Source organism: Aethalodelphis obliquidens, unplaced genomic scaffold, assembly GCF_003676395.1.
Source record: "Aethalodelphis obliquidens isolate GAN/ISIS:26980383/991018 unplaced genomic scaffold, ASM367639v1 scaffold59, whole genome shotgun sequence".
Lineage (NCBI taxonomy): Eukaryota > Metazoa > Chordata > Mammalia > Artiodactyla > Delphinidae > Aethalodelphis > Aethalodelphis obliquidens.
This window is the reverse complement of record NW_020838003.1, coordinates 6,477,777-6,621,955: the sequence shown is the minus strand read 5'-3', so window position 1 is coordinate 6,621,955 and position 144,179 is coordinate 6,477,777. Positions and strand designations below refer to the sequence as shown.

Here is a 144,179-nt window from a genome sequence, read left to right as displayed (position 1 = left end):
TGATCAGCTATGGGAAAGCACTGGCTAGATTGGGGTCTGGGGCAGGGCGTGAGGAAACTCAAGGGACTATAGGTGAAATGTACAAAATAAGGTTACTGAGTGTGGCCGTGGACTCCCTGACCCACCCACGGTGATTCAAAGAGATTTGTTTCATGTTCAAACAAATGTTTTTTTGTAATACACTACATTGCTCATACAACATGGTTTATCTGTTTATAACTTTAGAAAACTTCGAGAGTACTCTTTGATTCAATAATTCTACTTCTTGACATGGATCCTCAGGAAATATATTTAATTGTAGTAAAATATTTATATGTACAGATATTCATCACAGTATTACTTCAAAAAAACAAAAACAACCCCCCCACACAAAAAATAAACAGAAAAACAACTGGAAACAGTCTAAGTGCCCCAATAAGGGGACTGTTTAAATAAATTGTCATTTACTTATAGGATGAAATATTATACAGCCATTAAAATCAATGTTTACAATGCTTCATAACAGGGGAAATGACTAGAGTGCAATGTTAGATAAAACTTAACTTAAAACTAGGTATAGGGCTTCCCTGGTGGCACAGTGGTTGAGAGTCCGCCTGCCGATGCAGCGGACATGGGTTTGTGCCCCGGTCCGGGAGGATCCCACATGCCGTGGAGCGGCTGGGCCCGTGAGCCATGGCCACTGGGCCTGCGCGTCCAGAGCCGGGAGAGGCCACAGCAGTGAGAGGCCCGCGTGCCGCAAAAAAAAAAAAAAAAAAACTATGTATATATAATATGATCACAATTTTATACATTCATGTGGGCAGAGAACACTGAATGAAAATAAATATACCCAACATATGTCAGTGGTGGACTCGTGTTTTTTCCTGTGTTTTAGATTTCTGTTTTTCCATATTTTCCATCAGGAGTAGCTATTATTTTATAATCATATTTTAAATTTTTGATTGAGAATTCTAAGCAAAGATTAAATTAAGAAATTCCTGAGTTGCCCTCGGTCTTCCTTGAGTTGCTCTGACTGCTGATTCCTCTGTTCATTTCAGTTATAGACAGTGTGAGGTCACCCCAGCATTTGTTCCTAGAACAAGTGGTCAGATATGAGTGATTGGACAAAAGGCCCCAGGGTGTTGAATAAGAGCTGAGCTGGTGGAAAACTTGTGACACGGGTGTGATGGATCCAGGAGTGCTCTCCTTGGAGCTCTGGAGTGTTTCATCAGCCTGGGATTCCACCCATCTGAGCTGGCAATGGGCCCTGTTGTTTCTAGGACACCTAGAATTCATCATTTGTGCCTGGCTCATTTTATTCACTTATACGTTTGAATTCTTTGTAGTTGAGTCATTTCCTGTTTAAATCTCTTCAACTTTTCCTCTTTGACCCAGAACTGACTGCACAATATCTCTGTTCTGCAGTGCATGAAAGATTCTTCACAAAAGTAAGTCATTTGTGGGATGTTAGGCTGTCATGGGAAAAAAAGGCAAAGTAATGGAGAGTTTCAGTTAGCCCATCAGATTTGGGAGTGACCAGTAGTAATCACAGGTGGTGTACCTACCCGAATTGGATTAGTGCACAGCGTTTTCTGTGTTGGTAAATCCATCCAGGTTTTCCCCCAGGGAGCTGGCTTTAATATCCTTCTGCCTCTTTAAGATTGGGAAACCACCCAGGCCTCCCAGGTCTTGGCAAGAGACAGATTGACTTCATGTTGTTGTTACTCAGCATTTTGTTTCTTACTGAAATGCCAGGCTCTGCACGACCGGTTTGTGAAGTCTGAAGATCCTCTGGGCGTGCCCAGAAACTTAGCAGCCCAGGAAGAGAAAACTGAAAGGGACACAGTGGAAACAGGAGAGAGGTTCTACAGCTGGGAGCAGCTTGAATCAAGCCCATGTCAACAGCCCATGTCTTCTCTCTTCTCTTGCAATCCTATCGACTCTTACAGGAGCAAATCCAGTGCTACCTTCCCAGCCTAATTTAATCTGTTCCTTTGTGTTTCTTAGAACATTTTTGTTTATTTTGTCTTACTTACAAGTCTTTTTTGCATCATACTTATTTAAGTATGTCTTATGTACGTATATTTCCCTATTAGATTGTTAGTGTCCTGGACAATTACAGTGGCTCAGTAGAGTGTGCCTCTCTCTTCCTTAGCACAGTGCCTTGCACTTTACCAAATTAAAAAAATGCTTGAATTGAATGGAATGAAATCCCCATCTAAGAAATGATTTGACTTAAAACAGATCTGAGAATGCTGACTCATACATATATCCTGCTTTGGTTGGGTGGATCTGAAATCTTGGGTGAACCTCAGTTACTCCTGGGTTTGTTATAGCTTCAGCAAAGGCAATAGCCAGGGTTCATTGACCTTTGTGTCTGTCTTTAAATGATAATGGAATCACATTCATTTTAATAGTTTATATACTAACATTGTAAAGATACTGCAGAGACGACCATGGCCATATTTAATGAAGAAAGGCAAATTCTCGAAGTGTTCATTGTTTTAAAGGAAAATACATACCCAAGGCATAGGGGATTAATTAAACTTATATTGTAGGTAAAAAAGTGGAATGTGATGAATTAAAACGATAAGGGAGATCTATGTTTCTTAGCATGGAAGAGTTCAGAATGTCCCGCGCAGTTAAAAAAAAATGTCTAAAGTAGTACGTTTATTATGATCTCATTTTTTTGGTAAAAACAAAACAAAAGATAACTTTTATGTAAGATATGTGTACACACACTTGGAAAAAAGTTTGAAAAAATAATTTGGAAAATGAGTTCTATAGTTAAAGTGTTCATAACAAGAATTGGGTATAGCACAATTAGCTAATTATGAAGCATAATTTATATGAGCAACTCTTAATGGTAACTAGCACTGGTTGGGAATAGTTTGATGATTAGCATCATCGGAATAGAAGTAAATAAAAAGAAAAAAAGCTGCTGCTTCACCTGGCTGTTATAGACTGGGCTGCGAGCAGAGCTGCACAGCAGCAGTGATAGGGAATCAGAGGGTACTGAGTACAGGGAGTAAAGGGCAAGGAAGGAAGAGTCTGTTTGCTTTTGTACTTTTTGATTCACCTTTTTTTGGTTTTTTTTAAGCTGGCAATAACTAGATATACTTACGGTTATGAAAACACATTTATTATTGAAATGACTGTGGAAAAAACCCCTGTTCTACTGTGAGTCTGAAACTTCTCTGTTCCTATTAAAATATTTTTTAAATCTTGGTTTTAAATTTAAATTTGATTTATTTTTGATAGGAGATACATTAAAACAGGACAAACTCTAAAAGCTACATAATAGTATTTATACAATGAAAAATTTCTCTCCCACTTCTACTCCCCAGCCATCCCTCCCAGGTCCCTTATTACCTCTTTCTTTATATTTTTTGATAATCTGAGATGTCTTAGGACTGCCTCTATTTTGCCAAATTTGAATGATTATGTACTAAGATATTAACTGTAGTTATTTTCGAATGATAGGATTACAAGAAATACTGATCTCTTTATAGCTTTCTGTATAAATTTTTTTCCCATTAAGTAAAAGAGTTAATGATAATTTCCAAAACCCATTTTATTGGACTCTGTGATAGCATGCCTAAATTTGCATTGTCATCATTTTTTCATTACTCCATTTCTCTGCTTCAGGTCTTTAGTCTTAGCAATACAGCTAATGCACAGAAATTTCCTCTTAAGATACTTTTTCTTCCTTACTCTTCATTAATCAATACCTTGTGGGAAAAAAATACACATCTAAGTAAAATCTGAAGAAAAAAAATTTCTTACCGGAATTTCTGCTGTGGTTTCCGAGGATTAATTGATCCATATTAATTAAATAAAAATAAATATTAATGAATATGCTTCCTTCCCTTAAGATACTTAACAGCAACCAAAACAATAACAAATTCTTAGGGGACACTTAGTTTGCTGGGATGATTAGGAAAATATCATATTTATCTTTTAAATGAGATTTAAAAAATACTTGACAATGAGAGATAGGATAAGTGGTAAACGGCCGCATTTCAATCTTATAAATATGCAATCTGAGCTACTTTGACTATGCCTGGAGTCAAATGCTTTTCCAGGCCTGTTCCAGATGTGAGAATTTGGGCTATAGGACCGTTTATCCATAAATACAATGTATCTGCCTTGGAGCAGACCACCTCTGACCCAGGAAAATGTCAGCTCTAGTCTGGCTATCTTGCCACCTATACATTCAACCCCAGATTTTATTTATTGTATCTTTTCTTCTATATTCTCTCCTCCTTCCCTTGCTCTTATTCATCTTATTTTTCTTTTTTTGTAGGAGGCGAATGTAAACCTAGCTTGATAGAGATGAATGAGCATGATATTGCACCCAGGGAGCCAGGATCCTTGTCTAGTTCTGTCCTAAACTAGGTACCTTAGGCAAGTCACTTCAGTATTCTGGTCCTTCATTCAGCAAATATTTGCTGAGCTCCTACCATGCAGTAGAGACTTCTAGGCGCTAGGATGCAGAGACGGATGAGGTGCACTTTTGGACCATGCACCTGGCCCCTCTGTCTGTACGTCAGGAGGCTGGGTCTTAGGATAGCAGCTGAAGCGGTGAGTGGGCACAAGTCTGTGGCCCTCCCCACACAAGGCAATGTGCTGAGTGTGGGCACCGTGACAACAGAGGAGCCCAGGAGCAGGAAGCATGGAGTGTGGAAGCGAAAGAACGCTCTGTCGGATGGTGTCAGGGAGCCAAAGGTGGCAGCCGTGACTTGGCTCTGTGCCCTTGGACAGGGCAGGCTGCTGCCAGGGCTACCGTGGTTAGGAGGCAAAGCCACTGTGTGAATCTGCGGTGGAGCATCAGGTGGGGCTAGCTCGCCAACGTAGCACGATTTTTTATTACAAACAACCAACTGCCTAAGAATCGCAAGTATTCGGGCTCACCTTAAGCCTTGGGTTGGAGAGACAGTAAGTTTGGGATCCAAGGAGAATCCAGTGAATTTGAAGCAAATCATTTCATAAAATCAAACCCCTAGTTCTGTGGAGGGGTTCTTCTTTCTCTCCCCAGGACCTAGCATTCATTATACCCTGACACTGAACGCATAGATGAATGAAAACACTTTATGGAACCTAGATGTATATCCTAGGGAGCATCTCCTCGGTGGAAAATTGGGAGAGACTGGTGAGCAAGAGGTGAACATTTTATCTCATAAAATAATAATGACACAGAATGTTGCAATGGAGCGAGGAGCCTTAGCAACACTTTTTACTCACCGAGAGGACTGTGAGCCTGGATGGAGTCCAGCTTTGGAGGGGAGGAGGGGAGCTCTGTCCCAGCCCCCTCTCCAGGGCACTCTGAGGAAATGAGTCTCCTACAAGCATGAAAACAGAGGAAGGAGAGATTTAGCACAGCGTGGTGGCTGATGAAGGTGGGCACCAGGCGGGGGGCAGAAGGAGGGCAAGGTTTAAAGTCAGCGATTAGAAGGTAGAGCTTCACTTTCACATTTTTGCGACTTATTCGCAGCCAAGCCAAAGATTTTCCGAGACTCAGCTTCCTTCTTTGTAAATCAGGGATTTACTGCTGCCACCCCGCTGTTCTGAACTTCTTCCTGTTCAGAGAATGTATCGATACTTGCATTAGAGATTTACTTGGATAGATACATTCTTCTTTTAAAACACAAATACATGCTGGTAGAACCAAGTGTTTCAATCAAGAGAAACACAAAGTATCTTCTCACTCAAACTTGAAGGGGACGGGATGCTGCGTGCTCCTGGAGACAGGGAAGAGTGGTCTCTTATTTGGGTTGCGCTGGATTGACAGGTGTTGAGGGTAACGATTCAGGAAGAGACTGGTGGGCAGGTCTGATCGTATAAGTCTCTGGTGCAGATAATGACATGAGGAAACTGGTAAGGGCTTCCTTGAGCACCATTCGGAGAGAAAGCAGGTCACCCGCGGTGGTAGCAGTCCAGCCCTCAGCAGAGAACAGTCGGGGCTCCTCTTGGCAAAAGAAAAGCTGAGGGGAGAAAGACCCCAGGTCGGAAGAAAGACAGATGCACCTTTGGATCCTGGCTGTGCTCTGATCGGTGACCCTTGTTTGTTTCATCTGTAAAATAGTGATTATATTTAACTATACGTATTGTTGGGAGGATTAAAATGGAGGATATATGTCAGTTCCTGGCAAGAAGTAAACACTCAGTAAATTATAGACAGTATTATTTATGATGAAGACTTTTATAGGAAGGATAGGGAAATTCATGGCTGCAAGCGAAGTCGGGAAAGGACTCAAAGAGGAGTGGGCTGGGGTCTGAGTTAACAGATGAAATTTCTGACCGGAAAATGTGTTGCATCAACAAGTAACATGGCTTTTTAATAGGTCGTCTTAGAGGCTGGGGCATCTGACTGGCCCAAAAGGAGTCCAGCCTGGCTGGGCTGTGGGTAGGAAAGATAATACTGCAGGTACGCCAAGTAGTCTGATTTGTAGGGCTCCACTGTACCCTCGGGACAAAAGGGGGGGGTAGGAGAAGCCAGGTTTGCCAGGTCCTGATGACAGAGTCCGGACATGACTAACTGATATCGGAAACACAGTGTCAGAAAATTGATGCCCTACAAAATCAGAGAGGAGATCCGAAACATTCAAAATCATGGTGATGGAAATAAAAGGATGACCAACCATATAAAGATCAAAATATAACTGCCAGATGAGTGGACCAGACAATAGATACTGTGGAGTTTGGCCGAATTGACCAAAGTCCTAAGAGCACGTGCTCTGGGGTTGGAGTTCTTGAGGGTGCATCCTTGCTCTGTCGGTTACTAATGATTTGAGCTGGAGAAATTTGCACCTCAGCTTCCTCACCTGTAAAGTGTAGGATTTTTGTGGAGGGTGTAGGAGTATTGTGAAGTCTCTGGCACACTGTAAACTCTCAATAAATGTTAACTACAGTTATCCTGCTCTTCGCATGGGGGATTGGTTCCAGGACCCACGTGGGTTACCAAAATCTGTGGATGCTCAAGTCCTAAATTCTTGGTAGCTGGGAGTTTTTAGGGCCTGGCCTGGTGAAAAAGTGGGGCTAGAACTAGTCCTAGGATGAGTGTGGATGAGACTAGAGAGGGGAGACAATTTGAACCTAGGGACCCTGAGACTCCACGCGGCTGAGAGTTCCGATGGGTGTGGCAGGAGTCTCTGGAGGACTTGCTCTGAGGAGTGGCAGTGAAGTATGTGTAAGAGTGATGGAAAGCAATGATCAGGGAAAGAACACAACAGATGAGCCGAAGAGACAAGAAAGGACTCACCAGAATTTCCTATAGGATGAGTGATTGGAAGGAAAACAAAGAAACTGGAACAAAAGTATCTCAGCCATTGTGTGAAAGGAAACGAAGTAATTCAAACCACAGTCAAAAAATAAAAGTGCCAACAAGTGGTACTGAAATCAAAACGAAGACAAAATGTGCCCCAGCTCCACCAGAATGGCTAAGATGAAAGAGACTGGTAGTAACAAGCACTGGAACACAAGGAATTGCTGCTGGTAGGTGTGCAAATTGGTACAAATCCTTTGGAAAACTGACGATATACCCTCAAGCTGAACATACGCATGACCTAGGACTCAGCAACTCTACCCCTAGGTGTCTACCTGACAGAAATGCACATCATTTGGTCACCAAAAGACATTCTTGCTAATAGCAGCACTAATCATAAAAGCCCCCAACTGGGAACGACCCAACTGCCCATCCACTGAGAATGGATGGACACACTTTGGTGTGTCCTCACAGTGGAAGACTGTACAGCAACAAGATGAGGGACTTACCACAACATGGATAAATCTCATAAAACTGAGCTAAAACAATGGACACGAAGGAGTGCCTAGTGTGTGATTCCACCGGATTCCATTTGTATACAGTTCAGAAACAGGCAACACTAATTTTGATGCTAGAAGTGTCTTGGTCCCTTCCAGCAGCTATAACACAATACTGTAGACTGGCTGGCTTATAAGCAGCAAACATTTATTTCTCACAGCTCTGGAGGCTGGGAAGGGCAAGATCAAGGCACCAGCAGATTCAGTGTCTGGTGAGAGCCCCCTTCCTGGTTCACAGATGGCTGTCTTCTTGCTGTGTCCTCACATGGCAGAAGGGGCAAGGGAGCTCTCTGGGGTCTGCTTTATAAGGGCATTAGTCCCGATCACCTCCAAAGACCCCACTTCCAAAGACCATCACATGGGGGACTGGATTTCAACCTATGAATTTGGAGAGGGACACAAACATTGAGTCAGTAGCAGAAGTCAAGATATGGTTATTCCTGAGGGTGGGCTATTGATCTGAGACGGGCACAGGCTGGGGAGAGGGACTGGCCTTTGGAGGAGCTGAGGGTGTTCAATTTCTTAATTTGGGTCATGACTCCATGAGTATGTTCAATTTGTAAACATTTAACAAAGTATATACTTATGATTGGTATATACCAAGTATATATAAGTACTTAATCTGTCAATAAAAATTTAAAATAGTTGCCCAAATTAGACATTAATAAAAACAATCTTGAAAACTCTTTGTCTACTTGCAGGTGTAGCTGCTTACTGCCAGCTTTATGTTGGTACAGACCATGATTTTGAACCTCATTTTCCATATTTATAAAGAGTGGATAATAGTACCTGCTTCACAGTAGGTAATATTGGTGAAAGAGCTTTGAAAATGGTGAACTCTCATACAAATTGCTAGGGGGAGAATGCTTTGTCCCCACTCCCTATGTTTCCTTTCTGTTAGCACAAGAGCCCTGGTCTGCCTTGCCCACCGCTTACTCCACCCAGGAGGGTGAAACTGATTGGTAAGTTTGGCAAGTATGATACATCCCTCTTCAGTCCTTCCCTCTTGGAAAACCCCCTGTCTAGTGCAAATGGTTATTGAAGTTCAGGGAGTTTGAGTGCATTCTCCAAAATTAGGCAGATGATAAGTGACAGGGATAGAATTTGAATTCAGGTCTCCGATTACAAAGACCATGCTTTTAAACATTCTGCTGTATCGCCTGCCTAATAAGTCATGTACTAAATATAAAATAGATGCTGAGTTGTATGGTACAGCTGAGAATACAACAGGAATTCAGGGAAGGGAGTGTTCTCTATTGGGATCGGTTGAGGATGGCTACACAAGAGACTATAGGGTCAACTCCTGCTAAATTCTCTCTGTGTAAACCTCAGAGCCAGTGCAGCTGGAATTAGCACTAACCTCCTTCCAGGGCATACTAGAAGAGGGGGTCTGTTGTTGGCAAAAACAGCCAGGAGTTTCTCACCACAGTGCCCCTTGGCTGGGCCCCAGCACTTACCCAGTTTCTGCCTTGGTTCAGCTACAGTTTGTCATTTACCTCTGTTAGTGTTTCCTTCGAGTTCTTCTGAGACTTACCTCACAGCCGTTCTAAGGTATGAAATGGGACAGGAGGCTTATTTTCAAGCACCTGAAGTCTGAGAATATGCAGAGGGTATGTTAAGAGCATTTTATAAAGGAAGTTTATTTCTTTTTCTGAGGCACAATTTATATTCAATACGCAGCATTGATCTCGGATATTTAGTTAGATGGGTTTTGACAACTTTATACCCATGCAGCCACTACTCAAAATGAGATATAAACCATTTTTATCACCCCAGAATCATATAGTATGCTAATGTGTGTGTGTGTCTGGCTTTTTCAGTCAACAGTGTTTTTGAGATTCATCCATGTCATTGCATTTATCAGTAATCTATTTCTTTTTCTTGCCAAGTCGTATTCCATTGTATAGATACACCACAATTGTTTATCCATTCTCCTGTTGGTAGACATCTAGGGTTCTTCTAGCTTTTGGCTATTATGAGGAAGGCTGCTATGAACATTTTTATGAAAGTCTTTGTGTGAACGTATATTTTCACTGCCCTACGGTAAAATACCTAGGAATGGACTTGTTGGGTCGCGGAATAGATGCGCGTTTATCATTATGAGAAACTACCAAACAATTCTCCAGAGGGTTGAGCCATTTTATATTCATACCATCAGCGTTGCTCTGCACCTTGAAGGAAATTTTTTTATGAAACCATGATGACATTTTAGTAAAGCATATTTATCACAGTGCCTAGGCTGGGAAAGATTTCTGTGGGAACCATTTGGAGGGAGGAAAAAAACAGCAAACAGGGGGGAGTGGATTGGCACTCTCCAAACAGCATTCACCAGGAAGCCAGCCCAGGGGGACCACGTGGGCAGCAGGCGCCATAGCTACCAATCAAGGTTGTGTTCTCAGCTGATGACATTCGCTCCACATGCCAGGCCCTCTGTCCGCGATCCAAGTAATCTGGGTAACTTATTGTTTTTGCTCAAGTTGCGCTTCATTGAAATTCTTTTTGGAGTGTCCCTTTTGGTCACAAGTTCTCTTTCTTGTCTGGGAGCCAAGATGTGAAGCTTATTTAGTAGAGCAAGCTTTTTGAATTTGTGCTGCTGGCTTCCCCTCCAGTTGTGGTATCAAAACTGACTAGCCTGCTCCCACTCCTGAGCAGCTTTCCCTTGACTTCTACAAGGTAGAGAGCAAGTTGTTGTCCATCTTTTGGCCTTCTCCCCTTAGGTTACTTTTAACGAGGTTTCAATTCAATTAGGCCATTCAATGGAGGGCAAAGCCTTTGGCTCTGCTTTAAGATGATTTCATTTTGAGACAAAACTCACTCTCTACAAGTTTTTCTTTCAGGTTACCGTAACAGAGGACAGAAATAGTACGGAGTAGCCCCCTAAGGAATTAATCTTAACTTTCTGCAGGCATGACTGATCCTGGCTGTATTGATTCTATTGATTCTATCCTACTGATTCTGTCCTGTTTGTAAAAACTCTTGCTAAAGTAGGTGACAGCCATTACTTATTCCTTAGCCAGATTCTGGATGAGAGGTGGGGCTCCAAATTTGGGCACAGCCAGGTTTCAACTCCTATTACCTTATTCTCTTCCTCTAATTGGTACTCACTGTAAGTGCTTGGTAATAAAAACACAAGCTCCCATTTTCTTTTCCTCCTTCCTTACAATGGAGAATTTGTCCCTCTGCTTATCAAAATCAAATTCTTCCACATGTATTCTGGATCCCATTCTCAAAGAATGTGTTCAACTGGTTATTATCTGTAGCAGAAATAATTCTCCTCCTAAATTCAGGCTTCTGTCTTCTGATGTATACAGTTGTTGCTAGAAAATGGCTGGCCAGCTGGAGACTGTGTTTCTCAACCTCCGTTGCCTTCAGGTGAGGCAGCGGAGGTGACTAGTTCTTGTCAATAAATGTGATGATGAGTGACATGGGTCACTTCTTGACCAAGTAGCTTAAAAAGCAGGACTGCTTCTTCTCCCTTTTGCTCACTTGATGCAGAGGGGCACAGCAAAGTTGAAACTCATATACTAAACATAAACGATCCACAAGATGGATGGAGCCTGGGTCTCTGACTCATCGGTTGGAGAGACCCACCTGCCATTAAGAACTTCTCTGTTAAGAACTTTATGTGAGTGAGAAAAAAACTTCTATTGTGTTTGACCTACTATATATTGCTGAGTCCTTCTGTTATAGCAGGTATCTTTACCCTAATTAGCACATTATTTTTCTTTCCTCTGCATCTTTCACATTTCTCTCAATTAGAATCTATCTGCATTCAACATGACCAAGCATCTTCCATCTTAAAACAAAACCAAACCAAAAAATAACCTTCCTCTGATTCCACATTCCTGCCCAGTTTTCTCTTGACTTCCTTTCTTAGACAATCTTATTAGGAAAGTTCTCTGTGCAGTCTTAACTGCCTGCTTCCCATTCACTTTTAGCCCAATTCATATGGCTTCTCTGCCACCACTCCGGTAAAACTCCTCTTGCTGAAACCCTCAATAAATGCCATATTTCCAAATCCAGCAGACACTCTTTGGTCCTCACTGTAACTCCCAGGGTTTAACACAGTCAGCAACTCTCTCCTTCATGACATGTTTTCTTCTCTCGGTTCCTTGAAACAATCTCTTATGTGAATGACAAACAGGCATTTTGAACTTATCACATCCAAAACTCATCTCAATAAATGGTACTTCCATTCACCTAGTGGCTCATGCCAGAAATCTGAGGGTCATTTGGGACACATTCTTCTTTCTCACCATTCATAGCCAATCAATCACCATGTCCTGCCAATTTTATCTCCTAATTTTGCTCAAATTTAGAACTCTTCCTCATCTCCATTTTCCTCCACGACCCCTTCCTTTCTCCACATTTAAGATTAAAAATGTAAATCAGATAATGTCACTCCCCTCTGAAAATCCTTTAGAAGATTTCCACTGTCTTAGGATAAATTCCCTAATCCTTAATACGGCATATACACTCTTATATTGTCTTGCCTTGCCTAGTTACTGTTATCTAGCACTCACTCCCCTTTGCTCATTATTTTCCAGCTTTTCTTTTAAATCTTTGAAATCAACAAGTTATTTCCCACCTCAGAACCTCTCTAATTGTAAGGACAAAAACCAACTCAAACAAACTTAGGCAAAAAAGGGAATATAGTAGCTCATGTAAACAAGGAGCCTAATATGTGGCTGACTTCAGACATGGCTAATTCCAGAAACTCAAATTATGATCTTATTGCTCTGTTGCTTCATCGTTTAGCTCTGCTTATCTTTGAGTTGATTCTTTCCATTTGACATGAACTGTCTTAACGGAAGCAAGATATCCACTGTCAAAGATGTCAGTTTACGTAATGAAGAATTAATCTTACCCAAAGAGAGGTCTGGCCTTTGGCTTCTGGGAAATAATCTTTAGGCCCTTGGAATGTCATGCTTGATAAGAGTGTCTCTATTTGCCTGGGGGCCATAGGCCATCCAGATAGTAGCAATATGTGTTAAGGTGAGGGCTTTGACCCATATCAACAATGTGTGTTAACATGACTTGGAGTCATGTGGTATCAGTTGATCTCTGGAGAAACTGGAAACTGAGACCCCCCCTCCCACCTGGGCAATCAATCATGCTTAGGTGATTAAGCCCCCATGGAAATTCTGGACACTGATGGTCAAATGAATTGCTTGATTGGCAACACTGTGCATATTATCACACATAGATATCAAGAAAGTAATGCTATCCTGACTCCACAGGGAGAGGACAACTCAGAGCTCCAGGTCTGATACCCTCCTGGCCTATGAGCCTTTGCCTTTGGCTGACTTTAATCTGTATCCTTTTCCTGTAATAAACTGTAACCATGAGTACCGCAGTTTTCAGTGAGCTCTGTGAGTCTTTCTAGTTAAATCTCAAAACTGAAGGTAGTTGTGGGAACTACCAAATGTGCGTTTGGTGTCAGAAGTGAGGATGGTCTTGTGTGAACTGTGCCCCCTCTAACCATACAGTTGGCTAACTATTACACTGTTATTCATTCTTAGCTTAATAACTACAGCAAAATGATTCTGTTTATCCTGATATTCTAAAAGAAAAGATCCAAGGGACACCTTGGCTGGCTAGCTTGACATAAGTGCCCATAAGTGGGGGAAAGAGTGCTATGGTTAGTCCCAGTCAGGTATCTGCCTAAAAACTATGGCAGGGCTTCCCTGGTGGCACAGTGGTTGAGAGTTCGCCTGCCGATGCAGGGGACACGGGTTCCTGCCCCAGTCTGGGAAGATCCCACATGCCGCGGAGCGGCTGGGCCCGTGGGCCATGGCCGCTGAGCCTGCGCGTCCAGAGCCTGTGCTCCGTGACGGGAGGGGCCACAGTGGTGGGAGGCCCGCGTGCCGCAAAAAAAACACAAAACACTATGACAGAAATGGGTTCCTCACAGGAGAGAAGGTTTAGGTTACCAAAAGAAAAAAAAGAAAAAGAAGGGGGATGGGGATGCTGGGTGGACAAAAATAGCAGACACTCAATATGGCTCATTTGCACCAGCCTTTCCCTCTTCCGGGAACACTCCTGATTCTTACCACCTCCGCCATCACCACAATTTTCTAACGACGAAGTATATTGTCATTTGGGTTTCAGTTTAAATGTCACTTCACTAGAGAGGCTTCCTTCAATCAACATACAGGTTCCCATTAGAGAGTCTTATAGCTCTTGTCAGTTTGTGATTACATATTCCCTGGCATAATTATTAGTTTAGTATCTTAATGTCCTCTTGACTCTGAGCATGTCTATACTATTTATCATATAATAGGTACTCAAAAACGTCTGTGGAAGGAAGGAATGAATAAGAATGAAAGAAAATGTGTCAATGGATTGCCTTCATCTCAGATCTTATGCTAACTCTTCAAAGGTTCTTTCTTAGTAAGAGGTCAGTAAATGAGTATCTAGTTAAACTTTGGACTCTGTTGTTGGAACCAACAAAAGGAACTTGCCCCAATTTTTCAGTCAGGAATTCAAGAACTGCATAACCCTTAGAAGTAAAAATCACGGGGTGGGTTAACCTTATCATCCTTTATTGAAACAAAATATGTAATATTTATTTGTATGGACATATCCCTCATGATAAACTAATAAAACTATGTGCCTCACCTTGCGTAGTGATTTTATCTGATTTCAGCCACACAGTAACCCAGTGAGCTAAGTAATGCAGGCAGATGTTTCTTTCATCTGTTTAACAGATGGAAAAAAAAAAAAAGCTGGGGAATCAGAAAGGTAAGATGAATCAGGATCACATGGAAAAGTTTGTGGTCAAAACAAGATTCAAGATTATTAATCAGGGCTTCCCTGGTGGCGCAGTGGTTGAGAGTCCACCTGCCGATGCAGGGGACACAGGTTCATGCCCCGGTCCAGGAAGATCCCACATGCCGCGGAGTGGCAGGGCCCGTGAGCCATGGCCACTGAGCCTGCGCGTCCGGAGCCTGTGCTCCACAACGGGAGAGGCCACAGCAGTGAGAGGCCCACGTACCACACACACACACAAAAAGATTATTAATTAGCCATCCTGGAGCCTAGTTCTATACTCTTTCTATCAACCCAATGTTGCTCATTCTGTCAATCTTCCAGTCAACACACACTGCTGTCTCCTTCAGCTGTGGGATGTGTCAAAAGTCACACAGTATTAACATAGTAAATTTGAATATGAATAAACTTTAGATTTTCCATATCTTGTGGACATTTCGGATTATTTGAGGTTTTAGCATTTTTTATGACACCCCCTGATTTTCAGTCAGGGACTTACTCCTTCCCCCCCCCCCCCCCCCCCCCCATTCTCAGTTCCCGTGGTTCTGGTGATTTTTTCCATCCCCAACCCAGAGTTACTCTGGCCAATGAGAGCCTAGCCTTCTCTAGGCTGTAGATTTAATTAAGGGATGACACATGGCCCATAACAGCCATTAAAATTCAAGAGAGGCTTTGGAAGAGTGGCAGACATTCTGTCTCAATGGGCGTGAACCTGAGACAATATGAAGCTGGAACTCCTGCAGTCATTTGTTCCCATGTGGAAACTGAGACTGAAATCAATCAGTTGAAATGAAGAAAAACCATATTCTTATGACACATTTTGAACCCTGAATCCAGCTGTGCCTGAAGTCCACAGTACCTCTGGATTTTAGTTACACAATTCAATAAATTCCTTCTCTTGGGTAAATCAGTTTGAGGAGGATTTTCTGTCTTTATCATCCAGAAAGATCTTAACTAAAATATCCTATAATAATGTACTGTCACTCAATTGCATTCCATACCTTTTCTTGAAAGAAAATGAGTGGAGTTAGGGTTATTTTCTGGAGAATTGCATTGCAGACAACAAGGGACTGGCTTCAAAAAACAAAACAAAACTGAGAAGTCATTTTACTAGGATTTAGTTGCATACTCCTTGGGTCTGAAAAAAACTTTATGTAGTGCCATTCTCCTCCAGGTTAGTGATAAGAGGCCACGTCCTCTCACCTCTAGGACCAACTTAATCCCTATTGCTAGACTCTAACCTCGCCAGCTGGCAGGGCTTCCAGAATTTTCCCCAGTGAAGTTTGATGCTTTAGATGGCCTTAGCACAGCTGAAATTCCCTCTAGCTATCTAGACCCACACCCTTCTTTTTTCTATCAAATGTCATTGCAAATCTGTCCCAGGAAAAACTTGCCACAAGTCTTTCCAATCTTAGAATAGAATTTCTGGGTACCATCCATTTGCAAATAAGATGTCTGTCCAAAAGTTAAGCCTAACCAATGACTCACTTTTCTGATTGCCAGCCTCACAGGAACAAGAACAGGGGGGAATGTTATAGGAATTCTTTTAAGGTCAGATGAATCTAGTACACAGAACCATTTAGTTGGCAATAATGGTTTCAGCACAAGATGCTTTTAGACATTCTCTTAAAAATTCAGTGTTTGGTAACTCCCAGGTCAAGATGAATTTAGTCTGTACCCTGGTTAGTGAATTTAGCAATTACTTTTCATTTGCCAAAATGATGAATGTTTCAACCTTCTAGAAACCTAACATTACCTAATTGGATGTCATATTTTTAACAGATGATAGGAACATAGTGAATGATAATGGTTGGGTAAACCTTTTCTGTAAGCAGTATTTATAAGAATTTACATAATAAGTTGTGAGGTTGTGCTGGTTCTTTTCAACAGATTGTACCTTCTAAAAGGGGGAAAGTTCTAAAAAACAGGCATAAATGAATCCTTCTCACATGTGAATTGCATAACTCATGATACTACTACTTAAACCACGCATGGCCAAGGACATAGAGCCATGTCATTTTCTAGGCTCAACAAAAATAAAAGGGAGGATTGTCCTTGTTAGTCATTTTTTCCCACAAATATTCCTAGGATACACATGAAAATAATACTAAAAAAATACAAGTCACAATGGTTTAGAGCAGAAAATACTCTGAGCTCAGAATTAGGGGACCTAAACTCTGTTCCTGTGCAACCCTCAGCAGGTTACTTTTCTTTGGGTCTCTCATCACATATAAAATGAGGTATTAACTACCAAGGAAGCATTGAGCTATAAATTTGGATTACTGAAGCAGAGGACTTGCTGATGTAATTCTTCTCGGTTTCAGTTCTGTGCATGGATCTAAACTCTAGATAGATGATAGATAGATAGATAGATAGATGATAGATAGATAGATAGATAGATGATAGATAGATGATGGGTAGATAGATAAACAGATGATAGATATCTCAAAGAACTTCAAAGATGATCAGGTTAGCAAAAATAAATTAGCTGGGAGAAAAGAACCTGAGTGTGAACACTTTTCATTCATTCATTCACTCCTTCACAAATTCTTTTGAGCACTTAATTAGCCAGGCACTACTACTAGCACTTAGCCAGGTGCTAAGGATACAGCACTGAACAAAGTCCCTGTTTTCATAGAACTTATTTTCTAGAAGTGAAAATACATCCTCATCAAATATGTAAAATGGAATGTGTCAGTTTGTTTACTATGTCTGTGAGTCTGTTCCTGTTTTGTAAATAAGTCCATTTGTATCATATTTTAGATTCCACATATAAATGATATCATATGGTATTTGTCTTTGCCTTACTTACGTCACTTAGTATAATATCTCGGTCCATCCAGGTTGCTGCAAATGGCATTATTTAATTCTTTCCTTATGGCTGAGTAGTATTCCACTGTGTATATGTACCATATCTTCTTTATCCATTCCTCTGTCGATGGATATTTAGGTTGCTTCCATGTCTTGGCTATTGTAACTTGTGCCGCTATGAACATTGGGGTGCATGTATCTTTTGAATTAAAGTTTTCTCTGGATATATGCCCAGGAGTGGGATTGCTGGATCATATGGCAATTCTATTTTTAGTTTTTTAAGGAAACTCCATACTGTTTTTCATTGTGGCTGCACCAGTTTACCAAAGGAGAAAGAGGGTAGGGGAGGGATACATTAGAAGTTTGAGATTAGCAGATACACACTACTATATATAAAATGGATAAACAATAAGGTCCTACTGTCTAGCACAGGGAACTACATTCAATATTTTGTAGTAAAGCATAATGGAAAAGAATATGAAAAAGAATATATATATATGTGTGTGTGTATATATATATATATATATATATCTGAATCACTGTGCTATATACCTGAAACTAGAACATTGTAAATTAACTATACTTCAAAAAAAAAAAAAATAGGGAGTGTCAGAAGGTAATAAGTGCTAAGTAGGAAACTAGAGCAGAGGGGGAGACAGGGAGTGGTTGAGGTTGCCCTTTTACATAAAGTGTCACAGAGAAGATGGCATTTGAAGAGAGACCTAAAGGACGTGAGAGAGTAAGTCAGGCTATTTCCTACTTAGGAGTAGCAAGGGCAAAGGCCCTGAGGTGAGCGTGTTTGACATGTTTTAGGAGCATATGCTGCTGGAGCACAGTGAGCCAAGGGAAGAGTGGTAAAGATGAGATCAGAGGGGAGGAAAAGTACCAAGAGAAGCTGGAAGCTGCTGTTTACTTGAAGATGAATTACCCCATCCTCTTATTTGTGGATTCTTTGCTAGTAAAATTGCATAGGGGGAATAGACTGGTACAGTCTAATTGTAACATCTGTTTGGATTAGGGTGGAGTCAGAACTTGAAACTCACTGTCACTACTGGGCAGAAACATATGCTGTGCCTTGGAGAGTAAAGCAGCATCGCTTTCATTTTCAGCAAAGTTTAACTTTTTTTACATTAGGGCCTTCTGTCCTCCCTTTCCGCTAGCATGAGGCCCTGCCGTACTCCTGGTACTCCCGTAACTAACGCAAGTGTGGTGGATGTGGTGAGAGGTTCTAGTATCCATTCCAACCTCCTTCGTGTGTGTCTTCTGGTACTGTGGAGACTGGAAATCTAAAAACTATATGTTCCAGACTCCTCTGGAGCTAGAAATATAGATACAAATCATTTCTGCTGATTAGATGCATTTGCATCAGTTAAGAAGGTGGAAGCGAGAGTTTCTTCTTTTTTCACTCCCTCTTTTGTCCAGCACGCTTTTTCTGCAGCACATTACAGGATCTGGTCACTAGTTTCACAGGTGTCACAAGGCAATTACAAAGTGGGCAGCAGCAATGGCTTTTGGGACCACATTAAGTCTTTCATTGGCCCTAGTAGGTACTCTTGCCTTCATGGGCCCCTTCCTCCATTAAAAAAAATTATATTCCACGACTGCATTGGGATAAAGACTAATATATTATTATTATATATTTAAACATTTAATTCAACCTAAAATTTCTTTTTTTCTTCTAATTTTAAAAGAAATTTAAATAGTTTTATGGGTTCCTAAATGTACTGCTGGCACTAGGCATTGCGCCTACTAGTAGTACCCAGCAGAAGGGTTGGCCCCCATTGTGTTGGGTTCCCTGGAATAAGCTAAAGTCGGGTGTTCTTGAAGTTAATGCTTCCAGTGGCGAGCTCCGAGTGCCTGTCTTCCCGATTGTGGCCGGGAAGCAGCTCCCTGGAAGGCCCATTGGCTGTGTTGTTCTAGGATTCATTTCCCGAAACTCAGCTTTTCCTAAGGTTTTGTAAGTGTGTTAAATCCAAACTCCATTAAAATAACCAGAATGGTCTGTTTTCTGCAATGAAACCTAATTGATGAGGGTTTATGCCTTTATTCTCATGAATCTTTCATATCTGTTCCTTACCCTCAAATTCCCCATTCGGTCAGTGTCGCCCCTCTCACCTCATCTCTGTTCTCCCTCACTCCATTACCATTTTGCCTTTCGCTGGAAACTTTGGAACCCCCACTCCATTGTGGGAAAAGTCCCTGGGTCCCTGTATTAGTCAGGTTTCTCCAGAGAAACAGAACCAATAAGGTGTGTATGTATGTATCTAGGTGTAGACATGTAGATATAGTATGTATCTATTTATATGTACATCTCTACATCTCCATCCCTATCATTTATCTATCTACTGAGAGGTACAGAGAGAGAGAGAGAGAGAGAAAGAGACAGAGACAGAGTGACTAATTTAAGGAATTGACTCATGCCATCGTGGTGGTAGGCAAGTCCAAAATCTGCAGGGTTGGGTCAGCAATCTGGTGACTCAGGGGAGAGCTGAAGTTGCAGCTCAAGTCCAAAGGCAGCCAGCTGGCAGAATTTCCCCTTCTTCAGGGGAGGAAAGTGTTTTTCCATGAAGGCCTTCACCTGATTGGACGAGGCCCACCCACATTACAGAGGGTGATCTGCTTTATTCACAGTCTGCTGATTTAAATGTTAATCACATCTTAAAAATACTTTCACAGAAACATAGAATAATGTTTGATCAAATAACCAAGTGCTGTGGCCTAGCCAAGTTGACACATGAAATTAACCATTACATTTCTATTAACATAAACCCATTTATTTTTTATTTTTTGCTGTACGCGGGCCTCTCACTGTCGTGGCCTCTCCCATCGCGGAGCACAGGCTCCGGACACGCAGGCTCAGCGGCCATGGCTCACGGGCCCAGCCGCTCCACGGCATGTGGGATCTTCCTGGACCGGGGCACGAAGCCGCGTCCCCTGCATCGGCAGGCGGACTCTCAACCACTGCGCCACCAGGGAAGCCCCATAAACCCATTTTTAAAACCTCTTTCTTTCTTCTTCTCTCCTGAAACATGTTCTCCTACGAAATCGCCATTCTCCCAATAGTTCTTAGCGTGAGAGCTTCAAGTCACACCCCAGACTTGACATTCAAAGACCCCATGGAAATAAATGGAAAGAACTAGTAGGTAGTAGTAGTAACTTGGTAGATAATAATTAGTTGGGAGCTCTTCCTCCTCTTCGTTTTGCTCCTATCCCTCGCACTCTTCTCATTCATCTTCTCCTCTTGTGTTATCAAGTTACTCTGTGTTTTTGGAGGAAAATTCAGAGCTCTAAAGCTATGCTCACTTCCTACCCAGTGCTGGCTAACTTTAGCTGGACCCTGAGCCCACCTCTCCATTTCTCTTTAAGTCTCTTGGTAACTCCCTGGCACGCTGACCCAGAGAAGTTACCAAGCTCCTGGAGAGAGATAAAGGCTGAAGGCACTTGCAGTGAGAGCAGTCAGCATGTACGGAATGCTGAGAGTCAAGGGATTTCGCGGGGGCACCAATGACATTCTACACTTCCTCTCCCCCTGGCTTTACTGTAACATGGACTTACACCTGTGTCTACTTTCCCATCCTTTCATTCATTTTGCCAGCTACTCTCAGATACAGCATTTTATTTCATCTTTTTGACCAGAGAATTTGCCCTTGCTCCAGTTTTACATAAGAAGAAGCTAAGAGGTTAAGAATAAGTAACTTCACAAAAATTACCCAGCTTGTAAGTTCTGGGACTTTGATTTAGAGACTCTAAAATCCATACATTTTCTAGTACAGCAGAAATCTAGGGGCAGAATCTTGGGGAACACTCATCATTATGAGAAATATCTTGGAGCAAGAAGAGATAGGTTCAGAGTAGCGATAGAGGGGTTATTTTGGAGTCATGGGGGGACTCTCCTCATTTAAGACTGATCTCCACCACTCTTCCCTACCTTCATTTCTATTGACATAGCTTTCTAAAGCTTACTGGGCCAGAATTTTATGTTTTCATCCACAGGCCCTAACACAATTTCTAAGAACAAAGATCAGATACGATGCAATTTTCGGAATTAATGCCTGGTAATAATGTAATGTAATAAGTGCTCAATTTTATTCAGCAATTATGTATCAATCACCTAAAATGTACCAAGTACGGGGTTAGACGCTAAGAATACAATGATGGACCACAAATATTCAGTGACAGAAGGCATGAATCAATGAAAGACATGGTCTATTTTTGAATATCAAAAATACCACATTCTCAAACTGACTTTATATGGAACCATCAACTAATGATGGCCATTTAACTTCTGCAATTAAGATGAATCTAGTACTCAGTATTTTTTTTTTCTCAGTCTGGATCTGCCTAGGTTTAGTTTCAAAAGTTAACAATAGCAGATAATGTTGATGTGAAAAGAGCATATTCTTCATAGGATGGCTGTAAAGATTAAATGAAATAATAACTGCCAAATTCCAAGCATTTTATGTAATTTACCACGCTTGCCTGTATACGTAGATTGCAAGTGCCACAAAAATAGTCACTGATTTATTTTATTTTATTAAAATTTTTTTCCAGCTTTATTGAGACAGATTGAGATTTTGAGATAATTGACATATAACGTGATATACAAGTTTAAGGTATACAATATAATGATTTCATGTATTGCAAAACGATTCTCACAATAAGTTTAATAATGTCCATCACACATAGTTACAATTTTTTTCTTGTGATGAGAACTTTTAAGATCTACTCTCTAAGCAACTTTCAAATAAGCAGTACAGTATTTTCAACTATAATCATGCTGTACATTACATTCCTAGAACTTATTTATAAGATACTGGTTTATTTTAATTTACCTACAAGTATATCCAGCTTTTATAATGCTTAGCACACAGTAGGTCTTCAATTAATATTGATGGGCTCAGTGATAAATATAGATATTATTAGTTCAATTTTGTTTTGTTTTGTTTTGTGGTACGCAGGTCTCTCACTGCTGTGGCCTCTCCCGCTGCAGCAATTTTAAAGATGACATAAACACTCAGAGAGATTGAATGATTTTCTCAATTTCTCCAAGCTAGTTGGTAGCAGAGTTAGGACAAACGAGGTCTTTCTAACATTACTGTGCCTAAGGGCCTCTATAAAGCATGCAGCATAGTGCTAAGTACACAGTAGGCCATCAGTATGCGCTATTCCTTCACCAATGCCTTGTTAAAGAGGACACCGGGACAAAGGGCGACTCTGCTGCTTCTCTTCCAGAGCTCCGCGCGATTTTCCTGTTCTTCAATCCTGTCTTGACTCGTATTCCCCTTCCACTCCAGAAAACGTGGATGGCCCCATGGCTCAGGCCCTGGCCCTGCTGACCCTCTGGATGTCGGCCTGCACATCTGCGATCACTTCTACTCAAACTGCACCCGCCAGCGTCGTGACCTTTAGATGCTGCCCGGTCCATGTGGCTGAGTGGTTCCAGTACTGCTGCTCTGCGAGGCATGGGGAAAAGAAGACTAAAAAGGAGCCTACTTCCCCCTCAGAAAGTATGGGAAACGCAGAACTAGGGAAGTTCTGTAAGTCATGGGGAAAAGTTTGTTCAGGCTTCCAACTCTGCCCTTTCACCTGTGCCCTGCCTCGACCACTCTGGAGTTTTCCAGTCTTGATAGCACGGTTCTCAGCGAGCAGAAGACATGCAGTCAACCGATCACTTCGGGTCTGAGAGCCTCCTGACCAAATCACCCCAGATTTAAAGATACGGTCACTGCTTTCTTTATCATGGTGGCTTTTGTCCTGTTCTAGATGACTTTAGGTTACTGATCTGTAAACTTCCGAGGGACAAATTTTGGCTTCATTACTTATGAATGTTAGATGCCGGTGATGTATTGTGAAATTGCTTGGGGCGAGAAGCCAGGTGGGTCATGAGAGCTCCAAGTTTCCAGACCCTTCTCCCCTTGGAAAAAGGCCTCTCAAGTAAAGAGCTTTGCAACTGCTGCTACTGTTGCCTCAAGGCACCTTGGTGAGAGTGCCAGGAACATGGATTCTGGAGCCATTAGATATCTTGGTTTGTCTTGTGGTTTCAGAATGATCTAGTTATGTGATGTAGGGTGGCACTTAGCCTTTCTGAGTCTCAGTTTCCTAACTATAAATGCGGATGATGTCACCTGCCTCATGGAGTTAAGGTTAAAGGAGATAACATCTACAGATTGCTCATATTCAGTGCTAAGAAACTGGTGTTTATTATTATTATTGAAACGAAGACACCTGAAAGGATCAGAGCACCGTTAACACCTACCGGGTCTTCAGGTCTGTTTTCTGAGAAAAGAATGTGAGGTCTTAAAGCCAAAGTCCAAGGGAAGCTGAATTCTCCTCTCTGCAAGGGAGTCAAGGATGTTTTGTTAAGCTGTCAAACTTCCCCACGGTTGTTAAACAGAATATGCAGTACTGTGTCAGTTGCCCTGTAATTGTTAATAGGAAAACACTTGAAACAAAAAGGATCATATGCATGTACTAGGTATAGCAAAGGAGAATGGGAAACTGGCGAAAGGTGTAAATAATGTCCAATTATTACTGTATTTCCGATGTTGTGTTAGGTGCTTTTTGTTAGGTAACTTTGGTTACCTCATTTAACTCTTCGTATCTTCCATTATTCCCTCCTTGGGCCTCTTGGCACGATGAGTTACATAAATTATTCCCATCTTTTTTCCAAATTGAGATATAATTGCCATTAACGTTGTATTAGTTTTAGGTGTACAACATAATGATTTGGTATATACATGTATGTACGGTGAAATGATCACCAGAGTAAGGCTAGCTGACATCCATCCCCATACACAGTTAGATTTTTTTTTTTTCTTGTGATGAGAAGTTCAAGGTTTACTCTCTTGGCAACTTTCAAATATATAGTACAGTGTTAGAAACTACAGCCACCATGTTCTACATGACATCCCCATGAGTTATTTATCCTATAACTGCAAGTTTGTACCTTTTGACCACTTTTACCCATTTCACCTGCCTCCCAAACCCCACCTCTGACAACCACGAATCTGTTCTCTGTATCTGAGTGCCATATTTTTTCTTTTTTGATTCCACGTTTAAGTGAGATCATACAGTATTTGTCTTCCTCTGTCTGACTTATTTCACTACTCCCATTTTATAAACAAAAGGAAATGGTGGATCAGCCTCACGAAGTAATTTGCCCAAAGTTACACAGCAAGTAGGTGGCATTTGAGCTCAGAGTGTGGCTCCAAAGCCTGGAGTCTTTCCTTTATGCCTAGGAAGGGAGAGGTCAGGGAGACTTTTTCCTGAAGAAAGAAGACAGAACCATCACACTGAGGAAGCCAAGAGCAGCCCAGGAGAAGTAGGACAACCGCAGTGTCCCCAGAGGTGTAGCCAGAGAAAGATCTGTGGAGTTTCCCCACAGGGGCTTTCTCTGGGTAGATTATACATTCTGGGAAAGCTTGGACCTCCCACGAAGTTTCTGGCTGCACCTGGTCCGACCAAACTACATCCCCAGCACCCAGAAGTAAGAAAGAGGAGAAAATCAAGAATGGACAGTTGTTGCCTGGTGGCCAGGGAAGGTCTCCATATTGAAATAATTAAAAGTAGACTAAACAGTGGAAAGACTTCTCTTTGTCTTGTCAACATTGCTCAAGTCAGCCAGAAATTAAAGCAGAGGGCTTAAGAAGAGACAGGAGGTAGAGAGAAGAAGGAAGCTGCTTTTTCCCAGTCACCAGGTCTTCTCTCCAGAAACATACAGGAATAAACTGAAGACATTCTCCAGTCATTGCTGTCGCATTTAGCCCTCCAGTGTCAGAAGGCTAAGGTGCAGGCTGGTACCCAGAAGATAACTGCCAGGTGCCCTGAGCTGGTGGGCCCTGCCTGTGGCACAGGCTGGTACCGCCTTAGAGTCCAGAGGCACAGGAAGAGCTGGAAAAGTAGGACCATTCCCAGCTGAACGTCATTGTGTATCACCCACTTCCTGGGAAAGACTCAGCTTTGAGTGGACATCCACAAGATGGAACTTACGCTGGTTCTCAGCCATGATAGGGAGGTCTACATGTCTCTCAGATTACCTGTCAGTGTCTGGAAAGTAGGTAATATAATTAACATCTATTCTGTGGGTTCCATCACAAAGACTTAAACTGGTCTCTAGCTCTCTTCAACAGACAGGATTCCACAATGAGATTTCTGAAATCGGAGAGAGAAAAAGAGAGTGAGAGAGAGAGGAACCAAACTTTCCACCAGATACCACAGCAAACAGGACAACAAGTGAACACGAGGGACGGGCTCGATATTCAGGCCCAGAGAAGGCTCTTCACTGAGGGTTGATGGTCCACTTATCCCATGCACTATTTGCTGCATGACTTTCCCATGTAATCAAATAATACATAATCGGGCAGTTCTTGGGAGCTCGTCCTCATCTCTGTACCAGTCTGTACGTCTTCAAAGCCCCTACTAGTTAATTTCTTTAATACCTGGCTCAGAGTTTCCATTCCCGGTGACACCTTCCCTGATAGATCTTATCAATCCTTCACTGGAGCTCTACGCACCTTTTTTTTTTTTGCGGTACGTGGGCCTCTCACTGTTGTGGCCTCTCCCGTTGCGGAGCACAGGCTCCGGACGCGCAGGCTCAGCGGCCATGGCTCACGGGCCCAGCCGCTCCGCGGCATGTGGGATCCTCCCGGACCGGGGCACGAACCCGCGTCCCCTGCATCGGCAGGCGGACTCTCAACCACTGCGCCACCACACTGCGCCCTCTACACATCTTTTAATCACCAAACTTCCTTACTTCCTTCCTTAAACATTTTAAAATGTTTTAAAATTAGTGAACCAATAACTGTTAAAATTTTATAAAACACAAAACTTAGGGGGAAAAAATGAGTTACCTGTAATCAGACCACCCAGAGATGAACAGTTACCACTGTCATGTGTGTTCTTCTAGTCTCTCTGGTTTTCTGTTTCCCTCTGTGTTGTTAACATGTTCTTTTTTTTTTTCCTATGTAGCAAAATATCAAGTATCTCTTTTATACGTGTGTCTGTCTATCTGCCTATCTATATCTATATCTATTGGGTAGGCCAAAAAGTTCATTTGGGTTTTTCCATAAGATGTTATGATGCATAGTAGTTCACAGCGTTTTAAATAGCATCGTTACAGAGCATATCACATCTTACTATAGTTCATGATAAAGAGTTAGCACTCACATAGAGCATACTATTCATTGGGTTGTTCTAAGTGCTTACATGCATTGATCTATTTAATCTGTTTAATCTGAGGTGGTTGGTTTAATTATTACTATCAAATTTCACAGATAAGGAAACGGAGGCACCAAGAGTTTAAATAATTTGTTCATGACTAGTATGTTTAGAGATAGAATTTGAACCTGAACTAGACTGGCTTTAGACTCTTAATCATTGCCCATATAGGACTTTAACAGTTTTTAATTGAGCATCTAATAATCAGCAGTTTCTTTAAATATTTTATTTGTCAACTCTGGAAGTCAGGAGCAACAGTGTGAGAATCTTGTCTGAGGTCAAACATCTTCAAGGCGGGGCAGCCAGGTCTGCCTGCTCCCCACACCCATCCACCACCACCACCATCAACCCCCAACACTACCACCAACACCAGCACCACTATCACTATTACCACCACGATCACTATCATCACCACCACCATCACCCCCACTACTACCACTATCACCACTACCATCACTACCACTATCACTACTGCCACCACCACCATCACCAACACCACCACCATCACCACCATCACTACCACCACCATCACCATCACCACTATCACCACCACCACCAATCGCCACCATCACCACTATCACCACTATCGCCACCATCACCACCATCACCACCATCACCACCACCACCATCACCACTATCACCACCGTCACCATCATCACCACCACCACCATCACCACTATCACCACTGTCACCATCACCACCACCACCACCACACTGTATTTACTAATTAGCTGGGTATCTGTCTTTACTTTCTCTTTCTCATTCCCCAGATATCAAGTCTTTGAAGTCAGAAAATGAGTAGCTTTATTCATCCTGTAACCCCAGCACCTAGCACAGTTCCTAGTCCATGGTTACCACGCAATAAATACTTGAAGGAATAAAGGAATCACAGACTTGGTTTGACTGACAGCCAACCAAAGAAGATATTTTGCATGAAGACATCAGTCAACACCTGTTTACACAGAATGTGCAATACATGATGTGAATTTGTCTCTGTAGACTTGACTCTCTAACACAAAGCAAAACGAAAAGTTTAAATTTTCCACTTTGAAAACCTCTAACCTTCGCGTGACAGATGTGGCCAGGAGCACTGGTATAGGCTAGTTCTGCTCTGCCTGCAGTTCTCTAACGGGAGGTGTGACTTTGTCTCCTTCTCGCTCACTTCCCGCCCGGACCTTTGTTCTCCCCACTTTCTACCCCACTGTGGCATGCTCCTGTATGTGGGAGCTGATTTCATCTCAGCATCCTTTGTCAAAGTTCTCTTTTGTCTGGTGGTTGATACTGTATCAGTTACTTCAGGGCAAGCCCAGAGCTCTGCAAGTCACCCTGGCCATTATCTATTGCCACATCCAGTTCCACAAAGCTTGTGCCAGCAGAGGACTCCAGTAGGTTTTGATGGCCCGTTCTCCCTCATGCATAATTGTGTTTTAAAACTCATGCAGCTGAATGGGCTGTTTTGGTGTCCTGGGTTTGAAGACTGGGGATTTCTTTTTACTGTTCACTGCAGCAGCCATTCAGTGCTACTCCTACCCTGTAACTCTCCTCACTTGAAATTTGCCTCTCTCCCACTTTTGACTTTGCAAAATCCACAGAAACAGGCAAACTCTGGTCTCGGAGCAGGGCTGACCCTTTGGTAGATAAAACTGGCAGAAAGCTTGAGTTTGTCGAAACTAGAAGAAATATACCACTAGGAAAACAGCTTATGCACAAAGCAACGAATACTTCCTTTATTTTCATAGTCCCACGGGAGATGTACAGAGAGTGGGTGGGAAAGGTCCGAATTTGTCAATTTGCTGGGGTGGGTTGAGAAGAAATTTGGGGTACTTTCCGTGGTTCATAAAACACAAGGTTTCATACACAGGAAATTGCCAAGAGGTCTGCTTTATCTTCTTTCCTAATTACAAATTAGAAGCGTTGACTTTCCAACATCCCAAAATCCCCCAAGTGAATCAAACAGAAGCAATGGTAGGTCTTCCAAACCGAGCCAGAGGATAACAGCTAACATTTATTGAGCACTTAAGGTATGGCAAGCTCTGTGCTATGTGCTTTACCTAAACTGACTTGCTGAAGCCTCGCACCTATCTGAATCTGAAGTATTAAATGCTATTGCCACCCTGGCTTTACAGATAAGGAAATCAAGGCCCAGAAAGGTTAAGTAACTTGAATGCTCACATGTCACAATTATGAGTGGTAGGCAGGAAACAAGCCTGGGGAGCTTTATATATCACTGGACTCCCATAATCAGAGAACACATTTGACAAGATCACACTGATTTCAGTGAGCGTTTCCCTTGAAGATATCCAAGGCCAGTCTTAAGAGTTACTATCACTGTGAAGTACTAAAATAAGTATCATTTATTTACTCTACAAATGCTCGTTGAACACGTTCTATCTGCCACTTGCTGGGCAAGGTTATGCCATTGTAATTACTAGTAACTATTTCTGATTGAATTAAATCCTTCATGTGCTTTATTTCATTTAATCCTCACAACTCTTTCAGGTAGGTTTTGTTATTATCAGGTAAAGAATTGATGTTGTAGGGTATACAGAAGTAGAAATATAACACTGTACACATGAAACTTATATAAGTCAATGTTACCTCAATTAAAAAATTAATTAAAAAAAGAATGGCGGTGTAAAGAAGTATTTGTCAAATACGTGCTTCTATAATCACTGCCATCATGGGTAGTGGAGTCAGGATTTGGACCCAGTTTGATCTGACCCCAAAACCAATGCGTTAAAGACAAAGTAAAATTGTAGAAATTGGAGGTTAGCAATATGACGTGAAATTAGGGAAATGGAAAAAGAGGATAGATACATAGAAGAAAAGTCTGAATTCTACTATTTAAACATTTCCCTCAATATGCCCTGTTATAGCTCCTCATGAGCAAACACCCTGTCACTCTAAGATGAGGTGTACAGATCTCCTGCCTTCTGCAGTTCACCAGTCACAGAGACCAGGACTCCTTCCAGCTTGCTCGTTGTCTCCTCTTCACAGTCTTCCAGGGACTAAACTTAGTGCATAACGAGATGACTTGAATGTACTCAGCCAGGTGATCCCTGGAAGAGTTAATATACATTTCGTGTAAATGCAGACGGTGCCGGGAATCGTGAGAAACAGAGGATTAAATTAAATGATCCATTAAGAAGGGTTTTTCAGCAACAGTAAGATGCCTGGACCGTGCCAAACATTCTATAGACAATGAAGATGTTTCTGAACAATTCCTAATTGTCCCAGTTATTCTGAAACAATTAAAATAGGTTTTGCCTTTGGGACATAGAGCCATGGGGTCCACTTTGAACTCGACCTGCCACCTTGTGGAAATTGGAGGCAATAAAAAACATGGCCCTTGAATAATACACTAATAATAATAGGATCTGGGCTAACATTTTTTGAGGGCTTACCATACGCTAAGCACTGTACGAACCATCTTTTTCTTTTTTCTTTTTTAATTGAAGACCTTTATTAACAGGTGCTTGCAGTTTGTTGACTTTTTTGAAAAAATCAAGCTGTAAACTTTTATTACAAATTAAAAATGAGATTCTTAAAAATCTCAACTTGACCAGATATGAAACAATTTAAAAACCTTTAAAGATGTATTGAGAAAAACCAGGCTTTTTAAAAAAAAAAAAAAAAACACGTTTGTCATTTCTAAAAAGAGACGTCTTTAGGTAAAAATAATAAAAACCCCATGCTACATAGGTAACGCAGATCGTTCTAGTTATCCGGTCAACAGGCAAAAAGCAAGCACTTTAGTCTTTAGCTCCAATCTTTTGTTCATTTCTTATTGCTGGAATTTCATATGCATTTCTTCATGATGGATGACTAAACCGGATGATGGTAGAGATGGTAAGCCAGCATTTACTCAGCCCCGCCCTGCTCAGCCTCGGGAGCGGACGCATTCTCAGCTGGTAGATCTGCTGCTTTTGTCTCTTTGCCACCTTGTGGTTTAGGGTTTTCTGGGCGTCTGCGTCGGTAATTGAAGTTGCAGCGGTACCGACGTTGAGGGGGCGACTGCCCTTGGGTCTCATCTCCTCGATTTTCCATATCCTCTTCACTGCCGTCCTCTCTGCGCTGTCTTTGGCGAGGAGGGCCCCTGCGGAACGGTGGTCTATAACCCCGATACATATTCTGTGTCACTGGTCTACCTTGTTCTCCTGCACCCTGGTTGTCCGCACCCTCCATCACCTCTCTCTGCACGGGAGGGTTGGAACGCTGTGCTCGACGCCCATAGGGTCTCCGCATGCGGTAAGGTGGGCGCCTGCGGTAGGGCCGGCGCTGTCGGGCCTGGCCTTCGGAGACACTCTCGGATCCCTCCGCCTTTTCCCCACTCTCACTCTTCTGGTACTTCTGCTGGAGGTTGCGTGGAGGACCGCTGCGACGTGGAGGACCGCTGCGACGTGGAGAGCGGCTCTAGTGGTCGCGGTCTGCGGCACGTTTACCGCCTTGCGCTGGAACCGCTCCAGGGCCTGCATCGTTTGCTGCTTCGCATCCTCTTCTCCTTCAACGACATCGGACTCCACGGTCTCCCCATCTCCTACACCGCGAAGGTGCCTCCTGGGGTTCTTCTTCTTTATGGCAGTCCGGTGAACAAATGCATCTTCCTCGGTGTCATTCCTGTTGATGAAACCACACCCGTTTCTCACACTGAACCATTTTGCTGTTCCCAAAACCTTCGATGCGACGGTCTTTTCGTCTCCGCCGGCAGGCGCCGCCGGTGTGAGGCCGCCCGGGCCGCCGCGCCCGGCGCCGCCGCTGCCCGTCGTGCGGGGCTTGGGGTCGGCAGCGCTGAGGGCGGGGGGCGGCGGGCGGCTGCCGGGTCTCGGCCTCGCTGCTTGTGGCTGCGGCGACGGTGACTGGGGCCCCCTGCGGCAGCTGCGGCTCCTCCCGGGCTGGGACGGTAACTAGGCCGGCGGCAGCGGTGAGGCTGCTCGGGGATCTCTGGGGTCCGCTCTCCGCTCCCGCTACCGATAGAATTCTGTGCCAACCACCTTTTAAATGTTTTCTTGTTTAATGATCAAAATAACTTTATGAGATAGGAACTACCGCTGTCCCCATTTTAAGGGTGAGGAAGAGGTGACTGAGCAAGGTCAAGTAATTTGCCTACAGTCACAGATCTAGGCAGCATGACCCCAGGGCCCGTGCACTAAACCACGCACTGTCCTGTGCCCTATACAGCCCCTCTCATCCTCATGTAGTATTTAAACATTTAAATAAATATTGCAGTTCTTTGGAAGGGTCAGTAACAACCTTCCATCTTGAGATAACCACGTTCCATCAGAATCATCAGAAACATACTTTTAGCAGCTACCAGCTGGCCCAATGCATAGGAGGCAAGAAGGATGAGAGTAGAGGGGTTGGAGGAGAGCTTTCCTTGCAGCCTTTCATTATCTCAAAGTTCCTTTCTCTTTGCAGGGTTCTGTCCAGTGATCACCACTCCCTTCATGTTCTTATGTTTCTTCATACTCACTCATGCACAAATACCATCTGACCTAGATCCTACCCCTTGGTTTTCCCGCTGTGTAACCTTGGGCCTAACCTTTCTGAGCCTCATTTTCCTCATCTGTAAATGGCGATAACATTGACACATATAACCACGCTCTGAGAATAAATGAGATCTAAAATATCTAGCATAGTACTCAGCACACAGTAAGTCCTTGATTCATATATACAACAAACAATGATAATTTTACTATCAATTCTACATCATGTTTGAATAGCATTCAATACTTTTCACAGTAGCTCCAAGCATTATTTCCTGTGCTCCTTACATCAACCTATTTGGTACAAAGGGCAGGAAAGATCTACAACCCCACTTTACAAATAATTGTCATTAAGATTTGTCATGTACCTACTCTGACTAGGGAACTGGACTAGGAATTTAGAGATGTATAACATTTACATTGACTTTCACAGTGGTTTAGTAGCTATCCTTTTTTATGACAAGGTACACAGTGAATCCCTGGTGAGATAACAGAAAACATATATATTGGTCTCTGCCCCTCATTCATGGCACAGGACTCTTAAAACCCTTGTAATTTCCTAAGTGGTAAGAGCATTAGGAGTATCTTTTGTCCTAATATTTGGTCTTTGCTAAGGAGGCGACTCTGAGTGGCTCCTGGATGAGGGCTGGTCATTGGAAAGACAAAGCCATGATTAGAAGCTTGGAATTTTCAGCCCTGCCCCTCGTTTTCTTGAGAAGGGTAAAGGGCTGAAAATGGAGTTAATGATCACTCAAGCCTATGTGATGAAGCTTCTATGAAACTCCAATAGTCTGGGGTTCGGAGAGCTTCCGGGCTGGTGAACACATGGAGGTACTGGGCAGGGGGGATGGAGGGGGGTGGGCCTGGATGGGGCATGGAAGCTCCACACCTCTTCCCACCCACCTTGCCCTACACATCCCTTCCATCTAGACGTTAATCTGTATCCTTTCCCATATTCTTTTATTATAAACTGCTAAACATATGTAAAGGTTTCCCTGAGTTCTGTGAAGCACTCTAACAAATTGGTCACACCCAAGGTGGAGGTTGATGGAAACTCCAATCTTTAGCCAGTCAGAAGCACAGGTGACAACCTTGACTGGTACCTGAAGAGGGGGGTAGTCTTATAGGACTGAGCCCTTAACCTATGGGGTTTGCTAGCACCAGGTAGACAGTGTCAGAATTGAGCTGAATTGCAGGACATCCAGCTGGTATCAGAGCATTGCTTCTTGGTGTGGGACCCACTCGCCATCTTCATCTCCACCCCAACCGCTGCCCAACATGGGAAATTGGTGATCAGAACCCGTTAAAGAGAAAAACCCAAGGCCTTCCTAGTTTTGTGTTTTTCATGTTACACTCTGCCCCTTACTGACTGGAGATGAAGGCTACTTCTGTAGCCATAGTGGGGCACCATCACTTCAAGAAGCACAAAGGGAAGGGATCCAGATAAAATGATGCTTCCCCTACTTTCCCCAGGGCTCTTGTGGCCTCCTAGAAATTATACTTATGAATATATGACTTACACAATGGAGTGATATGTAGCAGTCAAAATAAATAAAATACATGACATGCAATGCTATAGATAAGTGCCTTTTACATGCCAAGCACTTTCTAAACACTAGGGATATAGCAGTGAATGCAACAGACAAAAATCCCTGCATGCCAATAACTAAGTTCTAGGGTTGAAAAGAACAGTGGCCTTGGAGTGGGATAAATTCTAAGGCAAAATAGTGGTTAATAGCCTGGATACTGTGGGTTGGGCTGCTTGGGTTTAAATCTTGGCTCTTCCAATGGGCAAGTTACTTAATTTCTCTAAGCTTCCATTCCTGTATCTGTGAGTTAACGCCTACATTGGAAAGTTCCTTGAGGATTAATGATTTATCATATACTACACTGTTTAACATAGTGCCTGATATACAGTAAGCACTCAATGAGTATTAGCAATGATTTATTGCTTGGTGAGACACTTACTTACCAAATCACTTAAGCCAAAATCGTGAGGGTATACTTGACACCTGACCCTTTTGATTATTGTGTTCTGTCAATTTTACCTCCTAAATACTTCTTGAGTGTGTATATTCCCCCCCACCTTTTCTCCCTTGCCATTATCTTAGCTCAGACTGACGCGTCTAGTATTGATTAGAAAATTAATTTGCCAAGTGGGCTCCCTGCCTTTAGCTTTCTTCTCCCACACATTCCTCTTCCTTGATCAAAAATTTGACCAAAAAATCATTTCCCTGATTGAAATCCTCCTTGAATGCTCCTTCCATGACTCTCCCTTGCTTGTAAACTCTTTAGCATGGTCTGTGAGACCTTCATAATCTAGCCCCTGCCTATCACCGGTCACCTCCCCTTGTACTCTAAGCCTCCACCACATTGGTCTCTCTCCCTAAACAGATTTTAAGCTCTTTGGGCAAAGGAAACGAGTCTTCGTTCCTCTGGTGTACCCAACACTTAACTTAGCACAGGGTGTGTCACATGGTAGGTGAACTGAAGTCTATTGAAGAATGGTTGCAATGCTGTCGTGATCATTTTGATGTTGCTGGGTAATAATAAATGATAACATGGTAACTGAACACTTGCCATGTCCCGGCACAGGGCTAAGTGCTTCACAGGCATCATTTCACTTAATCTTTTTTTTTAAAAAAACAAACCTATGAGAGAGGTAAGTGCTGTTAAGATGAGACAACTTTGGTTTAGCAGGGTTTCATAGTTCCCAGCATCACAGGGTGGTAAATGGTAGGGCAGGATGTCAAAACCTGGTATGTGGATTCTAAATCCCTGTGCTTTGTTCCCATATGCATTTTGGAAATCTCAGAATGAGAAATAACTTCTCCATCTTTCTGCAAGGTCTCAGAAATGCTGACCAGTGGAATCCACTGATTAAAAGTCCTGGACATCACTGTTTCTCATACAGCTATCATTTCTATTTTAGTTCAGACTAATAACTCCAACTAGAATTTTTTACCTTATATATTTCCTTTTAGTCTAGGTATTTCATCCTAGGTCCCTTTCAAAGGTAACATGAAAGATTTGTTGAAATGTGTAGTTTTGCCAACTTATTTTAGAGGAAAAGCATATCTTAGAAACTTGATTCTAAACACCCCTTCTGGGAAAGTAGTATTTAACATGAAACGACCACAATTTGTGCTGCCATTCAGATGGGCAATGGTTAGATCAGTAGTTCAGCAGATGTTTTCTGAAATAAATTATTATGTATTGCCACTGCTCTAGCTTGATCAGACGAGAAAGGGGAAGCCAGGAGTACATACATCTTCGTTTTTATTCCTTTCTTAAGGATGAATGTGATTAATAAGACGGTAGACAAATGGAAGCAGCAAAAGCTTTATAACCAAAACATGTTTTAAAATATCATTAGTTGTCAGTGCCGGGTACCAAACAATGCTGGTTGATGATAACAACAGACTACCTTTTACAGAGGCAAGAACTTGTATTACACTGTCTTGCATTTTATGTTTTAGAACTGAACAAAGAGTCTCACTTCCAAAGCAGAAACATAATTTGGATAGTATTAGCTGATCCTTAATGTCATTTAAAAATTTCATTTATAAACGGCTACATTATGATGAGATGTTCTACGATAATAATCACTTTGTTGTTGTTACTATTATGGAACAATGAAAATCTCTATTAGGAAAACAGGTTGCTCTTGACACTTGCTTGTACTTGTAGATACTGCGAGAAAGAAGTAATTAGAGCTGTGGGAAAAGTCCGTCATGGGAGCAGGCAGCCTTTAGAAATGACATTCTTGACTCAGTCATCTCCTCCACAGATCTTTACGAGTGTGATTGCATAGTCTCCAGAAGTATCTGACTGTAAGGGACAGGACCGATGGAGAGAAGGACAGACATGGCGTAAATAATGAGGGGACCATGAATGAATCAAATCGCACAGCACTAGGGGATTCACTGGCGTGTAAGGCTCATGACCTGTACCATTTAGTGAAATGCACCTGTAATTCCATCACCCATTCACACCTGAGTGTAATCCTGTTCCAGCCTAGCATCTTCTTTATAATATATGATGTTTAAATTCTTCCTGATATACTGCAATTAAATTTCAATTTGGGTTTAAAAAAAATGAGTGCATCAATTACCTAATATTACATAATCTTATTTTTCTCACAAAACTTTAGGAAATTATAGTTTTAATAATATTTATATTAGTATTTATCTAACACTTGCTCTTCTAAGGGTTAACTCCTTTAACCCTTATAATAACTCTGTACAGTAGATACCATAGTAGCTCCACCTAACAGATAAGTAAAACGACAAAAACAGAGGTGGGGAAATTTGCCCCAAACTATATAGAGAATAAATGCAGAGGGAGGATTCGAACCCAGTTAACCTGGCTCCTTAACACCAAACTATACTTCCTGACTTAAGAAAGTGAAATGAACTACATCCCCACAGAGTATGTTTCCCAGTTCCTCTCGCCTAGGCTAGCCAAAAAAGGATCTTGGTTCAGAAAAGATACCAGGTGAGATTGAGGCTTACAGTACAAGATGCCACGTTTGTTATGAGTCTGGGAGTTAGAAACCTGGGAGTCATCCTCGACTCCTTCCCTTCCTTTCTCCTCACACCAAGATGTTCATTCCAAGTCCCTTAAGTTTTAACTCCTAGATATCTTTAGAGTCCTTGCTCTTTCCTCCTTTTGTATCACCAGTAGCTTTGCATCACTATTTTGTGTTACAGTCAGAGCTACTCTAATATGACGAATATAGTAACTCATCACCCCACATACCTTCTATCTTATGTCCAATTCATTCTCCACAGTCACAGGGATCTTTTCTAAATATACTTCTGGTCATGACACTATGTGCTTAAAATTTAAACACTTCACTGGCCTCCCATCGCTCTTAAGCAAGACAAAATCCTTAGACATTGTCAGAAAAAGTCCTGAATGATCTGGTCCCGCCAGCCTCAATTTTCATTAATGTTTCCTCCACCACGAGATCTTTCCACTTGCAATTCCTTTTGTTAGAAGGCTCTGCTGACCTCTGACCCCCACAGCCTTCGCCTTGTTAAGTCTAGTCATTTTTAGATCTGAATCATAACCTTCCTATAGGTCAAATCCTTCTGTTATGTGATCTTATAGCACAATCTCCTTTACATTGAACATGGTTGTAATTTTACATTTATTTCTAATTCCATAAGGACAGAAAACTTTTTTCTTTACTTATAATTGTAATCCTGAACCTGGCACATAATATACATTCAGTAAATATTTTAAATGGAATGAATGGAATACGAATTCTGTGATCTCAAGTCTTCCTTTCAACTGAATGCATATTGCCACTCAGATTTTATTTTTCCATATTCCCAAGGTAGACTCCTAATCAATCAAGTGCCTGATTCTTATCCTCCTACTTCTCATCATATATATGTTTCTAGAGCATTCCCCTTTGAGACCCTATTGACCGGCATAGCACCTGGCTCATGCGAGGCACTTAACACATGCTTATTCACCTGAAAGGCAAGCTCAAGACCCATTTCCCAAGAAATATTCCCTATCTAATCCCAAACGTCTTTTTTTTTTGCGGTACACGGGCCTCTCACTGCTGTGGCCTCTCCCGTTGCGGACCACAGGCTCCGGACGCGCAGGCTCAGCGGCCATGGCTCACGGGCCCAGCCGCTCCGCGGCATGTGGGATCTTCCCGGACTGGGGCACGAACCCGTGTCCCCTGCATCGGCAGGCGGCCTCTCAACCACTGCACCACCAGGTAAGCCCCATATTATTTCTTTATGTCAGCCACTTTATTCTTTCTTTTTTAAAAAAATTTTTTGCATTTATAATCTCACGTTTTAGTATGTACTATCAATATGAAATATTATTAGGCAGAATACTGTGGTAACTCATATTATCATCTTGTAATTGTTTTATTTATGCCCACCTCCGTCTCCACATAGATTATGAATTATTGAGGGTAGCTATTATATTTTCCTTTAAAGACCCTGGAATTATGCTATTTATTAAATAGCTACTCAACTTGTTGATAAAGGAAATCTACCAAAAACTGTAATTTCATCCAATTTTTAAATTAAGATCCTATTATTAAGAAATACAGATTTGTTCTCACCTACTCTCTTCCTCTTCTCCTCCCCTCCAGTCATCATTTGAGAAAGGTGTTAATGAGCAGAGAAATGTCTAAATTAAAGGCGGAAGGAAGAGGAACCCAAGGCTGAGATGATATACAAAATGGAACTCTAGCTCCTGAATTACAGAATTTTAACCATCGAAAACATCCTATTCGTCAGTCTTGAAAACGTAATGAGATTACTTGATAATGTATGTTAGGTGACAGAAGTGAAGAAACCTTAGATAATTTTAAATTACACACTGAACTCTGCAGCAATGGCTTTTTCTTTTCTGTCAAGATACACGTTGCTTAAATGTTTCCTAATACAATAAGCCTCAATTACCCAGACCATGGAGGGGGGCAGGGAGAGCTACCAGTTAACTGAATTTCCTAGTTTGCCAAGGGTGAACTGAAGGCTTTCTTCGTGTTTCAACCTTGTTACTGGCAATCTTTATAAAACATATGCCTCTCCTTTTCTGCCTTGGTAAAAACAATTTGGTTAACGTTATTGTATCTTTCTCTGTTGATCGAAACTATTGTAATGTGTCAGATCGATTCAAATTTCGTTGAGTATGAGCAGTTGATGGAATCTGTGCTAAGCCCCAGGCACAGCCTGACAGCTGCCTTTTTGAATAAGTTTTCTATTTCAACTTAGGCATGCATCTTTTCCTGCAAAGGTTTAGTGCAAAAACAACGGCTCTCATTAAAAACAAAAAACAAAAACGATTTTGGTGAATGAATCTAGTTGACTAACTGAGGTGCAGTGGAAGTCAACTGGTAATATTTACCAAAATTATGGATATATTTACATCTGTCTCAGCAATCCTACCAACTCATGAGAACTTATCCCTCAGGTACACTTGTACCTTATGAAATTGTATATGCGTATTGCAGCGTTGTTTATAACAGCAAGAAACTTGAAACATCTGTTGATGTGGTAGGTACAAATATACAAATAATGGAATGATATGCAGCTGTTAAAAAGAATGAGAAAGCTTCCTATATCCTGAAATAAAAAGAACTCCAAGGTGCAGAACGATGTTATCTTTTGAGTCAAACAAAGAAGAAATTTTAAATACGTACTTTTCTTCTATTGTCAGAAAGAAAAACTGAAATAAATTAAAATACTGCAATATAAAAAATAGAAGCAACGTGCATATGCAATTCACAAAAGAAGAAAAATTAGTGGCCACTAAACCTGAAAAAAATGTTGAGTGTCTTTTATGTGCCTGGGATCTTAGAGCTGAAAAATAATCACTGTCTTTAAGGGATATTTTGTTATTACTCTTTTAAACTCAGAAAACACATTTACACACTGACGAGAGAGAGAAACCTAAGTCACATATCTCCATGTTTTGAGAATTATAAGGGAAAAAGGATGGGTAGAGAGAGGCATGATATGTTTTGCTATTTATAAGAAGAGACTTACTTTAATTGCTGAATGTAGGGAATAGCCATACTGCTTCTTAAACTCTGCTCGAATGTCCAAAAGGTCAATTTCTGATCTGGAAACCATTATTCGGTTCAGAGTAAACTCATCAGTCCCAGCACCCTGTTGAGAAATGCAAGTGTCCACAATACCAATCTCATTGCTCACACAAAACAACATATAGAACTATATTTACAGGACATAGATAATGGTACACAAAATATTCAACCACAGTGACTCTCCTTCACTCATTTTTCATCAAACATCAACATCCATTTATTCAAGAAATATTTATTGAGCACTTTGTGCCATCACATTGTCAAATGCTGAAAACAGAGATGAGATGCCCCGGTTAAACTTTCAATTTTGTAAAGGATACAGGCGAGAAAATGGGCCATTACAATAAAACCTGACATATGGGAACGACTGGGTACTACGGGAGCATATGCTCGGGAGGCCTAAGATAGATCAAAGATTAGGAAAGGTCTGTTTGAGAAAGTGGTATTGAAGCTGGGGCCTAAATAATCAGCCAGGGGAAGAAGGAATGGAGTTCTTACAGAGAGGAAAACAAGTGTTCCTACACAGGAAACAGCATGTGTGATGGTTTAGGGCAAGAACATAAATAATCAGAAGGAACAGCAAGAAATATGTCTAGAAAGGCCAGACTTTGTAAACCGTGAAATGAAATTCGACTTTATCCCAAGTGTGAAGAACTACTGCAATCTGTTAAACATGAGAGTGTTGAGATCAGATCAGATTTGTGGTTTCAGAAAATTCCTTTGACAGCAACAGTATGAAGAATGGACTGCAGGGCAAGGGTGGGATGAAGATAACAGAATAAGACTAGAAGCTTTGGGACCCATCCAGAGATGATTACATAACCAGAGCGAGAAGGGGAGAGACAGAGAGACAGAGACAGAGACAGAGAGATGATGATGATGATGGCCTGACCTAGAATAATGGCAGTAGGGATGGAGAAAATGGATAGACTGAAGAGATGCTCATAAAGGTTGATTGACAAAACTTAATGATATATCATCTGAGGAGAATGAAGGAGAGGGAAGTGTAACATTTCTCGCTGAACGGTTAGGTGAATATTGACACTATTCATTTATTCATTCATTCAACAAATGCTTATTGAGCACCTCCTATGTGCCAGACATTGTGCCATGTGCTGTGCATATGGTAGTGAACGACACAGATGATATCTCTGTTCTCATGCAGTTTATGTTCTAATAGATGGAGATGGACAGTAAAGACAATGAACAAGTTGCTCAAGTACATGGTAATAAGAATGATGGGATGGAGTGTGAGTGAAAGGAAGCCAGCTGACCGGTGTAGTGAGGGAAGACCTCTCCCAGGAGGTGACATTTGAGCTGAGACCTCAGAGATGAGAAGGAGACAGCCATAGGCAGACCTGGAGGAAAGAGGACGACACATGCAAAGACCCTGACATGGGAAGAGGCTCAGCACAGTCAAGAAACAGAAAGAAGGCTGTGGCTGATGGGTAGGAACAAGGCTGGGGAGGAAAGGCATAACGTCAGCGACTTGGGCAAGGCTAGTTCCTGCTGGGGTTATCCACTGAGATGACTGAACGCAGGATGGGGGGCAAGACTCAGGTGGGAGGTGAGGTGAGGAAAATGATGTGTTTGCTCTGGACACAGCCTTGTAGGAGCACATGGACTTCCACAGGAAATGTCCAGGAAGAACCTGAAGTAAGCACCTTCTATGTGCCAGGCTCAGTATGAGGGTCTAAAGACATAAAAGAGCAAGAAAACCTCCTGAACAGATTCCTGGAGCTCCCCAACCGGCAGTGGCAGCAGACGAGAAAACACAGTGTTTCTGTATCATGAAAGGCCGCTGACGCAGTTTGGTTTAAGTAAGGCAGCTTGAGAGGCTACTGGCTCACGCTGGAGGTCTGTCATCCTAAAACAAGTCGACTGCCCGCATTACTGTGAAGTGGGGGAAATGATTTACTCAACACTTCAGTGTACCTACGTCTGTAATGATGAGGATACTCACTAACAACCAATGAGCCAAATTAGTAGACACATTAGCTACAGAAGAGAACTCATCAAGGTGGAAAAGAAATACGAAATTCCATCACCATTAAGCAATATTTTTACATTCTCCTTGAGGCAAGTTAAGAATATATATGAAGTTTCCAGACCAACCTTCAAAGCTTGGTGCAGTCTTTTAGCTAAAAAGGCAGGCGTGTTCCTTGCACAACAGACTGTTATAAAAAAGCAAAGTAATGTTCAGTTTCATTTAATAGAAATTGAGTTAATCTACAGTAATACGTTTGCAAAAATTTTTTTTAAGTAACCATACCACTCTCCTCCCCATTCCTGGCTTTTCTTTAGAATGAAAGAGTGAATGAATGCTTAACCTGAATTTCAAAGCCGTATAATGTCATACTTGCATGGAACTTTAGCACAGTAATTATCCTTAGCCACAGGGAAAATAAAATTACCTGCCAAAGAAACTCTCACAGCCGCTGACTCATTTCCAGATCCCAGACACACCAACACCTACGCTTACATTGATAACTCCCTAGGGTGTACCATTGCTCCATTTCTAGCATCTTTGACTACTGATGAATAGCTTGGGTCTAAAGACTGCAGAGGTGTTGCTCCAAATAACACATTAGGTAAGCAAGGGCACTGCAGCTCAGTTTAAAACCAGTTTTTCCAATGGAAAGATTTTCTCTTAAATGACTGGATTAGAATTTATAGGTTGATTAATTGCATTAGAACCAGCACCTATAATTTAAATTCAGTCATCAAAAAAATACTACCATCTTTCAATTCTTTATTTTGAAATAACAAGTAAAGCAGAATAAGGAAAAGATAACAGGCAAAAACATAAGCAAATTAATTATTCTTTAAGTAACGTGAAAACAGCCAGGACTAGAAAAGTCTGTAGGGAATAAATCTATTTATTGCAACACAATTATTTTTATCATCTTAAATCTGATCTCTAGGTAGGAATCTGACCCAAAGTGAAGGAATTTTATAATGAATTTTGGAGAACAGAACAAGAATAGTGACTTTCTCATGACGCCTTTCAGACTCTCTTAAGGAAAGCTAAAAGGCCTTTTGTGTAAGTGATTTAAGGGAAACAGAAAGAGAAATATATTAGAAACATGGAATCTGGGAGAAACATGAAAACAGTTACAGATTTGAAGCTGTCTGAGAAGAAATCAAGGATGCAAATTGATATTACCTGTTTTTTTCTCAAAGTAATATTCGGCAAGCCTTAATCATTTGATTGAAAGTTTTATGCCCACTTTTAAGCTATTAAGCTTTTCAATCATCTCCTTCACCCCAGACTAAACGCAGAGAATCCTTTCTTTTCATAACCCTTTACCTTGTTCTCCGCTTTATGTTCTTAAACACACGATTTGTTCCTCAGGAATATTTGGGGAGATGGTGGCATATGCAGTATAAGGAAGCTTGCTTTAAGACCCAACCCCAGCAGGGAAACTCAGGGAAATTCCTAAGAATCAGGGAGTCCACTGAAGTTCATTATGATGACCCAGTGTTCACAGCTGCCCGCTTCTTACCCTCTGTGTTCTCTTGACCATTACTCAGGCCTCTCCCCTCCCCCACACAGGCCCCTGAACCCTAGCTTGGCCCCCCAGCCTGAGCAGGTGTTGAAATGCAGAACGTGTCCCCTTTTCAGCTGGTCCTGAGAACCAGTTGACACAGCGAGACACATTTCCTGTCAACCCCCAACGATTATGCCGCCTTGCTTGTCCAACTTCCCTTTGAAAGTTTCTGCTGAGGTCTGTTTATCTCCTCCCCATAAAAGAAAAGCTTTTTCTGTTTGATTTTCAGACTCTTGTACGTTTCTGAGACTCAACTATTCTCCCTATTGAAATAGTCTCTTTGAATAAAGCCTCTCCTTATCTAAGTCCAGATCTGACAGCTAGCAATCTTGCCACCATGCATTTCTAAGATGTTAGAACTCAGACGGTTTTTCACGTCAAAAGCTACGCGTTGACATACTGTATTAGAGTCCTTGTATATGAAATAGCCAGGACAGGCAGATCTATCAACACAGAAAGTAAACTGGTAGTTGCCAGGGGCTGGGGGCTGGGGAGGAGTGGGGAGTGACTGTCAAGGGGCACAGGGTTTCTTTGGGGGCTGATGGAAATATCCTCAACTTAGATAGTGGTGACAGTTGCACAACTCTGTTAAGACACTAAAAAGCACTGAATTGCACACTTTGGGTGAGTTTTATGGTACTTAAGTTATAGCTCAATAAAGATTAAAACAAAAAAACTGTTGTATTCCAATGGTAGACTGAAATAGAAAATGAAAGTGTGACATATCTTGAACTTTAAATTATAAGGTCTTTCTTTTACTTGATAAAACAATGTATATTATAGCCCTAATTTAGTGCATAATTCAATGTCTATTTCCAAAAATGCTTCTTAGCTCAATGAAGTGAGAATTTGTACATCTCAATAAAGTTTTTCAAATATTACAGCAGGCAAGGTAAAAAGCAGCAAAATTGTTGTAAAGATTAAAATATGAAATGGAGGGACTTCCCTGGTGGTCCAGTGGTAAAGAATCCGCCTTCCAATGCATGGGACATGGGTTCAATCCCTGGTCAGGGAACTATGATCCCACATGCCATGGGGCAACTAAGCCCGCGTGCCACAACTACTGAGCCCATGCACTCTGGAGCCCGTGTGCCACAACTGGACAAAGAAAATCCGCGCACCACAACTAGAGAGAAGCCCGCACGCCACAGTGAAGAGCCTGCACGCCACATCGAAAGATCCCACGTGCCGCAACTAAGACCCGATGCAGCCAAAAAAATTAAAACATAAAAAACAAATAAAAACCAAATAAATATTAAAAAAAAGAAACGGAAAAAAATTAACTGGCTATATCATTGCCACTGGAATATTCTCACAGCTAATTATGGAGGCTGATCTCTAATTCCTTTTTTTTTTTTCTTGGCCATGCCACGCTGTACGCCTGTGGGATTTTAGTTCCCCGAACAGGGATTGAACCTGTTCCCCCTGCAGTAGAAGTGCAGCGTCTTAACCACTAGACTGCCAGGGAAGTCCCTGATGCATATTTTTTAATTGAAGAAGAAGCTTGTTTTCCTTCTTGGCCTATCTTTTAGCAAATCAATCAGAGTCATATATTTTAAGCGGCATTTGGATCAACAGTCCTATTCTTGGCACTGAAGAGAGGCTCAGAAGTTAAATGAAATAACATATGTGGAGGAAACGCCCAGACTTTAGTGAGTGCTTGCTCCCTGCGATATTTTCTGCAATTTAAAATATCAATAGTTGAGCATGGACTGTGTGATATATGCAGGTTTCAGCCTCTGTTTACGCTGCAGCACATTGGAGGGGTTGGTTGACTGTGGAGCCCATAGACTGTGGAGCCCAAGTGCCTAGGTTAGAATTCCAGCTCTACCACACTTTCCCTGGGTAACTTGGGGAAGGAACTTAACCTTCCGGTGCCTCAGGTTTGCCACGGGGGGAATAATAGTCCCTAATCATGGGACTGTTACGAGGCTTAAATGGGTTGGTATTTGTAAAGAGGTTAGCACAATGCTGAGTGCCTGATGAGTGTTTATTTAAAAATACAATTTGAGGCACCCTAATGGGGAGTTCACCCTCCAGAGATGGTAATTCACATTTGAAAGATGAATCAGAGGCTCACCCCGGAGGAGGTTACCCTCAGACATCAGCTATCTTTAACTCACCGTAGAAGCTATTAATTATCATGATGGACGTTAGATATGATTTTTCATCGGCGAAATGACAGGCTGTGTGGAGTACAGGTACTCTTACCCTGGCATTAATGGAGAAGCAGCCTGGAGCAAGCCCAATAGCCACCCAACATTGGGTATTTAGGATTCTGAACAACTTAGGATTGTTCATAACAAGTTAGGATTGCTCTTTAGGATTCTGTGTGTGTACGAGCACTTAGAGTTAATTGCCTGACTCTGACTAGAATGGTCACTGAATCCTGTCTTCCAAGAGTGTCTCATTTATCTGAATGCAATCTTTCTTGCAAGGTGTTCTTTGGGTTCCTGAAAGCACAGACTGCAGAGACCTGATTGAGAAGACAGATCAGCTTATATAACCGTGTTTTTGTCTGCTTGTTAATCCATGTGTCTCTCCAGGAACGGATTCAGTCTGTGACTTATTTTCTTTCTGATATTCCCTGTTTGCATCACCAAGAGGGAGGAGACCTGTATTTCCGACCTGAGTTTAACTTTGGGAGGCCACTGCCAAAAATAACCAAATATGATGAATTACCAAATGGGCTTAGGTCTGTGTTTTCGACAGCCTCCATAAAAATGCCAGCAAGAACGTAATATTTTTATCTCTCGAGGAGTTGACGATCCAAACGTGGTAACAAGACAAATACAGAGTTAAAAGGCAAAGGAAGACCTAAAAAGATAACTTCTTCCGGCATCCATTTAACAATATTTGTTGAGCATATTGTGTGTACCGTGGACGGTGCTGAGGTCTATGAGAAGCGTAAGGATGAAATCAGTCAGGATTCTGAGACGAAAAGAGCTAATCTTGAGATTTATTTAAAACAAGTGCAAAGTAACTCAGTTTATAAGTTTATAAGCTTATAAGTAACTCAGTTTATAAGCACTCAGGGGCTTACCTATGGCTAGCAGTAAGTCTTCAAAATGCCCAGACAATTCTCCTTTTATGCTGTCCTCAATGTCCTTCTGGCTGATATTTCTGTATTCATCAAATGCTAAAAAAAAAAACCAGCACCACAAAAATATTTAAAGTATCCCAGTTGACCACACTTGAATATATTGTGGTTTTTGATTTGATAGGCAGCAAATCAGGTTATTAAGTGGCAAGCTCAAAAACTCCTTTAAAACATCAAAAACTCAGCACAGAAGTTTTTGTTTTTTTATTACTTTTAAAAAATGTCATCTGCAATAAAACCTGAACTTCATAGGCTATTTTCTTCAATGATCCATCTCTCTCTCTCTCTCCTCTCTTCCCTTCCCATTCCCAGGCTGTAAGCATTTAAAATAGCCTGAAAGGTTAACAGATAAATAATTTATCTAATAAGGTGGGCTACTTTTAAATTATAGCAGCACCTGGGAAACAATAATCTGGTCATGAGTCAAATATGTTTTAAATCTGCTAAAGAAATCTTAATTATGAAGATTTTGTGCTGAGTCAATCATTCCCTAAGGCAGCATAGCCTACTTCATACTTACTAGAAGGCATTCAAAGTACTTGATCAACATTTGCCCAAAAGCAAAACCTGTACATACGTCACCGAGCATGTAGGCATACTTTGTAAGCCAAGTATATTTTTTCCAAGTGAATTTCAAAAAAAGAAAATTTGGAGAGAGATCTAGGATTGTTTGGTCTTTATTTTTCAAATAAAGACATCAATAAAGCAACTATAATATACTACTGCCACTGTTTTATAAAAAGGATGAAATGTTAATGCCCAAGTTTCCTCATTTTCCCATGAACTCGGCATAAGCGTAGTCATCACTGTGGTTGTTTTCTAGACCAGCACTGGGGAGCCACAGTCAGATGTCCCTAGTAAGTGGAGATCTGGGCTTCTGGGTGCCGTTGCTTCCAGAATGACTCAGAGAGATGCATGAGTGAAGGGGTGGGTGCTGAGGTGTTCCATGTAATAGTTGGTCTGATAAAAAGTGTTCCCCCTCACCCATGTACCTTCATATCAGAAAAAGCTGAATGTTAATCTGCATTAATGCACTAACAAAGACTCACCCGCAATGCCTAGTTTTCCTGGAAAGTGGCTAACTAGGCAAGAGATGGGCTGGAAGCAGTGTCGTCAGGCTCCTCCATCCCACGGGAACACTCCTCTCTGCTCTCACCCCGGAGAGCTGTGCCTCTCTTCTCCCTGCCATCCCTCCCACCCCCACCCCCCAGGTTGTTTCCTGAAATGTTTGTACATAAAAATGGGACAGGCCTTCACGATTTTTCACTTCGTTTTCCAGAACTATGTATGTTAAACCTTGAAATATTTGCCAAAACAATACAATGCAAAAAAGGATTGTAATGCGAGTCCATACTCAGTTTCAGTTGAGGAAAGCTCCTTAAACAGAGGATCTCAGTGAACGTATCTTCATCCGTGCCCCATTTGTTCTCACCAGCATTATACAGAATCTGTTGGACAAGGGAGAAGACTTAAATGTTATTACAGACCCAATTCTGTCTCTTTCTGAGGAGGTGGAATGAGAAGAGGGGCAAGTTTATTTTACAGGTCATTGAGATCATCGATAATCCGTGTCTCTCACTTTTAGTGACTGGACTGGAAATCTGACAGTTGTGTGGCAGGAGCCGGGGGAATAATAACCACCACTGGGGAAGGAAGAAAGGTGGGGTTAGGGGATCCCCAGGTGTCAGGCTTCTCCTCCAGACAGGACAGGAGAGAGCATGACCCCGGCTGGTGCCATAGAAGTGAGAACGCAGTCAGGAGGGAGAATCGTTAAAGGAGATGTTTTCTTTGCTCGGTTACCGACCTGGGCATCCTCTTTGGCCAGCTGTTCATCCACTTTCAGACCCTCATCTCTTCTGCCCTAGACAGGGAAGATAAAAGTGAGGGCAATCCTTTTAAAAATAAAAATTCCATCACTCGGCATTCCAACCAGCAGGGCATCTTAGAGCTGCTTCTTCAGTGGCAACCACGCAGCACAAAAGAATCAGGCACTTGGGGCTCTCGTTCTGGCACCGACTAGCCATGAAACCTGTAGCAAATCACACAGTTTTCTGAGCCTCAGTTTCCTCCCCTGAAAACTCAAATGTCTGAATGGAATCAAAAGACAAGCCACACACTGGGAGAAAAATATCTGAAAACACATATCTGATACAGGACTTGTATCTAAAACATATAAAGAACTCTTAAACCCCAACAATAAGATAACAAACAACCCAATTAAAAATGGGCAAAATATCTGAATAGACATCAGATACACAGATGGCAAGAAAGTACATGAAAAGATGCTCAACATCATAGGCCATTAGAGCACTGAAAATTAAAACAATACCCCTACACACCAATTAGAATGGATAAAATTCTAAACAGTGACAACACCAAGTGCTGGCAGGGATGTGGAAAAACAGGAAATCTCATTCCTTGCTGTTGGAAGTGCAAAATGGGACAGCCTCTTTGGAAGACAGTTTGGCAGGTTCTTACAAAACTAAACATACTTTTACCATACGACCCAGCAACCGTGCTCCTTGACACTTACCCAAATAACGTGAAATCTAATGTCCACACAAAACCTTTCACATGGATGTTTACAGAAGCTTTTGTTCATAACTGCCAAAACCTGGAAGCAACCAAGCTGCCCTTCAACAGGTGAATAAACTGTGGCATATCCATACCATGCAATAGGACTCGGTGATAAAAAGGAAATGAGTTATCAAGCCACGAAGAGAGGCCGTCTGAAAAGCCTGCGTACTGTATGATTCCAACTATAGGACAGTCTGGAAAAGGCAAAACTATAGAGATAAAGAGATCACTGGTTACCAGGCGTTCAGAGGGAGAAACAGAGGGGTGAAGAGCTGGAGCACAGATGATTTTTAGGGCAGTAAAACCATTCTGTATGATACTGTAATGGTGGATACAAGACATCACACATCGGTCAAAACGCATAGAATGTATAACACGAAGAGTGAATCCTAATGTAAACTATGGACTTTAGTTAATAATAATGTGTCAGTTCATTCATTCATCATCTAATTCATCATCTAATTCTTTTATCATTCATTCATCACCTAATTCATTCATCAATGTACCACACTAGTGCAGATGTTAACAACAGGGCTATCTGTGATGGGGGGTGGCATATGGGAGCTCTCTGTAGTTTCTGCTGCATTTTTCTGCAAATCTAAAACTGCTCTAAAAAATAAAGTCTATTAAAATAAACCAAAACCTCAAAGATTCCCCACTAACTCTACTGTTGAAGGCTCTGTGGCTAAGTGTGTGTGCTTGTACACAAATAATTCAGCACATTATAGCAAGATGGGAGATGGAGAAGGAAAAGAAGACTGCCTGAATTATTTTGCAAATTATAGGTGAATGAAACATTTGGCTATAATACTTTAAAAATGCATTTGTTCCAAACTAGTGGTTACCAGCAGGGAGAGGGAAGGGGGCAGGGGCATTATAGGAGTAGGGGAGTCAGAGGTACAAACTATCAGGTATAAAACACACTCTAAGGATATACTGTACAACACAGGGAATAGAGCCAATATTTTATGATAACTATAAAGGGAGTATAACCTTTAAATAGTGTGAATCACTATACTGTACACCTGTAACATATAATATTGTAGAGCAACTATACTTCAATATAAATAAATAAATAATAAATAAAATTTTAAAAATGCATTTGTTCCTATTTGCAAACATTAGGTCTTTGTATGCCTGCCTGATTTTTTTTTTTTAAACTACTCTTTTTTTTTTCTTTTTAAATTAATTTATTTTTGGCTGCGTTGGGTATTCATTGCTGTGTGCGGGCTTTCTCTAGGTGTGGCGAGCAGGGGCTACTCTTCCTTGCGGTGCGCAAGCTTCTTATTGTGGTGGCTTCTCTTGTTGTGGAGCACTGGCTCTAGGCACGCAGGCTTCAGTAGCTGTGGCACACAGGCTTCAGTAGTTGTGGCTCATGGGCTCTAGAGCGCAGGCTCAGTAGTTGCGGCACGTGGGCTTAGTTGCTCCGCGGCATCCCCCCAAACCACGGTTCGAACCCATGTCCCGTGAACCAGCAGGTGTATTCTTAACCCCTGCACCACCAGGGAAGCCCCGGCCTGCCTGATTTTTGCATGATTTCTTTTCTCGGTTTCTTTCAGTGCTGCAGCTACTCTGCTCTAACTAGTCATCCCTAGTTTGCTGCCTTCTTGTTCTCCTTTCATCAGTCACTCTGCTCCAAAAATAAAAACGCTGATGATCACTGGTATTAATTACAATAAGCCAGCACCACCACGTACTGACGTAGTGATAACTTTCTCTGTGCTAAGTATTTCACACTCTTTCTCTCTTAATCTTCTCAACACGCTCTGAGGCTGGTACTGTTATTATTTTAATTGAACAGATGTGAAATGAAGGCTTTGAGGCTTGACTTAAGGTAACTCGTCTCAGCATATCAAGCTAGCAGGCGGCAGAGGAGCAGCAGACTCCAGGTCTTATTCTGAAACCCTGCCCAGGAGCCTTGCTCTCCACTGCCTTCTGTGGGCGTGTGTGCTCACGTGCACACAAGCAGATCTGCACTTATGAATACAGACCTGGGGGATCGTATGTTTGCAGCGATACCTCATCAGTTTGGGTGTGTAGGTTCAAACGTCATAAGGTTGTCACCATTGGAAACAACTGAAACCATAATTAGGATAAACTGTTCCTTAGTGGCATAATGCCTCACTTTGCCAAGTGCTGCTTTAACCCTCAGGCTGGGATGGTTGTTGGGATTTTCTCACACATTAAGGGCTGTTTAAATCAGCTGAAAGAGGCTGTTGAGATACGGCTTAAATCATTTTCTCTCTTACACACACCTATGACTCTATCTCATCCTTGACCTCACCACCTTTTTTATAAAACCAAGACCCTCCTAAAAAGAGACGGCAAGGTGTGGTCTCTTTTGGTCACATGGTGATGAATGGTTTAGCAGCTCTTCCAAAGAGGGCAAGGATGAAGTTCCAGCAAGCCACCTTTTTTTAATCCTGAGACTGATACACCCATCTCTGAAGATAATTCATCTGTATCATGCTTCCTACTTAATTTAAGTGCTACCAAAAGAAATATATATTCTTTCAAGTCCAGAAGAAAATCAACATGTTCTTAAAAATGGAGACAAAATGGAAATGAACAATTATTTTCCTTCCAGATGAATGTGCAGAACATTTTCTAATGTATTATGAAACCTGATCAAAATACATTTAATTCATATACTGACCAAAACAAGATTTTTTGGTTACATCACTATGTTATACCTTTATGAGGGTGGTTAAATATTATACTGCATGGTGGCAATGCAAATGTAAGATGAACAAATCATTTCATAAGGAAAACTGCCATCTCATCGTCTCACTCTGGTTATTTTCAAACACCCTAAAAACTATTATTGACCATGCAGCTTATTGGGGACTTAAAAAGTAAAACATAAAACCTTACATTTGCCAAAGTCAACAGAGCTTTCCGGAAGTCACCAGATGTTTCAGAACTAATTTCATCTCCAAGACTCTTCTTATACACTGAAACCAGATAAGAATGAAATTAAGCCTTGATGAACTAAAAAATATTATTATAAAACACAGAAAAGCTTAAAATGTCAAATAACATAAATCTTGTTTCTTCTTTTTTTAAAAAATCTTTTAGTGCTCTTCTGATATGGATACATTCTTCTTGTAACTATTACTGCAGTGTGTGGTGTGACAGATGCACAAGAACAGAAACGGCTGCCATTCTGGATCAAATCATGGTTCATTTTATCTGACAAAGGCACTAAGGAAGGTATAGTGAGAAAGCTAGGATGGGCAAGCTGTTAGTTTGCTTTCCAATTTCTATTATGTCCGCCTTCCATAAGAATAGAACCCTGGCCTTAAGCAAGGTATAATGCACACAGTGTAAAGACCACATTCTCAGCTCTCCTCTTGGCAATGAAACGTAGGCAGACCTACGTGACATTGCTGGGAAATCTCCTTAATGATGGCTCATGCCAATCTTAGTCCCTTACTCCATCCTACTGCCTGGTGTGTAGATTGATCCTTGCAGCTTGGGCAGCCATCTTGGTCTAGGCAGGACTATATCTGAGCGATGGCATAAAAATAAGCAGGAAGGGGCCTGGGTTCCTGAAAGTTTTGAGGCGCTGTCATGCCAGTCCTAGAATTGTCTACCTCCAGACTGCTTCTACATAGGAGATAAATAAATGTTTATCTTATTTAAACCACTGTTATTTTTCTGTTTTATTGACTCTAACCCTAACCTTAATGCATACAGTTAGAATGTATTATTTCATAGCTCTCAAAAGTCAGAAAGCTTCCCGAAAACATACTGTTTCCCCATAACAAATGCCAACTGTGTGTTCGCATATTTTTAGTACTGAATAGTTGTAGCTCCTTTTGCATAGCCTGTGATGTGCAGTGTCCACTGAATTTTAAACCTCTGTTCTGCTCCACCCATGGAGCAGTGATTCTCTTCGAGCCACTGTATACCTGGATGTAGCTGACACCAGGTGGCTATTTGCACTCCACCTGCATCATCCTCAAGACCGCTATAAAATTAGTCATACGAATGCTTGTCCTTTCAAATCAGTAAAAGACGACTATAGAAAGTGATGTGAGATTATCTAATAGCAAGAACTGTGTTGAGAGAGAAATTCTTCCAGCGTGATTTTAATAAGTCGCTTTTTATGAAATCTATAATTTTCCAGAGCAATTCAAGTAAACAAAATCCACTATAAAGACAGATTATTTATCTAAGTAATAACATTTAGTAGGCATCACTTTCCCTAATAGTCATATTGTTGTTACATCTCTCCTTCCTTCACTCTATGAAAAAAATTTTTTAATTTAAAAATATCAAGCCAAGGGCTTCCCTGGTGGCACAGTGGTTGAGAGTCCGCCTGCCGATGCAGGGGACAAGGGTTCGTGCCCCGGTCTGGGAAGATCCCACATGCCGGGGAGCGGCTGGGCCCGTGAGCCATGGCCGCTGAGCCTGCGCATCCGGAGCCTGTGCTCCGCAATGAGAGAGGCCACAGCAGTGAGAGGCCCGCGTACCGCAAAAAAAAAAAAAAAAAAAAAAAAAAAAAAATCAAGCCAAAAAAATGAAGCTCTCAACTGTTAGAATTTGGGGAAGTATTTTATAATTTTAGAATTATCTACATGAGTCTCACACAGCCTCCCACGCCTCTCCTCTACCCCAGGTATTTTGCAGGAAACTAGACTAAAAATATGAAAATTATTTTGATGCAAGTTGAAAACTACCTTATGCATTTTGAGACACAATAGGGTACAGAAAAACAGATACAATGTTTTAATAGTGCAGAAGCTGAACTTAGAGTTCTTGATCCTGATTCAATGTTCTCTCAGGCACCATTAACTTTAGAATACTGCAAAGAGTTCAGAATTTAGCTTTCTATTCATTTAGGTGCTATTGTATCATTGTAGTGTGTGAGCCACTCAGTATGCCTGGTCCTTTTATGAGAGCCAAGTTGATAGGTCCTCTGATGGATTTCTAATGCATGGGTCACCACTGCACATTACATGATGCCATCACTCTTGCTACAGTTGACTGCACCAGGGCTGGCATCTGACTATAAGTGGCCAGCTGTCTACAAGGTGACCTGGTGGGAGAACTTTGCCCAAAAGAAGGCTCTCTACTAGACAGTCCCAAATTTGCCCTTCTATACCTTGCTTTGTGGAGCTGGGGTTGGGACTCTGCAAATAACATTTCTCTTTTATCCCCCATCCTCCACCTCCCTGTCAGTTTCCACCAATGGGGGGAGCAGAGGGAGATGAGATGGAAGGCAGGAAGAGGAAGGAAGGACACGCTATTATTGGCTTGTGATTCACATCAGTGTCAACCCAGTGACAGGCTTTCACCCTGACAGCAGCAGTTGGTTCCAGGCTCCTAGAACAAGTCACCTGTTTACATGCCCTTGGAGGTACTAGCTCCAGCTAGATGGAGACCCTTCCCCTTCACAGAGATCTGAACTCCAATTCCTAGGGTCTCTCCTCTGAGCCGCTGAAGTACCAACACCAGAAACTGATGCCCTCCTCTGAGCTTCTAGTTTCTGAAAATCCCAATCTCTTCCTCTGTCGTCCCAGCCTTGAGGATTATACCTCTGAGCTGTGTTTCCGTTTTGCTTTTTCAGTCCTCCAAAAAGGTACTTAAGCAATTCTCTACATTAAATTCACTCTGTTAAAATACCTAGTGCATTTCTGTTTTTCTGACTAGACCTCATTGGCATACCAACAATGAAACAGGCACTTACCTATCATTGAGGTATTTAACTTCTAATGGAAATTTCTCAAAGTAACCTCTTTAACACCCACCGGGGGCCGGTATATCCGTTTTTTGTACCTTTCCTACCGCAGAAGTTTCCTAATACACAGCTGACCACCCTGATACAAAAACATAGAAACCATGGCTCCCTTAAGGTACTTGGAGGTGGTGACAGGGAGCGGTTGTTTAATAAGAATTGGGCTGGTCTTTGTCCCTTACTCCTGGGAGGTAACTTCTAAATACTTACAATTTCCCCAATAATAAGAATGTCATTGTTATTCGTGGAGGGTCCCCTGAACCACACCTGAGTTTATGCTAACAAGATGACTCCGGATGGAGCTTGGTCACACCAAGACCAACCAATGCGACTAAAGGGTTAAGGCTCTAAGCCACATGATATCAGCCTGACGTCTAGCGGGAGGAGGGGACTAAAGATGGAGTTCAGTCACATGGCCAGTGATGGAGTCAATCATGCCTGTGTAATAAAACCCCACTAAAAACCCTGGACACCACAGATCAAGTGAGCCTCCCTGGTTGGCAGTGAGACATGGCTGGGCTGGGAGGGGGATGCACCCTGAAGACATGGCAGGACCCTCCCAGACTTTTCCCTATGCATCTCCTCACTCCACCAGTCTTGATTAACATTCTTTATAGAAAACCATAATTGTAAGTATAGAGCTTGCTTGAGTTCTGTGAGCCCCTCTAGTGAGTTATTGAACCTGAGGGGGTAGTAAGAATCTGTCGCCATTTGGTCAGAAGCGCATGTGGCCTGGGAACACCTGAGCTTGTGGCTGGTGTCTGAAGTCAGAGTGGTTCTGTGGGGACTGTGCCCTTAACCCGTGAAGTCACCCTAACCGTGAGTTGTTGGTGTCCGAATTGCATTGCAGGGGCTTTCCACTTTTTACACAGCTAACAGACTATTAGGGCTTTAGCTAATGATACTGAAGCCACGTGCTCAGCACATCCTCTAAACGGTTCATCTAATTTCCCACACCAGAAATCATGAGCGGTTTTTAACACATAATATGAATATACAATGATTTGAGTGTCTTACATTGAGGAAAATGGTTGATTCAATTAAGCAGTGATTGCTGAGAGTGAAATCCACTATAGCTGTAATGTTACAAATGCAAAGCATTAATGCCACTGTTATGTAGCAGTTCCCAGCTCAGATCATATTAAAATTTTCTTCAAAAATCCACAGTCCTTAGCCCATTCTAGAATGTGTCTTCCTTTTTACAGTCTTGCTTCCCTCAAAACCACTTGTGAAGAAAGATTGGTGGGTTTCTGGGAAAAGCAGCATTGGCTCCTATAGGTGTGAACAGGGGTAAAGGTAGGCAGAAAATAAGATCACCTGTATAGTAGGCTTGGCCAATCTCCTTCATCTGCCTGCTTGTCCTGGTGGTTAAGATTTCAATCAGTGCATCTTCATTTGTTCCCGTGCCCTAAGAAGAAAAAGGAAATCTATTTTTAGAACACTTAAAAAAACCCCTAGTTTCATGCATTGCGGTCTTAACATCTTGTTTTCTACAGGTGAAAAGAACAGTTTTTAGTCAATCAACATAAGGTCCTCTATTGCTCTAAAGTGGTTTTCTAATTTTCCATATATTTTAGTATTAAAATAACATGAATCATCTGAAGTTAATTGATATTAAGCTTCTAAAGAAAATGTCCTACTCTAGTATAAAACTCCTTTGAATAATTCCAGGAAGAACTAGTATAAAGGGAAAGCCTATGTCATTCAGTACCAAAAGTGAGCATTCACATATGTCACTGTATTTAGAAAGGGCTCTGCAATTCTTTTGAATGAGACCATACTTGTACCAATACACCTGGCTGGTCAGCATGGATCGTCCTCTTCATTCAGGGAGATTTTTAAAGCCTCAGTAATGTATGTCATGAGCCTAGTTGGTTTGGGGACTAGTGTTTCCTGAGTCTTGGTTTATACTGAGGTCACTGAATCACACTGAGACTTCAACAGAAGCCATTTACATTAGGACTTGACCAAATAAGGCCAAAGTAGCATAAGAAAAGAGGCTGAATTCTGTCCCTCTGTGACAGATTCCTAGTTCCCTTCAGTAGCTCTCCTTTTCAAATTATTTATTTATTTTGTTAGTTACTTTTTTTTTTTTTTTTTGCGGTACACGGGCCTCTCACTGTTGTGGCCTCTCCCGTTGCGGAGCACAGCCTCCGGACGCGCAGGCCCAGCGGCCATGGCTCATGGGCCCAGCCGCTCCACGGCATGTGGGATCTTCCCGGACCGGGGCACGAACCCGTGTCCCCTGCATCGGCAGGCGGACTCGCAACCACTGCGCCACTGTTAGTTACTTATTTTTAAATAAACTTTTTTTGGGTTTTTTGGTTGTTCTTCTTTTTTAAAATTTTATTGGAGTACAGATGATTTACAATGTTGTGTTAGTTTCAGGTGTACAGCAAAGTGATTCAGTTATACATAAACATATATTCATTCTTTATCAGATTCTTTTCTCATATAGGTTATCACAGATTATTGAGTAGAGTTCCCTGTGTTATAGAGTGGGTCCTTGCTGGCTATCTATCTTTATATTGTAATGTGTGTATGTTAATCCCAAGCTCCTGATTTATTTTATTTTATTATTATTATTTTTTTCCCTGATTTATTTTAGAGCAGTTTTAGGTTTAGGGCAAAACTGCGAAGATCCAGTATCTCTTTTATCTTCCTTGATTAGTCATAGAACCCCCGTTTTTTAACTTAGCACAAAGCTAAGCAAATAAAGACCATATTTTTCAGCTTCCCTTAGAGCTAGGTGTATCCATATAACTAAATTCTGATCGATGGAATATATGTGAAGCATCACGTCCAATTTCAGAGAGTCCTTAAAGAGAAAGGATGAACACGTCTTTGTCTCTTACTCTTTCCAGTTGATGGCAATAAAGATATAATGGCTGGATGCTGAGCTGCCATCTAGTCAAGAAGCGGAATCTACAGGCTGAAGATGGCAGAACCTCAAGACTGAAGGTCTGATAATGATGGTTCCATGGTACCCAGCTCTGGGTTGCTTCCTTTGGAATTCTTTTACATAGAAGGGAAACATTTCTAATCCTTGCTGGCGAATCTAACTCTTATCATTTCACCTGCTAAACTGTCCCCCATGTGGCAGCCATAGAAATGCACTGTTGAGATTTCATGTCTGGAGATATACTGCCAAGAATGTAGTTAGTTGGCAGCCTCCAACTGCCACACCTTTGGTTCTGTCACACAGCTCACACTAAGGTCATGCTCTCTCCAGGCTGCTCTCAGCCATGACTGCGCATGGAATGGGAACAGGAGCTGGGCCATTCCTGCCCCATGTAGGACCCTCCAAAGGGCACACTTGGCTCAAGGACTCCCCATCAGCTTGCCGTGGCTTTCTTACAGCAGCACTACAGACTGAAGCTCTTCCTATCTGAGCCTCCTTCTGTCCCTCTCTCCTTTCACAGGTGTCAGACCTGTATTGCAGTCAGAAGTTTCACCCCACCTACCCTGCTCTGTCTCTTCTTTATCCTTCACAAGGATTTCCCCCAATAAATCTCTTGTACATTTAATTCCATCTTGCCATCTGCTTCTTGGGTGCCCACACCTCTCCCACAGAAAAGAAAATAACTCTGATGGGAAGGCAGAGCCTTGCTTCAGACCTGGACTCCTTCCTTTCCCTCCTTCCTGTCAACAAATATGTTGAGCACCTATCTCATTGCAGGCTTTCCTCTAGGAAGAGAGGAATTTCCTCGAGGGATGAGGTTCCCTGATATGATGGCGGTTTGCCTTTTAATTGGATTGAAAAAAAAAAAACGTAAATCAACAAAACACCAAATACGTAAAATATCAATATGTAAAATACCAAAAAATTAACAAGATAATTTTAGATAGTAATAGATAGCAATTTAAAAAATTAAACTGAGTGAATTAATAGAAAATATCTGGAAGAAAATCATTCCTGAGGGAAAGAATGTCACATATAAAGACCTCAAGATAGGAATAAGCTGAGAATGTCCAAGGAGCAGCGAGAAGGCCAGTACAGCTACAGCACTGAACTGGGGTGGCCGGCAGTGGAGGAGAGGGTGTGACGATCAGCTTTATGTGTCAATCTGGCCAGGCTACAGTCCTCAGTTATTCAATCAAACAGTAATCCAGTGTTTCTCTGAAGGTATTTTGTAGCTAAAGTCCATTATCAATTGACTTTAAGTAAGGGTGAGTACCTTAGATATTCTACGTGAGCCTAATTCAGTCAAAAAGCCTTAATTAAGAGCAGAGCTGAGGCTTCTCTGAAAAAGCAGAAATTCTACCTGTGGCCAGGAGCTCCAGCTTGTGCTAAGAGTTCCAGCCTGCCCTTCCTAACAGGCTGCCCTACAGATTTCAGATTTGCCTAGCAAGCTGGATAATCGTGTAACCAATTCCTTGCAATCAGTCTCTTACTCTATACCTCCTGCCTACTGGTTCTGCTTCTCTGGGGAAGCCTGACTGATACAGATAGAATTTTAAAAAGCCGTAGAGATAGACAGGAGCCAGACTCTGTTGGGTGATGAAGGTCATGATAAGGAGTTTGGATGTTCAGTAGTCAAAACCATTGGAGATTTATGCAGGTGAATAGTATAATCTGATTCTAAAAGTAACTTTATACAAATAATTTTGGCTATTCTGTGGTGAATGGATTTGAGGAGGGCAAAAATAGAGGCAAAGGGACCAGTTCCGGGGATACTGACATGGTCCAGTCAAGAGATGATAGTGGTTGAACGAGAATGAAAGCAATGGATCTGGAAGGAGGGACATGCACACATTTTTGATGGATTATGGAGTGGAGGTAATGGGCTTGTTGATAGATTTGGGAGCTTTGAAGTGTGAGAGAAGGCAAGGGATCAAGGATAGTTCTAGGTTTTTGACCTAAACAATGGGGTTAATGATGGTGCCGTTGACTCAATAACAACAAAATAAAGAATTTGATACCTCAGGTCAAAAAAAACAAACAAAATTAGGCTCTGACCATATCCTTTCAGGCCAGGAACATGTGGGCTTAAGGTTCCACAACTGCTTCCCATTTCAGGGCTGTTCTACTAATTAGAGAGCACAGAATCTCCAAATCCATCACCTTTACACCCATATCTCAAGTGTGCACCAGAAGAAAGTCACTCTTTCTGATAATCAAGTGCTGGGCAGAAACAGCTTGTGTAGGTCTCATACCTTCATGGATTTCTTCAGCTGTTTCGCATCAAACACTGCCGGTGGGGTCACGAGGGCCACCATGAGACACTTGAAGTGGCCAGAGAGATCACCCTTCAAGTCATCTTTCAGTTCCTAAAATTAAAAACCCGAAGAGAAAAGTATGAAATACTTCTCCTTTCTCTTCCTCCAAAGTCACCTAGTGAAAGACAAACACGAATGTATGAATTCAGACAAAAGCATGCCCATCCACAGGAGATAAACAGAAATGGTGAAAATATTTCTATGGATATTAGTCTGCATTTTATGATCACTTCCAAAATGTTCTGTTTTATAGACGGTTTTCTGAAGGGAAGCCAGTGAAGAAGCTTCTCTGAGGGCCACAGATAGGAACTGTGTATTAAAATGCATTTCCCAGGCCCTTGATGCTCTCAGTGCTTGGGTTGGGGTGAGGGAAGAGGAAGGGGAGGAGGAACCCTGTAATTCACACCCAGCTTCACTGGGAGGTGCTCTAGTCCAGCCTTGCTTCTCGGTAACTGCCAAAGAGTTTTGAAGGGAAAAGGGGAGGGAAGACAGTGCTTGGTCATTTGCCTCTGGTAAGAGCATGGAACTAGGAGGCATCAAAAGCAGTTTTCTGGCAACAACAACAGGGGAAACCCAAAATGTGGTAATAGGGGGACCTTACTTATTGATGCTGTCCTTCAGCAGTGTTTTCATACATTACATAAGTACGGGCCATCTCCCCTGCTTGAAGGCAGGTAACATGGTTTCCATTTTTAATATCCAAAGGAGTGTTATTGAATAATTATATTTCCTGCTCTTGATTATTTTCAGCCCTGAAACAGAGGCTGGAAGCCTCCCAGACTGCTATGACAATGTGGGTACAGACCAACATCTTCCATAACACTTGGGGGCCCAGCAGGGGCATGCTCCAGCCAAAACAAATGGGATGGAGCGGAGCCACTGTAGTCATCATGGGGTGTTTCCTCTCCAAATGCTAAATTCCACCCCTATCTGTCCTCAACCCAAGACTTTCCAACTGAATCTTACTTCACATGCTCTCATTCTGTCCCACTGTGAGACATGGTTGTCACCCTTCAGCTCCATCCTTCCTCCGTATTTTGGAAATCCTGAAAGGCCAATGGATCACTCACAATCCCTGTACATGAGTAGGCTGCCTTGCCCAGAAGCTTGGCAATTCAGTTAAGCTGACAAAAGTTTACGGGGCGCCTGCTCTGTGTTAGGCACTTAATTGGTGAGTCAGACACAATCCTTACCCCTAGGACATTACTCCCTAATGAGAAAAATAGAAATAGTCAAAGTTAAATTTCCACATAATATGTTAAGTATCTAATAAAGGGAACACAGAGAAGGGTGTCTTAATGGAGCCCAGGGGCTCAGAGAACACTGACAGGTGATGCCTCAGCTGCCTTGGATGGTCACTACACACTCTCAGTTCTGGACCCAATAGCCTGACTGGTTTGTGTTTCCACCCTTTCCCCTACACAGTTCATCAGCCACAGAAGCTAAAATAATCTTCAAAAAATATAAATTAGGTTATAGTATTTCCTTTCTTACAAACCTCCAATTGTTCCCTATTGTTCTTAGAATAAAATCTAAACTCTGCACCAAGACCCCAAGGTCTGGCATGTTCTAAGCCTCTCTTCAACCTCATCTCTTCCTTCTGTCACCCTTTACTGTCTATACTCCTGCCATATTAGAACTCTTCCTGTTTCTTAAGTACTCCCAGCTTGTTTTGGCCTCAGGGCTTTTTCATTTGCTGGACATTCTGTCTGAAATGCTCTTCCCCAGATCGAGCAGAGCAGAAGCCTGAGTATTGTTTAGTCTTCATTGAGAGTAAGGTAACAACCTGTCACTGAGGTTTCTTCACCACATGATCTAAAGGAGCCATTCACCAGTCATGCTCTAGCATATCATCCATTTTAATACTTTCATAGCACCTGCCAATATCTGAATTTGTTTTATTTATATATTTATTATTTTTCTAATAGAATGTTAGGTCCATTAAAGAGAGGAGGCTCTGCTTTTTGTTCCAGTGAATCTCCAATGTCTAGAATATCTCCTGACATAGAGTAGTTTATTATTGAACAAATAAACTGCTTGGAAAAGACACACAAAATGTTCTTGAATAGTTCTTGTATAGTTTCTGGTACTGAAGAAATATTCATCTGCCGAACAAATTTTAAAAAAAAAGTCTATAATTACATAAACATATTAAAGTTGGAAAAGAAATTAAAGATCATCTAAGACAGGATTTATCAGGTAATTGATCAGATAATTCTTTATTGTGGGGGACTGTCTTGCGCACTGTAGGATGTTTAGCAGCGTCCCTGACCTCTGCCCACGAGATACCAGAAACATCCCCCCCCTCTCCCACCAGTTGTGACAATCCAAATGTCTGGAGACACTGTCAAATATCCCCTGGGAAGCAAAATCCTTCCCGGTTTATAGCCACTGATCCAAGGCAACTCTCCTTATTCGACAGGTGAAGATAACTGAGGCCCAGAAAGATCAAATAACATGTCCAAGGCCACTCAGACAGTTCAGGGAAAAGACCAGGACTCCTATTCCAGGCTGTTGACCGGATACATAGGGGACTTTCTGTTACACTTGGCCTGAAACAAAAGATCCGTGGGCATAATCATATGGGAGCAGCCTTGGTCCATTAGTGATGAGGCCTTTACTGCCTGTTACGTTAATGAAATCTTACCCTTCCGTATGCTGCTTGGTATTCCTTAGCAATCAGCTGCCGCTGTGCGTTCGACCTCTCAGTCAGAATGCTAATGAGCGCTTTCTCATCGGTTCCTACATGAAACGAAAATAACTGTATTCACCATCAACTCAAATATGCTTAATATCTGTTGTGAACAAAAGAAAAATGATTCAGGGTCTGAAACAAATGCAGAGAGGAAGGCATTTTAATTTTTAATTTCCAGGTCTTACCAGGTTGGCATCTTTATTTCTTTGATTGCTTGGCTTTTGGAAAAGAAAATGAATTTTATTTGGATAGTTCAGGGGGAAGAAAACCATCATTGCCCAAATATTCCTATCCGTATATCAGACAGAGAAGTGGCACAAAGAACATACTGCTTTGGAAGTAGGTTTTTTCATCCTTCTGAGGTCCAGTTACTGTCTTATCCCCTTTTATCTTTCTGTCTCCATATTTGATATAAAAAGTCATTTTTGTTCCTCTAGAAAAAAAGGAACTGACATTTATCAAGAACCTACCACACACTAGGCACCTTTTATTCATTGTCATAGTTAATATTCACAGGGCCCTGGGCAGTAGGTATGATTAAGCTGTTCTAAAGATAAAGACACTAACATTTAGAAAACGTACCTCACTTGCCAAAGTCAGGCAGCTTTTAAGTGGCACAGCAAGAATCTGAACCCAAATCTCTTAATCCAGAACATCTATTTCTACCAGTGGTCCATACCTCTTTCAGGCATTTCAAACCCATATACTTAACCACCTGTTGTAAGTACAAGTAAAGGGCTGATGCTGGCCTGCCTGAAAACAACCTCCAGGTCACTATTTTTTTGGTAATTATAGTATTAAGATAATGTGAGAAGTTGTGTCTGCTCCTTTGTGGTAGAGGACTGCCCCTGGGTTGGGGGCTGTGAGTTGGCTTCTGTCTTGGGCCTGCATGACTAGAATGGTCTAAAAGATCCACTGGAATTCAAGGCTCAACTTCCCTGTGTTGAGGTGACCCACACACACCTTACACCCACGGCAGTGGTACACACTCTACATGAATGACGGGGCAAAAGAAACGGTGTACTTGATTAGCTGCTGGGACTCCTAGTGACAGATGTTGCCCCACGGGGTCTTTGGTCTTGTATTCTTCTGCATAGTTAAGTAAACAGAATTAGATTAACCCTCATTGTGCCCTGGAGTCTGATTATCAACTTGGACCTATAAAGGTATCTGAGTTGGTGCACGACTAGACACCTCCAACTACAAGTATCTCAAACTCAGCTGCTCCAGGTTGGATTCATTCTATTTCTTCTCTAACTTGTCTTTCATCCTATGTTCCCTCACCAGTGACACCACTACAGATGCAGTCATCCAACCAAAGATGCTGGGAGTTATACTCCTTTCTTTTCCTTACTTTTTACATTGTAACAATACCTGCATCTCTTGGATTTGTCCTCTTCTCTGCCACTGTGCACTCATCATATTTTACCTAGAAACTTCAACAGCCTCCTAACTTGACCCCCTTATAATTTATACTGTATATTACTGCCTAAGTAAATTTTTTTTCTAAGTAAATTTTTTTAATGCAGCAGATCATGTCAGTTCCTTTTTTGAAATTCTAATGATTCTCCGTAACCTTCGGGATGAAGTTTAAGCCCCTTAGCTTGTGCACCAATTAATTAGGACCTAGCTCCCACCTCATATTCTAATTTCCTACCCCCTTCTCTGCATCTCTATACCCTTTGCCACTAGACTCCAGACATAACTAACTACCCACAGTTACATGTAGGTTGTACTCCAGGCAATTTCTCCTCTCTTATTTCTGCACGTGCTACATGCTCAAGACCAGAAATTAAACCAAGATGTCTCATGGTTCAGAAGCTGGATCTGACACGTCCCTAAGGCAAATGCCACCATGACACCTGGTTTTGGTGTTGGGAGTAGTGCTTACAAACAAAAGCCTCCTTCTCAAAGCGGGCCTGCCAATCAAAATGTGTAAATTAGTGAAGAAACATAATGTTAAGGAAGAAAGACAAGCGATAGAATTTAAAGACCACTAGTTCATTCAAATTGACATTAACTTCATGGAAAAGTCTATTCAACCCTGTGTTTAAATAGGCAATCAAAGAGGGAGAGAAAGAAATAACTTTCATTTAAAAATAGCAATTAAAAAAAACCTAAACAGGCAGAAATACAATAATATTACACTGATAGTAATAGTATAATTACTATTATGAACCTTAATAGTATAATTCATGGAACTTTACAAACTGACCCTCAAATTCATAGGACAGGGCAAAGCCAAGAGAATCTCTTGCCTTACTAGACACTAAGTGTCATTATAAAATAATAATAATTATGTAATAGTCATAATAGTAATTATGACAATGTTATATTGAGACAGTGAGAGGCAAACAGACCAATGGAATGTAACAGAGAGCAGAAAAATAGCAAAACTTATAGGACAGCAGTGGCATTACAAATCAGTGTGGCAAGGATGAACTCTTCAATTGATTGCACTGGGACAATTACATAGCCACTTGAGATAAAATAAAATTAGATTTAAATGCCATTCACAAACATTAATTCCAGGCAGATTAAAGATCTCAGTGGGAAAAATAAGATTGTAAAATTTTGGGGAGAAAATACAGGAGGATATCTTTATGAGCTCATCATAGAAAAGACACAATAAGTACAAATCATTACAAAAAATACTGGTAAACTTAATTTCACTAAAATTTAAAACTTCTATGCGATAAAAGTTACTGTAGCCAATATTAAAAGAAAATTACAGGTCTTCCCTGGTGGCGCAGTGGTTGAGAGTCCACCTGCCGATGCAGGGGACACAGGTTCGTGCCCCGGTCCGGGAAGATCCCACATGCCGCGGAGCGGCTGGGCCTGTGAGCCATGGCCACTGAGCCTGTGCGTCCAGAGCCTGTGCTCCGCAATGGGAGAGGCCACAACAGTGAGAGGCCCGCGTATGGCAAAAAAAAAAAAAAAAAGAAGAAAAGTACATTCTTGGAGAAGGTATTTTCATAGCTTGTAATTTTTTAAAAAAGTTTTGTATCCAGAATTTATTTTAAAAAATAAATTTTAAATTAAAAAGTAAAAATTTTTTCTTGCCAAGCACAAAGAAGACAACCCAACTGAAAAATGGATAAAAGATATGGAGGTGTAATTCATGGAAAAAGAAGAAAATAAACAAGAGAGGATGCTTAACTGCATCAATAATGGGGGATGGGGAGGAGGAAGGAAACAGATACAGAATGAGGTACAATTTTAGATCCACTCAATTGGAAAAACTGAATAGGATGACTGCCGCAAGTACTGATGAGAATACGGAGAAAGAGGAAGTCTCATATATTGCTGGCAGGAATACTAATTTGCATATTTATTTGAGAGAGCAGTGTGGCAAAATTTCTAGTTAATCTGGAGATGAACATTACCTTCAACCCAGACATTTCAACCATTATATTCTAGAGAGGTGCTAGCAAATGTGCACAACAAGACATAAGCATGACTATTCAATGCAATATTTTTATATTGTAATAGGAAAGAACTGTAGGCAATTTAAGTGTTCACTCACTATTCCCATCTTACAATGTGATAATAAACTATTCTGCAGTTAAAAATTAATGAACTAGAGCTAAACATATCAACATGGATAAATCTCAAAAACATAATGTTAAGGGACAAAAAAACAAGTTGCAGAAGAAAACATAAGGTAGGATTTCAAGTTATACTGTTTGTGCCCATGCACAACAATAGGTACATACATATGGAGTACAGAATTAAAAGTTTCGTGGGAATAAATTCTAATTTAGAATGCTGTTTATCTCTAGGGAATGAGGTGGGAATGAGATCCAGGCAGAATCGTCAGGGACTGTATCTATAATGATTTATGGTGATGATGATGATGACGATGGTTGTTGGTAGCAGTGATGGTCATGGTAGTGTTTAATATTAAGTAAACATGGCAAATATTAAGATATAATAAAACTGGGTTCCCTATACTTTGCCGCATTATTTCACAATTTTTTTAAAGTACCTTATAATTTCTCTAATTGAGTAAGGCAACTTGGGCAACCTGAACCCATGCACTTTTAGCTTTAACTTCCTGATGTGCTTCAACAATAAAAAAGGAATTGTAAAGCATCACTCACCAACTCCTCTGATTGCCTTATGAATCGCTTCAGCATCCCCTGATGCGCTAAAGCTGGGATAATCTCTCATGGTCCCTTGGTGTCCAACCTAGAAGAAAATATCTGACAGTCCCACTAGTCCAAAGTGACATCTTTATTTATGTTACATACGCATATTCCCATATGCCTACTGGAAACACACAACAAACCCATAATTTGCACACCTTCTTATCACTTCAGGAGTGGTTCAAGAGAGTCTCCCCACCCCAGATATGCAGGCAGTATGACAGCTACCACATTTATAGTAAGACCTCTCCTTTTCTTCTCTTGTGTAACAAATTGAAAATATAAAACATTCATTCTCTAGAGCAGTGAATTGGGTTAATCATGGTGATTCTGAAGAATATTTGCTTTAAAGTGATATCTGCATGAAAGCAGTGAGAAAGTGGAAATTTCCTACATCTTCTTTTTTCAAGTGATACTTCAAAGCTCTTCACTGTATCTCACCTAGAAGTAACTGCAGTTTATAGACTTCAAGATGTTTTAATTAATGTTCACCACTGTCCTTGGGAAAACCTACACCAAAGGATCCATAAATGAAAACCCCATTAGGACTGTCTGTTCTTAAGCTTTGTTTAATGGATGTACAATCGTGGCAGATAAATTCCCTTCTGAAAGCTCCACTGACATAGGTCTTCAAGAATAGCGTGGAAGTAAAAAATGCCATGATACTAATTTTAAGCACATAAACTAGAAACTTGTCAGTAAGCTGAGAAAGACCATCCTACAGAAGGAATAAAATATCTTAAAACTGCTTAAGAGAAATTGAGAAAAATCCAAGTAAACATGTACTTATATGGTACTTCCTAACTCTGAATAAAAGTCTGTCTTTACAGTGGCAATGTTTTCTTTCTAACTGATGTTTCTATCCTATTACTGAGTAATACTGGCTCTGTTGTCTTATGTTAATATGGCTTCATTTAGGCTCTCCTGAAGTGTTGAATATTTTCATGAAAGGACATTATCTTGTCACATTAAAGTGAATGGAAAATTAATGTGCTGGCACAGAAAAAAATGATAGTCTGTTGATTCAATAGATTGGATTGAACAATTTATTTCAGTACATTCCAACACTGTTTCACCTTAAAGTACCCAAAATAAAGTTTTGATTCTAAAACAGTAATTATAACAAGTTAGGAACTAATTGTAAATGTGCCTGATCTAAACCACCTGTAAGAAATCAGTCACTTCAACATGATCTTTGGAGAATTCTCTTTCTTCAAGGCTTAATAAATATTTTATGGATTCACACAGCCAACTGGCTTCATTTCAGTTCTATTCATTTATGAACTTTCGTGTTTATCTTATCTGTCCACCTTCCCTGTCTGGCATTTTAGAAGAACCATCACAATATCGGAGCATTTGAGCGCTTTATGCCCAGCACTGTGGCACCTTTTATACATTAACTATAACCTGCACAACGGCACCGATGAATGAGTAAGAATGATCCATGTCACGTGTAAGACACCAAGATTGAAGGAGACTGGAGAATTTGCTCAAGTCCACATAGCTAGTTAAGCAGCAGAATTTAAAAGCAGTTCTGAACATTGCAGCCCATTCCTAGTCTGTCTTAAAACGTAGTCTTGGTACCACCTGGGCTGACTCTTTTGTGAAATAAAATTCATATTTTATGGCAAGACAAGAAAAATTTAAACATAAACATTTTTTTCTGCCCTTTGGCCTCCTCTCTCCCCTCTACGGTGCACTGTGTTTCTGCATTCTGCATTGACCAAACCTCCCGCATTGGCAGGAATACCTGCTCAGCCATAAACAGCAACATTCTCCCAGCACCAACGAGACAACTCCTTAAAAGATAACATTCCTTCTTGATCACGACCTACCCCTTTGTACTTGCAGATCTGGATTGTGTGAACTGTCAATAATACATCATTTAATGGACAGCCCTCTGTCTCAAAAAACTTATACAACTGTGCTTTGACTTCTAGAGGGTGGAACAGCTCTCTGAGCTTTCTGAGAGGCTGTTCCTGGGTCATAATCCTCAGCTGGGCTCGAATAAAATTTTCCATTTCTTTCTTAGATCGGTTGATTGATTTTTTGTTGATTAAAATGCATATGACCAGGCCCTGCCCTAGACATATGGAACCATGGTCTTTAGAAATGAGGTGTCAGACTGCACATGTTTTAGAAGCTTCCCTGGTGCTTCTGTGCCATGGAGATATTCACATGGCTGCTTTTGAATACAAAAGACAAAACTGTAGTCAGACTCTAATTATCCATTAATTATGAAAACTCAGGGTTTCCATTCTAGCTGTGACCTTTTCACTGCCCTCTGCTACCTATACATCAAAATATGCCGAAATTCCAATGTACAAAACTAGAGAAGGATGAAATTCCCAATCCATTATGCAACTTGCTACCTAGTAAGAATTTAATGGGGAGGAACTACTCGTTTGATTAAAAGGAAAAAAAACTACACACACACACACCTGTGTGAAAAATGGCACAGGACTTCTGAAATGGAATCTTAGTGAAATCTTTCAAAGTGTTTCAGTTATTTAAATGAGCAGTGTATTCATTTGATAGACTTCATTGCCCAAAACATTCAGAAATAAATATATGACTTATGAAAAAAAATCTTACAGTAAAAGAAATTAATGGAATCTTTTAAAGTAATACATGTCACGCAGTGAACAAGGTGCTTCACAGACATCTTATTCAACTGTTACCATGACCTTAAAGAGGGGGATTTTATTATTTCCATTTAAAAATGGAAGACAGGCTTCCCTGGTGGCGCAGTGGTTGAGAGTCCGCCTGCCAATGCAGGGGACATGGGTTCGTGCCCCGGTCCGGGAAGATCCCACATGCTGCTGAGCGGCTGGGCCCGTGAGCCATGGCCGCTAAGCCTACACGTCTGGAGCCTGTGCTCCCCAACGGGAGAGGCCACAACAGTGAGAGGCCCGCGTACCGCAAAAAAAACAAAAAAAAAAAAAAAGGGAGAAACTGGATCTCAGAGAGATTATTTGCTTGACATAACTCTGCTACTAAGTACAGCCCCAGAATTTGAACCCACTTCCTTGTAACTAAAATGCCTTGAGGTCTCCACCACATCATAAGGCCTCAGGAAATTCCATATTAGTGGTTCTCAAAGTGTGGTTCCTGGATCAGCAGCGTCAGCATTGCCGGGGAACTTATTAGAAAGCAAATTCTCAGGCCCCACCACAGTCTTACTGTATCAACAACTCTGGGGCTAAGATTCAGGATCCGGGTTTACACAAGCCCTCCAGAGGATTCCAACGCACTAACGTGTTTGAGAATCACTGCCCTATTTCGTTCTTAGCTGCCCAGAAAACCAAAACAAAATCGAGCAAACAAGTCATAGATTCTTTTGTGGGCGTGGAATAAGAATTTGATGATGAGCTCATTGTTTCAGGAATGTTGGCATTTTTACAGCCAAACCAAACTGCTTGCAACGCCTGCTCCATTGCAGGCTTAATTCTTTGACATTTAAATTACTAATCAATACTTGACTTAGTTTATTTCTATGAACCCTACTACCCTAACAAAGTGTCAGCGCTAGTGCAGGACATCACATGAATACTTGGCAAAGTCTTTTTTTTTTTTTTTTTTGCGGTCCGCGGGCCTCTCACTGTTGTGGCCTCTCCCGTTGGGGAGCACAGGCTCCGGACGCACAGGCTCAGCGGCCATGGCTCACGGGCCCAGCCCCTCCGCAGCATGTGGGATCTTCCCGGACCGGGGCACGAACCCGTGTTCCCTGCATTGGCAGGCGGACTCTCAACCACTGCGCCACCAGGGAAGCCCAATACTTGGCAAAATCTTTTTATTTTTAATCATGTTTGATCAGATTTCCATCCACATCCCTTAAACACATTTAGTTGCTTTTCTTCTCTCAAACTTGACCTTCAGATGCCCCCAAAGGGAACAGGATCCTGAAACCAGTTGGAAAATAAATTTACCGCAAGGAATGTCCAAATAAAGGGGGGAAACAACAGGAGCTTTTTATATTAATAACAATTGCTGCTACTCACTATTTGCTAAGCACGTTTCCTGCATTAGCTCATTCAGTCCTTACAGTGAACTGATAAAGCAGATATAATGAATCCTATTTGCAGATGACGACTAAGCTGTTGCCCAAGTTCTCACAGGCGGCAATTGGTCAGTCTTTGCTCCTAATAACTAGGCTAGGATGCATCTTTCTTCTTCATGCCTATTTAACTTTCCCTGACCCTCTAAAACTATCCTTCAGATGTCAGTCATAGCCCATGACACCTTGAAGCCACTGGTGTGGCCAAGCCAGGCCTGGGGAGCTGTCTGCCACTACCCCTGAGAGACACCAGTCTGTCCTTGACTCGGGAAAGTCAGTCGTCTCTATTTCTTCATGAAAGCGCACTGCGTTTGCAAGAAGTCAAACATTTATATTCAGGAGAATGGATGAAAGAGAAAAACACAGGGTGCCAATCCTGCTGACGAGGAACATATTTAAAGCCAAACACTCCAGAGCAAGAATAGCAGCTGCTGCAGGTACGTTTCGAAGGTGAGGCAAAGCCAAATCCCGTATCACTTCCTAAAGCCCTGGAAAGGCCATGTCCCAAAGTTAAGCTTTCAAATCAGAGCCTCATATAAACCTTCAGGACTTAGGAACTCTCGAAGAGCCAGGGAGAAATGATCACTCTCTGCTCAGTGTCAAAACAGTCTGCTGGGTCATGAGGATTTTGGATAAAAGGAAAAATGGAGTCGCCTAAAATAAATAAATAAATAAAAGGATCAAAACTTGGAAAATATAAAACTTATTCAATTTTCCAAGAAAAAATGGTTTTCAAAATCAAAGAAAGTCTACTCTAAAAGGCCCTGAAATGAAATATGGTCAAGTGAGGCAGGTGGCATGGGTTGAATTGTGCCCACCCCTCCCCCTCAAGAAATGTTGAAGTCCTAACCCACAGTACTTCAGAATATGACCTATTTGGATATAAGGTTTTGGCAAATATAATTAGTTAAGATGAGGTCTTAACTAAGGATGGGCCCCTAATCCAATACGATTGGTGTCCTTAGTAGACAGCCATGTGAAGACAGAGATATACAGGGAAATTGTGAAGGGAAGGTGAAAGCAAAGATTGGAGTTGTGCAGCCTCAAGAAGCACTGAAGACTGCCAGAGAATCAGAAGCTGGAAGGGGTGAGCAAGGATCCCCTACAGGTTTCAGAGGGAACATGGCCTGCCAACACCTTGATTTCAGGTTTCTAGCACCCAGAACAGTGAGACAATAAATTTCTCTGGTTTTAAACCACCCAGTTTGTGGTACTTTGTTACAGCAGCCCCAGGAAACCATACAGCAGGGAAGAAGCCAGAGAAAAGGCTTGGTAACCACTCAGGTCCTACAGGGCAAAGGGTAGTGTCGTTTTCTTTTCCCTCAGGCTGGCAGTGATCACTGCAGACAGAAGGCTCCCATCACCACTGCAGGCTCGCTCTCCACCTGGGGCCGGTAAAGAGAAGCAGGGCGTGGGGACAGCAGGGACTGGCAGCCTCAGGGATGCCTGACAGGAGCAAGAATGCCATTATGGTTTTGTCTGCATCATCTAAGAGGTTCAAGGGAGATGTCTGCATTTCTTCCTGTGCTCACTCAAAGGAGAAAATACCCACACTTGCCAACTTTTCCTGTTCTGATTTCATCAGGGGAGTCCCAGAGCCAGAGCACTGGAATGTGATAACATTCCAGTGTTGAGACTGAGGGTGTTGAGCTGGAGTAGAAAGACGAATATGATTCAGAAATTAGGGAAGATGGGGACAAACAAGCGATGTATGTTGTGTTTCTATGAAACACAGATTATAATAAGGAGAAACCCAGATTCCTTAGAAGTATGTGTCACTCAGGGTTAACCCAGGCAGACCTCTCCTGGGCCTCTCCTTTGTTGGCTCCTCCCCTTTGGCTGACATCTATAAAGTAGGTTCTAAAATGGAAAGTCGCTTTCTCTTTTCTTTCCCTCTACTCCTGCTGTGGGTTATTTCTGCCACTTCCCCTTCTATGTGCAGACAACTCCCACAGCTGTATTCACAGCCCAGACTTCTATTTTGAACACTGGTTATATCTGACGTATCAACTCATTATTTCCTTTCAAAATGATTTCTTCTACCATGTATCAGTTACATGGTACTTACTTGTGCTTTATACATATTTGCTCATTTAACCCTCAGAACCCATCCTATTATGATCCCATCTTACAGGGGTGAAGACTGAGGCGCCGAGAGTTAAAAGACTTGCTGATAGTCACATAACTTGCCTGTGGCACAGCCAGGATTTGAACCCAGGCAATCTGGCTCCACTGTCTGTGCTCGTCCCCAGTTTGCTCTTCTTCTTCAATCCCTTTAAATGGCACCACCAATCACCAGAAACCTGGGGGTCTCCTTCAATTCCTTCTCTTTCCATCCAAATGCAATCATCTGCAAGACCTGATGAGACTACTTCAAAAAAAAGAATCTCCTGTGCACTTCTCCCCACCTTCTTTGGCACTCCTGTCATCCAAGTCACCATCATTGCTCCCCTGGACATGGACATCTGCCCTAGTCTCCCTTCCTGCGTCCTTCTATGCCTACCTCTAGCCATTTCCCACATCTTCTAGCAGCCCAGGGATCTGTGAAAGATCTAAGTCAGGTCATGGCATTCTCCTACTGGACACCCTTCTCTGACCTCCCATTGGATATTCAATAAAGTCCAAACTCCTTGCCCTGTCCACGCAGCCCTGCAACATCTGGCCCAACCTTCCTTGTCACCCTCACCTGGAGCCAACTCTCCCCTTTTCCCATCCCACTTCAGCTCTCCAAAACTCCAGCTCATCTACTGTGATCTCTTTCTCATCTTCATGCCTTTGTCTGTGCTGTTCCCTCTAGCTGGAATGTTTTCCTACCTTCAGTCTTCTGATTAAGGGCCATCTTCTCTGACAGGTCTGCCCGGGGCCACTTGACCCTGACTTAACAGGGTCCTCTCCTGTTATTCTGTCTCAGCACCCTTTCCCCCTTAGGGCACTCAGCATTCCTCAATATCTCTGTTTATATCTGTGTCTCCACCTCCTCTAAATTAAAGTTCCAGAGGGCAGAGACCTTTTGTTTTACTCACAGTACACCCAGCTCCTAGCCCAGTGTTCAGTCTCCAGCTAGGGGCTTAATAACTGTGAGTGAGTCTGATGGAAGTAGATGGAAGCAAGACAATGATATCCCAAGGTGTGGGCTTTCTCCGAGGTCTACACTAGACAATTGGCTGTCTGATGAGGTTGCTTCCTTCAAATATTGATAGTCTAGAAATCAAAGTGATCATTGTATCTTGGGAGATTTGGAAGATGTCCAGACTACATAAAATAACCTCTTTCAGCACCACAAGCTAAGCTAAGTCTTTCAATCTGGTTCCACAAGCCCAGATGGATGCCTGGTGCACCTGGGATGTTTCTAATGATTCCATTGTATCTTCCTTCCTGTCTCTCCAAGCACTCAGCATTTCTCTGTCAAAGGCAGCAAACCCAACTATCTGGATTGAGCTTGAAACACTGGGCCCCTGAAAAGACTTCATCAACACAAACTTCTTTCTCAGAATCATTTTCATTATTTGTTTGCGGCAGATTATAAATAAGCTGTATTCATCTTCTTTTGAGTCATAGAGCACCAGTGTCTGAGAATTATTTTTTTGTACCACAATCAAAGTCAGGAGCTTAACTTAGCTAAGCCTTCATGACCAAATTCTCCTCTCGGCCAAGGGCCACAGAGAGTTGAAGACTATTCTTGCCTCAGCTCTGTGCATCTCTAACTTCATCTTACGGGGGAGACACCTGCATTTAAGGGACCTTCACTCTAACTGTGGAAGATACAGGGAACTTGGCTCACTGAAGTGAGAAATCTGGCTTCATCACATCTTCTTGGCTGGGGAATGGTGACTGGCTTGGCAGGATTTGGGGAGTACAGTGGGGACACTCCCTCTCCTCCCACTTCACTTCTATGGGAATACGGATCCACCTGAGAGGGGCTAAGATCAGGAACATTTACTGTTTGTAACATCCTGGGAAGAAGATTTCTTGCATCGATGACCCAAGTCATTAATGCTCACGTGGTATGATGTTAAAATGCACCGTTTCATGGATTTCGTATGAGTATGTTTGTTGTTAATCCTAACAACAAGTTGCTACAGATTTTAAAATATTTCCTAATGCAAAGTAAACCTAGACAGTGGAAACTCCTACAGTTCATGCAAAGGCTGTCAGGACTAGAGGGATTCTTTGTGGCCCTTGGAGGACCCTGAAGTAACAAAAGAAGATAATTATAATGCTCCCCCAAATCTCCTTGTCCCCCTCCTATCACTTCACTGGGGTTTTCTCATTGCTCTTCTGCCTCAGGGCTGTATACCTGCTGTTCCCTCTGCCTGGATGGTCTTCCCCCAAATATCTTCCCAGCTCACTCCCTCACTCCATGTTGACTTCTGCTCACATATCTGAGCAGAAAATAATGTACCCTATCACTCTCATTCTCCACCTCTGCCCTTCTCCAGAGTACTGAAAACTGACTTAATATACTATACACTTATTTCTTTGTTTATTAGCTCTCTTCCCTAATAAAATCAGAGGCATGTAAGCTCCACGCTTTTTTATTTCTCTTTCCCTGCTGTATCCTCTGAGCCTAAAAGAGTATCTGGCACATAGTAGATGCTTAGTAAATATTTGCTGCATGAATAAATGAGTACAAAATGCTTTCTTGTTCTGGGTCTTGTTTTCTTTGATAATTCTCAAATGCCATTACCAGACTTTTCAGAGCTCCATGCCATATCTCAAAAATCTGACAAATGCACTCTTCACCTTTTGTAAATCCTGTTCACATGAGACTGTCACTACTCTTATTTAAACATGCCTCCAGAACCTAGGCACGGTATTTAATCAAACACAAATAGTTGAAGATGAAAGGAGCAAAGATCTGAGAATCGAGGAAGGGGCAGACTTGAGAATTTTCTACCCTTTTGACTCTCTTAATTCATGTGAGACCTCTGTATTAATCTTATTTCTCAGTACTCTAAAATACTTATTTTTTCTAACTGCTTTGCATCCACCAAAAAAAAACAAAAATAGACTTTCAAGAGAGTCAAATGATACCTTCTCCTCTTCACATTCCTTGCTCTCAATCTAAAACGTTTTCAACAGCAACAAGTTAGATTGTCAAATTACACTTTTTATTATAATTAAATATAAAAGAGGGACCCTCCCTCCTTGGTGGTTAAGCTTGGGTCAGGGAGTGGCAAAGAGCAGCCCTTTAATGTTCATTCCGTTCATTCCCAGGAAGCCTCTCTCTTTTCACTCAGATTGTATGGTATTTCTTTCCAGGGTTTGTCCTAAAACAAAGCTCTAAATGTTTTGATTTGAAACCCAGGTCTAACCTGTTTTTCATTAACTTCCTGCAGAGGACCACTTGTGAAACTCTCTGAGTGCCAGTATTTACCTAAAGAAGCTTCAGGAACCGTGGTTTGAAACACACACCAAATAGGAAGTTACGATCATGTCGAAAGTACCTAATCGGGCATGATGCCTATACTGCTTGGGATGTGAAAAGTCCATTTCCATGAAAATAGTTATACGCCAGATCATCCAGTCCTGAGATGCAGAAGACAGGAGGGAGACCACAGAAGAAGTTCAGCACATCCACATGCGTGTAACACAGGTGCCTTCTCCATACGCGGTTTAAATTTGCATGGTCGGAATAAGGACTATTAAAAGACACAAAGAAGGACACTACATAATGATCAAGGGATCGATCCAAGAAGAAGATATACCAATTGTAAATATTTATGCACCCAACATAGGAGCACCTCAATACATAAGGCAAATACTAACAGCCATAAAAGGGGAAATCGACCGTAACACATTCATAGTAGGGGACTTTAACACCCCACTTCCACCCATGGACAGATCATCCAAAATGAAAATAAATAAGGAAACACAAGCTTTAAATGATACATTAAACAAGATGGACTTAATTGATATTTATAGGACACTCCATCCAAAAACAACAGAATACACATTTCTCTCAAGTGCTCATGGAACATTCTCCAGGATAGATCATATCTTGGGTCAGAAATCAAGCCTTGGTAAATTTAAGAAAATTGAAATTTTATCAAGCATCTTTTCTGACCACAATGCCATGAGACTAGATATCAATTACAGGAAAAGATCTGTAAAAAATACAAACACATGGAGGCTAAACAATACACTACTTAATAATGAAGTGATCACTGAAGAAATCAAAGAGGAAATAAAAAAATACCTAGAAACAAATGACAATGGAGACACAACGACCCAAAACCTATGGGATGCAGCAAAAGCAGTTCTAAGGGGGAAGTTTATAGCAATACAAGCCCACCTTAAGAAGCAGGAAACATCTCGAATAAACAACCTAACCTTGCACCTCAAGCAATTAGAGAAAGAAGAACAAAAAAACCCCAAAGCTAGCAGAAGGAAAGAAATCATAAAAATCAGATCAGAAATAAATGAAAAAGAAATGAAGGAAACAATAGCAAAGATCAATAAAACTAAAAGCTGGTTCTTTGAGAAGATAAACAAAATAGATAAACCACTAGCCAGACTCATCAAGAAAAAATGAGAGAAGACTCAAATCAATAGAATTAGAAATGAAAAAGGAGAAGTAACAACTGACACTGCAGAAATAGAAAAGATCATCAGAGATTACTACAAGCAACTCTATGCCAATAAAATGGACAATCTGGAAGAAATGGACAAATTCTTAGAAATGCACAACATGCCAAGACTGAATCAGGAAGAAATAGAAAATATGAACAGACCAATCACAAGCACTGAAATTGAAACTGTGATTAAAAATCTTCCAACAAACAAAAGCCCAGGACCAGATGGCTTCACAGGCGAATTCTAACAAACATTTAGAGAAGAGCTAACACCTATCCTTCTCAAACTCTTCCAAAATATAGCAGAGGGAGGAACACTCCCAAATTCCTTCTACGAGGCCACTATCACCTTGATACCAAAACCAGACAAGGATGTCACAAAGAAAGAAAACTACAGGCCAATATCACTGATGAACATAGATGCAAAAATCCTCAACAAAATACTAGCAAATAGAATCCAACAGCACATTAAAAGGATCATACACCATGATCAAGTGGGGTTTATTCCAGGAATGCAAGGATTCTTCAATATATGCAAATCTATCAATGTGATAAACCATATTAACAAATTGAAGGAGAAAAACCATATGATCATCTCAATAGATGCAGAGAAAGCTTTTGACAAAATTCAACACCCATTTATGATAAAAACCCTGCAGAAAGTAGGCATAGAGGGAACTTTCCTCAACATAATAAAGGTCATATATGACAAGCCCACAGCAAACATCATCCTCAATGGTGAAAAACTGAAAGCATTTCCACTAAGATCAGGAACAAGACAAGGTTGCCCACTCTCACCACTCTTATTCAACATAGTTTTGGAAGTTTTAGCCACAGCAATCAGAGAAGAAAAGGAAATAAAAAGAATCCAAATCAGAAAAGAAGAAGTAAAGCTGTCACTGTTTGCAGATGACATGATACTATACATACAGAATCCTAAAGATGCTACCATGAAAACTACTAGAGCTAATCAATGAATTTGGTAAAGTAGCAGGATACAAAATTAATGCACAGAAATCTCTGGCATTCCTATATAATAATGATGAAAAATCTGAAAGTGAAATCAAGAAAACACTCCCATTTACCATTGCAACAAAAAGAATAAAATATCTAGGAATAAACCTACCTAAGGAGACAAAAGACCTGTATGCAGAAAACTATAGGACACTGATGAAAGAAATTAAAGATGATACAAATAGATGGAGAGATATACCATGTTCTTGGATTGGAAGAATCAACATTGTGAAAATGACTCTACTACCCAAAGCAATCTATAGATTCAGTGCAATCCCTATCAAACTACCACTGGCATTTTTCACAGAACTAGAACAAAAAATTTCGCAATTTGTATGGAAACACAAAAGACCTCGAATAGCCATAGCAATCTTGAGAACGAAAAACGGAGCTGGAGGAATCAGGCTCCCTGACTTCAGACTATACTACAAAGCTACAGTAATCAAGACAGTATGGTACTGGCACAAAAACAGAAAGATAGATCAATGGAACAGGATAGAAAGCCCAGAGATAAACCTACACACATATGGACACCTTATCTTTGATAAAGGTGGCAGGAATGTACAGTGGAGAAAGGACAGCCTCTTCAATAAGTGGTGCTGGGAAAACTGGACAGCTACATGTGAAAGTATGAGATTAGATCACTCCCTAACACCATACACAAAAATAAGCTCAAAATGGATTAAAGCCCTAAATGTAAGGCCAGAAACTATCAAACTCTTAGAGGAAAACACAGGCAGAACACTCTATGACATAAATCACAGCAAGATCCTTTCTGACTCACCTCCTAGAGTAATGGAAATAAAAACAAAAATAAACAAATGGGACCTAATGAAACTTCAAAGCTTTTGCACAGCAAAGGAAACCATAAACAAGACCAAAAGACAATCCTCAGAACGGGAGAAAGTATTTGCAAATGAAGCAACTAACAAAGGATTAATCTCCAAAATTTACAAGCAGCTCATGCAGCTCAATAACAAAAAAACAAACAACCCAATCCAAAAATGGGCAGAAGACCTAAACAGACATTTCTCCAAAGAAGATATACAGACTGCCAAAAAACACATGAAAGAATGCTCAACATCATTAATCATTAGAGAAATGCAAATCAAAACTACAATGAGATATCATCTCACACCAGTCAGAATGGCCATCATCAAAAGATCTACAAACAATAAATGCTGGAGAGGGTGTGGAGAAAAGGGAACACTCTTGCACTGCTGGTGGGAATGTGAATTGGTTCAGCCACTATGGAGAACAGTATGGAGGTTCCTTAAAAAACTACAAATAGAACTACCATATGACCCAGCAATCCCACTACTGGGCATATACCCTGAGAAAACCGAAATTCAAAAAGAGTCATGTACCAGAATGTTCATTGCAGCTCTATTTACAATAGCCCGGAGATGGAAACAACCTAAGTGCCCATCATCGGATGAATGGATAAAGAAGATGTGGCACATATATACAATGGAATATTACTCAGCCATAAAAAGAAACGAAGTTGAGCTATTTGTAATGAGGTGGATAGACCTGGAGTCTGTCATACACAGTGAAGTAAGTCAGAAAGAGAGGGACAAATACCGTATGCTGACACATATATATGGAATTTAGGAAAAGAAAAATGTCATGAAGAACCTAGGGGTAAGGCAGGAATAAAGACGCAGATCTCCTAGAGAACGGACTTGAGGTTATGGGGAGGGGGAGGGGTGAGCTGTGACAGGGCGAGAGAGAGTCATGGACATATACACACTGACAAACGTAGTAAGGTAGATGGCTGGTGGGAGGCAGCCGCATGGCACAGGGATATTGGCTTGGTGCTTTGTGACCGCCTGGAGGGGTGGGATAGGGAGGGTGGGAGGGAGGGAGACGCAAGAGGGAAGAGATATGGGAACATATGTATATGTATAACTGATTCACTTTGTTGTAAAGCAGAAACTAACGCACCAATGTAAAGCAATTATACCCCAATAAAGATGTTAAAAAAAAAAAAAAAAGAAGATGTGTCACATGTATACAATGGAATATTAGTCAGCCATAAAAAGAAACGAAATTGAGCTATTTGTAATGAGGTGGATAGACCTAGAGTCTGTCATACAGAGTGAAGTAAGAAAGAGAAAGACAAATACCGTATGCTAACACATATATATGGAATTTAAGAAAAAAAAAGTCATGAAGAACCTAGGGGTAAGACAGGAATAAAGACGCAGACCTACTGGAGAACGGACTTGAGGATATGGGGAGGGGGAAGGGTGAGCTGTGACAGGGCGAGAGAGAGTCATGGACATATACACACTAACAAACGTAAGGTAGATAGCTAGCGGGAAGCAGCCGCATGGCACAGGGATATTGGCTCGGTGCTTTGTGACAGCCTGGAGGTGTGGGATAGGGAGGGTGGGAGGGAGGGAGACGCAAGAGGGAAGACATATGGGAACATATGTTTATGTGTGACTGATTCACTTTGTTATAAAGCAGAAACTAACACACCATTGTAAAGCAATTATACCCCAATAAAGATGTTAAAAAAAAAAAAAAAAAAAAAACAACTACAAATAGAACTACCATATGACCCAGCAATCCCACTACTGGGCATATACCCTGAGAAAACCAAAATTCAAAAAGAGTCATGTACCAAAATGTTCATTGCAGCTCTATTTACAATAGCCCAGAGATGGAAACAACCTAAGTGCCCATCATCGGATGAATGGATAAAGAAGATGTGGCACATATATACAATGGAATATTACTCAGCCATAAAAAGAAATGAAATTGAGCTATTTGTAATGAGGTGGATAGACCTAGAGTCTGTCATACAGAGTGAAGTAAGTCAGAAAGAGAGAGACAAATACCGTATGCTAACACATATATATGGAATTTAAGGAAAAAAATGTCATGAAGAACCTAGGGGTAAGACAGGAATAAAGACGCAGACCTACTGGAGAACAGACTTAAGGATATGCGGAGGGGGAAGGGTGAGCTGTGACAGGGCGAGAGAGAGTCATGGACATATACACACTAACAAACGTAGTAAGGTAGATAGCTAGTGGGAAGCAGCCGCACGGCACAGGGATATTGGCTCGGTGCTTTGTGACCGCCTGGAGGGGTGGGATAGGGAGGGTGGGAGGGGGGGAGGCGCAAGAGGGAAGAGATATGGGAACATATGTATATGTATAACTGATTCACTTTGTTATAAAGCAGAAACTAACACACCATTGTAAAGCAATTATACCCCAATAAAGATGTTAAAAAAATTTTTTTTAAAAATTTGCATGGTCGGGAAGAGCAAACACACTAGGAAAGAAAGGTCTAGCTGTATGTCCCACCAAAGCAAGAAATATGAAAGTGGATGGGGCTCTTACGAATCCTTTGTACCCAGTACCAAAAACATCCAAATGCCCGGGGCTGATGTCATCCATGGGGCAGAATTTGAAAGGCACTGCTTTCCCAGAATTCCCTGCACGTTAGCACACTGCACCTTTCCTGGGAGCCCTACCACTGGTGTCCTTCCTCTGCAGAAATGGGAACACTGTATCCTCATGTGTCAAACTACACCAACCTTGTTCCCAGGAAAGAGAGGAAGGATGGGGTGGGGAAGGGAAGCTGTGCTCTCTAATTCTCACCAAGGACTTATTATGATGGGGTAGCTTCTCCTATTAGCAAGTTTCCACCTTAGATAAACCTTCCCCAACCTTTCCACCATCAAGCATCCCTTTTTGTATTTCTTCATGGACCCCATGTTTTGAGTGACCCTGCCTGCCAATCTGTACCTATTACAAAACATTAACTCACTTCCCCCAGTCTTACTTGTGATTAAAGATGTAACTTCCCATCAGAGCTTCCTCCGATCAGCCTAAGATAACCAGTACCTTAGTGCTGACAGCATTTTAGTAAAAACTACAGGAATATGACGTTTTGAAAACTCTCTGCAGCCTTGATGTAAGGTATATGTTTATGGGATAATAAAGATGTATCTGATCTTTGTCCAGGGTTCCAGCCACAGAGCTTCAAAAACCACTGGAATTTACTGAGCGATGGGATTGTCTTTACTGTGCTAATGAGGTGAGTCATCGTGGGCCATGAGATAGCTGTAGCATCAGGCTAGTTACTAAAAAGACCCAGCCATGTGATTAGAGGGTTGGCACTTTGGGAACGCAAGGGGACTGGAGACCGAATTCAATCGTGGCCAGTGACTTAATCAGTCACGGCTATGCAATGAAACTCCAGAAAAAGCCCTGGATGCCGAGGCTCAGAGAAGCTCCCTGGCTGGTGAACACACTGATGTGCAGGAAAGGTGAGGTGCCCTGACTCCACGGGGAGAGGGCTTGGAAGCTCTGCATCCAGGGCCTTTCCAGAGTTTGCTCTATGTGTAGGTTTTATAATAAAAACTGTAATGGTAAGTATAGCACTTTCAGTGAATTCTATGAGGTGTTCTAGAGACTTACTGATCAGGGTCATGGAAACCTCCTAATTTATAGCCCCTGGGTCAGAACAGCAGGTGACTCTGAGACTTGCCGCTGGTGTCTGAAGTGAGGCTGGAGCCCTTAAACCTGTGGAGTCTGATGCTAGTCCTAGGTAGTGTCAGAATTGTACTGCGGTCCACCCACTGGGAGTGAGAACAGAGCATTATCTTTAAATACATATAAACATCCAAACCCATAGAAGGTACAACACCAAGAGTGAACTGTAAAGTAAACTATGGACTTTGGGTGATAAAGATGTGCCAGTGTAGGTTCATCAATTGCAACAAATGAACCCCTCTGGTGGGGGATGTTGACAATGGGGGAGGCCATGCATGTGTGGGAGACAGAGGGCACGTGGGGAACCTCTGTACCCTCCTCTTAATTTTGCTGTGCACCTAAAACTCCTCTAAAAAATAGTCATAGTATATATATATATATATATATATACATAAATGCAAGAAAATACTAAAAATAGGTGTGGTCAGAAAACATCTATTAGGGGAAAATCCATTGGTTTCAGATGGCTCTGAGAGAATCATTCCAGTGGGGAGGAGGATGCTGTTGATGTGTACTAAAACCAGGCCCAGGAAACAGGCAGAAGCTTCCTCACTAAAACAGTTGCAGGGATATTAAGTATCAAGGAATATGTTTTTAGAAAAAAGCTAATATACCGAAATGATAATGATTACAACATCTACTGAGTGCTCACTACATGCCAGGTACTGTTCGTGTATTTCACATGAACTGATTGAATGCCTTCAAAGCCTAGATGATGTAGGTACTGTTATTACACTTATTTTACAGATGAGGAAACAGACATAGCAAGAGACTAAGTAATTTGTTCAAGGTCATATTCAGGAGTTTGCCTTTTAATCAATTAGAGAGTCATGAAAAGTAGAACTGGGGTTGTGGCTGGATGGTCTTCTTTCTGCTCCGGTAGAGCCCACTGCACTAGGTACACACTGCTTTCATTGTTTAGCTACCCTTTGGATGAACTCCTTCATGTTAACAGGAAGTTCTATTTTGATAAAGTTTCTTTTATCCCTTGGTTCCAGAGTCTTGCTATGTTCCCCTTCCTCATTTTGCAAATTAGCATTTGGAATGGGGAAGGAAGAGTATATAGTTAGTTCGGATGTTACAACAGTTCATGATGATTATAGTGATTATGAGCTAATGTTGAAAAATTTTAGTAGCATAATAAAAATATTAATTTGAGGGTTCAAATAGTTATTGCATTCATTATTATTCTGTAAAAGTAAGTTAGGAATTAACCAAGGAGCAAAGAGCTCAGAGTATTCCTATGAGAAAGCCAGCCTTGTAGAAGGCACACATAGGAAAAATACTGCTATGGTATCTTAATAAAAATGTTCCAAGACATTCTCATTTGTGTGTTGCCTGAGTGCTTGCTATAGATGTAAAGGCAACATTTGACAAAGACCTTGAGTTCAAAGAGTACAAACTGATAAGATACCAGGCCCTCTCATCAGGGGTGAAGTAGTAGAAGCCAAGCCTGAACAGAGATACACAGGTTTCCCCCGTTATCTTAATGCAGAGCATCTCTATGAAACTTTCCATAAGCTGAAATGGTGTAAAGCCAAGGGTAATACCCCAGATTTTCAAAAGTTCATTTTATGCCACTTCAGTTTTAAGAAAGACCTACTTTAATACATTGACGGCATAAAAGCAAAAATCCTCTTTGAATTTCTTTCAGTTACCAAAAACAGGTACAGGCATATCATGTTTTTACTGCACTTCATTTTGCTTTGCAGATATTGTGTCTTTACAAACTGAAGGTTTGTGACAACCCTACAACAAGCAAGTATATCAGCGCCATTCTTCCAACAGCATTTGCTCATTTCGTGTCTCTGTGTTGGATTTTGGTAATTCCAGCAATATTTCAAACTTTTTCATTATTACTATATTTGTTACGGTGATCTGTGTGCAGTGATCTTTGATGTTACTACTGCAAAAAAAGATTATGACTCCCTGAAGGCTCAGATGCTGGTTAGCATTTTTTATCAATAAAACATTTTTAAATTAGAGTATGTACATTGTTCCTTTAGACAATGCTATTCTACGCAACACACTACAGTATAGTGTTAACATAACTTTTTTATCGGCTATATTCCCCATGTTGTACAATATATCCTTATAGTTTATTTTATACTTAACAATTTGTACCTCTTTACTGCCCTACCCTTATATTGTACCCCACCACTGGTAATCACTAGTTTGTTCTCTATACTTATGACTCTCCTTCTCTTTTGTTATATTTACTAGTTTGTTGAATTTTTGGATTCCACATATGTGATATCATATATTATTTGTCTCTGTCTGACATTTCACACAGTATAATGCCCTCCAAGTCCATCCATGTTGCTGCAAATAGCACAATTTCATTCTTTTTATGGCTGAGTAGTATTCCATTGTATGTATGTGTGTGTGTGTATATATATACACACACACACACACCCCCCACATCTTTATCCATTCATCTGTTCTGTTGATGGCTTAGGTTGTTTCCATATCTTGGCAATTGTAAATAATGCTTCTATGAACATTGGGCTGCATGTATCTTTTCAAATTAGTGTTTTGGGTTTTTTTTGGATATATATCCAGGAGTGGAATTGCTGGGTCATATGGTCAAAACTAAACTACTTTTAGTTTTTTGAGAAACCTCCATACTGTTCTCCATAGAGGCTGCACCAATTTACATTCTCACCAACAGTGTAGGAGGGTTCCCTTTTCTCCACACCCTCTCCAGCATTTATTGTTTGTAGATTTTTTTATGACAGCCATTCTGACAGGTGTGAGATGATATCTCATTGTGGTTTTAATTTGCATTTCTCTGATGACTAACGATGTTGAGCATCTTTTCACGTGTCTGGTGGCCATCTGCATGTCTTCTTTGGGAAAATGTTCAGGTCTTCTGCCCACATTTTAATTGGGTTGTTTGCTTTTTTGATGTTGAGTTGTTATATTTTGGATATTAACTCCTTATCGGTCATATCATTAGCAAATATTTCCTCACATTCAGTAGGTCGCCTTTTCAGTTTGTCAATGGTTTCCTTTGCTATGCAAAAACTTTAAGCCTAATTAGATCCCATTTATTTATTTTTGTTTTTACTTGCTTTGCTTTAGGAGACAGATCCAAAAAATATTGCTACAATTCATGTCAAAGAGTGTTCTGCCAATGTTTTCTTCTAGGAGTTTCATGGTTTCCAAAACATAACTTTTATATGCACTGGGAAACCAAAAAATTCTTGCGACTTGCTTTATTGCGATACTTGTTTTATTGCAGTGGTCTGGAACCAAACTGCAATGTCTCCAATGTGTGTCTGTACTAACACAGATCTTTCATAAAAGCAAAGTTATGTAATGCAAACTTTCGAAAAGTGTGGCTACCATATTCAAAAATTTTAACAAAGGAAATAGTAATGCAACATCTGAAACAATGAGAGGGTTCCAACACTCCTAGATAGAATATACAGACTCAGGAAACCAGCTAATCTTTCATCTCCAACAGTAATGTACTGAAATTGCAACCGAAATCTTCCCTCTTGATCATATCACTCTAATAAACTCACCATACACTGGTAAACACAAATGATCAACCATGTTGTAGAAAAGCATGGACTGATTGCTCATTTGTGTTTGGGTGTGTATGTGCTTTTGTGTTAAGAGGGAAAAAGAGAACAGATAAAACAGTGATAAGAGTATTTACAGAAATCTGAGAGTTTTCTAAATTGTGGTTAAAAAAAGTGTAACATAAAATTTACCACTTTAAACATTTTTAAGTGTACAGTTCAGTAGTGGCGAGAATATTTACATTGTTGTAAAACAGATCTCCGGAACTTGACTTTTTCATTGTATGGAACTAGAACTCTATATCCATTAAGCAACAAATTCCCCTTTCCCCCTCCCCACAGACCCTGGCAACTACAATTCTGTTTTCTGTTTCTATGAATTTGACTACTTCAGATACCTCATATAAATGGAATCATACAGTATTTTGTCTTCTTATTACTGGCTTATTTCTCTTAGCATAATGTCCTCAGGGTTCATCTATGTTGCAGCATATGTCAGAATTTCCTTCCTTTTAAAGGCTAAATATTCCACAATATGCATACCCCACGTTTTGTTTATCTATTCGTCCATCAACGGACACTTGGGTTGCTTCCAGCTTTTAGCTATTGTGAATGATGCTGCTATGAACACAAGTGTGCAAATATCTCTTCAAGATCCTGCTTTCAATTCTTAGGATATTTATCCAGAAATGGGATTGCTGGATCATATGGTAATTCTATTTTTAATTTGTTGAGGAATCACCATACTGTTTTCCATAGTAGCTCTGAGTTGTTTTTAATATTTGCTCTCAGATATCTCACTCATAAATGTTAGTTCTTTAATTTGAGACAGGAGGGAAATAGGAAAGAAAAAGCGAGGCAGTAGGAGCCCCTTTCTGACTAGGGCCTCTTTCTTCACTCGAGCTCCCCAATCTCCCCTCCTGCCCACAGCACAGCTTCCCGTTTCTAGTCTCTTCCCGTCCCTTCTTTCCTGCTGCCTGATGCCCAATGCTACCATCCCCTTGTGGTGGGCAGAATAATGGCTCCCCAATAAAATATCCACACGGTAATCCTTGGACCCTGTGAATGTGATATGTTACATGACTAAAGGGACTTTGAGGATGCAATTATGGTTCCAAACCTTAAAATAGGGAAATTAGCCTGCATTACCCAGGTGGGCCCAATCTAATAATGTGCACACTTAACAGCAGAGAACTGTCTCCAGCTGGAGGAAGTAGAGGACGGCAGAAGAGAGATGTCCCAGAAGGGCAAGCTAGAGAGACTGCAAGCGTGAGAAGGATTCCATGCACCGCTGCTGTTCTGAGATGTAGGGGGCCACACACAAGGACTGGCAATGGCCTCCAGGAGATAAGGACAGCCCCCGCTGACAGCCAGCAAGGCACTCAGTCTCACAACTGCAAGGAACTAAATTTTGCCGACAACCTAAATAAGCTCAGAGGTGGATTCTTCCCAAAGTCTCAGAAAGGAAAGCAGCCCTGCCAACTCCTTGATCTTTGCGCTATGAGACCCATTTTGGGCTCTAACATATTGAACTGTGTGGAGATAATAAAGGGGTATTGTTTTAAGTTGCTAAATGTGTGGTGATTGCTTATGGAAGCAGTAGGAAACAAATACACCCTCTCTCACACTCACCTGGGTCTCTCCCAGCCCTTCAGAAATGTGCCATAACTTGGAAGGTGTCAGCTGTAGAGCCTGAACAACTAATTCCACGTCGATTCACTAATGGACAAGGGCTAGAGGGAGACTAACTTTTTGGAGAGATGAAATTTTTTTTCATCTGACTCTACTAGATATCCATAACAGCAGCAGGAATTTCAGACCTGGAAAGGGGGAGATCAGCCTACTGGCCAGTGACAGAAAATAATCTGGGACCAAGAAAAGCCTCACAATAGCACATCTACCGACACCGACACCGCACTTAACAAGGCCTGCTCATGCCTCCATATGGGTTATTCTCGAAGCCTCTCTGCCCCTCGCTTATAAAATACAATGTATTTTCATCATTAAAAAAAATCAGAGGGACTTCCCTGGTGGTCCAGTGGTTAAGAATCTGTGCTTCCAATGCAGGGGGCTCGGGTTCGATCCCTGGTTGGGGAACTAAGATCCCACATGCCGTGTGAACGGCCCCCCAAAAAAAGAAAAAAAATTTTAAAAAAAGAATCAGAGCACAGAAGGTGATGCACTGAAAGTGAAAGTGCCCCTGCTCATAGTTCCACCTTTCCAGAAAGTTTTCATGTAATACGGTCCTTATGTGTCTATTTTCTTCTTTTCTTTTTTCTTTCTCTAAAACAGAATCACTCTGTATGTACTATTCTGTGACTGGATTTTTTTTTTTATTGATTAATATATCTCTGGAATTTTTTTTGTCAATACATAGACGGCGGACTTCTCATTTTTTAAATGATTACATAAAAATGGCTATAAGTTACAATTGAGAAATATCATAACCCATGGATGGCCATTTATTCTGTGTATTTTCATTAGTACAAATGAATACCCATCAGCCTTCATTTCTTCAACCTTATGCAAGTGTATCTATATGATAAATACCCAGAAGTGGAAGTACTGGGTTACACAGGGTGAGCATTGAAACACTGACAGATATGGCCAAAATACCATCCCCAAAGAGTGCCAACTTTACTCTCCTATGAACAGAGTATGAGAGTGCCCATCTTGCCCACATCCTCTGCAACACTGGTCTTCTTACATTTTTTTTCACCTTTACCAATACTTAGATAGAAATGATTTCTCATTGTGTTATTTACATTTCTTTATTTCTCAGTAAGGTATAGCACCTTTTCACATGTTTGTTGGACATTTATAATTCTTTTTGTATCCTATTCATGTCCCTCACAAATTTTTCCATCGAGTTCATTTTTCTTATTGATGTAGTGAAGTTATTTTTATGTTAATGAAATGAGTCTCTTGTCAAATGTGCTGCAAATACTATTTCCTGTGGGTTGTCTTCTGACTCCACTAATAATATATTGTTTGCCATCATAAATTATAAATTTGTATTTAGTTCAGTAGATCAATATTTTTCTTTTAGGCTTTTGGTTTGTATCTTGGTTGTAACTGCCTTCCCCACTCCAAGATTATTTTTAAAATTCACCCATATTTTGTCTTTTTCATTTTGGTATTTTATCCATCTGAAATTTAGTTTCATGTAAGAAGGGAGAAGGAATACAGATTTACTTTTTCCCTCAAACAGTGAGAAGTTTTCCTAACATCATTTATTGAATAAGCCATCTTCTCCTCTCTGATATGAAATGTCTTTTTCTTATAATAAATTCCCAAATCACATAATTTATTCTCTATTATTGACCTCCCTGCTTTGGTGTCAGTACAAATTATTTTAACTATGTACCTTTACAATACATTTTAATATTTTCTTATTTTTAGACATCCTCTAGCTTTTGGGGCATGTTAATTTTTTCACATAAACCTTTTATCAACTTATAAAATTTTTTAATATTTTGATTTTCTGTATTTTGATTTGACTCAGATAAGTTACTGTGCTATGAAGGCTTGATTTTTACTTACCCAGATAGATGCCATGATATCCCACCTTTCTCTTGAGTTGAGATCACACTAACCTATTAAAAGGAAAAAAAAAAAAGTACGAACAGTATAAATCTGGGATTCAGAACACAATAATCTCAGCCTAACCCTTAATCTCTAATCCAGAAAACAGAAGTCAACATTCAAAGAGAAACCACCTCTGAAAGAGGATGTTTCTCTAACATCAGGTACTGCATTTGCTAAATAAACATCACCGAACACCAACTATCTATCTACAAGAGACTGTGCTAGACCTGGGAAGGGCTCAAAACAAGAGAGAAGAAAAATCTCTGCACCTAAGAGGTTTGCAAATACGTTTCCTGGGAGCCAATTTTTGACTCATTTAACATCCAGGAGAACTACAATGATTGTTGACTTCTTTTAACTACCATCATAGGGAACAACATAAACTTGTCCCCCTCCCCCAGTTTTCAGCTGGCTTGTTTGATCCCTTGTGTTTGTGAATCTTCTTTTACATTTTACAAGGCTTCAAGTCTACAGCCTGTTATAAACAGACATGCCTGCTCTTTGAGGAAGGTCCAGGCCTTGGTAGGGCCCATAGGTGAAAAAGGGCAATTCTTTGATGGATGCCTGGTTGGGAACCCAGACACACTTTCATATGTAGACATTATTCAAACATGCTGGCAAATCTCCAGGATTGGCTTAGAAATAAAGTTGCTCCCACCCTTACCGGGAACAAAATATTCTAAAAATTCAGTGATAGCCCCAGAGCAATGCGCAATAGGAAATGACACTATTAGTCTCTGGAATTTAAATATTTCTAGGGACTTGATTTTCTCAGGCTTTCTGTAGGGGAGGGCGGTCAGCTTTCTAGTTACAAGGGCTAAGGGCTACACCCCTCTAAATATACAGCAGATACAAAATATCATTAGTTCTGGTTTTGCCTCCTAAAGCTAGACACAATTTCTTTGAGCCTCAGTTTCCTCATCTGTAAAAAGGGGAGAGGATGGCTGTTGCTGGCACTAAATGAAATAATATGTGTAATCACATCAGCTAATGTTTTGAGTTCTTACTATGTTGCAGGTAATATAAAAAACACAACAGGAAATTCCCTGTCGGTTCAGTGGCTAGGACTCCGCACTTTCACTGCCCAGCAGGTTCAATCCCTGGCTGGTGAACTAAGATCCCACAAGCTGCGCGGCTTGGCCAATAAATAAATTAAAATTTAAAAAAATTAAGAAACATTGTAAGGTCAATTCCAAAAGGCTGGAGATTTTTGTCAAGTTTTTTCACTGAGGCACAAAAGTACTAAATAAAAATGCTTATTGAATGAATGAATGATATCAGCCTCACAATAATCCAGGGGAGCTGGGTATCATTAAGAACATCTCCACTTTGCAAATGAAGAAGTTGGGGCGCAGAGAGGTACAGTCGATCTCTCAGCATCCACGGTTCCAGGCCCCCTCCCCCACCTTGCCCCGCGTTTACCCAAATCCTCAGATGCTCAAGGTCCCTATATACAAAGGCACAGTACAGTCTCCTTACCCGCGGGTTCTGCATCCGCTGATTCCACCAACCGCGGTTCGACTTTGAAACCCGCGGCTACGGAGGGCCGACTGTACTATAACGTTCCAGTCTCACAGCGAGTAAGTGTCCCTCTACGGAACCTAGGCAGTCACAGTCCAAGGGTATACATTTAACCCCCAAGCTTCTGCCTTACCCAAGTGCCCCGCCCATACACTGTCAAAGCTAATGCTCAATATGTGTTGCTTTAGTATAATTTGTAAATTACAAACATTTACTACTGATTTCAGTTTTAAGAAGTGAAAAATTACTCCACAGTGGAGGCTAAATGACCTAACAATAGAACCTTAAACATCCTTTTCTGAAAGAGATTAGAGCGTTTACATCATTTCCTTTACTTCCTCCTCGGTCCCTGTATTTAAGCCGATGTCTCTACAGAACCACGCGGCTCTGGGAACAAGCTTCTGGTTTTCTTTACATCTTTGAATTTCCTTTCTCGTCAGTTTGAAGTTTTCTGCCTTCATGAAAGCCAATGGCGATATCTTTGCAGAATAATGTTTTTATGAGTTACAATTTTCATGAAGTTGATTTTTAGAAAGTTGTAAATGTAGCTCTGGCAGAGGACAGAGTCTGACTGACTGTGTAGAACACAAATCCTTGGAAATAATTTAGCCGGGCAGTGTTACAACCTTCTTATTAGCAGCCCGAGGGGCCTCCAGAGACCCAGAACCTCCTTGACCCAGAAGCTCCTTGACCCGGCAGAAACCACAATTTCCTATATATGGTCACTTGCAAACAAGTACTCAGATGCTCTACCTGCTGACTCAAATGCCAGGGGAATGATTCAGGTCCAGTGAATCAGACTCTTGGAATCAAAGAAAAAGGTGAGTCTTTTCATGGAAAAGCAAACTTCTCGGACTCCCAAAGCCCAATATGTAAATACACTTTTATCCTACCTCCTAAAAAAATTAAGTGAAATAAAGTAAATTGCCTAAGTGAAGAGGAGGGACGTGCTCACAAGGATGGGCGGGGTTCAAGTCCTCAGAACAGAGCTTGGAGCCAGCCCCTCTTACGACGCCAGGGACCGGGAGAACCATTCCGACTCTCCGCTCTTTTTCTGTTCCCAAGACCTGAGAGTGGGGGGAGCCAAGATGGCCAACTGTATCCCTGCGCGGCTATCTGTGACGAAAAGCCAAGGGTCGAGGGCGCCGGGACAGCTGGTCAGCTTGCGCCCCGCCCCAAGCAGAACTGGGTGACCCTCCCAGGACAGGCAGTTCTGCTGCTCGGGGCCTCAGCTTCCTCGATTCTGAAACGGGGGCGGTGGCCTCCACGCCCGCCGGGGCCCCTGGGCCCTGCACTCCACAGCCGGGTCGGTACGTGGCGTGGGTGCCAGCCCAGCGCTGACCCGTGGCCGCGCTGCGCTCGCGGGGGAACCGGCCGAGGCGCGACCCTGGCTCCAAGCTGCGGGGCAGCCGGGGTGGCTGGTGAGGCTCGCGGCGACGCGGGGGAGGCTGAACTTACCTGGAGCGCGGCCCCAGGAACGGGCGTGCGAAGAGCGGCCAGCGAGGGAGTGCGCCCCGGGCAACGCTGCTCCGCGCTCGCTCCCGCCCGTGGCCGGACCGCGCCCCTTCCTCCCGCCCCTCCACCGCCTCCCGAGTCCACCTGATCGCCACCGGAGGCTGGGAAAGGGAAGCCGCGCCCCGCGGCCGTCCGGGCGCCAGTTCCGCGCAGGCGCGCCTTCGGCCCTTCGCCCTCGGCGACTTTAAAACTCTATCGCCCTAGTCTCGCATCATCCTCAAAGTGAAACCCATGTCCTCGATTTTCACTTCTCCTTAACTTACATTAAGCTTTTCTTCAGATTTTGTGCAAGATTGTTTTGTTCTAGGCGTTGTGGATTCAGAGATCAGACAGTCCCCACTCCCAAGAAGCTCAGGGCCTGGTACGGGATGACGAACAGCTAAACACTAATAACAGTCCGTAACACTTATCTAGCATTTCCTTTGTGCAGGGCACTGTTCTGAATTCTTCACAGATATGCACTAATTTAAATCTTACCATAAACCTATAAGGTAGATACTATTAGCCCCATTTTATAAATGAGAAAGCTGAGACACAGAGAGATTAGGTAAAGTGAGCAAAGTCACAGAAGAAGTAAATGGCAGGTTTTTTATCCTGCCAGGCAAGGAGAAATTTTCTTCTACCCTCCTAGGTTCTCCTGGCTGCTCTAAGAATTAAAATGACATAAGACACATTAACGGAGAAAAATACACAAAAGTATCACTGTATCCTCACACCGTGGAAGGGACAAGAGAGCTCTCTGGAGACCCTTTTGCAAGGGCACTAATCCCATTCAAGAAGGCTCCACACTCAGGACCTAACAACCTCCCAAAGACCCCACCTCCAGGGACCATTGTTCTGGGGATTAGGATATCAACATATTAATTTTGGGGGGAAACAAACATTCAGATCATAGCAAGCAGTTTATAATAACTCCCACAGCCTCTCCTTAAAAACACTGCTATTAAAAACGTTAATTGTAAATCTTTGAAAGATACCAAGAATAAATGATAATATTATAATAATATTGATACCTGTGTACTCACCACCCAGTTTTATCAAATCTTAAACATTATGCTGTATTTTTTTAGAATGTTTTCAAGACAGTTTAAAAGGTATGTTGATACAATTGATGTTCCTTTTGTGCTTTTCCTGACCCATTTCCCTCACTCTTTCTCCAAAGATAACCCAGTAGTAATCACAGTGTTATTATTCTCATGCATGTTGTTATACGTGTTTCAAAATATTGATATAGCCATAAACATATGATACTCTTTAGCAGATTTTTAAACTTTAAATATATGGTATCATGATGTATATTCTGCCACTGGCTCTTTCTGTTCAATGCTAGCTACTCTAGTAGCAATTGTTCATCATTTATTTTAAGTGCTGTATAGTATTCCATTTTATGGCTATATCATGGTTTGTTCCTCATTCTCCTGATCATGGGTATTACATCGTTTCAATATTTTGCTACTTTGAATAATGCTGCAATGAACATTATTTTATACAGCTTCTTGTTCACAGGTGTGTGAATTGATGACATTACCATTTGAAAATAAAATAAGGATAGAAAGGGAGAAATTTTTGACTGTATGGCATAGGGAGTGATTGGTTACTAGGAGAAGATGTGAACAGGCATACAGATTAGTTTAGTTCAATGATTAGTTTTTTGTTTTTTAATTAATTTATTTATTTTTGGATCTGTTGGGTCTTCATTGCTGCACGGGCTTTCTCTAGTTGAGGCAAGTGGGAGCTACTCTTCCTTGCAGTGCGCGGGCTTCTCATAGGGGTGGCTTCTCTTTTGCCAAGCACGGGCTCTAGGAGCGTGGACTACAGTAGTTGCAGCATGCAGGCTCAGTAGTTGTGGCTCGTGGGCTCTAGAGCGCAGGCTCAGTAGTGTGGCGCATGGGCTTAGTTGCTCCACGGCATGTGGGATCTTCCTGGACCAGGGCTCGAACCCGTGTCTCCTGCACTGGCAGGCAGATTCTTAACCACTGCACCACCAGGGAAGCCCCAGTGATTAGTTTTTAATCAGGGCTGTATTGTGAAAACTCTTAAGAGGATGAACAAATGTATCAGTTAGCTGCTGCCACCATAATGCTATATAACAAACTACCCTCAAACACAGGGGCTTAAAACAAATCATTTATGTATTCTCTCAGCTCTGCAGGATGGCTGAGGTGTCTCTGCTTCACAGGTCCATTCTGGCTGAAGGGGCAACAGCTACTTGGAGGAAGTTCTTCTCCTGGTGACGTCAGAGTACAAGAGGGCGCACCCAACTATGCACGCATGTCTCAAGCCCTTGCTTGCGTCACTGCTGCTAACATCCTATTGGTCAAAGCAAGTAACACGACTGAGCCCAATGGCGAAGGAGGGGGAAGTATACTTTTCCCATTGGGGGTAGGGCAGTGAGGGGATAGTTCTGAACAGTAAGCTAACCCATCTTAGCAGCATACAGAGAGGCACTGGGGGGGAGTTGGGAGCTAGCGACATGGCCACGCTTTGTCAAATGGAACAAGGACGACTACATCCAATGTTCAGGTCTGGGGACAGGTAGAAATATTGAGAGTCTCTAGACCCCAGGAGAGTGTTAGGCATGGAAATCAGAGTTTCCTTGGGGAAAAAACTCAACCACTAAGCCAAATACTATTTTGGTGTTTGGGACTACAAAATAATCAACAATGTAGCTAACATTTTTTTTCAGTACCCATTACACTGTTCTAAATACTTTGCGCACATCATCTTATTTCGTTTTCACCCCAACCAGATGCGGTAGGTCCTATTCTGTACCATTTTTAAGAGCTGCGTAAACTGTACAGCCTGAATAAGACCTTGGCCCAAGGTTACATAGCCAGCAAATCATGTAGCTGAGATTCAAACCCAAGCACCTTGGCTCCAAAGCACTCAGCTACAGCGTACTGCTTATAAATCTAGATATAATGCCGAGAGGTTGACCCAAGGGCCCCTCAGGAATGAGGGGAGGAGAAAGGACCAGGCAGCAATCTAGGTGAAGCCATTCTTCTTTTACGTTCAAAAGCTCTATAGTTATGTACACATTCTCTGCCAACTGAAACTGGCATTACTCATGACCCCTGTCAGCTCAGCAGACAGAGAAGACATAGAGACTAAATGGGTGCATGCGCTGAGTGGGTCCCTTCCATTTCTGAAAGTAAATTTTTGAGCAAAAGAGACAATCTGCTGGTTTACAGCAGCAGCAGGAGGGGGCTAGTGGTTTGGGTGTTCTGGCTTCTGTGGTTCAAAACTCTGCCCCATATTATGATAGGCATATGTTGTAGGCAGAGTAATGGTCCCCAAAGATGTCCAACAACCCCTGGAATCTGTGAATATGTTACATTACACGGCAAGGGGGAATTGTGGTTGCAGATGGAATTAAGTTTGCTAATCAGCTGAACTTATTTGTTTCATATCCTTTTCCATATGGTTTATTAAAGGATATTGAATATAGTTCCCTGTGCTGTACAATAGGACCTTGTTGTTTATCCATTCTATATATAATAATTTGCATCTGCTAACCCCAAACTCCCAATCCATCCCTTCCCCAGTCCCCCTCCCCCTTGGCAACCACAAGTCTATTCTCTGTGTCGGTGAATCTGTTTCTGTTTCATAGATAAGTTCATTTGTGTCATATTTTAGATTCCACATGTAAGTCTAATCAGTTGACCTTAACGTAAAGAAATTATCCTGGATGATGTGGACCAAATGTAATCACAAGGGTCTTTGAGTGGGGAAGGGTCAAGCAGAATCTGAACTAGAGAGATGGTACAATGAGAAAGCTCAACTGGTCATTGCTGGCTTTGAAGATGGGAGCGGGTAATGATCTAAGGAACATAGGTGATCTCTAGAAACTGGAAAAGGGAAGGAAATGGTTTCTCCCCGGGAGCGTTGAGATGGAATGCAGCCTGTCAACACCTTGAATTTAGCCTAGTAGGACCCATTTTGAACTTCTGACCTGTAGAACTGTAAGCTAACATGTTCGTGTTGTTTTAAGCCACTGAATTTGTGGTAATCTGTTGCAGCAGCAACAGGAAATGAATAGGAACATCTCTGGGCATGACTTACACTGGGTGTTGTTTACTGCTGCCTTCCAAGCAGTGCAGTTAGATCATCCTATCAGAGCCAAATTTTAATTGAATAATTGAATGGTCTTATTTCAAGTCTACAGACCAGCTTAATTTAGGTGTGATTACCTCTATTTTGAAAATACAGAGAGAGGCTCAGAGAGATTCAGTAACTTCTACAAGTTCTGTCCCACACAACCAGGAAGTAATAAAGCTGGATTTATAGCCAGAAGGAAATGAGTAACAGGTGGTGTTTACGTGTAGGATTTATTTTAATTATTCCAGGTTCAGCGTTGAACTCTTTGGTTTCAGGATGGCAACTTTAAAATAAAAGGCACTGTGTTTTTTTGAGGTTTTCTAGTTGTAACAACTGCCCAGTTACCACCATTTAGACTAGAATCATGCCATAGTGTATTTATAAAATTAATACTTTTCCCTCAACAGATGAATTTTCTCAGAAGTAAATGTTAGGTGATAAAATGATAATAATGATAAATGCTAGGATCCCAGAAACCAGGTTTATAGTCATCCAGAAAAAAAAAAAAAACAGAAAAAATTGTTTGAGGAAACTTTCACCACTCTGAATACATTGAACCACTTGGTAGTTTTACAAGAAGCTAATTTTCCTATATTACCTTTTCTTTCTGCTAAAAAGAACAATTTGAGAGTCAAATATAAGATTTTAGAGCAAAGTTATTGAGGTATATTTTAAATGTATAGTAAAATGTGAGGGAAAAACTAACAAAAGCAGGTTAAATTGACCAAGCGGTTGTGGATATTACGTTTTCTCTCACAGTTGTGAGCTGAGCCGGCCCAGCATGAGAGAGCCGATTGTTAGTAAATTTTCAGGAGTTTTGCAAGTAAACAGAGCCATTATTAAAATTTATATCAAATAAACACAATTGAATACATTATGTTAAAAGCAAAGGTACTCAAACTTTCTAATTCCTTGACATTTTACTGTTATTGATGATCTCGAGGTTATTTATGTTTACTTTATCTGTGTGGTAGAAATGCTATATCAACTTGTGTTCTTGTGTATCTCTTCCCATCTCCATGTTCAGTGAAATTAGGTTAAATTCTGCCATGGTGAGGGCATATACAACACAAAAGCCAGCAAATGCTTCCAATCAGGCCTTCCCAGACACCAAAAGCTGGGTGTGAAATATTTATCAGCGTGCCACTGATTATAATAATGGGCAAATTTAAAATTAAGACAGGATTTGAGTTCAAGTGATTAATTATTTCTGATTTATATTAGAAAATTATAATCAAATGACACTGAATTTAAGGACTCTATTATAGTTCTGGCAGAAGAGAAATAGCAAACTAAAAGGGTTTGAATAAATAGTTTAAAAAAGGGACTCTATGGAAGCGTGGGCAGGGTTAAGTTAAAGGAATCCATAGGGGTGATGAAGCCAGAGGACTAGAGACAGGATGAAAGCATGGCTACCTCTAGGTCTGCATGGGCAAGTGAGGGACGGTGTTGTCAGAGCCTCAAGGACAGGGACAGTGGGAGGGGGCTGCCCAACAGGACCTGTGGCCCAGGAGGGATGCAGGCACAGCCAGAACCACAGCAAGGCAGTGGGGAGGGATAGACACCTTAACTTCTTTCCCATCAATGTCTCCATTTGGCCAATCTCAACCAAAAGCCAAGGGTGCAAGAAAGTCTCGGAGAAGCAATTTCGGGAAGTCTGTTTCCTGGAGCATAAACAGGGCAGAGAACTGGTGTGAAGGCAAACAGAATAAGCAGCGCAGGGACTTTTGTGTGTTACTAGTATAGACGATTGGTTCATTTTGGAAACGTTCCTTTAGTGAGAATGTTTAAGGGAGGCATCTTGAAACCTTTTTTTCTTTTCTTTTTTTTAACAATTTACAGAAACTCTCCCAGTCTGGGATTCTAATAAACTTTTATAATTTGCTGGTCTTGGAGCTTGGTAGCCTGAAACCAAAATGAGCATGGGGATAACCTTCTGCTAGTTTTTTTAGAGAGAGTTGCACCATGGGTCTATTTTGTTGTATCAATCAAGTGACTGAATTTTTCGGGACGAGCATTAAATTAGAGTTATAGGAGCTTTGACCATTTTCAAGCAACATCAGTTTGTGCAAAGACTTGAAATTCTGGGATTCATATGGAACTTTCAAAGAAAATTATCCAGGACAGTGACCTACAACTATTTCACCAGGACTGAATGAGGTAGAGAAGGTGAAGAAGTCATTGCTCTTGATTGGCAGATGTGCCCGAAACGTTATTGATATTGTTTCTAGGACTTTACCTGGGCCACTAGCTACTCAGTAAGCCATTGAAAGGGCTCCTGCTTAGAGCTATCTCAGGCTCATTTGGGGATAGAATCTTTATTACTCACTGTGGCATCTTAATATTAAGTTGAGCAGTGTAAACTACTGATACTGGACTATTTTTAACTTATAAAATTAGGAATTTCATGGGGTTGAATCTAGTAGGATATTCTCAATAGTCTCCCTCTCCTGTTCTTGTTATGTTTCTTCAAAACCCTAGTCTGTGAGATATTGCAAAATCTAAATGAGAACTCATTTTCTGCCGCTTACCCCCAAGTTTCCTACATTGTATGGCCATGAAATTTCAGGTCTCAGGAAGCATTTTCATAGCCAGTCCTAACAATTCATAGGTTGGCTCCTGACACAGCTTCTACATGGGAGAAATGCACCCCAGGGCTTAGAGCCTGCCGTTAGGCAAGGGACAATCATAGGAAATCGTGAGGAAGTAAAGTTTATACGAAGCCCACGACAGCATCTAAGGAAATCCCAGGTTTGGTTGTGGCATCTTTTCCCCAGATTTCATGAAAAAATGCTTTTTCGAGTCTTGCTGGGTTTGCAGATGTGCCATCAAAAGATGCCAGCAGAGCCCTGCTGGCCACTGTCACTGGTTTCCCAGAGGGGACAGAGGCACAGGCTTGCAGAATGCCTGGGCTAAGTTTCATTCCGACTCTGCCATTTTTCCCGCACGAGCCAATGAATTCTTATTTGGAGCTTTGGTCATCTCCAGGGTGAGTCACGGACACTTAACAAATCTTTGTGCCTGTACAGAAGGACATAGCCATTTTCACACTATATCAAGTGTCATGAGCAGGTTTGGTGATGATAAATATAGCGTAAATAATCATCTTATTGTATTGCACACGGAGATTTTAGTTATTCCTCTTTGTTCTGGGGTTTCAACAGATTGCAAAAGAAGAACTATGATAATATGGGGATAGGTAATTTATTCTTGATCTTAGCACAAGTAGCGAGTGTCTCGGATGCAACCCCTTCAAAGGGATTTTCTCCAAAAACCTTCGTCTCAAATTTTAGGATGATTTTGCCATCTCAATGGCATTGTCTTACATTAATGAGATGAAGAATCTAATGAGATGAACACAGCAAAAAAACCACAACCAGACTGTCGTTTATGAATACAAATTTATATAGTGGCATATGCTATTGGAGAAATCAAAAATTCATAACACACAAATTGGTATTGGAAATACAAAGATCATTTCAGAGTCAAGAAATCAGGTTGACAGCACCACGGATGTTTTACTCAAGTCTGAGCAGGTGTGTCGTATCCAGGAAGAATGAATACCTGTGGGACACCGAGACTGACTATTGTAAAACTGTGCAAAACACACCCCAACACTCTTTCTGCCTCTACCTGTAAGAATCTGTGTGAGTCCGCCAGGAGGCCTGGGGTACAATCTAAGGGCAAAGGTGCAGACTCTTCTATCTTTTAGCCTTCACAGCCAGCATGTGATAGCAAATAGCAACCCCTGAGGGTCTTTTGTTCCTTCTCACCTAAAGACGTGGTATAAAGGGTTAGTAAAACACACACAAGGCCTTAGTGAGCAAGTTAGAAAAACCGAAAGGAGAGCTTTGGCTGAAGTATAACTGCACATCAGTCACCAAGTTCTCTGCTTCCCAGTATGAAGTATAAAACATAAAAGAAATGAAAAATTCTGTATCAAAGAAGTACATCTCAGTTGTACATCTCGGAGCGATTTCTATTTCACAAGTGTGCGTCCACTAGGGAAGGATCAGCACTCAATAAAGTGTATGTGGTGGGGGATAGAAAGGAAGGGAGGCGGGGATACCCAAGGGCTTTCCTTTCACGCTGATAACTCACTATCTCACAGTCCTCAGCGGTGCTGCTCGTGTCATTGGAGAACTGTTCCACGGAGGCTGCTAGGAGCACTCTGAGATCAGTCTCCACTCCTTCCCGCACTGGCTCCGTTCTGCCATCTGTCTACATTCTGCCCACCCATGTGCCCTATTTAGCAGGAAGAGAAGAGCAGTGCAAGAAGACTATTCGAGCAAGTGGAAAGTTGCTGCTTCAACGTGCAAGCATTCAGGGACCGAGGAGCAGTGCTAAACAACAGGCCCAATCAAACGTTGCTCCATGAGCAACTGGCTTCCTGTCCTTGCAGAATTAGCATCAACTTTCTAGGTTGTTCCGGAGAGGATTCCACGCTCAGCTGATGGACTCTCCAGCCATGAGACACCAGTTTTGGGTGTTCGTGAGTCCAATACAGAAGTTCCAGCCGTAACACCCAAGCTGGCCTCGAGTAGCATCTGAGCAGTCAGGAGTATCAGGTTCTGGGCTCACTCACTCCAACTCATCTTCTCCTGCAAACTTTGTGCTCAGCTCGGAGTTGCTAAGTCAGACTTTCCTCTAAATGTCCTGCTCTGGAGAATGATTCACAGTCTCACCTCCTGCTAATACATTATTACAGCTTTTCTGTTCAGTCCTCCTCAAGCCCACTGCCAGATTCATGGCTATGTCAAGTGGTGCTTCTTTGCTCCAATGAGAAGATTATTTTATAATCCAAGTAGAAGAGAGAGTTTTTTTTCCCCTCTACTTACCCTTGTGATATTGCCACCATAGTCTCTCTCCTCCCCTCCCTAAATCGATTCCTCTATCATTCACCCATGACACCATTCATTTGTTTACTGAACAAATATTCCTGGAGCGCTTGTTGTGCACAAGGCACTGCTGGAGAACCCAAGGCATGGCTCACACCCGCCCTTCTCTCAAGGAGCTTGGATTCTGGCTGAGGTGCCTAAAACCTTTCATGGTTCATTCTTTCTAGCTTTTAGGACCAAAGTATTTCCAGTGTGGAATGTTCTCAAAGAGCTAGGGTCATCCTAATACAAATATTACACAATGTGAATGCTCTGTGATCTGCTCAGTGATTACAGCGTGCCGTGCATCAGGAAGGGGACGTGTCTCTTACTCCTGAACAATGGAATGGTGCCTGCAGTTCAAAATAACACGACATGCATGCTTATATTTTTGCCAATACAGCAGAAACAAAACTGAAACACAAAAGCAAGCGGTGCGCACACTACGTACATCATCAAGCTGCTATTTGAACACGAAATCACTTTAAAGCCATGTGTCCATGGCCTTGTCATGTGCGGATATAATAAAATAAGTGCCTGAGCTACCAAAAAAAGAACCCCCGAAAGAGAAATCCCTGAAACACTGTACCAGGAACGGTGCCTTTATCCGCTGTACTAGTACTTTATCTGCTGTACCAGTACTTTATCTGCTGGGAGTACTAGTACTTTTCTACTGTGAGTACTAGTACTTCTCTGCTATGACGACTAGTTGGCATCCATTAACTCTGATTTCGTTCTGGCCTGAGCTTTCTCCCAATTTGCTTTATTCAAATGAATCTCTGACTTTTCTGCAGCCCTAACAAAATAAAAACCCCACAGCTAGCAAAGCACACGGCTTGTCTGTTATTGGACTGGGAAAAGCCTGGGGTAGCAGGAACTGTGGTAGGTGTTTCAAGCATCCACAGCAATGCTGAATAAAAAGGCCACAGTGCGGCAATCTTGCCTGGTGGCATCCTTTGTCAGGGAGGATGTCTGGATGTGTCCTGGCTGCAGTGTGAACCAGCCGGGCACAAGGGCATCCCCCTGGGTCTAGGGTGCAGGGCATCACTGATGTTCTCTGAGGCGCCAGCCAGGTCCCTCCTTTCCCCAGGTTTCAGTCCCCCCCTCCATAAGGAGGGTTCCACTGTGCCTGATGCCTGACAGGCGAGGCTGAGGTTTCTCCCTTGAGTTGTGGAGAAATGCTCTGGTCCAGACCACTTTGAGCTCCCAGGTGAAAAGGGCTGGTGATGCAAGGTACGATCAGAAGCCACGGAGGGCAGGTTGTCAAGTGGACACATGAGCAGACACACAGGTGCTGATTAGCAGAATTCTGAGCAGAACCTGGGCGTCAGCAACGTGAACTCTGCCGTGCAGAGGCCAAGGAAAATCTCAAGCAGAAGGGAGCTGGAGTCGGGGGAGGAGACCAAAGGCCCTGCATCCCTGTCTCTCTCCCTCTGAGACCTGCCTGGTACACCTGCAGCCCTCTGAGCTCCACCAGCTGTGGAGCTCACTCCTGTCCTAACACCAGACACTGGCTTTCTAAGATCAGCCTTACAGAAGGAACAATTTGTCACTGCTGACATGGTTAATGGGATCCACGGAAAGAACTACTTCCATCCTCTGGGGTCTCAGTGGTTCTTTGTTTAATGAGGTAGCTCAGCTGTGAGCTGATGCATGTGATGTGTGCCTCCGCCACTCAAAGCTATAGTTTTCCCTTTTCAATCAGCGAGATTATAAAAATACCAGTATTTTCCCCCGTTTTATAAAAATGATTTTAGAAAAAAAATACTCATGGATCTCTTCCATTAAACTTCTGTTCCGTCTTGCAAATTGTTGTGAACTCTGACTTCCAGATTCAATTTTTTTACTTTAGCACCTTTGAACACATAAGCACCCTCGGTTTCACTGAGTACGTTGACGTTCCGCACAGTGCAGTACTGTCTGTCCACGTTCTTCTCCACCCTGTCCAGGCCCCTCTTGGGCACATCCACCTTGGTATTCAGAGGGTATTCCTCCAAAATGTCCCCCGTGGGCGGCTTCTTCCTCTGTTTCTGGCGTTTCCTGGTGATGAAACAAGCCACCAAAAACACCAGAAGTAGGAGCATGATGGCAGCAAGGGCGCTGCTGATAGACGCCCCGGTTTGGGATAGAGAAGCAGCTACAGCTGGCTCTTCCATCTCCAGATTCAGCGACTTCATATTGGTGCCATTCTTGACTTGGTTCCCTTCATTGTCATAGATGAGGGACTCGTCAAGGGTCAGCCAGCCACTGGGGTCCACCAGGTCCCTTCGGTTGCGCCTCAGAGGGGCCGTGAGAGAGCGCTGGACCCTGGGACCTGAGATGGTGTCAGGTCCAATGACGTAGATCACCTGGAGATACCACTGGTGTCCGGCTTCCACCTGCAGAAGGAGGAGATGGCGAGACAAAGCAAACATGTCATTGGCCCACAGGCCACCTCTGAGGAAAGGCAATGGAAAGACAGCTGCCCACCACAAGCCCCAACAGATAAACGGTTTCAAGAAAAGCATTAGCCACACCAGTGTTCAAAGCAGCATTACTTACACTAGCCAAGATATGGAAACAACCTAACTGTCCATCAGTAGATGAATGGAAAAAGATGTGGGGTGTGTGTGTGTATATAGATATACCATGCAGCCATAAAAAAGAATCTTGCCAGTTGTGACAACACGGATGGACCTAGAAAGCATTACGCTAAGTTAAACAAGTTAGACAGAGAAAGACTAATACCATATGATTTCACTTATTTGTGGAATCTGAAAAACAAAACAAACAAACAAAACAAAATGAAAACAGTCTCATAGATGCAGAGAACAAATGGGTAGTCATCATTGGGAGGAGGGTGTGGGGAGCACTGTAATATGTGAAGAGGCTTAAGAGGTACAAACCTCCAGTTATCAAATAAATAAGCCAGGAGATGTAATACACAGCATAAGGAACATGGCCAATGATACTGTAATAGCTTTGTATGGGGACAGATGGTTACTAGACTTATCACATTGATCATTTCATAACGTATGCAAATGTCAGATCACTGCAAGTAATTCTTGCCACTGGAGTCCACCTGAAAAGAACATAATATGGTATATCAAATGTGTTTCAATTAAAACAAAGAAAGGGGGCTTCCCTGGTGGCGCAGTGGTTGAGAGTCCGCCTGCCGATGCAGGGGACACGGGTTTGTGCCCCGGTCCGGGAGGATCCCACATGCCGCGGAGCGGCTGGGCCTGTGAGCCATGGCCGCTGAGCCTGCGAGTCCGGAGCCTGTGCTCCGCAATGGGAGAGGCCACAGAGGTGAGAGGCCCGCGTACCGCAAAAAAAAAAAAAAACAAAGAAAGGAAACTGATCCACTAAAGAACCTCTTGCTTTTAAAGTCATGGAATAAATCAGACCATAACTGGCACCCTTTAAGAGAAATGTTGAGGTAAGACTATGTATGGCGCATTTAAAGATTAGTAAATATGCCACTGTAACTGTAGCAGAAAGGTTTTGATGAAGTAAAAAAAAAAAAAAGAAAAAGAAAAAAAAAGAAAAGCATTAGCCATGGTTGGTGCCTGTGAATAGAGAACTGAACCGAATATTTTGGGGTCCTGTTTTATTTCCACATTCAGGTGATCTTGGGTCAGATATTCACATTTTTTTTCAGTTTCACTATCTGTGCATGAAATAGCCCTAAGAATTTACCTTTCAGGGTTTCTTTAGCTCAGTCATCACTTATGATGTGTTGGCCTTTATTGATAGCCGTGGAGTAATAGTATTAATAATCACATTTATTCCCAGTACCTTTTATTGTTTTCTACGCCAATTTACTATTTATTGATGAACTTTAGCTAAAATAGAGTCATTCAACAAATATTCACTAACCACCTACTCTGCATAATACACAGATACTTGACAAAAATCTGCTAAATCTTAACACTTCTTGGATCCTCCCCTGAGTTATGTCATCAAGTATTTTATTTCCCTCTCATCTGCCCCCATGGAAACCCTCCATGATTTTGAAATAACTTCTGAAGAGTGATAATAGTTCTGAAATCCAAGGTCATGGCTTACTATTGGGAGACAGAGAAGAGTGGAATTTGATCTTGGAAGTTTATTTTTATTACTGGGACTTAGAGTATTTTTGCTTATTGAATACTAGTAATTCTTGCCATTCTAAATTACTGAATTGTATTTATGAGTTTGTTAAATATTTCCACATGCCTGTGAAAATCAGCTGGTGCAGCAAAGAGCCATGATGAGTGAGTACATGCAAATTAAAGAATTTTATTGGTCTATTGGATAGACGGTAAAGTTTTGGCTGAATGATGAGCTTAACAACAATAAAAAAAGACCTGCCAGGAAGAATGCTATAAAAAGAAACTGACGTCAAAGAGATGATGTCATCCACCTTTTTGTAACCTTTAAAGTGACCTTGATCCTGTGCTTCTATTCTTCTCACCACACTCACCTTATAGAGTGCGTCCACCTTCAGAGTAAATCCATCCACGCCTGGCATGCTACTGACCACGTGGAAATCAGGCAACTCAGAAGCAAAGTGGGCTTCAAAGGGCACGTCGTGGAAGTACTTGTCCGTTACCTCTGGCTGACTGCGGTCCTAGGATTTCAGAAAAAAGAAACGCAAGATTTAGAAAGACGGAACCACTGAGCTGGCAGGTGGCAGTCACTGGGAGGAGAAAGGTACTCTCCACTCCTCCTTTGGGTCGGGTCAGGAGGGCACATGCTGCAGGAGCCCTCTCCTTAAGTTGACCGCTGCCTCTGGGCACCAACTGCCCTCTTCAGGGGAGGACACTTGGTGGCCTCTGTGATCTCAAAACCCAATGGGTGAGAGAGCCTAGACCAACAATTCTCAAGCTATTTGGTCTCAGAACATAAAAATTAAGGACCACCTCCCCCCAAAGTTTCATTTTATGTGACTGATATCTATCAATATTTACTGTATTAAAATTAACACTGTAATTATGTTACAATTAACAATTTTAAAAAATGCATTTACTAATTCATTTTAAAATAGAAATGAGAAACTCACTACATGTTAACATAAGTAACATATTTTTTAGTGAAAATGTCTGTATTCACACCCACCTCCCAAAAAGAGAGCTGGCATTGTTTTACATTTTTGCAAATCTCTGTTAAAGAACCAGATTCTCACAATTGCTTCTGTATTCAATCTGTTGTGACATGTTGTTTTGGCTGAAGTATATGAAGAATCTGGCCTCACATAAGCTATGTAGTTGGAAGACAGAGAAATGTTTGAATAACTTTTTCAGATAATTATGGATATTCTTTTTGGATACTAAATCAAAGCTCAGTAAGTGGTATTTTTTTCTAAAGATTAGTCACAATGTCGAATCTGAATCCCTATCAATGAAACCTTCGTACTCTTGGCACTCATGAGGGACTGAGTATGAAAAAGGCAAGCATCATCATATCATTATGAAAGTAGTTCTGACCTTGTGGACGCCCTGAAAGAATATTGGGGATGTTCAGGGGTTTCTGGGACACACTTCGAGAAACACTGGCTTAGACTTTCCTCTTCCTAGAACATCAGTAACAGCTTGTCTTGTTACCCACCAAACCTTCACAGTTGGTAATATGTATCGAGTTAGCCAAAAGTTCGTTCGGGCTTTTTCATAAGATCGAACGAACTTTTTGGCCAACCCAATACTAACATTAAGCTGATAGAAGTAACAACAACAATATCTGTAGAAAACCATCAAGAGTGGGGTTCTATCTGCTTCAGGCAAAAACCATAGCTGAGGAAAGCTACTCGTGTGTCAGCCCTTTAACCCTAACAGTTAGCATACCAGCAGCAGGAATCTGTGTTTTAGGTGTTTGTTCGGCTGAATGCATCCATACTGTGGCCCTTCATTGTAGATTGTCCCCGTGGGATCAAAGAAAGGCACGTAGCCATCCTTGCCGGTACAAAGATAGACCTTCTCCAGCTGGAGTTTGTAAGCAGAATTAAGGTTTTGTTCTGGATTCCAAAGTACTCGGCCATAAAGGATTTGACCTGAAAAGATTGCAAGGCATTAATTAGGTCAGACTTTAAGATTAAAGAGAAAAAAAGTGTCAAAGATAGGAAGGATTTAACATGCTCCTATAGAGTCAAAAGTACCTTTCTATGAAGAGCTGTGGGGTCCATGTGCCCCTAAAATACACATTCATTCATGTATAGCTTCTTTTAATCAGTAAATGTTACTTAAGTATTTAGGGTGGGGCAAGCACTCTGTTATGTGCAGGGGATACGAAGGTGAGTGAGACACAGATGAGAGGGCAGAAATAAAAGCAAAGCAATTGCTAATAATAGCTGACATTTATCGAACTCATACCATTTGCTAGGTACTGTACTAACTCCTTCCCATGGAAGAACTCATGTAGTGCTCACGATTTTTTACAGATGAGGAAATTGAGTGGTTAAGTGACTTGTTCAAGGTCACAAAGTTAGTAAGTGGGGAGGGTGAGATTCAAAGTCAAAGTGCTTTGTCTCGAGAAACCCACACTATTAACTTCCATGCGATACTGCTGCGTACAACAGAGGAAGGTACGTAACATCAAGTGAGCATATAGCTGAGCACAAAAATCTTCCTGAGGAAAGGTATGGAAGGATTTAAAGAAGAGATGACATTGGGCAGTATCCTGAACGATGAGTAGGCATTTGTCAGATAGAGCATTTGAGGCGGGTGGGAGAGCAATCTAGGCAAAAGCAAGTCCATGTACAACATACGGAATGCTGGAAAGGTATCAGCCCCGGTGTAGGTACTTTTCCTTAGTTCCTGCTAGGGCATCAAGTTCTTTACCTACAGTATCTTATTTAATCCTCCCAAGGGCCTAAGAGATAGGTTCAATTATTATCCCTGTTTTAAATAACTTGTCCAGCATTTCGTATCTGGGACCCGTGGTGGGGAGGATTTGAGCACAAATTCGTCTGACTTCAGATGTTCATCCCAAGCGTCTGCTATGGCACTGGGTAGGCCAGTGATTGGGGTGGAGGGCGTTGGGAGGGCTCTGGCAGGAGAGACTCCCGGGAAGGTTGATTAATGGTGTGAGGATTCTGGACTTGAGTATAGGAGTAACAGGGAACGCCGGAAGGTTTTAAACGGGGGCTTAATGTCAACGTACCTGGGCTTTAGAAACATGGAGACTGAAGACAAAGAGACCAGAATCACAGGTAGGGAGTTATTTTAATGCTCTAGCAAGAAATAGGTATCCAAAATATAGCAGTGAGGCAAGGGGATGCATTCAAGAAATGTCTAGGAGTTGGAACCATTCATCTTATGATAGATGGGATACAGGAGGCAACCAGAAGCAGAGCACAGCCCTGAGGTCTTTGGCTGGGCCACCTGGAGTATGGTGATGCAGTCAGTGGGGCAGTGGATGTGAGAGGAACACATCTGGGGGGAGGTAAGTCCAGTTCTAGACGTCTCTAGGTGTCTGAATGACACCCGCTTGGAGAGGTTTGGCAGTTTGGGTCCGCATGTGGAAGTGTGGAAATGAAGCTCAGGAGGGACCAGGGACAAGGTCAATTTTTGTGGAATGGCTGTGGGGTAGCAGGAGGTTAGGAAGAGTTCAGGGTAAAGGGATGAGCCAAGCCAGGGTAACGACTGGAGTAGCACTGAAGTGAGAACAGGAGTCAAGCATGGAACATGGACACAGCAACACGGATGGGGCAGAGGACGGAGACCCAAGGCCGGAGAGTGAGAAGTGGCCAGAGAGGTAAGATGGTGTCAGGTGAGGCTGGTGCAAAGGAAACCAAACAGGAAAAAAGTGTCCAAATCCATAGGTTTGGTGTCATGGACGGGAGAGGATTCTGAGCCGTGGCAGGACAAACCCAGCCTGCAGCAGACGGATGGAGGAGTGACTGGGAAGAACGGCCATGAGGACAGCGTGTGCTCACCACTCCCTCAGGAAGCTTCTCAGAGAAAAGCAAAGGAGAACATGGGCTGAAGTTTGAGGGACAGGTAGGGATGAGAGATTTTCTTTTTCTGTTACGGGATGTGTTTTTAGTATGAGGGAAAAAAACACAGATGTGAGCAGAAGATTAAAAGTAAGAGAAAGGCAGAAGAGATAACTGAGAGAAAAGGCAGATGATTGATTCATTTATTATTAATTCATTCAACAAATATTTATTGAGCACCTTGGCAGTGGTGGTATGGTGTGCAAATTTGGTATTTGATCACCATCTCTGTTCTAATGGAATTTACAGTCTAGTGGTAGAGATAGGCAATAAATAAGTAAAGAAATATATATATTATAATGTTAAAAATTGTGATAAGTACTATAAAAAATGAACATTCTGTGAACGTGACAACTATGAAGGCTTATATTAGATTGGCTGGTGAAATCAAGGCAAGTGTCTATTGGGAGATTAACGTTTAGATAGAGACCCGAAGGAGAAGAAAGTCAAGGGAACCCTATTCGGGACAGGGAGGGGACAGAGGAGCCATTTCAAGTAGAGAAAGCCTGCTGGAGAGGACACGTATGTTTGGCATAGCTTTGAGGCTGGCAGGCAGTAGGGTCATATTGCAATCTCTCTGAGGAACTGAGAGGTGAAGCAGTTTACCCAAAGTCAGACAGTGGGTTAGAATCTGGTTGGAAACCCCAGTGTTCTTACTACTCAGGCCAGTGCTCTTCCACAGTATCGCACTGCTGATCATTATCGCACCAAGAATGTGATCTTATTTTGAAATAGCTTGAAGGAAGAATATGGGTCTGTTCCTGGACTAAACCTTGGCTGCCCTGGAACCCACGCTGGGGGAATCTTCCCTGGAGAGCTGACTGAAAGCCAATGAGCAGAGATGCTAGTCCAAGGACCTATCCGAAAGCTTCTCAAGTCCAGCGGAGTCTCTGTCTGCAGGTGAAGGGAATGACTTACCTTTGGAGAAGGCCCCTTTGTAATCCATTTCCGCCAGTGACATATCAGATGTGTTGGGGTCCATCAGGAACACCTTCTCATTGTTGCAGAGCTGAAATTCAGTATTGAGCGAGTATACAACAGGGACAGGGCGGTTGGTCTGCTGGAATGCAATGGGTATCAGGAATCTAAATGTGGGAAAAACAAGAGTTTCTTGAGAGCAGGGTCGACTTTGCATTTGCCCTTTGAGCTGCCCTCCCTTTCCCACCCTTCTCAGGATTGTGAACAGTACTTTGTTGTCGGTGCTACATATTTACTGAATAAAGAGATGTCTGCAGGCAAGAGTCTTTATTTAGTTCAGGTCCTTATGAGGTTCATCTGCTCTTTGGAGCAGGAATAATCTAACTGGTCTTTAGACTCTACAACGCTCTTTGCTTTTCCTGGCCCTCTCATTCTGGAAAGCCCTGAGGGCTGATTTGAGATTAGCGGTAATGAATTTAAACTTTCCTGACTTTGGCCTTGCTGAACCTTCTGCTGGAACACTCCTTCTTCCTCTGCCACCGTCCTTTGCCTAGTGAACTCTTATTCTTCAGATCTCAACTCAAGCACCACTTTCTCTAGGAAGCTTACCCTCTTTTTCTTCCCTCCCAGGCTGGGTCAGATCCCTTATCATTTGTTCTCATCACACTGTGCACTTTTCTTTCATAGTACTTACTGTGGTTTGCTATTCTATTTAAATGTGTGATCAAAGTCTGCTTCACCCACTGTGGGTTCCACAGAGTCATAATCCATGCCTATCTGCTCGCCATTGTACCTGCCATGCTGGCCAAGCTCCTAACACATATGTTTGTTAAACAATAATGCACAAGTGACAATTTGAATGCTTTACTCTTCCAATCAAGTCCATCTGATCATTCCCTACTTTTAACTGAAGCTGCTCCAGGGGGTGGATTTGAGAGGGCTGAGGTGTAGGAGGAACTTGGGGTGTAGGAGAAACCCACACAAACCAAGGCTGACCATGCTTCAAAGGCTTTGATATAACCATTAATTGTACCAAGAGTTCATTTATCTGACTCAGGGAAATAGGTTTTTCTTGTTGATGTTGGTATTTATTACCAGAATCCACACAGTGCCAGGAAATAAGACACTTGATAAATACTTATTGATTAAAGAGAATGAAGAAAGGACTTGAGATGATGATAATGATGACTTACAAGGTTATACGTATGACAGACTCACAAAAATAGGCATAATAGGAGACACAATTCTTTTGAATTAAGTCTGAATTTCCAGTCAGGCTTGATTATTTGTTGTGTTGTAGTTCTACTGCATCCATATGGCGCCATATTGAAAGATACGGAGATGATCAAAAGCAAAATTAGGCCCAAGGGGGAAAGTCACCCTGGGAATAACAGGGAACCCACAGGTAAGGATGCCCCTGATGTAAGGGAAGAATATCAACCCTGAGGCCTCAGTACACTCCAACAGTACTCTTCACCCTGCAGACTTCCACACCCACACAGCACTGGGACTGGAGAAGGGGTTAATGCCTTTTTGGCTCCTTTTTGCCATTTCAAATCTTTGTTCCTCTCTCCTCTTAAAAAAAAAAAAAAAATCCAGCACCTACCCTGGAGAAACTCTTCTCACACATGTAACTAAGAGACACATAGAGTATTGTTTGTAATAGAGAGGATCTGGGATTATAAGCCAAATAGAGTGGTCAAATAAATTGTGGACTCTTCCTATGAAGACTACCTTAATGCAGTGAAAAACAAACTGCAGCTACATGGATCAACATAAATGATGATTTCACTTATGAATCAACAAGTGATTCACTGAGGGAAAAAAAAGCTGCAGAGGGCTTCCCTGGTGGCGCAGTGGTTGAGAGTCCGCCTGCCGATGCAGGGGACACGGGTTTGTGCCCCGGTCCGGGAAGATCCCACATGCCGCGGAGCGGCTGGGCCCGTGAGCCATGGCCGCTGAGCCTGCGCGTCGCTCTGCAACGGGAGAAGCCACAACAGTGACAGGCCCGTGTTCCGCAAAAAAAAAAAAGCTGCAGAGAGAATTCACGCAGTATGAAATTTTTATATAAAGTTCAAAAACATGCAAAACCATGTAGAAGTAAATATGAGGTGAACCATAAACCAAAACAAGGAATGATAAGTACAAATATCAGGCTAGTGGTTACCTTAGTGGAGAGTTGGGGAGAGTACAGCTGAAAGGGGCACTGAGGGTGTTTAAATGGTAGCGGAAATGTTCTATTTCTTTTTTTTTCTTTGACTCCCAGTTTCATTAGTTATAAAATGGAGATAACAGTACCCATTTGTGGGGGATCATTGTAATGCAGATTGAACGTTAAGAGCTTAGTACAGAGTAAGTACATGGTCTGCACTCCATACATGGTCACTAACAGCAGTGGTAGTTATTATATTCTCTTATCATCAGTATCATAGCCCAAGGGATACCCAATTCATTGCAGCTAGGTAATGTTCTTGAGGTTTTATATATCCACGATATATGGTCTTCTGGGTATCTAAAATATTTCATAATTTTAAAAATGTATTACATGAATAAAAATTCCCCAGCAATTCTCTTCAGACGATTTGCCCTCTATTCTTCCTTTCTGCAACCAACCGCCATTTTCCTGGTCACCATCCTTCCCACACTTGGCTGACTACGGGCTCTCCAGCATTGCTCCTGCTCTCAGTCTCCGTGATTTCAACATCTGCATGGATGAACCTTCTATTCCCCTAGCCTCTCAGTTCCTTGATGTCCTCACTTCCAAACAGTGAGTTCTCCTCCCCACTGCAGCCACCTACCCTCCACCATCACACTAGGCACCTCCTCCAAAAAAACTCATTTTCAAACACTTCCCTCTCTAACTACCACCTCCTATCTTCCCAGCTCACCTCTTCTTTTAATCTCACTCATTAACTCTCCAGCCACACCAGACCCTCAGTGACCATGTTTACCAGGATGCAGAGGACCTGGAACACTAACATACTCATGGTGGGAATGTACACACACAGTTACACATTTATAAACACTGGGAAATGGTGCAACACTTTTCTAAGAAGTTAAACATACATCTGCCATGGGATCCAGCCACTCCATTCCTAGGTATTTACACAAGAAAACAGAAACCATGTGTCCATATAAAGGCTTGTCTATGTATGTTCATAGCAGCTTTATTTATGATAGCCCAAACTGGAAACAACCCAAATGTCCATCAACTGACCGATTTGATAAACAAATTTAGTGTGTCCATACCATGGAACACAACTCGGCAATAACAGGAACAAACTACTGATATGCACAACAGTATGAATGAGTCAAAATAATCGTGTTGAACAAAAGCAGTTAGAGAAAAAGAATGCTGTGTGATTACACGTATATATATAAATGTATATAAATTAGCCGAAAATGCAAAGTAATCTGTAGTGACACGAAGATCAGCGGACACCTGGGGAGGAAGGGTGGCCTGGGGTGAGATGGGAGGGAGGGAGGGATAACAAAGGGCCATGAGGAAACCTTTGAAGGAAACAGATATATTCCCTACCTTAATTGTGGTGATGTTTCACGAGTGTACACGTATGTCAAGATTGATCAAATTGTATATACTTTAAATGTGTGCTATTCATCTTACATCAGTAATATTAAAAACAGTTCAATGGGGCCCTCAGCACTGCCGATCTGCTGCCAGCTATAACTCTACCGTGCTTACGTTCCCACTTTCTGAGACGACTCTGTTTTACTTCCTCCTCTCTTCTCAAACCTCATTGTTGCTCACTTCTAGCTAATGCCTGGCTTCTCATTTCATGGAGAAAACAGACTCAGTCAGATGTCTCCCCTGTCATCCTTCCCCTCCCAGTCTGCTAATTCTCCCTTCACTTGTATCCATAGACTGTGCTTGCCTTCCTCTTCCAGTGGATGAGCTCTCTGTGCTTCTGGCTAAGGCCGGCCCTTCCCCTCATGTCCCAGGTCTATCCCCTGCCCTACTCAAGGACTCGGCTCTGCAGATTTTCCCTCCTCCCCCTGCACTGTCACATTTCCCCTAACAGACCAATAGGGTTATTCCCACCAGCATACAAACATCCTGAAATATTTTGCACCCTAAAACACAAACAAATTAAACCTCCTTTTAACCTTCATCTGTTTCCCGCTAATGCCTCTCTATCTGACATCCGTTTTAACAAAATTCCCTAAGCATTGTTGTTCCCTCTTGTCTCCACATTCTTGCCTCCCTCTCTTGAACCCACTCCAGTCAGGCTTCATCGCCCTCAGTCCACTGAACCTGCCCTTTGTCAAGATCATCAACCACTTCCCCATTGCCAAATCCAATGGCCACCTCTCAGACTGTTCATTTGAAAGTCGCATTCCAAATTATCTTCTCTTAATGATAATGTCAGATTCTGTCTTCAGTGTCTTTGCTCTGAAATGTTTTCTATTCACTTTGTTCAGCTCCTAGAAAGGTGGCACTAGACTATACGCTGCCTGAGAGCAAAGGTGACTTTTAATCCTCTCCTCTAGTCTCCATGCCGAGGCCAGAGCCAAGTGCACGATAAGAGCTGAATAAATACCGGCTGAATGAGTGAACATTGGCACAACACGGACAGTCTCAGGTCACAGGTGGGGATGGGCTGATGGACAGTTGATTCTTGTTATCCGCAGCAGTTACATTCTATAACGTTGCAATGAACACTGAATGAGTGAAGAGTGAACCATTTGCTCCTGAGGGAAATACAGGGTCAAGTTCCTGCAGCCTCTGGTCACAACATTTTCAACCAGTGATCAATACCTAACCCTGTTTTATGCATGTTTCTGTTTAAAGACACCTTATTTGATAGACACTGTTGATTCATTCACATAGAACTCATGGCAACAGCACTGAAATTCATGCTTGAATGAAGCTTATCTAGCAATCCATCAAGCTCATCACCACCTTCTTGTACTTAGGAAACTAGACAGCACTTCGGCACTATGCTGGGGAGCTATTTTAAACAGCAAAACCACCAACACAAAGCACAAAAATTCGAGAAACATGGCACTAAACAGACCGTAAAAAGAACACTAGTTCCTGTCTTAATGGACTTGAGGATATGGGGAGGGGGAAGGGCAAGCTGTGACAAAGCGAGAGAGTGGCATGGACATATATACACTACCAAACATAAGGTAGATAGCTAGTGGGAAGCAGCCGCATAGCACAGGGAGATCAGCTCGGTGCTTTGTGACCGCCTAGAGGGGTGGGATAGGGAGGGTGGGAGGGAGGGAGACACAAGAGGGTAGAGATATGGGAACATATGTATATATATAACTGATTCACTTTGTTATAAAGCAGAAACTAACACACCATTGTAAACCAATTATACTCCAATAAAGATGTAAAAAAAAAAAAACACTTGTTTACAGTATGAGAAGGCAGAGGGTTGTCTTACTCTGCATGTCAAGGAATGATGGGAACGGCACCACGAAAACTGGTTTTGAGGTTAAATACAAATAAATGTTAGCGAGTAGGTAAGTTCGCAATAGTGAGGCTCAACTGTCTTTCCCTACCTTTCTGGGGCGTGTGCAGTGCAGGCCAAAGGCTTTTCTCCTGGGTCCGCCCAAGGCTGAGTGGGCTGCACAGTGCAAGGGATCAGGTAGATGGTGTACTCCCCGGAGTAGTCCTTCCTGGAAACATGCAGGCAGACTGTGGTTAGAGGGACCAATTTATAGATTATTTACTTACCCAGAAACACACTTCATTAAATGGTTTTCGGATGATATTTGTGTTCAGCATCCGACCAAGAACTTTAAGAGTCTGCAAACACAAGTTTCAGGAATTCATCACTGATTGTTTTAACCTTTAGAGTACTATCCAGAGGTGTTAAATAGAGCTCCTTTTTCACTTAGTCCAGTCCTTTTCATGAGAAATGCTGAGAAAGGCACACTGTTGATAAAAATCTAAAAGGCTCCGGTGAAGGCAAAACAGAATTAGATTTCCTTTAGATTCCCATGAAACTTACTTGACAATTTCTGTTCAGTGTCTCTTGTTGACTGACACCCTGTTACACATTCTCCACTACAAAAGCTTTTATTTATTAAGATGTGACCGTGCGGGCTGCTGCTGCTCTGATTGAATAGGTGGCAAAGGCCTCAGGGTTAAAGGACCCCACTCCAGAGAACGCCCCACCCCCATTCATTAGCATTCAGTTTCAAGGCTTCTCTCCCAAACTCTACGGCTTCATCCCTTTATAAACGAAGTTGAAGAACAAAATCACTCCTCATCGGAGATGACTTGCTGGGTATTTCCACGTTTATGGTGGGGTACGGGACTCTGTAGGTCATGAACCTGAAAGCGTGGAGCCTTTGTAGCCTCACCTACTTCACTTCCCACACCTGTCATCGGTAGCAGCCCAGCCCTGGCAGTTTGCCTGGAAGGCAGCCAGGCAGCCAGAAGCTTCAGGAAGATTCTTCAAGGGCCCTGGGAGGCTGCCATCCATTGAATGAGGTGCTCAGGGCCGTGAATCCTAATTCTAACTATTGTGACCGTGAACAGTTCTCGTATCCTCTGTGTTCATCCTTTGACCATTTCTTTTACATTATTTGTATCTGTTTATTAGTAAAGTGATAGCAAAGATTTGGTAAACATAAATAAACAAGGAAATAAAATCTTTAGGACACAGCCTGTGTTCAGTTTAGTGGGATGGCACAGGCTGGAAACGGGAAGATAGTCTAACCCTACTCTTGCTTTGCCTCTGCCACGGTTGTATGATTTTAGCCAAACCTGGCGAACTTTCAGGGCTTAGTTTCTAAGCCCCTTCATGCCCCCAAAGCTTGTGTCTGTATGTCTGCAGTTTTCTCACACGATCCTTATCTTTCTCCAAAGCTTGGACCAGCAGGAAATGAGATCTTGTATACTATCTTTTTTTTTTTTTTTTTGCGGTACGTGGGCCTCTCACTGTTGTGGCCTCTCCCGCTGTGGAGCACAGGCTCCGGACGCGCAGGCTCAGCGACCATGGCTCACGGGCCCAGCCGCTCCGTGGCATGTGGGATCCTCCTGGACCGGGGCACGAACCCGTGTCCCCTGCATCGGCAGGCGGACTCTCAACCACTGCGCCACCAGGGAAGCCCAGATCTTGTATGCTATCTTTGAATTACACAAAAATTGACCTGTATAACGTGAATACTAACTCTTAATTAATAGAAATAGTTAATTAGGCAGAAGTGTCCATGCCTGACCCTTGCTTTCCAAAAGTCAGGCCAGATCCTGTTGCTCCTCCCCTCAAACCCTGCAGCGGCTCCTGTTGCACTAGAGTGAAAGACAAAGTCCGCACACTGGCCTAGAAAGTTCCACGGTGGCCCGACACCCAGCTCCTTCCTGCCTATTACCCTCCTCCTCATTCACTCCGCTCCAGCCACACCAGACACCCCAGGAAATTCGCCAGGAACCCCTTCCCCGGTACTCTGCATAGTTAACTCTAGCACCACCTTCAAGTCTTTGCTTGAATGTTCCTTCTAAACGAGGCCTACTGTGAACATCCTAACCAACATTACAATGTCCCTCCACTCCTGATTCCCCTTACCCTGCTCGCGACCTTTTATTTTTCCATAGCACTCATCACCTTCTAACACGTGATACTATACTCATTCATCATGTCCACTGCTGCGTGCAAAGATCTTTATTTGGTCCACTGATGTATTCCAAGTGCCCAGAACCTTCCCTGACACATAGTAAAAGCTCAGTAAATATTTGTTGAACACATGAATGCAGGACAAATGGTATGGTCTCCCCAGGCTGCAGTCCTATGTTTTCCCATCCCTAAATATGAGTTAGGTCGACTTCCTGACTATCCCTGCAAATATGCCAAACACAGTCCTGGATGCAGGGTTTTAATCCTGTAGTTCTTCTCCCCTCCTTTCTGAAAACTAGACATTTCCCACCAGTTGCCCCGCCTCCCCCAGAAGCCTTGGACAGCTCTCCAGCCCGTGCTGGGCCTGAGCTCCCCTCGCCGAGCAGCTGTGGTCAGGGCTCTGCACGGCTCACAGCGCACACAGCACAGAACACTTGGTGTTGTCTGTCACTTTGCCGTTTATCTGTGGATTTTACCTCCTTAGCTCAACGTTAGCTACTAAAGGATGTTTATTCAGGACGGACCATGTGCTAAAACCTGCAGTTCTGGGGCTTCTAGATCAAGCAGGCATGCCTTTTACCCTTGGGAAGCTCACAATCTAGTGGAAATGGGACTCCACTTAGAGCATTATAAATATATTGAGCTGTGTTACAGTAAAAGCTGGAACAATGTGTGAACAAGGAGTAGGGGCTTCTAGCACTGTATGGGAAGTCAGGGAAGGTGTCACGAGGGTTCAGCATTTTAGTTGGAGCTCAGAGGACTTTGAGATTTGCCAGAGGAAAAGAGCAGGAAGGACAGGAGAATTGCAAAGGTACAGAGGTATGGATGAGCTGGTGGAGTCAGGGGCTGGGGCGATGTTTCATTTGGTTAGAAGGCTGGGTTTGAGGTGAGGCTAGAGGGGAGGATATGTGTCTTGCTCAAAGAGCTGGACTGCATTTGGTAAGTGGTGGGGAGTCAGCAGAGGATTTCAAGAGGACCATTTCTCTGCCTATAAATTGGGACAAGTACCTGCACAATCTCATGAGGTTCTAGGAAACACAGCCCTTAATGATTATTTTATTATATATTGATTTCAAAGGAATCAGTATACACAAAAAATACTTGACATAAGACCAAACATTTGTAACTAAAAAAATCTTTTTGAAAATGATTCTTCAGACAATTTGCCGCTTCTTAACTGTAAAGAATAAGGTTTTCATGCTAAATATGGTTCTAATTTCGTGATCTGTAAAATGGGGTTAACAATATTTACAGTAGACTCCATTATCCTTTTCATGGTAAAAGTTTTCATTTAGTTTGCCCTATTCTCCCGTTTTACAAATGGGATGTTTTACTGTATTTATCCAATTCTCATTCTACCTCTATATTGGGTGTGGGAGGGGACTAAATCTTGCTATTTATTTTATAGGACACTGGACCGTAAGGTGTGACATCTGGACCTGAAAACCAGAGATCCTGGATTTTGCACTGGTTGTGGTAACTGGAATGAAATTTCTTTATGATACTAAGCTTTTAGTTGGACACATTTCCCAGCTTCCTTTGCAGGTAGATGTGCCATGTGACTACGTTCTGGCCAGTGGGAGGTGAATGAAAGTGATGTGCACCCTGCCTGTTCTCACCCTTGGAATACGGGTGAGCACTTCCCGCTTTACACATCAGAAGCTGATTTGAGCTACATCTGTTTCTTCCTCTATATGCCAGAGGGTTGTTTCTATCTCCGTTTTAAAATAGAAACCCAGCTTTTGAAGAAAAGCCCTTAAAGAAACTGAGAATCTTTCAGATTTACCCCTGAACTCCATCCTGTATTCACCTGTTATAAGAGCTTGTGGCTCTCCAGAGTTGGTAAGGAGAATCAAAAGTCTGAGCACTCCACAGGAGCTGCAGGTCAAATTCAATTCCTCCGAGATGGTCCGGAGTCAATATGAATGATTTCACATCAGGGAGGGTGTGGTGCTCGATCACGAACTGTCCTATTTCCAGGGGAAACAAACACACACTTATTTGTAAGTTTTATTGTGCTTGTGGTGAATCCCTTATACAAGCCTTAGAACTGGTTTAATATTCTGCTATAAAACAAAGTTATACCTACCCACTTGCCTCTGAGAATATATTCCACACAGGTTGAGACAGCATGGCCTCTTATTCCAGCCCATCACCTTACTCATGATGGCCATTACGGTCATATACATTTATAAACAGTATGAATATGCTTTGTAGAAATGATGCTAGTGAGCATATGCACGATAATACGAGTCCTTATGTGACAATGAACCTTGAACACACTTAGCTTTGAATTCCAACCAACGTGTCTCTTGGAGGTAGAAAGATCGCAGTAGTTTATGAATAGAAATATCAATTTCAGATTAAAAAACCCCTCATTTAGGGCTGCTCAAGTCCTTGGTGGAAGGAGGCTATTGTAAACATCATTAAAAAGATCAGGGTTACTCAGCAAGACACTTCCACTCTTTAAAACTACAGTAATGCAGTGTCATGAATAATTAAAAGTAAGGAGACTATTCTATACTGAAAGAGACTAAAGAGGTATAACTGCCAAATTGTAACATATGAATCTTGATTAGATTCACCTTCCTTTTATATAAACAGATGCAAAGTAAATATAAACAAACATAAAAACAAGTAGAAAAGACATTTGTGAGACAATAGAGGGAATAAGAATAGGGACTAGATATTATCGGATCAGTGTGAAATATCTTGGCTATGGTAATACTGTTGCGACATAAGAGAAGGTCCTTGTTTAAGGAGATGTCTACTGAAGTATTTAGGGTAACTTGGCATGAAGCCTGCAACCTGTCTTCACATGGTGTGACCAAAACAATGGGAACGCACGCATGTGCATGTACAACACACACAGAGCAAAATGTTAATAATTGTTGACTTTGTTCTTCATTGTCCTATTCTTTCAACTTTTCTCTGTGTTTGAATGTTTCTTAGTAATAAAAAACTTGAGGAAAAAAACGGCACTGATATTACCTCTGAATTTGGCATGGGTCTTGAATTCAATGACCAGACGGCCATCCTCTCGAATGTAGATTCTTATTATCTGAAGTCTGGCAGAGAGCACACTGTCCGTCTGGATTCCTGGGAAGGCAGCCGTACACAAGACATCCAAGTGAGGGCTTGGAGAAGATCTCCCAGACAGTAGCCTACACGCGACTTATCCCAGGGACACTTCTAAGTAGAGCTGCATGCTTACTTGAATGTAACTTAGAACAAATTTACATATTTGCGTGAACATGGAGTATTTAGAGACATGTGCCAGTTAACGTTGTAAGACAGTTCATTCTACTTGGTTCTTTTCTTACAATTCTATTCTCTTGACATAGTCTCTTTACACCTGAAGATGCCACTTAGCCCAGATGCAGGGTCCCAGCCCAGAGCTCAGAAAAAAATGGTCCCTAAAACTTCTTACTATTAACTTTGCACCAGGACGTGGTTACAGCACATCTGCTTCATACTGTATTTTCTTTCCCTCACCAGGACACCTTTCAGTACTTAACAGAACCATAGCCAATGTGCTGGTGGCTACATTTCATATTGAAAGCAATGGAAAATTAAAGGTTAGCTTGTAGAAGGCCAGCTATACATGGCATAACATGAGTCAACTGTGGCTTTAATATGGGCAATTGCAATCACAATACCCACTGAGTTCAATATGACCAAAAACTAAAGGGTAACCAAAGGAGGGGAAAAAATAAAATTTAAAAAACCCCAAGCTCAAGGAATTATCTGACCCAGAGTGTGAAAACTCCCTGAAGTTTTTTTCCTATGAGAAATACAAAGCAAATAAATGATTTGAGCTTAAACCATTAACAGAAGGAAGGACTGTATTTTCCATTACTAGAAGTGAAACCCTATTTAAAGAAATCTCCTCAGATCAAGTCACTCTGCCTCAGATCAAGTAAATCACCACCAGGGAGGGAGAGAGGAAGAATGGGATCAATAAAATAAGGGCAAATGAGCTTGGGGTTGTATTTGAAGTATAGGACACTGAAAATGGGGAAAAAGCCAAAATCAACTCAGTGATTAGAGTGAGTGGAGGAGAGACTCATGGAGTTTTAGGGGACATTCATGGGGCAGCAGTGGGAGAAGGCGGGTCTCACAAGAGAGGCGTGAGTTCCTAGCTGAAGGGTTGTCACCAAGCCAGGCCCTGGGGGCTGAGGGCTCCTCTCAAAGAGAGCCATAACAGAGACAAGCCCGAGGGGAAGGTCATTTAAAAATATTCAGCACTGCAGTCTTTGAAGTAAAACTAGGGTTAAAATCCCTACTTCAAAAAATGCAACAAAAGAGCAAACTCGATGCCAAATGAATAAAGTGACCCAGGTTATTCTTGATATATTTTTCCATTTCCGTGAATCTGATTTCAAGACCCTTTGCTCCTTAAACAACATGAATGACACCATTTTTACCTAGGAGAAAGTGAACATGACTATATTCCAAAGAACACACACTCGTACGAACCCCCTTACGGGCAGTATAGGACCTGTCACTTGCCGCCCTCTACTCTGGGCCCCTCACTCTCTGGACTGAATGTATCATGACGCTGGAGGCCTTCCAGCATCAACTTTTATCAACATCATTCTTTTTCAGGTACCACAGGTCTATATACTTTTTAGACTTTACCTGTCTCTCCTTTGACTGCATATAGGATAACAGGATGAGGAATGCAGCCACTGTTAAAAGTCTCTACTTTTTTTTTTTCTTTTAATCCTGCTTGAGCATAAGGTAAGACTCGTTAAGATGTCAGTGGGTATACCTGTTCTCCAGAGAACAGTGTCATAGAAGAAGGAAAACTCCATCTCGGTGTGGTGCTCCAAGGAGGCCCAGCCCCTGGGGGCTGTCACGTAGATGTAGGACACGTACAGAGGCACATGCACTGTCAGGAACGATTGAGCAGAGTCTCTCACCTGCCGAGCAAGCAGCGTGCACACAGAGAGGGTTATTTCTCTCCAGGATGAAAAGGCATATGAACATCACATCTTGGTTCAATCTTCATTCTCTCAGTCACTTATTCAGTATTCATCAAGTGCCCATGATTGTGCCAGGCACCAGGCTAGGAACTGGGTCCTCAGCAGTGGAAAAAATCCAAAATCACTGCCCTAATGGAAGCTACAGCCTAGTAAACGCGATTCATAAATTAAAAGATAAAGTAAACAACGGGACGGGAAGTGGCCAGTGCTTCTTTAGATAAGGTAATCTGGGAAGGCTTTTCTGAGGAGGTGACACTTAAACACGCTTTTGAAGTGTGAGAAGCTTTGCCTACACTGTTCATTTGCTGGAAGCCTTGGCTGAGATTTTTCAGGCATCACAGTTATTCACAAAGGAGCGGGGCAGATCTGGGATCTACCGTCAGCACACAGTCCCTGGCTGACCTTTGACTGCATATAGTTTCGAGTGAGCTGGCTGTGGGAGAGCATGAAGCAACCCTAACTGGGAGGATGCCCAAGCCTGGATCCTCGGATGAACATGAGGCTGACTTGGATGTTTTAGTGAGTACTTACATCTCCTCCAAAAGGAAATAAGGTCGTGGGATTTGGATATCATACCTATGAAACTTACCAACTGACAGCTCAGAACTTCGCCTACTTGGATAATTTCCCATCCCATTCCACGCTTTGTTGAAATAATTTTGAAAAGGCAGCACCTCACACTTCCAAGGGAACCTTTTTCTAAAGGGGTTCCTGTTACTGCTATTAATTCGGCTCTGTAACTTTCATTTTACTATGCAATTAACAAACAAAAACTCAATTGAAAGATAACACAATATGAGCAGAAGCTTTCATGAAGAAGGTAACTGTGTATATGTGTGTATGAGTAGGGGAGTTGGTGTATTCGCTTTTAAATGTGTTCTATATTTTCCTCCATAAATATATATTTCCTTTATAACCAAAAAGCTTAGTTTAAAACTATTTTATTTTGTCATTGGCCAAATGCTATAATACACTATGGAACTTACACACATTTTTTGTTTGAAAATTCTTTACCCATGTAAAGTGTTTCCATGGGTAGTTCATGGAAAGAGCCGAATGCTTTATCAATATTTAGAACATCAAAACTCTATTTTTCCAAAGTATTCTTTCATATTCAAAGTTGCCAGTTGGATTCCAAATTTCTCTTTAGACTCCACTAATTCCATATTCACTTAAAAATCTTTTGTAAAATGCCTTACTCTGTCTTCTTTAAAAAATTTCCAGATTTTATCTGGGTTTCGCACCATGTCCTGTCCCCTTAATATACAGGTGTTATTAAATATGCTTGCCCCAATCTCATCATTGTTGATATTATAACCTCCATAAATTTTCTAGCTGACTGGCAAAATTAATTTTTCCTCTGTTTCTGTTTATTCTCCTTTAAATTCATATTACTTACTAATCCTTAAAAAGAAAAACAACAGCCATTATATTTACTGCACAACTATTTTGTGCCAGACACTGCTAAAATGCCTTCTCATTTGAGATAGAGACAATTTCAGATGAGGTTCAGAGAGGTTATGTCTCATCCAACTCTGCTGATATTTGATAAAGGAATATGAACTAGGGCTTGGGTCTAAGTTCTATATTCTTTCTACCATATACCACCTGTTTCAACTATTTTTAAAGAGGCAGACAACAGTGAAGTACTTCTGTGTATATATTCTTTCTCTATTGGTTTAAGAAGTAGGACATATATGATAAAAATTCCTTGTCTTTGCGATTTTTTTTTTCTTTTTTTTCCTTTTTTTTTTGCGGTACGCGGGCCTCTCACTGTTGTAGCCTCTCCCGTTGCGGAGCACAGGCTCCGGACGCGCAGGCTCAGCGGCCATGGCTCACGGGCCCAGCCGCTCCGCAGCACGTGGGATCTTCCCGGACCGGGGCACGAACCCGTGTCCCCTGCATCGGCAGGCGGACTCTCAACCACTGCGCCACCAGAGAAGCCCGTCTTTGTGATTTTTAAGCATACGCTGAATAAAAATATCCAGAACTGTAATTAAAGTCATGGAGAACAGAGAACACTAATTTTTGAGGGGCCAGAGGAAGAAACAATCATTTAGCTTTGCATTTTTGAAAGTGAATGCAGGTTATGCGATTGCAGAAACAGAAAGAAAACCTAAGACTGCCTTAAAATTCTGTTCAGTAGAGGGCGCTAGTATAAACAAAATGAGAGTTAACCAAAATGAGAGGCATCTCAAGAAATCAAAATGAATTTTACCCAAAGAAACTTCGGTAAAATGATTACTCTAAGTCCCTCTACAGGTTCGCTTCTTACAGTGTGGTTAAACCTGATTTGAAGTGAAGAACAAACATCTGAGTTTTAGTTCATTGAGATAACTACTCAAAATTGGGTAGAACCAATTTTCCCGTGAGGACGCATTAGCCTAGTCCCTTTGATATAACGGCCCTCCTATGACTATGACTTCTTGCGGTAACAGTTTTTTTTTTTTTTTTTTTTTTTTTTGGTTACTGATGTTTAACGACCATTAAACATTTTTAAAGTGTCTATTTTCACAAGGGTTGTCAGTTAGGCATAGGTTTGGAATAGGTATGAAAGCAGGGTGTTTTCGACAGTTTACCTGTCCATGCTCGAGACAACAGTGCTCTACTTGTCTGCGGAAAGACAGGGCACTGTCCACCTGTCATTTGGACTCATTTCCCCATGTGGGGAGAACACAACGACTTAGTAATAACTTTCCCATCAAAGGTAAATCTTTTTGGCTTTCCAAAATATACCCAGAGGAAAAAACATATATACCTAGAAGAGTAAAACTATTAGATTTTTATATAAATGACTGTGCCAGATAGTTAATTTTCTTCATCTTAATTGAAACATTTTCCACAGTAATTTTCCAGTTAATTGATTTAGAGGACTCTGCGGGGCTCACTCTGGCCACGATGCTGCTAAGGGCTCTCTTGAGGGACTTATAAAGAAGACTCCCTTGGTCGGTGCGGTTCTGGGGCCGACAGGATGCAACGTGCCAGCTGAAGTGCTTCAGGAATGAACAAAGTTTCACATGACACCCAGATGCACGCAGCCTTCAGACAGACCCCCGGGGGCACCCACCTGGAAGTCGGCAGTTACAGACCCCCCACAGACGTCAATTAGCTCCGTCATATCGTAATAGGCATCAAACGTCCAGACACAGCTCTTCAGGTTCAGGTGTTTGTAGAGCTGGATGGTCTTGGGCTCCCGCACGCTGGCATCAAACTGGAAGGGGCGGTCGTAGCCAGGCCCCAGGGCCGTGCTGTCGCGGACCCTGTCGTCCAGGAACCCTGCCTCTGCAGGGGAGGGAGGAGCAAGGAACAGTAACTCAGTCTGTGGACTTGCCCTTTGCCCAGGAGCTGGGTAGGGAGAGAAGACACATCCTTGGGACATGAGACAGCTTTCCCTCTACCTGAGACCATCAGTAGAGCAGCTCAGGGCTCCCAACGCAAGGTTGGTGGGAATGCGAGGGGAGTTTGTAATCTGCCTCCCGTCATGTGCTAAACAGAGTGATTGGGTTCACAAACTCCTGGAAGAGGCTGCAGGAACCAGGGAAGAAAAGGTGAACAGACGAGACCAAAAATGAAGAAGCCAGAGCTCCGTGGCCCTCGTATGTCTAGGAAAAGAAAATACCCTGAAGCTCTGCCTCTCACACCCGGCCAGTCTGGTTCGATGCTTCACAATCAGTTCTTTTTTTTTTTTTGCGGTACGTGGGCTTCTCACTGTTGTGGCCTCTCCCGTTGTGGAGCACAGGCTCCGGACGCGCAGGCTCAGCAGCCATGGCTCACGGGCCCAGCCACTCCGCGGCATGTGGGATCTTCCCAGACCAGGGCACGAACCCGTGTCCCCTGCATCGGCAGGCGGACTCCCAACCACTGCACCACCAGGGAAGCCCCACAATCAGTTCTTGAAGAAATGGATTTAGTATACGGAGAATTTGTTGATGAATTATTATCATTATTTATTTTTGAAAGCACAGTATTTAAGATCAATTTATTTAATGATGAATTGTTATTTTTTAAGATCAATTTTTTAAAAATAGCTTTTATGGAAAGCCAGCAAAGAAACATCTGACTACCTCCCCTGCCTCTTACGGTTTCTGAACTCTTGGAGAAAAAAGTCTTAATTCTGTGTTAGTGAGTAGATAGCTCGCTAATTATGCTTGACAAAACTTCCCCTGCTACAGGCAAAAATCATTGGATCAAATGCTGCCAGGCAACTGAACTGTTCTAAATTAGCGAAGACCTTTATGCAGCAGAGAGCTGAATACAGATACAATTTTAGAATATTAGGGTTAAAATTTGTATAGTACTCAAAGAACCTATAGTATTCTGAAAGAGCTGATGCATTTCTTAGAATGTTTGACACCAGCACCCAGCCCTCTGCCCCACAAGGACTAAGGTCTCAGTTAACATGTGTTGAATTTAATTGTGTTTAAGTAGGAAGAGGTGCAAACTTTCAGCCTATAAACATGGTATGTTTCTTTCACTAGCTTGCATAGGTGGACCAATTAAACTTTCATCTGTAGCTCAGTGATTTACAAATCATTTACACTCCACTAATTTCTACTGTATAAAGACCATCACTACCCAAAGTGATGCTTAATGAATATGGAAGAGCACATATATGCTTTTCTATCTGCCAAAACACTGTTAAATGATTCATCAGGTGTGAAGGGAGGAAATGCACGTTTAGTGTGCACTTGCTAAGGTGAATGGAAGTGGACAGGATTCTCTGTAAAGTAAAATGTCTGCCCTGCTGTACACGGAGATGCGCTACCGCAGCTGTCAGCTCCGTCGGGCCTGCATCAGCTGCAGAGAGAGGTCAGGTAGAGAGGTCTGTCCATTGGGGCTGTCCCAGGACAAGCTTGACGGATGGGCTCTCTCCAGAGCTCCCTGAAGAGGCATTTCATCGGCTGCACTTCAGGCTGACTTCTCCCTCGGCCCAATCCTGCTTCCTCTCCTTCCCTTTAGGAGATGTGGGTCCCTCAATAAACGTTTCACACCCCAAGCTCCACCTCAGCTCCTGCCCCCGGAGAACCATCCTATAACATCTAATATCTGCATGTGAGCTTTCTAAAATGCTGAGATGATGGGATTTTAGAGCACAGATCCAAACACAGGAGAAGGAAGGAGCTAAAATTTACCAAGACGGGCGCTTTAAAAATGTAGACGCACTTAATCCCCACCTTGATTGGTAGCAGTTGTTATCCTCATGTTACAGATAAGAAAGCAGTTGGCTCACAGCTGTTCAGTTGTATAAGGAGTGGAATAGGCACGTTCAACCTGTCAGTTTCATTCCACGCTCCCTGTTTTTTCCTGTTCACTTCACTGTCCGAGCTGCCTGTGTTTGGTTGCTTGCTAAGGAGGAAATCCACTAACCATGCAGATTTTGAGGACCAGAAAACATGAAAAGCAGAGTGCACTTAGCCATATTCCTAAGGGTCACTGCACTGGGCTGGGCTGGGCAAACCAGCAGGGGACTCTTCCCTTACCTGAGATGCCTCTCAGGTCACGGGTGGTGACGAGATTGGAGCAGAGGTGCTGGTGTCTGTAGATGGACTCAGATAGTAGAAAATGCAAGTTGTGCAATGGCATGGTGGAGATAAGGGGCAGCATTCCATCCTGGTGTGGGATCTGCACTGAAATGTGGATTCTAAGGGAAAAAATAGGGTAGGAATCAGTGTTTAGGTGCCCGCTATAAGCAGTTAATATGGTACATTTCTTTCTCATAACTCAATTTGTCTTCATCAATGAATTTACCAATTTTTCTTTTCTGAAGCTTTCCATGTAGGATTTCTCTCTGAACATAAGGGTATGATGTGCATGTAGGGTTATTCTCCTCTCTCCAGCCCCCAGGAGATCCTCCAGACTCAGGACTGATAGCAATCAAGAATCATAGATTTTTGTGTGTGTGCGTGCAAGAAAAGATAACATCACAATCACAAATGACTTTATAGCTTTCTTCTGCTTTAAGTGGAAGCTTTGTTTCCTCATGAGCTAAAGCCGAGTGACTGACACAGGTACTGCTGCCCTTCTCTGTCACCTTGAGTGTCTGTGGAGGTTGCGGTCGCCGCATATTTTTTTTTAAAGTATTTGTGCCAAAAAGACATCACTGAGCTCTTAAACACTAAGGCCAGTATCCATACCCAGGAAAAAAGCCTACAAATAGTAATAAACCACTCTGCATACGGTCTCTCCCCAACTTAAGGAGCCTTCCCTCCCCTCTCTCCCTGCAGTCCAACACGGCCACCAGGCCTCACTGGCATCAATCTGCAGTAAGCTCTGCCTTGATCTCCATCCTTTCACATTTAGGTGCCTCTGGACCAGGAAATCTGTAACTTATTTATATTGGCTGCTATTTCTTGTGTGCTTTCAGACTCTTGTTTATATTGCCTCTCCACTATGAGGGCAAAGGACCATTTCCTTCCCTTCTTTTGTTTCTCCAGAGCCTGTAGTACACAATTCTAAATAAAATATGAGCTTAATAAATATTGCAACACAACAGAACTGTACTTAGGGGCTGCCATTTTTTTCGCGGCACAAGTTTAAATTTTCAGCATGTTTATTGAGGGTGCGTTTTGAGTTTCTACAGCTTGCCTCCCAGAAAAAGACTCACGTTTTAAAGAGGAATCAGAACCTCAGAACATGAACAGGATGGCTCTTTTGCTAGGAAGGGGTCAGTAGTAACCCTGGGCACTTCTGTTATTGCTTTTTAACAAAAATAAATTTCATTCTGTTAGAAAAAAAGAAGGATTTGCATATTCTTGGCTCCACGTTCAAATCTTTTTTTCATGCAAATGAACCCCTTTCTCTGAACTCAGTTGCTCATAAAGGCACATGCATAAATACTATGAGGTTTAATGAATATGTATAACCTACACGAATTCTTTTTTTTTGCGTGCAAAAATGAAAGCATCCATTTTCCAACAAAATCATAGTGGCACAGGGAAAAAAATAAAAGCACATCTGTCCATTGACTTACAATTTACACAGTGTTATTACTCATTTGCTCACTGGATACTTAGTGCCTCTTAGCTGCCAAGAAGCACTGTTCTAGGCAGAGGGGATGCAAAATAAACAGTCATTTCCCTGCCATCATCATCTCCTGGGGCGACAAGGAGAGAATGAATAATGATAATGCTCTGAGAGAGGTAGACATGGGTACCAGAAAAGCCGGAAGGAAGAGCTTCCAAATTAAATTGGGGGAAATGATGGAAAAGTTCCTAGAAGAGATGACATGGGTTAGATAGAGTGGGACAATCGGATTTAACGACGCTGAGTGGAAGGGAGCAGGGGAGAGTTGGAGCCAGGAGTAGCCACAAGGCGGAGGCATGCCACCTAAGAGAGTCTGAAGCCCTGGGAAGTTACACATGATTCCCTGTGAGTGGCCTGGCAGGTGAAAATGACAAGGTGAGGGAAATGAGGCTAGGAAGATAACAAGGGGCCAGATCTTAGGGGGCCTTCAAAGAATATAAACGTTTTCTGAAGCACTCATCACCACTATTATTTATTTATTTTCTTTGCGGTACGCGGGCCTGTCACTGCTGTGGCCTCTCCCATTACGGAGCAACAGGCTCTGGACGCGCAGGCTCAGCGGCCATGGCTCACGGGCCTAACTGCTCCGCAACATGTGGGATCTTGCCGGACCGGGGCACGAACCCGGGTCCCCTGCATCGGCAGGCAGACTCTCAACCACTGCGCGACCAGGGAAGCCCCACCACTATTCTTATTTTGCAGAAGCATCACTCATTGATCTGTCCCACCCAGAAAACACAGAAAGCATAGCTGGAGACTCCTTCTGCCATCTCCTCGCGGAAGGAACCACCTGCCTGACCTGTTGGGATGCTCCTTGTGTTTGACGTCCAGGTATTTCAAGTTCGCGATGAAGGACTGAGCCTGGAAGCCTCGGGCTGTCCCAGCCACCACTGGGGTGTGGCAGATCGCACTGCCTGTTCCGATGGTAACAATGTTGCTCCTCAAGGGGGTCCCCACGTGGCCCACCTTGTCCACAGCCTTGGCCACACAACGTACATGGAACCTCCGGCTGAAGTAAATGCTGTCCAGGACCTACCAGGAAGAATAAAGCACCTCAGACGTGTACACTACTTCAACAGCTCCCCACACGTACCTTCTGGGTGATAGGCCACCCCAATTCTTGGTACAAGGTAATCTGTGAAGACTATTGTCGACTGAAAAAAAATGCACAGCCTAAAAGTTGAGTTCCGTTTTATTCGGCGGGCAAAACTGAGGACTTAAGCCCGAGACACAGCAACTCGGATAATTCTGAGAGACCTGCTCCAAGGGGCAAGGGGGGTGGGGGGAGCCAGGATATAGAGGAGTTTTTGCAACAAAAGACCAGTGGTTCAAATATCAAAAGCTTACTCTTAAGTAAAGAAAACCAGATACCTCAAGTTAAGGAATTGAGCACTTTCCTATGTTTGGGAACATGCAAGGGTTTAGGCTCACTGAACTCATTCCTTTGATATGCACCTCAGCTACCTGGGGCCAGTATCCTGTGTTTTCTCATCCCGAGTCTCCTCAGGGTGCACCATCGGCTATAGTGGCTGATGGCTGTCACATCCTTTGCTTACTGACATGGCAGGCAGCATTCTTAGTCCACACCATCCCCCATCCATCCCTCCATCTGTCCACTTATCTATCTATCTATCCATTGATCTATCCATCCATCCATTCATTTACCACATAAGTACTGACTTTCTACCAGGAGTCAGGCACCAGGGACAGAGCAGTGAGTACGTAGAGCCTAAGGTGGTAAGTTAGGTAACTAACAAGTTGACAGATGTGTAGCAAGAGCCCAGAGATGACTAGTTCCCTGTGACAGTTGTTCTCTTTATATATTAGGTTCTGCATAAGAACCACTTAACTGGTTTTCAGCACTTCCAGCAAGACTGGTTGCCTCCAAGTCACTTTCGCTGAGGGCATGGTATCAGGATACAGAGGAAAGATACTTCTTTTCTAGGAGTTCTTAGTCTTCTTTCCTCCCTAATTCTATTCCCTCCCTCACCTCCCACTTAATTACTACACATGTTGCAAGGGTTACAATAACATGCAGACTTGAAGTTAGAAGTTGGCCTCTGACACCTACTGGCCTTTTCAAAAAAATAATAACTTTATTATTTTTTTAACTTTTTATTTTATATTGGAGTATAGTTGATTAACGATGTTGTGTTAGTTTCAGATGTACAGCAAAGTGATTCAGTTATACATATACATATATCTATTCTTTTTCAAATTCTTTTCCCATGTAGGTTGTTACGTAATATTGTGCACCTACTGGCCTTTGAAAGTCTTTCTACAGATTCTCTCATGCTCCCAGACATACAGAATCCATAAGCATGCTTAACCCAATGTATGCAGAGGCAACATAGGTCACCAAAACTCTATAGGTTATGAGTGCATAGACACAGGGAAATACATAACAAGAAAAACGAATTAGTAGTTCTGTGTGCCATAGACCTCCCACAAAGCAATCATACAAACTTATAAATTCTACTCATGGAAACAATTTTCACTGAAATCCATTAAAAATTAAAAATGGAAGATTTTTCCATTAAAATGGTTTAATTAGCTGCCAACACTTTATTTATTTATTGATACATGGACTTTGTTCAGAAGGGATTTGAGGCACCTTACAAAAATGCATACAGTACAATGGTATTAAATAAATAATTGAAGAAATGAAGATAGAGCAAAGGAAACAGGGGTAAAAGTGTTAGTCACCAATTCATTGCAAGAAGGAAAACTGAAACATGAAGTAAAATCATAAACTTGGTACCTGTTACAAATGTATATTTGGCTCAAATCAGATGAAACCCCTTCATGGTTTTGTTGAACAGAGAATTAGATACTTATGAAACAATACGCTGTCTTGCCATTTACATTTTTAATAATAATAAAAAAGATAATTTAAATTCAAACTAGGTTATATTGCAAAATGAATATTCTGGCCTTTCTGATTAAGCTGTGTCAAAGACAACGGACATGAAGGACCTGCTTTATCCAAAGCCTCCCGTGTACATCTAACAGCTCTCCTCCACTAGGGCCCCATCCACACGAGGCACTTTTTTTTTTTTTGCATTACGCGGGCCTCTCACTGTTGTGGCCTCTCCCGTTGCGGAGCACAGGCTCCGGATGCGCAGGCTCAGCGGCCATGGCTCACGGGCCCAGCCGCTCCGCGGCACGTGGGATCTTCCCGGACCGGGGCACGAACCCGTGTCCCCTGCATCGGCAGGCGGACTCTCAACCACTGCGCCACCAGGGAAGCCCCACACGAGGCACTTCTTAAAGTGAGAACAAACGGTGGGTTTGTAGGGAAAAATCTAGAGAAATTCAGTCTGAAAGAAATTTCTGATTTCCAAACTTATTAATGGCACTCATTTCAGCCAAAAATTATTGAATGCTTACTATGTGCCAGATACTCTGTGGAGCCTGACTCTCCACTGCTGACAGCTCTTCCTCTGAAGAACTTCATTGGCGTAAGGGGCAGAGTCAGAGTGATGGACTGTTTCCTGAGGTCGGGAGAACCGCCACTGTTGACTGCTCTCTGATGGTGGCAGGCGTGTGGGTCTGGCCTCTTAACTTGCTGAGGACAGCAACTGCATTTGGAACCTCTTTTCATGTCCTCTCACAGGGCTTTGAAAAATGCTGATCACTTAGCAAGCATCCTCTCATCTTGTTTAATAACTGGTCCCTACTATGTGCCATCAATGTGGTGGCTCTTTTGGGATGGACCTACAAGTGTGGGAGAACCCTCGGTCCATGTCCTTAAGTTTATACCCTACTCCTTACTGAATGGTGTAAGAGATATGAAAAGAACAGTAACCCTTAATTGTACCTACCTGGGATCTTTGACTTACTTCATTTATAGATCACTTTTATTTTTTATTTATTTTTAATTTTTTTTAAAAATTTTTAATTATTTTTTTATACAGCAGGTTCTTATTAGTCATCAATTTTATACACATCAGTGTATACATGTCAATCCCAATCGCCCAATTCAGCACACCCCCACCCCCACCCCCCACCACTTTCCCCCCTTGGTGTCCATACGTTAGTTCTCTACATCTGTGTCTCAATTCCTGCCCTGCAAACCGGTTCATCTGTACTATTTTTCTAGGCTCCACATATATGCGTTAGTATACGATATTTGTTTTTCTCTTTCTGACTTACTTCACTCTGTATGACAGTCTCTAGATCCATCCACGTCTCAACAAATGACCCAATTTCGTTCCTTTTTATGGCTGAGTAATGTTCCATTGTATATATGTACCACATCTTCTTTATCCATTCGTCTGTCGATGGGCATTTAGGTTGCTTCCATGACCTGGCTATTGTAAATAGTGCTGCAATGAACATTGGGGTGCATGTGTCTTTTTGAATTATGGTTTTCTCTGGGTATATGCCGGTAGTGGGATGGCTGGATCATATGGTAATTCTATTTTTAGTTTTTTAAGGAAACTCCATACTGTTCTCCATAGTGGCTGTATCAATTTACGTTCCCACCAACAATGCAAGAGGGTTCCCTTTTCTCCACACCCTCTCCAATATAGATCACTTTTATATATCTGATGTGTCAATGACCTTGTCAAGTGGATTAAGTGGACTTGGTATTTTGTAGATAGGAAACTGAGACTCAGTAGGTTAAGTGAACTCGTAACATCGTGTAGTTAAAAACAGACAGAATCAAGGTTTGTAAACAGGTTGTCTGAGTTATCAGCCTAGTTCTCTACAGAATCAAGGTTTGTAAACAGGTTGTCTGAGTTATCAGCCTAGTTCTCTTTCTACTACACCATATTACCTTTCCTTATATGTAAGAATAAAAAGATTGTGTGTGTACTCTGTGTACCTGCTTATTTGTTTATTTTATACCAAATGCCATGCAGGGACCTGAAGAAATTTGATAGAGTTGGAGTAACAGAGAGAAACGCCAGGTCTCTCCCTCCGCAAACAGACCTACCATGTGGTTGACACTGGTGAATGGCGTGTTGTCAGTGATGGTCTCAAAGGGAGACCGGGCCCCGTTGCCATCAGTGGGGGTGGCCACTTCCCAGCTGAACTGCACGGACGTCTGGTTGATGCCAGCCTCATTGCAGCGCTCCTTCATGATGGCATACTTGGGGAAATGGGGGTCGCAGGGGGTGACACAGACCAGCGGGTAGCCCGGGGAGGGGGATTTCTTGACTCCCTCCTTGGTAACCTCTTCCACATGGTCATAGTCAGCAAGTGTGACAACCTGCAAAGGAGCAACAAAGCTTCAGCCCGGGGTGGGTATCGGGAAGGTCAGAGAACCAAGGCTCCCTTCCCCAGAGATTCAGGAGATCACTTAACTCCTAGGGATTCTTTAAAATATAGCAGAAGTTTTAACAGTGCTTGGCCAGGCGTCCCTAAAAGATACTGCAGATCTTTAATGGTGGAGAACATCTTCCTCCCCCGTGAGCTAAAAGCTTTATTATCTTATTGGTCTCCTTCCTAATTCAGAGCCCTATCACTCGTGTGAAAAATACTCTCCCCTCCCCCCATACACAGTAACTAAAACTATATCATAAACGGCAGTTACTAGTTTAAAGTTGCATTAAATTGTTAATGGATGCCGTAGCACATTTGGCATAACAGGAGTAAATAAAGGTAGTATATTTCTTCCATGGTCAAAGAAGAGACACGTTTTGAAATGATCCTTTTACTCTATGAGACTAGTCGAGGGAGGTTATAAGACTTATTAAGACTAGCTCATTATCATTGTTAAATTCTTGGCAACCTCTATGCATTTTCCTCTTAACTGTGAAGTCGGTGCGTTCATTCTGTTCATCCCCAAACTGGGAAACATGGTGGTACATTTCTGCAGATACTTAATTCTATGTGTGTGGCGAGTATGTAGGATAATAGATGTGGGGTAATATTCCTTTTTTACTCTTCTAGGTTCCACCAAAGAAATGAGAAGATCAACTGTATTGCACCTTCTGTCTTTATCAGACTAAGGTCTCAGTATGGTTTGGTCTCACTCTTATGTCAAAACAAGGTTTCTCATCCTTGGCACCACTGACATTTGAGCCAGATAATTCCTTGCTGTTGGCGTTGTCCTGTGTATTGTAGGATGTTTAGCAGCTTCCCTGACTTCCACCCACTAGATGCTAATAGCACCTAGTGTGACAGTCATGACAACCACAGATGTCACCAGACATTGCCAAGTGTTCCCCAGAGGTGATGGGAGTGAGGGATTTGGGGGAAAGGACAAGAGCCCTCGCTCTTGGTTGAAAATCACTGTGTTACGGGAGGGGGAAGGGTAAGCTGGGATGAAGTGAGGGAGTGGCATGGACTTATATACACTACCAAGTGTAAAATAGATAGCTAGTGGGAAGCAGCCACATAGCACAGGGAGATCAGCACGGTGCTTTGTGACCGCCTGGAGGGGTGGGATAGGGAGGGTGGGAGGGAGACGCAAGAGGGAGGAGATATGGGGATATATGTATAAGTACAGCTGATTCACTATGTTACAGCAGAAACTAACACACCATTGTAAAGCAATTATACTCTAATAAAGATGTTAAACAAAAAAAAAGAAAAGAAAATCACTGTGTTAGAAAAATGAAGATGTGCAGCATTGGAAGTCCTGCTTCTCTCAAGTTCTTATCTAATTACTAGGACATAAGCAACGATCCTTTGGGTTGAGAGACTCACAATGGGCGGCGCTGGCAGGATGAGGCTCCCTGACACCTCCTGGTCTAGAATCGTCACTGTGGCAGTGGTCACATCACCAAGAACAGCTTCCACTGGGTCATCCGGGCCAAGGACTAGAGAGAACGATTCATGCCACTCCCGGTCTTCATTGGACAGGATCTCAACTTTAAAGAAGATATGATCCACACCTTCGCCAAGGACAGAACAAAGAGGGCAAAGGTCCTCATGAGCGACCCACTTAAGACAGTGCAGGTTGGCACTGCTGAGGCTTTATGTTGAAATACGCCCTTTCCTTTCAGAGGTTTCCTATCAATGTAGTGGCTGCTTATCACGTTAGCCCCATCTCAAGCGAGGAATCTGTTTTCTTGGTCAAATTCCACCTGTGGTGGAGGCTCAGTACCGCAGATTTACTATGCAACGCCATATGAGGATTAATGGCCCCTGCCTGACACTAGCTGGTGGTAATAAAAATCTATGATTCCAAATACGCTCCAGCCTGGCTATGAGGTTTTTTGCCTAACTTTTCTTTCCCCTTTACATGTAGGCATGAGCTCCTGTGCGGCAGAGTGCTTGTACACCATCCTTCAAAGCTGTCTCCTGGGGACCGATAGCTCAAGGGCTACCTACCAGGCCATTTCTGCAAAGACAATAATGTGAAGGTTTGGCAGCCTGGAATGGGGAGGGTTAGAGCTTAGAAACCCCCTTCCTTTTCTGTAAAGTGATTCTGGGAAGGTGCAGATATCTCGGGCAGTAGTCAAGGTGCCCTTCTTCCTCTCCTATAGACATCTGGGCTAGGTTACTTCTAAGACCTGCCTTTCCCCCAGATGCTTATGCAGAAAAGGAAAAAGCTAACACACTTGGAAGAGAGGTCCTTGTGAGGATGTGGAGGAAGGGCACCTACCTTCCCTGTAAACATGAACCAGACGCACAGGGATGGAGCCGAAAGCCCTCTGAAGCTCCAGTGGGTGACAGGGACATACAGAGACCGCCCCCCTCCATTTCCAAGGGAGTCATTTTCTCCCTCCACTTGCTAAGACACCTCTGAAAAGGCCTTCTATCACTTTTGCCCACTTCTGGCTACATCACACATGGTGGCAGGCTCTATAACAGCCTTTTCACCTTATACTGCTCCATAAAGTTCTGGGAAAAAGCCAAGCATACAATTCAACTCCTCCTCTGTCTCATTCCTTCCATTAAATAAATATATCAGACAGTTAAACAGCTGGTTGTGACCTGAATCCCATCCTTCTTCCCTGACTCATCTTCATAGCATCTCCTAGTAGATGTCAAACCACTTGAGCATGGAGACTGTGCCTTCTGGGTTTAGTAATCCCCTAGGGGCCCAGCACAGTGGTTTGTACCAATGTTTGCTGAATGACAAACATTCAAAAATATACAAAAAATCATGTATATTTTAAAAAAATCAAGTGCCCTCCTTGCTCAACCAAATCATAGGCTAATGACAGCAGCAACAAAAAATCCTTTTGAATGAGCCAAAATGCCTAGGATGTTCTGAAGTGAAGCATTTCTTTGGCCTTTTTCTTTCTTTACCATGCCATTTATACTAATTAGAAAATTTAAAGACTCCCACAATCTCAAATGTGTGCTTAATAAGTACTTCACGCTGTTGGAAATACTGTTTCTCTCTTTCATTTTTCTGCTCGTTCCTTTCTTCAAATATAAGATATCTGCCTCTCTCTTAAGTAAAACCTACAGATTGGGATTGGCATTCAATTACCAGGACTGAACTTTAAGATTCGGCTTTTTGGGTAATAATCCACACCAGACTGGGCCGACCCGTCCCGTGTGCTACAGCGAATCTTGGACGTCCTGTTCTGATCCCCTCTGCGGATCACCTTGATGTTCAGAATGGCTGTGGCATCTGGCCCTGAGGGTTCCCGGACTTGGTATGCAGCTTCTTCAAACTCAATGGTGGGAGCTTAAGGAAACAAGGTTAGGAAAACAAGAGCAAGTTGGAAAAGTGACAAAGAATTCCACCTCCCAGGAAAACACCTTCTAATGACAAGAGGGAATTTTTCACATTAGTTAACAATACAAAGGCAAAATAGCTTGCAGTCAATAAAAATCAATCAGTATTTACCCCTAAGCAATACTTTGGAAAAAGGGATTTATCTGTGATTCTGCAGGAGTTGTTTCTCACATATTTCTTATTAAAAACAATATAGTGGAAGAAATATTTTTAAGCAGTTTGAAATGCATGATGTCCAAGTTTCCATCTAGGCATTATAGCTCACAGCATGTTTTTAAATCTGCACAATCTATCAAGGGACAGAGACACAGTTAAGCCCTTGATAAATATCTATTGACTGATTCTATGAACCAACTCCTTTTCATTTATATACTGCTTAAATGTACCAAATCTCTGATCTTTTTTTTTTTTTTTTGCGGTCCGCGGGCCTCTCACTGTTGTGGCCTCTCCCGTTGTGGAGCACAGGCTCCGGACACGCAGGCTCAGCGGCCATGGCTCACGGGCCCAGCCGCTCCACGGCATGTGGGATCTTCCTGGACCGGGGCACGAACCCGTGTCCCCTGCATCGGCAGGCGGACTCTCAACCACTGCGCCACCAGGGAAGCCCATCTCTAATCTTTTGGATCCTCCCTCCCAGTGCTCTCAGCTCCCCAACGCTTGGCTTTTCCTAACTTCTCACAGGTTATTTAGTTAAGGATGAGTAGTTATAGTGACCAGCTACAACAATAATTCAGGAACACAAGATTTCCTAACACAATCTGATTTGAGGTACTATCCTCATTGCTATGGAACGATTAATCGTTGATTTCTTAAAAAAATTCAAATTATGCCTTCTTTTGTATTATATTCTCATGAGGAAGGGCAACGTGGTAGTGGTGGAGAGAGTGGGATAAGAAGATGGAAAAATTGGGAGCAATTACAAATCTTATACCACTTAAAATATAGACTCTTTCAGAAATTTCTGAAGTCTCTATGTTCACTTCCCTCTTTCTCTCTCAGAAAATCAGTTCTTCCTAATTGTAGAAGATATGCTTCATTTTAGACTTCATAGTTGTTACCGTGTGCACTCTTTGAAAATGAGGTATGTCACTGTAACACAGTGTGAACTTGTTACTTCTCTGAGCTTCAGTCACTGGGTTTTCTGTGTGAACAGGAGAGGTTCACTTTTTCTGTGTGAACAGGAGAGGTTCACTTTTTCTGTGTGAACAGGAGAGGTTCAGGATTTGAACCTGAGTCTCCTTGGGTAAAGGGCTAATTCAACTTCAAGGCTGGCTTTTTTGCTTTTTTCCCAATGTCCAAGTTAGTCCCTATTTTAATATTAGAAACCCTAAGAGTCTCACTGAGTCTTGCGTAGATTCTAGAATCTGATAAAATAAGGTTCTACATGCACTTTTGTTGCTTACAGCTGTGTAACTAAGAACGTAAATTATATAACTGTGCTGAGGTTCAATTTCTTTACCTATAATATAGGGATAATAACACCTACCTCAAGGGGCTACTGTCAGAATGAAATGAAATGAAATCGTATTATATGCTTAGAATGGTTCTTAGTATACAGTCAATATTCAATAAAAACAGCTGTTACTATTTGTAGTTTTATTGTCCATTTATTAAAATACCTATTTTAATAAAACAATTATGTCCCTATTTGAAACAGATTTTGTTTTCTTTGGTGCCTGGGTCACTCTTTGCTGACACCTGACTAAAGAATTTAAGTTTTTTTAGGTTAGTAGGCCAAATCAATTAGAGAGAAGAAAACTGAGAAATTAGACTTTTCCAGAAAGGTGGCAGCGTTTTAAATCAGTTCATTGGATTCAACTGATTCTGACTGTATTTCCAATCCTGCTCTTAAATTGCAGTGACTTAAACATTTTTATTCTCTGTCTGTCTTAGCATCTCTGTCCTAGCGTTTAACCATACTTGCTCCCTATCTCTTGGTGATGTGGTAGAGAACAATGTGATTTAAAATACTGGAGCTCTGTAGACGATGATAATTTGCTGCCAATATTTTATATAGATACTCTAAGACTGTTATCAGTAGACACTTTTATAGTGCTTTCATTTTTCAAAACACCTATAATTATGTTATTGGTAAAACATCAGTTCATGTCCCATCAACCTAAGAGTAACTAAAGGCAATTTCTTCCATTACCATCTTCATCATTGGATATGGTGATGGTGGCCATGTTATTCTTTCCAACTCTGGCTCCACTCCAGTGGTTCCCAAGAGGATGGCCAAGGTAGACCCTGAACTGTTCCTCAGGCTCAAACATGGAGTCATCGTGGATATAGACAGTACAGTTCTTCATCTAGAGCCAAGGGCACAAGAAAGAGTAAAATTTGCAATGAGATATCAATAATTTGCTTGGTTTTCCCTAGAAAATGATTTTCCTTCTTTGTAGCATCAAAAAGTCAACACAGATTCCAAAATATCCCGTTTCATTTATAAAATAGAATGTTTAACAGTTCATGCCTGAGTGGACCTACCTATACGTGGAGACTTGTATTAAACATTCCAAACGATTTTGAATTATTGGTCATACGTTATGAAAAACAACAAAATGAATCACTAAAAAGCATCTGTAGAACATCTGTGTGCTTTCCCACATTTTGCCTGGGCTCATCTGTACCTTTGTACATATTATGTTGGTAGATTTCTGATGGTGAGGGTTTAACATATGGATTAGACTTCCTGGAGAGTTGAATGATATTCCTTTTCCTTTGTGAAAATTGAAGAATCTTATAAGGAACTCAGAAAGCCTTCCTGTTAGGCTAAAGACACCTTTAAAAGCTACAGAACTCTCAAATGTGTTGCCGAATGGTGGCTAATCTGAAAACTGAGAACTGAATGTCTGAGAACACAATCTAAATCCCTGTTGGATGAAAAGAACTCAAGCGCTTCCCAAACTGAATATTCTCTACTGAGAACTTGTCTTCTTGGCAAAACATAAAATAAGGTCACAACATTTTATTTATTTATTTATTTTTTGCGGTACGCGGGCCTCTCACCGTTGTGGCCTCTCCCGCCGCGGAGCATAGGCTCCAGACGTGCAGGCTCAGCGGCCATGGCTCACAGGCCCAGCTGCTCCGTGGCATGTGGGATCCTCCCGGACCGGGGTACGAACCCATGTCCCCTGCGTTGGCAGGCGGACTCTCAATCACTGTGCCACCAGGGAAGCCCTAAGCAGTATTTTCTTTATAATTTTATTTAACTACAAACTGCCTCTTGGATAGGCAGAGAATCCTCTTCTGAACTTAAAACAAATACAGACATGCAGACTCAAAGCTGAAGATTGTATTTATAGTATTTATATGTGTTTTAAACACGTATTTCAACCTGTCAACAGTAAAATTCCCATAAAATACATAACTAAGACAGGGCTTTTATGAGTCATGAAGGTGTGAAAGACTTGAGAGTCTCAAATAAGGACGCTATCGATTTTTTATTTTTATTTTTTTGGCGGTAAAGAATGGAGGGAGAATCTCGGGTGACCTGGGATGTGTAAAGTCTTTTTATGCTAAACTTCAAAAGAACTAATCATAAGGCAAAAATTTCACATGTTTGCTTATATCAAAACAAAGATTTCTGTTCAAGTAAGAACACCAAGGGCAAAGGTAATAGATGAGTGACAGAGAAAGGCACTATGTTTATGATATCTAAAACATCTAAACACTGGCAAGGATTAATGTTACTATTTAGGATTATTAATATTAAGATCAATATTTAGAATATACAAGAAGCACTGCAAATCAGTAAGAAAATGACAGCAATATAATAAAATAAGGAACAAAGGATAAAAATAATAGATTTTCATAAGAGAAACTCAATGAACTAACAAGCATATTATATAGTATTAGAGAAATGCAAATTAAAATGAGATACAACTTTATACATACCAGATTAGTAAACATTAAAAGATGAGTAATTGAAAAAGTGTTGAAGAGTATGTAGGGTTTTAGCAACACTCATGTACTGCTAGTGACACTTTGGAAAGTATTCTGATATTATTTTTTCAAATTAAGTACTTTCATGCCCTGTGGTCCAGAAATTTTGCTGCTGAGTTTTTATCCAAAGAAATCCCCACTCGGGTGTGTAAGTGGACATATAAGAGGATTTGCACTGCAGCACTGTCCGTGGTGGCAGCATGATAGGAGGTGACCGGGCACTAAAACCGAGGGTCTTCACTGTCTATTGCTGAGAGTGAATGGGTAAAAGGTAGTAAATGCCCATCATGAAATGCTAGGCAACAGTTTGAAGCAACAGATTAGATAGACACATAAATGACACGCACAGGTACTAAAACATATTGCTGAGTAAACGCAGAAAACATTCGAAAAAGTATAACACAGTAGCAGTTTTAGAAATAAAAATTATATACATAAAGAACCAGACACTTCTTAAGAACAAATAGAAAATAAGAGAGATACACATTAAGTACAATCGATTGATTACCTCTGAGGTGGGGAAGGGAATGTGGCTGCAGAGTAGGGGTAAAAGGAAATGAGTAAATCAACAAAATAAAGAGAAGGGCCTTGAACTGACCAGTGGGGACTGCATGCCTTGAAACAAGGGGTTCAACTGACTCAATCATCTGAAACTGAGATCCAGTAATGGAGAAATATGATTCTCATTCAATAGATGCTTTGGATATACACACTGAGGTTGCAAGCTTTGAGTCTGATGCAGCCACACTTAGTGACTGGAGTTTCTCAGGAGTTCTTGTGTCCGTATGTATCATTTTTCATTATATTGCCAAGAGAGTACTCCACTGTCTTGAATGTGCTCAACTGAACAGGTGTTCAGTCCTGTACTATTGGTCCTATGCCAGAACGTGTGTTGCCCTGGAACAGGGGCCCAGGTATTAGAGAACTGTCTCCTCCTTCTCCAGATAACATTAGTGGAGTGTGTTCATCTCCCATGTGGGTTCAAATTAAGAGGAGTCCCCAGTCATTTGATTCTGCTAAATTCCCAAAATGTTCTACATCATCTAAATATCCCAGCTCAGCCAATGACATAGGTATTTGGTCATAAATGGGAGACAAAGAAGACAACCACATAGAAGAG

The 144,179-nt window shown here is 42.0% G+C and overlaps 2 protein-coding genes, 1 long non-coding RNA gene and 1 pseudogene across 13 annotated transcripts in view; all 4 read right to left on the bottom strand.

Annotated features, from left to right (window-relative positions):
- Window positions 1-3,806, bottom strand: part of LOC113609909 (uncharacterized) — a 20,317-nt gene extending 16,511 nt beyond the window's left edge. The window contains exons 1-2 of one of the 2 annotated variants that reach the window (XR_003428868.1): window positions 3,766-3,806; window positions 1,545-1,810 (exon numbers count right to left, since the gene is read on the bottom strand). This is a non-coding gene — a long non-coding RNA (uncharacterized LOC113609909). Of the gene's footprint in view, window positions 1-1,544; window positions 2,333-3,765 lie in introns of those variants that run through there. The other variant, XR_003428869.1, reaches the window with a different exon arrangement.
- Window positions 3,807-30,049: 26,243 nt separating this feature from the next.
- LOC113609901 (nuclease-sensitive element-binding protein 1 pseudogene) lies at window positions 30,050-33,479 on the bottom strand (annotated as a pseudogene).
- Window positions 33,480-35,407: 1,928 nt separating this feature from the next.
- ANXA3 (annexin A3) lies at window positions 35,408-93,079 on the bottom strand. Of its 3 annotated transcripts, XM_027087722.1 has the most exons (14): window positions 92,961-93,079; window positions 91,461-91,582; window positions 89,937-89,989; window positions 66,656-66,743; window positions 62,505-62,599; window positions 59,795-59,908; window positions 55,955-56,045; window positions 51,769-51,848; window positions 48,122-48,178; window positions 47,672-47,765; window positions 46,261-46,356; window positions 41,782-41,840; window positions 39,608-39,730; window positions 37,822-38,246 (listed from the first exon to the last, which is right to left on the bottom strand). In XM_027087722.1, the coding sequence occupies exons 3-14, from the start codon at window positions 89,949-89,951 to the stop codon at window positions 38,175-38,177; spliced, it is 984 nt and encodes a 327-aa protein (XP_026943523.1). In that variant the 5' UTR covers window positions 89,952-89,989; window positions 91,461-91,582; window positions 92,961-93,079; the 3' UTR covers window positions 37,822-38,174. The 3 variants fall into 3 exon arrangements, with proteins under 3 accessions (XP_026943524.1, XP_026943523.1, XP_026943522.1); XM_027087723.1 differs by lacking the exons at window positions 37,822-38,246; window positions 91,461-91,582 and adding an exon at window positions 35,408-35,912 and having other exon boundaries at window positions 92,961-93,067; XM_027087721.1 differs by lacking the exon at window positions 91,461-91,582 and having other exon boundaries at window positions 92,961-93,072.
- A 7,418-nt stretch (window positions 93,080-100,497) lies between these two features.
- The window catches only part of FRAS1 (Fraser extracellular matrix complex subunit 1), a 451,240-nt gene continuing 407,558 nt past the window's right edge, over window positions 100,498-144,179 (bottom strand). For 7 of the 8 annotated variants that reach the window (XM_027087689.1, XM_027087692.1, XM_027087691.1 and 4 more), the window contains 15 exons: window positions 141,267-141,423; window positions 138,863-139,063; window positions 137,125-137,312; window positions 135,407-135,682; window positions 131,264-131,496; window positions 128,922-129,082; window positions 126,509-126,723; window positions 123,228-123,378; window positions 121,445-121,552; window positions 120,264-120,423; window positions 116,394-116,510; window positions 110,862-111,028; window positions 107,794-107,999; window positions 106,437-106,583; window positions 100,498-104,370 (listed from right to left, as the gene is read on the bottom strand). In XM_027087689.1, the coding sequence (XP_026943490.1) occupies window positions 103,777-104,370; window positions 106,437-106,583; window positions 107,794-107,999; window positions 110,862-111,028; window positions 116,394-116,510; window positions 120,264-120,423; window positions 121,445-121,552; window positions 123,228-123,378; window positions 126,509-126,723; window positions 128,922-129,082; window positions 131,264-131,496; window positions 135,407-135,682; window positions 137,125-137,312; window positions 138,863-139,063; window positions 141,267-141,423 (3,081 nt within the window). In that variant the 3' untranslated portion in view covers window positions 100,498-103,776. Of the gene's footprint in view, window positions 104,371-106,436; window positions 106,584-107,793; window positions 108,000-110,861; window positions 111,029-116,393; window positions 116,511-120,263; window positions 120,424-121,444; window positions 121,553-123,227; window positions 123,379-126,508; window positions 126,724-128,921; window positions 129,083-131,263; window positions 131,497-135,406; window positions 135,683-137,124; window positions 137,313-138,862; window positions 139,064-141,266; window positions 141,424-144,179 lie in introns of those variants that run through there. The other variant, XM_027087697.1, reaches the window with a different exon arrangement.

What these genes read in the sequence shown, in the direction of transcription:
- ANXA3 (XM_027087722.1), bottom strand. An exon ending in AGCTGAAGAAATCCATGAAG is followed by an intron (nt 56,046 to 59,794) that starts GTATGAGACCTA and finishes TTTTCTTCTTAG; the next exon opens with GGCACGGGAACAAATGAAGA. An exon ending in AGACTTACTGCTAGCCATAG is followed by an intron (nt 41,841 to 46,260) that starts GTAAGCCCCTGA and finishes TTTTTATAACAG; the next exon opens with TCTGTTGTGCAAGGAACACG.